Genomic DNA, 144,179 nt, shown 5'->3' with positions numbered 1-144,179 from the left:
CCATACGTGTAGACATTATTTTTCGCCATTTATAGAGACTTCAACCAGGAATACATTGGGAGTTAAGATTTCAGACTTACGATCCCAGTCCAGGTAAGGCAATGGAAACCAAAACTAAATTCTTCTCTTTCAGTGCCAAAAAGAGCCTTCACACTCCACACCACATACGCTGATATTTTACTGGCACTCTAGATAAAAGTCCAGAGACTCCAGACAATCACCTCCTTCCCACAGAAAAAACAGTGCAGCTGTGAAACATTCCACTGAAATAGTCACCTACGATCAGAATCTGTAATAGTAAAACACAAGGAGCTTCTTCACCAATCAGAAGCTTATATGCTCAGCTCATGTGATGAGACTGCAAAAATGTGTCAGGAGTATTAATCTGGTCAACAATACAAAGGAAACCAAGCTGTAGCTGATCACCTTAATTGGGATCATTTGAATATTGGCGTATTATGGAAAGATATATGGCTCCAGCCAACGTGTGTGCTGTATCCGCAATCTGGTAGATCTAAGAGAAACAAAAAGAATTTAACTCTTGTCAAACCATCTCCTGTACTTGGGTTGCTAGCAATTTACACCTTCCAGTTCAAGTGTAGATATACCTTAAAAGGCACACAGTGGCAAAGATGAAATATTGGGTAAGGGGCTTTTAAGCACAGCACTGGTGATAGTTTGATTCAATGAGAAGAGTGGCTTCTTGTTTCACTAATCTGACTGGTGAATGTCTTCCAGCACAGATAGGTTTCCCATTAGATTGTACTTGAGGATCAGTTCCTATGAAGTGTTTGGACAGGTAGGGACTGAATTGTGAAAGCCCTTCCAACAACAGTTCAATTTACTTGCCTCCATCTAGTCAATGGGAGTTGAGGGTGCTTACCAGCTTGCAGGATCAGGCCCTATGATTATTTACTTTTCATAATGTACCTGTAAATAATGAGCCAGATTTGCAATTGCTCTGTCCCTTGTGGTGTCATTTACACCATTGCAAAGGGAATGTAAGTGCAGGGTGATGGAGAATCAGGCCCACTGAATTCATCTAGTGCCACTCCTTTCTGGCCAGTCACACAATCTCGCTATTAGCAGTGCAAGCACATTCTCCTCTGCAGCTCTTGTCAACTGTATTGGCTACAGCAAATCTTCCTGTATCTCTCGGTGTCAACAGTTCTCTGTCCCATTCCAAGTCACACCTGAAAATATTTCCTTTCTTCTCCCTGACTTGTTGACTCTTAAGCTCTCTCCTTCTGCTGTTGTTTATTATTTACCTGTGCAACTGTGTTATTAAATTCTGCAACATATCCGGGGAAATGCTTTGTGTCAAATAACCTAAAAAGTTATATTGTATTAAAAGTTAGTGACAGAGTTAATGCAACTGGACATAGTGTAGAATTAGGATTTTTAAAAATTCATAAATCACTTTATTAAACATATGTGTCAGTAAAGACCTGTGTTTCAAATCTTGCTCGTGAAGGGATATGGATATCTGTACTGCTCTGAAGGTAATGTAATCCCAGACACAAGCAAACCAGTTTGGGGGACTGAAACCTTCTAAGTGTGTACATATTGGAGATTATTGCAAGTGCTAATTCAAATATTAGGATAAACTTGGACCCACTTTCCCATTCTGCCTTTGATATCTGCACTGATGCCTGTAATGACACTGGCTTATGGAGTGGGAGATTTATAGCCATTATAAGCATCTGCTTATTAGAATCCTACAAAGATAAACATTAACATTGAATATTTTGCTTAATAATGCAAAGTCTCATGACATGTCTCCCTCCCCCTTTCATCTGCCTCCCTAAACTCCTGGTTGTATATTTTTGTTTCTTTGTTGTTGTTTGCTTGCTTCCTTACTTTCCCTGAGAGGGAAGCCCTTCTTAAATTGAAAACAAAAATACAGATTGAGAATGTAACTACCAGAGCTGGGAACTAGACTGTGGTTTCTGGAAATCTGATGTTTATGTCTTACTAGACAAAATTCATCAGAACTTCTCCCTGTGTCTTAGGGAATGGAGCCATAAATAAAAGGGGAGGGAGGGAACTGGGCCTGACTCTGGGAAATGCTGAGCACTTGCAACGCCTCTTGAGCTCAGCACATGTGAACATCAGGCTCACTGACTGAATCTAAAGAAGCTGGGAACTGCATTGCAGGATGGGGGCTTTGGCTGTGTCCAGGCACAATACAGAAATCCTTCCCTTTTGTTTTAAAACATTGTTCAAACAATTCTCACACCAAACCACCACATGAAGTGTCCTTTTAAATCTCTACTGCAAAACATTTCCACTTGCCCCCTGCTATTATATGGCATGTGCTTTGGTAACTCCTGGCAACCCGGCCATGAATTTCTAAATAGAACTATTGGCTTCTGAAGAAAAACAAAAATCTATTTTTTGTCCATGTTGAGCGTCCAGGAACAGATTGTATTGCTGCTTCACAAGTGCCACGCAGCACAGACTGGGTTTTGGCAGCCTTGATCTGTCTTCTACTGTTTACTGTGAGTCTCAGACTCTCTCTTTGCCTGAAGCCAGCTAATTATTAACTGCTGGGGTAGAGGAGGCAAAGCGTAAAGCCACACGCTCCCCTGCTGTACAGCGCTGCAAGTTCACCAAGGAGACAGTTTGTGTAATGCGGTATAGCGGAACTTACATGCTGTAAGAGAAGGTATAAAGCACCATACACACAAAACCTTCTTTTATAAGAAAAATTATACCAGATTTAACAGCAAAAGCCCAAACACTACAGCACCATTATGGAAAGGCCTGATTCACCTCACACACATCCCCCAATGTAAAATCAGCACAACTTCACTGAAGTTGATCCAGATGTACAATGGTGTAAGTGAGAGTATAATAAAACCCCATTTCATACTTTAATGATGTCACCATGTTTGGGGCATGTGACCGTGGAGGGGCTACATTGAGAATGCTTATTCAGGGCAAACTGCAAGGAATAGAACAGACAATCCTCAAAACTAGTGGTTTATTCTATAATTAGATTTCACCAAGCCAGTAACCAAACAGCTTCTGTAATATCTTACTGGTGAGCAAGAAGCCAAAATACAGTCCCCTTTAAGCAATCCAGCCTTTGGCTCCTACCCAGACAGCCAAGTCTAATATAGTGAGGGTTACTAAACACCTTCTTCACCATATATAAAGTTCTAACAATCCCAGGAGACTGGACACATTACCCACCAGGTCAATGAATATTTCAGATCTCACCAAAATATATGCTTAGAGCCAATCCTTATTAACTAAATCTAGGATTTATTAATAAAAAGAGAGAGTTGCTATGGTTAAAAGATCAATATACATACAGCTAGGAGTACAGTTCTTAGGTCAGTTTCATAGCAGAGATGGTGAGGCTGCTGATCTGCAAAAGTCCTTCTAGAATCAGTTCAATAGGTTCTAGTCCAATAGGCAGACCATGTGCAGAGCTTGTTCAAATTCTTCCATGAGAATTCTAGGGCTAATCCAGAGTAGACCTGGAGACCTCAGTCTTGTGGGCTTAGACTTTCCTGGTCAAAGTTTAAGCAGCTCGGAGATAAAAAAAAGGATCAGGCCCAAATCTTTCTTTATAGCTGAAGCAAGTCATGGTCACAGCAGGGCCTTTCTTGGATGAAGAATAGGTAATGCATATTGTTGCTTTGAAGATAATCTGTTTCCTAGGCATACACGAGTTGTATTCATTAGCATAAGACAATTAACCATCAAACAGTTCACAGATAGTTCACTACGTAGAGTTACAAATTTCAAAAAGAAATGAGGCCAATAACTTTATTATACCACAAGTCCCATCTAAAAGATAAAAATTTAGCATCTACAAGCTAATTAGATCAAATTGTTAAACTTCTAACAAGATATAGGTAAACACAGACAAATACAATTAGTATCTACTTGTGATTCTCTAACAATACAGGCCTACATATCAAGGATTCTAGTCTACTTAACATGGGTTTGCTCACTATCTACAAGGAATGGCCCTATTTACCATTTCAATACTCTTCTAATGTGTCTGTAAGGGTTGCTTCTAGGTCACCCAGCCTGCTGGCTGCTTAACCCTTGCTGGCTCTGTGTCACAGGGCTATTGATGTTGAAAATGGTAGTATTTTATTGATTTTTTTTTTAAAAATTGACTACGGGCTGTATCTTCACTAGGACATGAGGTGTATTCTTAACTCAAGTTAGCTAACGTGGTAACTAACATGAGGTAAAATCCTACTGAAGACAAGGCAGTTTGTAGTTTTCACATGAGTTAGCAAATTGAGATAAAGATTATGGGAGAGCCTAGGGTTTATCTTCAATGCTAATTTACATGGCCAAAGAATCTGCCTCAAGGCCTCTGTTAATTGTGGTATATAGTGTTCACTCTGCCTAATGTGGACTTTATCTGGAATGAATATTGGTGATTTTAATAATTAGTGTTTGGTTTCCATGATTCCTAAAGATGTAATGGGCCTGATTCTCCTCTCACACTAGTTTTACACCAATTTAACCCTCATTTATTTCAATGGAATTACTCTTGCCTTTGCCCATATTTTCTGTTTAAAGCTATGGTGTATGTGGAAGGCATACTAGGTTTTTTCCCCCTCAGTGCCTTCCTCACTGAGATCTTCCTTGCTAAACAGCTCTGCTTCTCCTTCCTGATAAAGTCCGTCTCCTACAACCTTTGCTGTCTCTTCTCCACCCTTATCTTTCTCCTTAATCCTCTCCTCAGCCTCTACCTTCCTCCCTTGCTGCTGAGAACCTTCTTCAAAGAGAAGACTGAAATAATTTAGCATGAGCTTCCAATCCCCCACCCTGCATACACACACCCTGGATTTTCTCCTCCTTCACTCTGTACTACAATTCAGACATGTTTCTCCCACTTTCAACCACTGACCTCCAGACCAATTTCTTTAGCTAACCCTCTTCTGATTTGGGACCTCTCTTCCTCCCATCATTCCTTTCCCTCCCCTTCAACATCTTTCTCCCTCTGTCACTTGACTTATTTTCATCAGCTTTCAAATACGCTATTGTCTCCCCGGCCCCCCAAACCCTTGCTTAATACTAGCTGCCTTTCCATCTACAAGGGTCACTGAGAAAGTGTCTAGCCTGACCTATTTAATGATATTCTAGATCCCAACAGATTTTACAGATCAAAGTACTGGTATTTTGATGTATTTCTTTGTTAGCAGCCATTTTTTCCATCTGTGAAGAACTTGTACAAGGACCTTTTGAAGTGACTCAGTCATAAAATATTTGAAAAATAGAGAAGAATGAAATCAGAGTGGTGTTCAAGTACCTCCATAAAAAGGCTTGACATCAGAGGAAACACATGAGGACAACCTTTGGGGATGTTGCCTCTTCATATGCACAGTAAAATAAAAGCTGGGCTGCTGAATTCAAGCAAAGGAGAAGCAGCACGGAGAATGAGCCAAGAACAGGACACCCCAGAGAGGGCACTGCAAGATGGTGATGAATGAAGAAGAGCTCTGTGTGGCTCAAAAGCTTATCTCTCTCACTGACAGAAGTTGGTCCAATCAAAAAAAATCACCTCACCTAGAAGCTCAACAGTCAGACACATAGCTGAGACAGTGGGCATCAGCACTGGGTCAGTGCAAGCCATCCTCAATGAAGACTTGGGCATAGGAAAGGTGTCAGCAAGATGGGTGTCCAGAATGATGAGAGCTGATCAGAAGAGTGCAACTTGACATTTTCAGTAAACTTTTTGCTTCTCCATGGCAACACATCACCCCACACATCCCAAGTTGCAGTAAGCACAGCGACCAAATGCGGCTTTCGGTTGCTTTCCTAGTCAGCCTGTGAACCAGATTTGGCTCCCTCAGACTTCTACCTGTTCCCCAAGTTGAAGGAAGACTTTTGTGGAAAAAGCTTCAATGAGGTGATCACAGCACTCAATTGGTTTCTGGACATGAAGGACAAGGACTTCTACAAGATGGGCACAGCCAAGCTGCGGCTGCACTGGATGAAGTGCATTAATGTCAAGGGGGATTATACTGATAAATAAACAAACAGCTGAACACAAATTTATGTTTTTTTCTTTATCAGGCTAGAAACTTTCTAAACTTCCCTTGTACCTGCCCCATCTCACTCCTATATTTCTTGAACATGCTGTCTATTCCCATTTCATCAACTCCTTCTCCACTAACTCTCCCCTTATTCATCTATAATCTGGTGCGTGCCAGCTCCTCTCTGTTGAAATGTTCCTTACAAAGGTCACCAAAGATCTCTTCCTGTTTAAATGGATACTCCTCTTTTCCAGTCTTATTCTGCTTGACTTAGAATCATTAACTGTGTAGAAAGTGATGGCTTTCTTCCTGGATACTCTCCTCCCTAGAATTCTGTGACCCTGTGCTTTCCTGGTTCTCACAATAGCTCTCTCATTGTTCCTTCAGTGTCTTCTTAGTGACTGACTCCTTCTCTCTCCCACTCTGCTTCAAAAAGGTAAAGTACAGTATATAGAATCTGGGGCCTTCATCAAAGGCCATTAATATCTGAGCTAAGGAAGTTTCTTGATTAATGGTAGCAGCAGTAGATCTTCTCTTCTGTGCAGACCTGCCACTGAGTGGGGGTCCTGAATAAACATGCTGAAGATTTTTGTATGAAGCTTTGGGGGGAAATTATGAAAAACAAAATAAATTTGTAAATATCGTTGCCCCTTTTGATCTAAGTGGTTGGCCAGTATCCAGGGTCTTGGGGGTTGTTTCTGTCAGGAAGGGATATTGATGATAGAGTCAAGTATTGCTTTAATGCACTGCTGTTTATTTACACAGAATGTACACAAAATCCTATTTTCCTGAACACAGTATGACTCAAACAACAGGAGTTTCTTTGCTCACAGTCCCAACTTCTTTCCAGTCAGCACCCAAAAGCTCTCAATCATCTTTTCTCAGGGTCATGCTACAAATACATCTCTAGCTATGCCTTGGCTTCCTTGTGCCTTCTCTCTCTGCTTCTGTCATTGTCTGTGCTGCTTGTCCTCCACATACAGACACATAGCTGCAATCAAACCAACCCTCCACCCCTGGAGTTGTTAACAGATCCTGCCACAAATTTCCTATTTGACCTTGGCCAAGTTACTAAGAACCTCATTTTCAAAAAGGAAGGTGCCAAAAGCCAGGATCAGTTGCAAGCTAAGTTCCCTGTAAGCTGCACGGCCATTTGGCCGTGCAGAAGGCTATCAAGGGCCGCACAGGTGGGGAGAGAAGCTCCACCCCCGGCTTGGCCCAGCCCAGCCCCGTCGGAGCTGCTGCAGCCAGGGAGAGGCACCTCTCACCCAGCCCCGAGCTGCTAAGGTGAGAGAGGGCTAAGGAGAGTCCTCTCTCCCCACCGCAGCCTGCACCCCAAACTCCTCATCCCCAGCCCCACCCCCTGCACCCCAACCCTCTGCCCCAGTCCTGAGCCCCCTCCTGCACCCCTCATCCCTGGCCTCACCCCAGAGCCTTCACCCCTAGCCGGAGCCCTCACCCCCCACACCGCCACCCGCTGCCCCAGCTCTGAGCCCCCTCCCACACTCCAAACTCCTCAGCTCCACCCCCACCACACATCACCTCCATATTGGTGCACATAACAAAATTCATTCTGCACATGAACGTAAAAAATTAGAGGGAACACTGGTTGCAAGCCTAATTTTTGCACATGACCAAGAATGACACAGAGGTATTTTGCATACACAAATAGCCAGCAAGATGATGTACTGGCCATTTGCAAACCCCTAATTTTTGTGTGTAATTGCACACACATTTTTCACATATGGCCATAGACACCCAGCCTTTTATTTTCTAGTTAAATATTTCTAGAACCCAGAGGCCCTGATCAAGATTCAGGGATCCATTGTGCTAGAAGTAGACATGGTCCCTGCCCCAAAGAGTTTGCAGACCCAAACATCTCTGTAGAAGTTTTCCTATCAGTAAAATGGGGCTTAAAATACTTACCTTTTGTGTGTGTGTATATATATATATATATATATATATATATGCATGCTATTTATTTTTTATAAAGTGCTTTGAGAATCCCAGATAGAAGTCACAGCATGGTCCCAATCCAGCAAACCACTTTAAGCATATGACTAAACTAGTCATGTGACGGGCTCCCCCTGGGGTGCCACCTGGAACTGTGGTACAACTGAGCCCTCTGACACACCATCCTGGGCTCCCTCTCAGCACTGTGCTGCTGCAACAAGCTCTAGACTGCTCCCAGTCCTACACTTTCACCAGCATTTGCACAGGCCGGGACACACCCAGCTGCAGTTGCATACAGGCTGCAATCAGCCATTGCATGAACCAACTATAGAGAGGCTACAGCCAAAATAACCCCCAGCTCCCCAGCCTAAGACCCCAGATCTGTACCATCCTGCCCTGATCAAAACCCCAACCAGTATGAATATATTACCCAGTTTGCCTCTCCCTCAATATGGAGATGAATATGCAAGAAGCTTGTGTTAACCAAACTGAGGGTATGTCTACACTACGAGAGTAGTTCGATTTTACTTAAATCGAATATGTGGAATCGATATTACAAAGTCGAACGTGTGTGTCCACACTAAGGACAATAATTCGACTTTGTGAGTCCACACTAACGGGGCAAGCGTTTACATTGGAAGCGGTGCACTGTGGGCAGCTATCCCACAGTTCCCGCAGTCCCCGCTGCCCATTGGAATTCTGGGTCGAGCCCCCAATGCCTTCTGGGGAAAAAAATGTGTCGAGGGTGGTTTTGGGTAACTGTCGTCATCCAACCGTCACTCCCGCCCTCCCTCCCTGAAAGCGCCAGCGGGAAATCAGTTCGCGCACTTTTCTGGTCAGTGACAGCGCAGACGCCACAGCACTGCGAGCATGGAGCCCGCTGCGACCATCGCTGCAGTTATGGCACCTTATCATCCACCTTTCCCAGAGGCAGATGCTGAGAAATCGGGCGAGGAGGCTACGGCAGCGCGGTGAGGACCTGAAGTCTGAGAGTGGCACAGACCTGTCACAAAGCACGGGACCCCGCGCCGAGGACATCATGGTGGCAATGGGTCATGCTGATGTTGTGGAACGGCGATTCTGGGCCCGGGAAACAAGCACTGACTGGTGGGACCGCATAGTGCTGCAGGTCTGGGATGAATCACAGTGGCTGCGAAACTTTCGCATGCGGAAGGGGACTTTCCTGGAACTTTGTGAGTTGCTGTCCCCTGCCCTGAAGCACAAGGACACCCGGATGTGAGCAGCCCTGAGTGTCCAGAAGCGAGTGGCCATAGCCCTTTGGAAGCTATGTTAATGTCTTGCAGTGCAGATCAGACAAGCGGGACAGGACAGCGGAATTTGGGTAACAGGCTGACATGGTAAGCCGTAGACTTGTGGCTGCTTAAAACTTTAATAATAGCACTGGCCTCCTTTCACGTTCAAAGCAATGCCAGTCCCTGCTGCCAGCAATCCGGCAAGCATGAACTCTGCCCCTGTCCCACCCCCTCGCAGCTGTCCCAGGGAAAGATCCCTGTATGCTGCTCCTCTCCCGCCTCCACCGCGTGGCTGTAAACCGCCGGTTACAGTTCTGTAAAGGAACAGGCAAGCAGTCCCAATACTAACATTCCCCTACCTAATTCAAAGCAGGTCACCATGAGCGACATCACTCTGATGAGGATTTCAGAGACCGAGAAAGAAAGGATGCTTCGGGAAAGCCTGCAAAGACCAGGGCCGTATGCCGCCATGCTCTGCAAGGCAATGATCCCCGAGTACTTGATTGTCTCCTGGCGCGGAAACGTTTCCTACCACGGAGGACCCAATAAGGACGCTCTCCCCAGGAACCTGATGCAAAGGCTTTCCAATTACCTCCAGGAGAGCTTCGTGGAGATGTCCCAGGAGGATTTCTGCTCTATCCCCGGACATATAGACCGGATTTTACTGTAGCTGCACTGGCAGGGACTAAACAGTAGAGCACCTAGGGCAAACCAATCATGCTAAACCGGACATTGTTAGATTTTTTTTCAGTAGTTGCACTGCCAAGGACTGAAACCTTAAGCGCCTAGGGCAAACTAATCATGAAAAACCCATTGTTAATATTGTTAATATTCCTGTTCTGTTAAAAATAAATGTTTACATGTTTAAAACACTTACTGACTGATCCTTCCCCTGATTCTGTGTCCGGGTTAACGCCTGGGGACGGTTGGTAGGGGATCTCTGTAAGGGTGATGAAGAGATCCTGGCTGTCGGGGAAATCAGCGTTGTAAGCGCTGTCGACTGCCTCGTCCTCCTCATCTCCTTCCTCATCTTCCCCGTCTGCTAACATCTCCGAGGAACCGGCCGTCGACAATATCCCATCCTCAGAGTCCATGGTCAGTGGTGGGGTAGTGGTGGCGGCCGCACCTAGGATGGAATGCAGTGCCTCGTAGAAACGGGATGTCTGGGGCTGGGATCCGGAGCGTCCGTTTGCCTCTTTGGTCTTCTGGTAGCCTTGTCTCAGCTCCTTGATTTTCACGCGGCACTGCGTTGCATCCCGGCTGTATCCTCTCTCTGCCATGGCTTTTGAGATCTTCTCAAAAGAAGATTCCGTCTTTTCGATCGCAGCTCGGAAAGCACGGACTCATCGCCCCACACAGCAATCAGATCCAAGACTTCCCGATCAGTCCATGCTGGGGCCCTCTTTCTATTCTGAGATTGCATGGCCATCTCTGCTGGAGAGCTCTGCATCGTTGCCAGTGCTGCTGAGCTCGCCACGATGTCCAAACAGGAAATGAGATTCAAACTGCCCAGACAGGAAAAGGAATTCAAATTTTCCCGGGGCTTTTCCTGTGTGGCTGGTCAGAGCATCCGAGCTCGCACTGCTGTCCAGAGCGTCAACAGAGTGGTGCACTGTGGGATAGCTCCTGGAGCTATTACCGTCGATTTCCATCCACACCTAGCCTAATTTGACATGGCCATGTCGAATTTAGCGCTACTCCCCTCGTTGGGGAGGAGTACAGAAGTCGAATTTAAGAGACCTCTATGTCGAACTAAATAGCTTCGTTGTGTGGACGGGTGCAGAGTTAATTCGATGTAACGGTGCTAAATTCGACATAAACTCCTAGTGTAGACCAGGCCTGAGATTTTTCCCAGACATTTCACTAAAAGGCACACTGGTTTAGATAAAGCAAAACAAGTTTATTAACTACAAAAGATAGATTTTAAGTGATTATAAGTGATAGCAAACAGATCAAAGCAGATTACCTAGCAAATAAACAAAACTGCAAACTAAACCTAAAATACTAGATAGATTGGATATGAATTAGCAATTTCTCACCCTGGCTGCTGATACAAGCAGTCCACCAGGTTTCCATACATGGGCTAGAAATCCCTTTAGCCTGGGACCAACACTTCCCCTCGTTCAGTCTTTGTTTCTCAGGTGTTTCCAGGAGTGTCCTTGTGTGAGGAGTGAGGCCCCTAGATGATGTCAGACCCCACCTTATATAGCTTTACTATATGGCAGAAACCCTTTGTTACAAAAACAGTTCCTAGCTCAGTTTGTGGAAAAATACAGGTACCCAAAATGGAGATCAGCATCATGTGGCCTGGTCACATGCCCTTGCAGCCCTACTGAGTCATAGCAGCCATTACTCATAGGCTGTCTGGAGCATTCTCAGACAGGCTCACCAGGTGGAGAATAAGTTTCTCCGAAAGCCTATTGTTTCTCCTAATGGCCCATTACCTTGAATAGGCCCTTCACAACAAGCTGTCTAGACTGGAAGCATTTTGCCTAGTGGGTGCCACCCAGGTGTAACCACATTTGAAATACAGATACAAAGTTAATATTCATAACTTTAGATCCAAAATGGATACATGCATAGAAATGGGATAATCAGCAAATCATAACTTTTCCAGTGACACCTTACATGACCCATCTTGTCCAAAAAGCACTATAGTTATGCCATAATCATATCATAATAATACCACTATGAGGAATATGGGGTGCAATGTCACAATTCACATGCTCAAAGTTAATCTGGGACTAATCATGTGCTTAAAATTAAGCACACACTTAAGTGATTTGCTGGGTTAGTGCCCCCTATATGTGAAGTATTGTTCATAAGGGAAAGTCTGGGATGATGCATAAAATGCTGCTTCCTTGGGCATACAATGGGGTTCTTATTACTTGTTGTTTGTTACAAGTTCTGCAGGAAATGCGCTCTCATTGAACCAGAAGTCAGTTCCTTTGTTTTCTGTGGTTTTAACTGAGAATGAGTAGATGGAGCACTTCAAATTTAGATAGAGCACTTCAAGTTTAGCTGCATATATTTTTTTAATTTATAAGTGATGTGTACTCCTTTATATTGGGAGTATTTTCTTAGCTTATGATGCCATCTTGGGGGACATCAGCTTCTCTCCTAAGTGATTAAAAAAAAAAGAGAGAGAGAGAGAAAAAGCATACATCTGCTATGAAGCTTTCCTGCCAGGAGTGCTGGAAACCTGACCTGTAGTAATTCTGCTTAGTGATACAGATGTGCAATACTCCATTGTTTCATTGTAAGGAGCATCTGGTTCTTTCAGGCTTGCTGTTTTGTAAGCCACAACAGAATCTGATTTTCCACCCATGCATTTTGCCAGCGGTGTGTTTTGTTTTGTTTTTTAAACCCACACAACTTGTCATCTAGCTACAGGAACAGCTGCAGCTGTTTTAAGAAGATACTTATAACCCTTTTCTTCTTTAGCTGGATGACAGCTTAATTCTTCTCTTTAGCAAACTATCAAATGTAGTAAAAAATGTATGCAACCTGCCGGCATTTAATCACCTCAAGCATAAGGTTAAAGTGTTTCTATGAAGGAAAAGAGCATTAGTACTCTTTGCATAATTAATGATTAGGCATAAAAATAAATGGTTAACTTCAATCTATCGATCATCATCACAGAGACAGGGATAAGCAGATTTTTGTTTCTCTCCTGAAGAGCCAGTGGTGAATGTGCACATGGGTTCAAAAGTGAACAATAAGATGCTTTCACAAACCAGGTAGGAACATGTAAACAAAACAGCAGTGCAATTATTTACCCAAGAAAATAGGACAGGATGTGCCATCTGGATAACCTAGGCACAATCTGTAACCTGTACCAGCTTTGTCATTGTTGCAGACAAACTCCTCACCACTTTCCAGGGCATTGTTTAAAGGGGAAAAACTGGTCAGAGAAATGCGAGGCTCATGTGAGTTAATCCCATGAGACCCAGTGAGCCAGGGTAATTAACATAAATGACTTCTCCCCTGCTGTCACTGTGCAGGACAAGGAGTCAAATCAATCAGTACTGTTAAGAGTCTGAGAAGTTGCGCTGCATAAAGAAACAGCTGGCAGCAACAAATTTCAATGGATTTTTATAAAGATAGAAATAAAAATGTGTTGTGATAGGCTGTCATCTTAATGAATGCATAGTTCGCTTGGATAAAGGCTGAGTATTTGAAGATCCCTCGCTGAAATGATACGATTTGACAAATGCTGGCTAATGAATGTAAGAGCTGTAAAAGAAGCAGTAGAGAAAACCACAAAAGCGCAACCTTAGAAATCAGCCCTTGTTCAGCTTGAACTGTGCTAGCATTTCAATTGTGTTCAAAACCAGTTAATGCTGCCACTATTGTCCCACAGTCCATTTTCATTGGGCAAATAATAATAATAATCCTGGGGTAACACTTACACAGCACTTTTCATCAGTCTATCTCAAAATACTTTACCTCATTATCATTAGCCCCATTTTGCGTATGAGGAAACTGAGGCACAGAGAGCTGAAGTGACTTGCCCAAGGTCACCCAACTGGCCAGTGGCAGAGCCAGGAATAGGACCCAGGTTTCTTGAGTCCAAGTCCAGTGCTATTGGCACAGGGAGCAAGATTTCTCTCTCTCTCTCTCTCTCTTTAAATGACAACCATTCTAGCCAAAACTGTGCTTTAGACTGACCCTTAATGTAATTTATAAATTGGTTTCTGAACACAGTTATTGTACTTCAAGAGAATGCAGAGAAGAGCCACAAAAATGATCTGACTGCTGGAGAAGATCCCTTACAATGAGATGAGACTTAAAAAGGTTTATCAATCAAAAAAAAAAAAGTCAAGAGATGACTGGATTATGGTGTATAGGTCCTTTCCTGGGGAGAAGATACTAAGTACTAAAAGGCTCTCTAATCTAGCAGAGAAAGGCATAAAAAGAACAAATGTTTGGAAGTTAGATCCGGACAAATTAGAATTAGAAATACACAAATTGTTAACAGTGAGGTGCTAACCATCAGAACAAGCTACCCAGGGAAGTGTTAGGACTAGTCTACACTGGCAACGCTAAAGTGCTGCCACAGCAGCGCTTTAACGTGGCTTGTGTGGTCGCGGGAGCTCTCCCGGCGCTCTAAAAAAACCACCTCCACAAGGGGCATAGCTCCTAGCGCTGGTGCACTGTCTACACTGGCGCTTTACAGCGCTGACACTTGCTGCGCTCAGGGGGGTGTTTTTTCACACCCCCTGAGCAAGAAAGTTGCAGCGCGGTAAATTGCCAGTGTAGACAAGCCCTTAGATACTTCTTTTTTTGATAACTTCAGACCAAGACTTAATACATTTCTGGAAGATATCCTTTACTCAGACACAAGTTATTGGGCTCAATACAGGGGTAAACTGGATGAAATGCTATGGCTTGCCTTATACAGGAGGTCAGACTAGATGATCTAATGATCCCTTTGGCCTTAAAGTCTATGAAAGGATATATTTACTGTTTCTTTAAATCCATAGCAGGTGGTCAGGTGGCAAGGGGCTTGGAAGGTTGTAGGATAAGCTCTACGGTGCAGCAGAGAGAGACGTTTTAGGGATAATACTGCTTTCCTTATTTTAACAGAATTTCTTGTTTAGTTATTCTTTACGATTGTCACATGACAGTTATGACAGGGATCCTGATCCTAAAGAGGGACCTGCATGGAGCCTCACTAACATTAGCACTGGTGGCAGACTTTGTACAGTTTTAACTGTTTGTTAATACTATTAGATGTCACAGGTACGCCAAACTGAAGTAAGATCCCTTGTGAATCCCCTTGGCAAGACCAGGGCAATGGCTTGCCATGTAAAATGTGGTCACGAACTGTGTCACTGCAGTGTCAGGCTGTAGGCATGTTTGAAAATAGTTTCAATCCTAGTTACAAGCCCTAGTGTGGTCAGGGCTTGAGAAAGAACAAGAGATCATTCTGGTAAGACTCAGCAGCAGCCAATTTGTCCCCTTTTAGCATGAATGCAGAGTGGAATCAGTGTCCCAAAGACAGACCTCATTGGTGAAATCCTGGCCTCATTGAAGTTAGTGGCAAAATTCCCAGTGACTTCAGTGAGGCCAGGATTTCACTTCACCTATCAACAGAAAGGAAAAAAGCGTGATATGAAGGCTTGTACGGAGTCCACCCTTAATAGGCAAAATTACTACCTTAAGAGACTGCCCATGTACAATGGGATCCTGGTCCATGAATGGGGCTCCTAAGTGTTACAGGAATACAAATAATAAATATAATAGTTATACTGCTCCCCACAACTATACTGCTCCACCTTTATTAGATAAGTTAAACAAGCATAGTTAAGCAAACTATTTTTTCCATCCCTTGAGTGGTGATTAAGGAAGGTTTAATTGTATGTTAAAGGGTGCATTGCACGTCTTGTTTTCAGTTAAGGAAAGCAGAAATTAAACCTGGTACATTACAGCAGAACTACTGCACCTTCACTTAGTGGTTGGCATGTGAAAAAAAAGACATTCCAGTCACCCTTTCATCCTCTCCAAAATTCAGACAACAATTAAACCTCATAAAACATTACACCAGTTAGTGCTGAGAAGGGTGTTTTCTTTGTATGTAAAAATACACATATTGGGGTGTAGTTCTCTTTCTGTTCTCTGCTTGTTTATAAATATAGAGATAATGTAAGTTATTATGCAGACATCCAAACATTACATAGCATTTTTCTAACCCCAATCCTTTAGTATGCAAAACACTAATAACTAGCATTCCCACTCCTTAACCTAGAAGACAGCGGGAGATGCTACCTTATATTAGCAAGAGTCTGAGAACAAACCACTGAGCAATTCCACTGAGGGCAACGGTGCCTGGTATATAGAACCATAACACAGGGTAGGGAGCCTGTGCCAGCAGCCACAGCCTCCTGCCAATCCCTACTGGCAAGAAGTAGCAAGATTCTGGCCAAACCCTTCATTACGACAGAGAGAAGCTATGCTGAAGAAGCAATGCAGAGGGCTAGGAATAATTTATAATGAGGGAGACTCATCTGCCCTCCACCAGGGCTTAATTCAGCAAGGTCGTGAGCACTGCCTGGGAAGAGCTAACCTCCTTCATCTCACACTGACATCATTGGAGTGGTACCTGTGTAACTGAGAGCAGAATAAGTTCCAAGCTAAAGATTCAGTGCCAGATTGTATGTCTCCCCGTTGGGTGCGCGTAGCTGGGAAAGTGCATAAAAAGCCTCCTTCTCCCTTTGCTGCAATGGCTTGTCACAGTTGTTGCTCCCTCCATCCCCCGAGATGTCTAGAAAGACAAGGCCACGCCCACAGCCTTGTCCTCCTCCTCCTCCACTGGCCTGCAGAGCAGGCTGAGCGCACCACAGGGTGCATGCTGCACTATCTCAAAGGGTGGTAAGTTTTGCCTGAACCAGGAATGTAGGTTCCACTTCCTCCCCATATGTAGTCTCTCAGCACCCTGTTTTCTCCACCGGAAAGCTCTGCAGTTGCTATGAATAAACAATACAATATGAATGGAGAGGGAAAATCCATGAATATGTTTTTGATATCTTTTTCTGGTTTGGGTTGGTGGATTTGTTGCCAAATTATTTTTGTGGGCCTTTTAAATTTCCTGTTATGTGTACAGAAGGAGTTTGTAAATGAAGGATGACAAGTTAAAAATGTGCAATTTATATTTCAAATAAATTAACTTTAAAAAAATATTTGTAAAGGGGCAGCAATTTTAAATTGTACTGCACATTTCATGAAAGATTGCCTGGTTACAAACAAGAAAGAAATGCATGCTTAAAAAAGAAGTGCTCAGCTGAGCTTGCAGAGTGCAGAGATTTTATTTTTTAACCACAGCCCATTAGGTGAAACTCTGATTTGTGCCATTCCATCAACGGCAGGTTTCATATCTCTACCCTTCTGATTTTATTTGTCATCCTGAATTTCAGTTCTTTTATAAGTGCTGATCCAGATCTTTGGAAGTTTTTGATTCTAGAAAAACCACCAGCACGTGCCCAGACAATGAGTCCTGCATGGGGGCCAAAAGGAAGAGCTGCAAAAATGTAAACTCTTTGTATGATCTGACATTTTGTATTGGGCAGGGTCTAATTGAAAGGAATGTTGTCAAGTTGTTGGAGGATGAGTCTAGGAGACAGGAGTTTGGGGTTCTACTCGTAGATTCTACCATTATCTCACTTTATAACCTTGAACATGTCATTTAACGTAAAATGTTAAAAACTGCCTACGTGATTTAGGAGCCTATGTCCAAATTTAAGTGACAGGCATTTAGAGGCCTAATTCTTATTGATTTCAATGAACATTGAATGACTCTTACATACCTAAATCACTTTTGAAAATTGAACTTTGGCTCTCAAGTCACTTAGGAACTTTTAAATATTTTACCGTTAAGTCCATATTTTCAAACTGTTGTTTGTCTACATGGGGGCATACAAGTCCCCTGCTGTTTGTGTGCAACCCTGACCTATGCATCAAATATGGTATATCAGGAGATTTTGTGCGTGAGTCAGACAGCAATAAAAGTGCACTGGCATCTGTTTGATAAGGACCATAATCACTTTATTCCCAAATTTTTCCTAGCTATATGTGGAGACAATAAAGGCTTGTCTATATGAGAAAGTTGCACTAATTTAACTTAAATTGATTTGAAAACCAATTTAGTTAAACTGATGCAAAGTCCTGTGTGGGCACTCTGATAGCAGCTTCAAACGGATTATTATGTTGATAAACTGGAGAAGGCTCAAAGCAGAGCCACGAAAATTATTAAAGGATTAGAAAATATGACTGACAGTGATAGAGTCAAGGAACTTAATCTAGTTTAACAAAGAAAAGATGAAGGGATGACTTGATCCCAGCTTGTTCCATTGGCAACAAAAAAATTGATAACGGGCTCTTCAGTCTAGCAGACAAAGTTGTAACAAGATCCAGCTGGAAATTGAAGCTAGATAAATTCCAACTGGAAACAAGGTGCAAATGTTTAACAGTGAGGGTAATTAACCATTGAAACAATTTACCAAAGGTTGTGGTGGATCCTCCATCACTGGCAATTTTTAAAATCAAGATGGGATGTTTTTCTAGGAGACATGCTCTAGTTCAAATTTTAATTCAGATAAATTCTATGTTCTGTATTATACAGGAGATCAGAGTGGATTATCATAATGGTCCCTTCTGGCTTTAAAAGCTATGTATCGTCAGTTTAGTTTACACCTGTAAGTTTATTGACACAAGCTAAAGCAATGTAAACCAGGTTTAAACCAAAATCAGAGTATTCATGCAGGGGGTTGCACCAGTTTAAAATCAGACTTTGAATTAAACTGGTGCTATTTTGCATGTAGATGAATCGTAAGGGTGGGGTTTAAAACCAATTTACACCAAAGATCACAAGAGGACCGCACAGGGAGGTAAATTACTGCTTAATCTGGTATCACAGTACACAATCCCCATTTAAAAACTTTGTTTTTTATATAGCTAAGACAGAAATGTAGGAAGACAAGGTCCTTGCATAGAAGAACTTACAATCAACTCACTGTTACAGTCACTAGCCTCTGCTAAGGCTGTGCTTTGTTGAACTGGTCCTTTATAAACGGTCTTTCCTGACAGCGGAGGGAAGGAGAGGGAATGTGAGTACAAAAGAGGGCTTGTGTGTATAACTCAATTTTGCTTGCGCTTAAACTGCTTAATGACAGTCACACAGTGAAACTATTTTCCCTATTTTTATTGCTGGAAGGTTTAGCTACCTGAATAGTATAAGTTACCCACACAAGAGTTATATATACACAACTTGTGCATGTATATATGTCAATTAGATACCACATTCCAGGCATTCTTTCCAGATTTCCTAGGAATTTGAGCTTGAAGCAATTGTAGGAGAGTTGAGAAAGAGCTTCTAATTCATCCAACTAGCTGCTCATTCATCTAATTGTCTTTTTAAATGATTTAAGTTAGCAAATGTGTAACAGAAGTTGTTCCAATAAAGGATATTACCTCACCCACCTTTTCTCTCTAATATCCTAGGACCAACATAGCTACAACACCACTGCAAAGGCCATTATAGTCAATATCTAGATCTATCCTAATTCCTTTTTGGGACCAGTGAAGAGGAGAAAAACTAGAGGAAGAGAATGAGAAGCAATTTCCATTACATTGTGCCATATTCTTATAGACATACCACTTATTTGTATCTTTTTAAGCACTCACTTCATTGAACAACAGCTGTTCTACCTAAGGCTGGTAAACAGAAGAGATTAGAATCTGACTTCTTAAAGTACCTTTTATCCTCAAGACAATTCATATACTGGTACTTTGTCCTTTTTAATTAACTAATGATGAATAGTTCTCCCCAGCTATAATCAGAATGAAGATAACAAATCCATGAAAACTTAAAAGGCTATTTTTCTACTCAGAACCCAATTCCTAAACTTTCATCAAACTTGATAAACAGTCTGTGCAGGCAACAATGAGAAATCAGCGTATTAAAACTGTCTAGCCATGCTTTGCCAGCATCCCTAATGCTTCAGACTGTTCCCTTGTCTGCTTTCACAAGCTACATGTGGTTGGGTCTAGTTAGTACTTGCACAGGAAATTTCCAAGGAAGAGCCAGGATGCTGCAAGAAGTGGTGTCTGGTAACTGAGTCCTAAGGTAGTATGCCTCTCCCTTTGAGTCATTAGTGAATCAATGCCACAAGAAGGTGTTAAGGGGCATTAGACAGCTTAAAGGTGAAATCATAAAAGTATCATGCAAAACTAAAATCATGTCCATTTATGGTTATTAAAAGTCCCCTTGCACTTTTTGCAAGAATCGGGCTGTTAATCTGTGTTCTGGCCTAATTCTAATTTGTTTAATTATATCCTGCCTACCTAAACTCCCTCCGAAGTTTCCCTCAGATATGATACTCTTCTTCAGTTCACACTTTAAACTGTTTAATGTTGCGTAATTCTCTCAAACAGCTACTATGTCCCACCCCAGAGATGGCTGGCTTAGTGTCAATGATGGGTGAAATGATTCCTATATAAATAACTTGTAAAGTGCTTTTGGAATCCTTTGGGAAGAAAGGCATTATTAAATGTAAGCTACTATTACTGTGACAGCTGGAAATTTACCATTTGGGAAGATTCCAGTATAAAAAGACAGCCAAAAGAATACTGTACTAATTATTTGGTAGTTTACTTGCTAGCATTGTAAGGAAATGAAATATTTTTCCCATTAGTAATTAGTGGTGGGATCCACAAAGGGATGTATGCATTGCAATGCTGAGCATCACAGCTCCTAATTTTTGGATACCTAGAAAATCACATGAACAACACTGACCCACAAAGCCAAGTTAGGCACCAGGCTCCCTATACAATGAATGGGGAGAAATAGGCACCTAAGAATGCAATCCAGGAAAGCCAGCATCCTCAGGAGCTTCCTGCTTAAACTAGCCAATGGGAGATGTCAATGCACTGAGCACCGCCCCTTTCTCAGAGATAGGCATCTAGCTCTGCTAGCAATCCATGAAGAACCCCTCTCCTGGCTCAGGTGCCTACATAGTTTCAATGAGCTAAGCACCTATTGAGAGGGCAGTGATGTAACTTTCAGCTCTGTGGTTAGAACTCTCACCTGGGATGTATGAGACCCAGGTTCAATTCCCTCCTCTTGGCAGAGGGGGAGAAAGGATTTGAACAAGGGTCACCCACCTCTCAGGGGAGTGCTCTAACCACTGGGTTATGGGATATTCTGAGGTGGGGCTCCCTAACCACTGTACTGTACTAAAGTTATAAAATGGGCAGTGGCACTACCTCTTCCACCTCCAGCAGACTTCTGAATAGGGCCCAATCCAGTAGGGGTGCTCAGAAGGTGCCTGCCAGAATGGGCCCCTTCAGCAGCTGAACACCTATCTTCACCTAATTCATGAATTGCTTTGGGGCCTAGGCGGGAGATAGATGTCTGAGTGCCTAGAGTGAGGTGGCAGCAGGCCCAGAGGCAGAACCATCAGCACCTAGGGAACTTTTACTTTGAAAAATTGAGGTGAGTTTAGGCACCTACAGAGGTCAATGGGAGTTTTGTGGGTCACAGCGAGGATCCCTAAGTCCTCCCCCCAAAAAAGGGAACTTAGGCACTTAAGTAGCTTTGTGGATACCACCCTAAAATCTCAAGTAGAGGTGAAGAACTACTTTGGCTACCCTTCGTATAGAAGTATATCTTCGCTCAGAAAGGCAGTGCAAGACTCAAAAGATGAACTAGTCAGTGTTTAAGAGTTTCCTTAACCTGTTCACTGTGAACCACTAACCTTTCTGAAACTGATGAGGCTATTGCTAATGTATAAATTTCTAGGAGACAGTACTGAAGTGGGCAGCCATCTCCTCCTTCTGAACAAAAATATACAGGAAAATGCCATTACTTCAACTAGAACATCTTACTATATAGAAACAGAAGGAAAAACAGAGATGGATATCAGTATGGGAGCAGAGCTAAAGCTGTTTATTATATGTAGGTTCCTATATTGCAGTAATCAGTGTAGTAGATGAGCACCTTCACTAATGCATTAGGCAATATGATTAACATCTGTAGCATATGGTTTGTTCTCTCTCTAACCCTTTTCTCAGAGGAAGAATTGTGTGTGCAGGATAGGTTTTTGTTTTTGTTTTAAAAACACTGCTATATATGTGTTAGGGCAAAGTGCACCTTTCATTTGGAAAAGAAGGTGGCAAGGTTTGAGTGACTTTACCTGTGTATTTCTATATTTTCAAATGTTGGAGTTCTGCTGCAGTTTAACCTTAACTCTCAATATTCTGGATTGTTTTTTGATAATCTTAAAGGAAATGTCTAGTTACTTGTCCCATGAATTACCAATATGTTCTCTAAACCTTAACTTCATCTTATCATTTTTGTCAGAATTTAGATCCTAAACCCTTTCTGCCTGAAAAGGAATGGGAGTCTCTACACTGCTTATATTTTGCAGAGAATAAAATTCTTCATTTAAACTGCTACATAGGGTATGTCTACACTATGGGATTACTCCGAATTTACAGAATTCAATTTTTGGTAACAGATTTTATAAAGTCAAGTGTATGCGGCCACACTAAGCACATTAATTCGGTGGTGTGCATCCATATACCGAGGCTAGCGTCAACTTCCGGAGCATTGCACTATGGGTAGCTATCCCATAGCTATCCCATAGTTCCCGCAGTCTCCCCCACCCATTGGAGTTCTGGGTTGAGATCCCAATGCCTGATGGGGCAAAAAACATTGTCGCTGGTGGTTCTGGGTACAGCCTCACCCCTCCCTCCATGAAAGCAACGGCAGACAACCGTTTTGCGCCTTTTTTCCTGGGTGAACACTGCAGACGCCATCCCACGGCAGGCATGGAGCCCGCTCAGCTCAAGACAGCAGTCATGAACACTGTAAACACCTCACGCATTATTGTGCAGTTTATGCTGAACCAGGACCTGAAAAACCAGGCGAGGAGGCGGCGGCAACGGTAGCGCGGCAACGAGAGTGATGAGGACATGGACACGGACACAGAATTCTCTCAAACCACGGGCCCCGGCGCTTTGGAGATCAGGTTGTTAATGGGGCAGGTTCTAGCCATGGAATGCCGATTCTGGGCCCGGGAAACAAGCACAGACTGGTGGGACCGCATAGCGTTGCAAGTCTGGGATGATTCCCAGTGGCTGCGAAACTTTCGCATGCGTAAGGGCACTTTCATGGAACTTTGTGACTTGCTTTTCCCTGCCCTGAAGCGCCAGAATACCAAGATGAGAGCAGCCCCCACAGTTGAGAAGCGAGTGGCGATAGCCCTGTGGAAGCTTGCAACGCCAGACAGCTACCGGTCAGCCGGGAATCAATTTGGAGTGGGCAAAACTACTGTGGGGGCTGCTGTGATGCAAGTAGCCAAAGCAATCACTGAGCTGCTGCTACGAAAGGTAGTGACTCTGGGAAATGTGCAGGTCATAGTGGATGGCTTTGCTGCAATGGGATTCCCTAACTGTGGTGGGGCGATAGATGGAACCCATATCCCTATCTTGGCACCGGAGCACCAGGGCAGCCAGTACATAAACCGCAAGGGGTACTTTTCAATGGTGCTGCAAGCACTGGTGGATCACAAAGGATGTTTCACCAACATCAACGTGGGATGGCCGGGAAGGGTTCATGACGCTCGCGTCTTCAGGAACACTACTCTGTTTAAACGGCTGCAGCAAGGGATTTACTTCCCAGACCAGAAAATAACCATTGGGGATGTTGAAATGCCTATAGTTATCCTTGGGGACCCAGCCTACCCCTTAATGCCATGGCTCATGAAGCCATACCCAGGCAGTCTGGACAGTAGTCAGGAGCTGTTCAACTACAGGCTGAGCAAGTGCAGAATGGTGGTAGAATGTGCATTTGGACGTTTAAAGGGTCGCTGGTGCACGTTACTGACTCGCTCAGACCTCAGCCAAACCAATATTCCCATTGTTATTGCTGCTTGCTGTGTGCTCCACAATCTCTGTGAGAGTAAGGGGGAGACCTTTATGGCGGGGTGGGAGGCTGAGGCAAATTGCCTGGCCGCTGATTACGCGCAGCCAGACACCAGGGCGATTAGAAGAGCACACCAGGAAGCGCTGCGCATCAGAGAAGCTTTGAAAATCAGTTTCATGACTGGCCAGGCTACGGTGTGAAAGTTCTGTTTGTTTCTCCTTGATGAAAACCCGCTCCCTTGATTGACTCATTCCCTGTAAGCAACCCACCCTCCCCCCTTCAATCACAGCTTGCTTTCAAAGGAAATAAAGTCACTATCATTTAAAAATCATGTATTCTTTATTAATTGATTATAAAAAGAGGGAGAGAACTGACAAGATAGCCCGGGTGGGGTTTGGGAGGAGGATCAGAGGGAAGGAAAAGGCCACTAAAAAAAGGTTAAAGTAATGACAGCCTTTTGTTTGGGCTGTCCACTGGGGTGGAGTGGGAGGGTGCATGGAGCCTCCCCCCTGCGTTCTTACACGTCTGGGTGAGGAGGCTATGGAACATGGTGAGGGGGGAGGCTGGTTCTACAGGGGCTATAGCGGCACTCTGTGATCCTGCTGCCATTCCTGAAGCTCCACCAGACGCAGGAGCATGTCCGTTTGCTCACGCAGCAGCCCCAGCATTGCATCCTGCCTCCTGTGATCTTCCTGCCGCCATCTCGAGCGTCTCTCCTCTCCTCACGTTGGTCCCTTCTGTCCTCACGTTGGTCCCTCATGTCCTCACGTTCACTGGCATCTTTCCTGTACTTTGATACCGCGTCCTTCCACTCATTCAGATGAGCTCTTTCATTGCAGGTTGATTCCATGATTTCAGAGAACATTTCGTCTCGCGTCCTTTTTCTCCACCGCCTTATCTGAGATAGCCTTCGGGACGGAGGAGGGAGGCTTGAAAAATTTGCAGCTGCGGGAGGGAGGGGAAAAAAGGGAGAGAAGTATTTAAACAGATACATTTTACAGAACAATGCTTATACTCTTTCATGGTGAACACTATTCACATTACATAGCACATGTGATTTCAGTACAAGGTCGCATTTTGCATCTTAATATTGAGTGCCTGGGGTTTGGTGTTAGAGATCACAGACGCAGGTCCAGGCAACAGAATTCGGCTTGCATGCGGCCATGGTAAGCCATTGTCTTTCGGCTTCTGCAGCCTTCAGAAAAGCAGTGCCCTCCTTTCCCACATAACAAGCAAAGCCTGTTAAGTGCTGCGGTTTTCCTGTGAACATGCAGCAGCAGAAACCAAACTAACACCCCCCCCCAATCCAATTCTCTGGGATGATCGCTTTATCCCTTCCCCCACTGCATGGCTGGTATCAGGGAAGATCCCTGCAGAAACCAAACTACCCGCCCCCCATCCAATTCTCTGGGATGATCGCTTTACCAGCCACGCAATGGGGGGAGGGGTATCAGGGAAGATCGCTGCTAGCCAAACGCAAAAAGCTCAGCGCCAATCCCCTCCGCCCCCACCCCCTGCTTGACTAACTGCAGGGAAGGATTTCTTTTCAGCCACAGGCAAACAGCCCAGTAGGAACAGCCACCTCTCTCCCTTAATTAAATTCCCGTATTTCAACCAGGTTACCATGAACGATATCACTCTCCTGAGGATAACACAGTGAGATAAAGAACGGATGTTGCTTGAATGCCAGCAAACACCGGGACCATACGCTGCCAGGCTTTGTCATGCAATGATACCAGATTACTTGCTACTAGCATGGCGTGGTCAAGTGTCCTACCATGGAGGACGGAATAAGGCTGCACTGCCCAGAAACCTTGTGGCAAGGCTTTTGGAGTACCTCCAGGAGAGCTTCATGGAGATGTCCCTGGAGGATTTCCGCTCCATCCCCAGACACGTTAACAGACTTTTCCAGTAGCTGTATTGGCCGCGAATGCATCCCAAGTCCTCAGGGCAAATTAATCATTAAAAAAAGCTTGCTTTTAAACCATGTTTTATATTTACAAAGGTACACTCACCAGAGGTCCCTTCCATGGCTTCATGGTCTGGGATAATGCCTTGGGAGGGTACTTCAGTCAGGCTGAGAAAAAGATCCTGGCTGTTGGGAAGAACGGAGTGCTGTGTGCTCTCCGCAAGCTCATCGTCCTCCTCCTCATCTTCCCCGTCCGCAGAATCCTCAGGCATGGCTGAGATTACCCCCTCCTTGGAATTCACGGTCAGGGGTGGGGTAGTGGTGGCGGCCCCCCCTAGAATTGCATGCAGCTCAGCATAGATGCGGCATGTCTGCGGCTCTGCCCTGGACCTTCCATTTGCTTCTTTGGTTTTCTGGTAGGCTTGTCTGAGCTCCTTAACTTTCACGCGGCACTGTAGTGAGTCCCTATTGTGGCCTCTCTCCATCATGCCCTTGGAGATTTTTTTTCAAATGTTTTGGCATTTCGTCTTTTGGAACGTAGTTCTGCTAGCACGGAATCCTCTCTCCATATAGAGATCAGATCCAGTACCTCCCATACGGTCCATGCTGGTGCTCTTTTTCGATTCTCGGACTGCATGGTTACCTGTGCTGATGAGCTCTGCGTGGTCAGCTGTGCTTTCCACGCTGGGCAAACAGGAAATGAAATTCAGAAGTTCGCGGGGCTTTTCCTGTCTACCTGGCCAGTGCATCCGAGTTCAGATTTCTGTCCAGAGCGGTCACAATGGTGCACTGTGGGATAGTTCCCGGAGGCCAATAGCGTCGAATTGCGGCCACACTAACCCTAATTTGAAATGGAAATGTCGATTTCGGTGCTACTCCCCTCGTCGGGGAGGAGTACAGAAATCAATTTTAAGAGCCCTTTATTTCGAAGTAAATGGCTTCGTTGTGTGGACAGGTGCAGGGTTAATTTGATTTAACGCTGCTAAATTCGAACTAAACTCATAGTGTAGACCAGGCCATAAACACTTCACAAGTGGAATAGCATTTAACAACTCCTCCCTATTCTCTACTATTGTATTTGTTAAGGAGAAAATAATGTGTACACACTTGTGCTATAATTTACTTGTTGGTCCAGAAAGTTATCACATTAAGTGTCTGTATGAATCTTTATGTAGCTGGAGTTGTATTCCCGGTGTAACATTTATTACTAATAACAGATGCCACAAAATCATTACTGGCAAAGAAATATGGAGTAATAGCAGCGAAACAGTTTCTGTTCATGGGCTATTAAAGGTCTGATTTTCATTCTCTCCAAAAAAACGTAGTAATCTTTTGTTGCAACTCCAAAGTAAGTACAGACAATATAAAACCACTGAGTTTTTAAAATTAAGTTTATTGGATATGTTGTCTATATTTTTATTTTACCATTGATTAGTTTCTGATGAGACACACTTTGCATATAATAATCTATTATAGAGTAGCTAGGGAGCAGTGATATATTTTCTAATATAACTAATTCTGAGAGCCAGTGCACCAGCAGATTTCACTTTCAATCATTTACTTATTTAAAAATATGTACCTATATTTACAGTGAGCAAGATGACAATCCAAGAACCGATTTGCAGAATTCAATGCACCCAAACTGGCATTTCAATAAATTCCCCCTTTAACTGTCAAACTCCCTAACTTCTAATGAAGGACAAGTCAGCATGAGGTAGTCAGAAAACAGGATCAAGATACTTAGTCCTCACGTAAAACAAACCTCATTACTCATAGCATGCCATGCTCCTCTCAGGAAAACCAGAGTTACAGCATATACTACAGTGTATATGAAGCCTCCTGCAAGGATCACTCTTTGAGCCTCAGGTTCAGTCACATTTGCCAGTCCTTCTAATGTCATCACTGGATCAATTTCTCCTTCTCTTCTGGCTGACCTACTGCTTGATTAGCTGCTCTAGTACACATTTAAGCATGAAGAACCTAATGCTCCACTGGAAATGGTTTGAGGCTAGGGGTGGGCTGGGTGCTGATTAATGAGGTTTCTGAAATGAGATGATATTTCTTTACATGCTTCCGGAGGAGTTGCTTGTCAGGGGAAGAATAGCAGCAAAAACTACAGCCAAACGCCTCACCAGTGTGATGTCGTCGCACATGGAGGTCCAGGCTCTTCTTCTGGATGCTGTAATGTAATGGAAACTTATTAGAGCTTACTGGGAAAAAACTGTAACTACTACTACTAGAAGGAGTATTACAGTAGTGGCTAGAGGTCCCAACTAAGATCAGGGCCCCATTGTGCTAGGCACTGTACAAACACACAACAAGAATCAGTTTCTGCCTGGAGAGTTTATATTCTAAGACAGACAAGACAGAGGGTAAGAGGCTGAAAACCATAGTATGAATTTATTGAAAAATATTTGTGTTTTGACTTTGTACTTTTAATCACATTCTCATTATTTATGGATTATGACAAAAGAGCAGGCCTCCAAAATAAGAATTTAAGCCATGAGCCAAATACTGTTAGTATTCTACACTAAAACGTGAGCTCTGTTGAATATTTACTATGGATCTCATCCTGTTCCCTTTGACCTTACTCACTCATCAGTATTAAGAAGCTGAATAATGTTCTATATAGTTTATATACATTCCAAATAGCCACTTGTATGAATTTGTGTATATACAAATTCATACAAACGATTAAAAAAAATATTTTAAGAAAACCTTTAATGCTCCAATATGTTTTACTGTAGAATACAACCCCCTTACTTTAACTTATAACATCTTATACTGTCCTGTTAGGTCCTTTATTTCTGATATGTAAATTGCACCAGTATAGAATCCATTAGGCTGTTGATCTGAATGGGCCTTACTCTTCAGCTTATATAAAACGGTCCAGTTCAGAAACATTTCAGGTCTTGAATTTTCAAATATAGAAGTTGGAGAAACAAATCTGTGATGGTAGAGAAAGAAGTTTGTGTGACACATTTTAAAATCCACTACTCAGTGGACTCTTCCTATTAGCTGGACAGGTGTCATTGCGAATTTCATCCCATCATTTCCTATTAACTTGACTAAGGTGATACTAGGGTCTCTGCTGAATCCAAGGCACATAAACAGTCTTCATATGTGGCAGCTCAAATCATGAAACTTTTTTGTGACTAGCTATAGGTAACCCAACCCAAAACTTTATTTTAGTCTCAAATTAAAATTAGAATATTGGGTAGATCTCAGACGTGTATCTAAGTTGGTGTAATTTGCACATTTTTAGCTCCTTTGTTATTTCATTTATACCATTTTAGGGTATATGTCTACACTGCAGCTGGAGCTGTGATTTGAAGCTTGTGTAGATGTAATTGCATTAGCTTTAATCTACCTATCTTGCAAAAAACTGCAGGAGTGACACAGCAGCACAGGCATCACAGCAGACTGTACAAACACACCTGATCCCCTGGGTATGTACTTGCATTGTTAGCCTGCGCTGAAGCCTGCACTGTTGTGCCCTCATTGCTATTTTCAGTGTGCTAGCTCGATTAAAGCTACACAAACTGTAAATCGCACCCCAGTGTTGACATATCCTTAGATTTGCTTACACATGTACCTGTTTACTTATGGGTTATTTACTTACATCACTTTACCCTTCCTCTTTGAATATGGCCCACTGAGATCAACAGCCTAATGAATTCTATATTGATGCAATTTACATATCTGAAGGGGAAAAAAAAGGCAACTAACAGGACAGTATAAGATGGTATATGTTGAAGTAGCGGGGGTTGTATTCTAAAGTAAAAACAGTGGAGCATTTAAAAAAAACTATTTGAAGAAAATATTGAAACAGTTTGTATGAATTTGTATATTCACAAATTCATACAAATGGCCACTTGGAATATATACAAACTATACAAAACATTATTCAGCTCCTTACGCTGATAAGCAAGTAATTTGGTATACTTAAATTCTATAACAAATACATGTGTGAAATGTTCTTGAAGTAAATAGCACATTTAGTTACTCGTGCATAAGGCCCTACTTAATTCGCAATATTATGGAAATCGTGGATCCTGCAATATTAGGCTTCCACCACAATTTTGACAGCAGGAGCCCCTACTCTCAGCCCCAGGCTACCGACAGCGGAAAATCATGGAAAAATAATAATAATGGACCTTATTAGCACAAATAACACAGTCCACTATTACTTTTACGTGATTTTTCCATGGCTTGTCCACAACTCAGCCACAATTTTTGAACTATCATCCTTATTCGTGCATTATATTTAAGCTCTGATCCTGCACACATGTACATGCATGCTCAACTTTGAAGATATGAATGTTCCATTGACTTCAATGGAACTACTCCCATGTCTAAAGTTAAGCATGTACGTAAGGCCAGTATTAGGGCCTTATTACAAACCAACCAACCTTGCACTTTGCACTAGTGCAGGGAATTAGTGAATTCTGTAAATCTGTAAATCCGATTAGAATCAAGGCCAACATGTCACAAAAGTGTACTTATTTTGTCAATCATTTAAAATAAAGCACAATATACACTAGAAAAATATGGCAGCATATTTTGTAAAAAGATTTTCATAATATGAGAATTCACTCCAGTGCCCTACTGTTAAATCTTACTTGACAGGAGGAGAATCTGACACATTTTTGTGCAGATTATTGTGTGTAGTTTACTGAACTGCAGATTACCAGTGTTCTGCTCTGTAGTTCTGTGGTGTCTGTTATGTAACAGGAATATTTATTTTCTGACTCCTTCCTGCTCTCTTCTCTAACTCATACAGTAGAACAATCATCATTCTTATAACTTCTAAGAAGGCAGTCATCTGCTAATGAATGTGTCCTATTTCTGTCTCAATTTGGCAGTGAATTATCTGCACCAACTCTTGAATTTAATTCATTTTTTTATCACCAAAGCTGGACAATGTTTAGAGTTCTTAATTTCAGTGTAGCTGTCATGAAGATTAGGAAGAGACATTTTTGTTGTTGTTGTTATTCCTGTGTTCAGTTACTGCAAGGCTCACAATGTAGGTCAGGGGGTTGGGAGTTTACTCTAAATTCGGTGTTTTTGTTATTTTACCTCTTATTTGATGGATGTGTTTCCATTTTGAACTTTGGTACTAAAGGAAACTTGGAAGTAACACTTCAATTTTGCAAGCCTAATCCCATCCAATGCTAAATGATTTACTATTGATGGTTATATAATAGTCCTTTCAACCAAACAAACCAACAAATGGGTACGGCAGACAAAACCTCTCTCAGTTTAAACCTTTGCAGTTTAAACATCAAGAGGCAAATGGTATTTCACTTAACATATAGTACCATGTTCAAAGACATAAAAATGTAAAATATTTAAGTTATCCTTTTGTAACCTTACACACTACAAAATGCTCTGTAACATACTTCAAAATGTATTTGAGCTTTACCAAAATTACTTATTGTTTCTATACTTGATACGACGTACAGTACTGTGCAAGCACTGTCAAATGAACAAAAGACACGTGTACAAGCTCACAATGAGAAATGCCTTACGTAATATGACAGTTTTCCAAATTTTGGGGGGCGGTGTGGGTGGCACTACAAGCAAACTGGCAGAAGAAATCAATATGAGGAAAAGACCTAGTGAAGCTGACGTAACAGTGGGAAGAGACTCCCATTCACTGAATGAATGTATAGAAACATGTTCTTCTGTCATAATCCCAGTACCCCATGACACACAGATATCATCTCAATTTCCCCTCAGATATTTTTAGATTTATCGTCTTCCGATTCCATATATCCTCCCTCGTAGCCTGTACAACGTCAGTAGAAATTAAGCAGAAGCAGAGATAAAGGGGTTAGAAACATCCACTTAGAAAAACTAAACTATTCATTAGCTCTTTGTATCGAATGACTCAGTTGTCTATGGCAGTGAATTTAAATATCTGGCTTTTTTGTTGATGGGCAGAGTATGTAGGAAACAATATTTTATTTAAAAACTGCATAGTTGTACTGTGAAAAATCTGGCCAAGCAAGGGGGACTATTTACACTTACCAACTGTACGAGCACATTTCACATTTGTAGGGCCTCTCACTTGTGTGAGTCCTGAAATGTCTGCGCAGAGAGCTTGCATCAATTGAGGCATAAGAGCAGATTTCACATTTGAAAGGCTTCTCACCTAAAATATGGAAAGCAGGGGACATGTTCACATAAATGAGGAATGGGGGCTGGAGGGATGAAGGATTCAAAAGGAATCACCAGAACATTAAAAAAATATCCTCAGACCCATTGGCTTGTCTTTTACATATTCCCATCTGAAATAAGATCACTTGAGAGTTTATGCTAGCCAGGACATGGAAGGTTTGGCCTGCTAGTAGCAGCTTAGGTTTCCACTGCCAAAGCAGGTTACTTATGGGGTACGTGAGGGCAATGTAGCTGCATCAACAAGAACAAGCTTCAAACACAGTCAATGCCTATGTTTTGACAGATCTAATAGTTCAGCCCCCCGTTTTTGACCTTCTACGGCATCTGCGGGCAAAACTCAAATCGCTTCAGTTGTAGAGTGATCAGATGTACTGCAAATGACTTAAAGAGAGGCCTTCGTGACTCTGTGGCCAGTTACAAGGTGTGGATCATATACTTGCAGGCTGCATCCATGGCAAGAGCTGCCTTGGTTCCCACGTGGACTTCCAATGCCCTTCCCTCAGGTACTGAATGGCTACAACATGTAATCTAACACACTTGACTTGAATATCTATGTAAAAGCTGTTGCAATAAATAAAATCTGAAATAAAAAGTATGTTCTTGCACAACAGGACAATTCTAGTTCTAGATAGATCACTTATTGGGAATAGACATCTTTAACCTTAAATCATCACATGAAGTGGAACTGAGGTAAATTGACTAACTCCATTTCCAAATTGAAGATCAGTTTACTTTTCTGCTAAAAAGACTTTTATCCTTGCCGCTTTTCCTGCATCAGCCCCATAAATACAGAATGCTAACTCTCAGCCTACTTTAAGTCACTAGGTTAACACCAGTTAAAAACAGTTTCTTGCAAATTGAAGAGGAGGTAGAACAGAAGTTCTCAAAAAGCAACAGGAAACAGCATTAGCAGTGAAGCCAGGATATTAATTATTTTTTTGTAAAAGTAGCATGGACACCTTTTAGCACAAGCACAAAAAAATAATGCTTAAAAAGCAGAGGACATTAAGGGCTTCCTCCTTTTGGTGCACATAGAAATTTTGCGTGCACGCCCATCTGCACACATGCTTTGATCTAAACGTTTACCTGCATATTTTACAACATTTATCTAATACAGGAGAACATGGAAGTGAAACAGACTATAAAGAAAAACTAAACTGATAAGTCTATTTTCATGGTTCAAACCCAAATGCAAAAAACAGACAATTCAAGTTAATGGTGAAAACTTAAAAAATATATTAACTTATTTCATTTTTAAAAAGTTAACTTATTAACAACATCAACACTGGTAAGGTAGTATTTCCCCTCAAATATATGATTTTTAACCAGTGTGTGTCTAATTCTCCATTGGAACCATTATAAATGCAAACATGCAGGACACTTCCATCTCCAGTGCTTTACATGTACTTTTGGTATCAGTTCATCATAAAGTAGATTTTGTTCTGTATTGTCTTTTAACAATAATAAAAAAAATAATGATCCTCATTTTGGACTCAGTATATAGAATCTTTAATCCCCAGGGGGAAACAATCTCAGAGAGGCCAAAATTTTCAAAATCAAACTCAGGCCTTGTCTACACTTGAAATGCTACAGCACTTCAGCACAGACACTACCTACGCTGACAGGAGGGGTTCTCCCACTGACATAGGTAATCACCTCCCCAAGAGATGGTAACTAAGTTGATGGAAGAATACACCTGTCGACTTAGCGCTTTCTACACAGGGGATCAGGTCAGTTTAATTGCTGTTGCTTGGGGCGTGGATTTTTCACATCCCTGAGCGACGTAGTTAAGCTGACTTCATTTTCTAGTGTAGACCAGGCCTTACCATTAGACACTTAATACTTGGGGGGGGGGAGGGGGGATTTCTACGCCACTGCACAAGTGCAGGATTAATGTCTGCCGCAGATCCCCCCGCCCCGAATAATTGATTCTGATGGGGAGGCAAAGAGAAGCCGCAAGAGGGATCACGCTGCAATTATACCTTACACCCACTAGGAGCTGATGTGGTGCCAGAAAAGAGGGCAGCTGGTTCATGGGCTGAAGCAGCCAACCCCGGAGAGGAAGGGGGCAGAGGCTGCCTTCCTCACAGTGCTCTGCCTGCAGGGCCAGGTGAGGAGACATGGGATATAGGGGGGGAAGAGAGAGCAGGGCACATGAGGCTGCTTGGGTGGGTCACACAGACTGGCGATCAGAAGGGCTAGTCGGGGGGGACAGACTGGGACGGGAGCACAGGAGTAGTGGGGTGACAACATTGAGCCAGGGGCGGGAATGGGGGGGGGTCTGCAGGGCCACAGGGGGTCTGGGGTCTGCAGGGACACACATGGACGGGGCAGACTAGGGGTCAGCCAGGATCTGCATGGGAGAGGCGCCCCAACTTTCTAACAATCCAAACTTAGATCGATCCCCTCCCCTCCCCCAGTGTAGACTAGGGCTTAGATATTTGATTATCATTTATTCAGTACTCAGACAATGTATACACACACACACACACACACACACACACGCACGCAGAGAGCAAAATAATTAAAAAAAACCCCTCATCTTGTCCAATTTTTTTGAATATTAACATGTTTTAGACATGCCTGGTCTGTTAAATATACGTAATCAGAAATTTCACTCAGCAAAAATCACTAGACATGACATGTCATAAGCATAATGATGCACTCTCTGTAATATAGTAACATCCTGTTAAATAGACAGATCTGATAACTGTATTACTGTAGAATGTCTCTAAACAGAACTCACTGTTGTAATGATTATTGTATTTAATATTTACATGGCAAAGATTCGTAAACGTATAATACTTTCTAAATAAATAAATAGATAAAATTTAAATACATGATTAACTGGGGTGCTTTCCTGAATCAGGGACAAAAACTAAGTGCTGTATACTCGCTATCATAGCCAGAGTACCTTCTTTCCTTAGAACCACTGTAAATATTTGCTGAGGAACAAAGAGAGAGGTCCAAACTCTCATACTGCAAAACAATCAACCCTTTTTAAAAAAAAAATACAGTTTATTGTAAGTGAGAACATAATGCACACACAGAGCTTACCAGTATGGATACACATATGCTGTATCAATGAGGCCTTTAGCCTAGTTTTGTACTCGCAGTGCTGGCAATGAAAGGGTTTGATGCCAGCATGTATTCCCATGTGTCTCTGTAGAGCCAGTTTTGAAGAACACTTCCTGCCACAGAGGAAATAAGCCTGGTCACAGCTGAAAAAAATAATCATCTTTTTTTCCTGGATAAACGTTCCAGAAGGATGACATTTCTCAGTTATAGCATCCAATTGTGTTATTGTAGCCCTTTAATGACTTTTATGGCTGTTATTTATAGCTGTTAGTTTAATGGGTATAGATAAATATAATCAGGGGAGGGAGAACGAAAGAACAAAGATTTCTTTCAGTCCTCACAGTAGTTAAACATATTTAATTTAATATTGTATTACCTTTAAAATATTAATGCATAGAATGGCCCAAATATGCATAACCTATGCACAGGTAATTTACTGGCAGCCTATGCACATAATGTGACATTCAACTGACCGTGTAGGGCAGCAAAAAGCAGAGATCCAATCTGAGCTTCTAAAAACCACTGGTGTCAATGGTAAGTACTACCTTCCCAGCTACCTGACCCACTTTTTCACTCTTGTACATTGCAATTATTTACATTGAAAAGTACACCTCTGAATGATATATGGGTTTATACCTCTTAAAAAGAAGAAATGAGAGTTTTTTTTACTATTAAACATAGATGTAAATGTTTGAACAGTAATATAGATATCCTAAATTCTATTGCTGTTCATGTGAATTTAGGGTCTGGTACTTCTTCTAGAGCCATCAATCCTTCATGCCCACAAACTGCCTATCTATATGTTTTCAGCACCTAAAACTCCCCAACTCCCAGCAACATTAGCGAGAACTGTGGGTAAGCAAGAAGTGCAGGATCAAGCCTATAATGCAGTCAACTTATTTTTAATTAGTAAAATATACCTCCATTATAAGTTTTATTAGAAAAAATATAAGCAAAAAAAGATTTGGGTCAAATCCTAGTCCCACAGAAGTCAATGGGAATCGTCTCAATTGATTTCAGAGAGTTTAAAATTTGGCCCTCCACATTTTCAAGTTTCTTGATCAACACTATTATAGAAAAATCATTTTCATTCTGATACATTCCTGTACATTAACTGTTAAGGTAAATGATAACCCCAAAATATGTGCACTAAAGTCACACATTACTAGTACCCATTGACTATTTTGCTTACACCCAATATATTAAAAATAAAGCTATAACATACATATTTCATAATGCAGATTTACTATTTTAAAAGTCTGATATTGTAGTACTTTCACTCTTTCACTGATTTCTGAAATTTACTACATACAGCAGTTTACCTTATCTCTGAGATGTCAATCATGCAAAAAAACCAAACAGAAGATTAATAAAAATTTCCAGTTTAGTTAACTCTTAATTTATAATTAACTTTTCAAAGGATGTTTGGCTGCATCAAAATTCAAAACAAAAAGATGGAAAAATGGACTGAACTCTCAGACGTGTGTAATTTAACACTTCCTTGCAATGCAGAAATAAAGCTTGCTTCATTTAGAGGATAGAAGCCCATCATTTCCATAGGGGAAGTGAAAGCAGTTAAAAAAGCAAATTATTAAAAACCTTGCTGTTCACAGAGGATATGCAATCTTGAATAAAAGAATGATTTCAGTAAAATCAAAAGCTTGAGAAGAAATAATTGGATTTAAACAGCAGATTTCAACATGTCAGCCATCTATGAAAAGCAAGCTGTGCCATTCTAAATAATATTTGTTACACCAACTTTTTCCTTCCTCTAAATATTTGTGACCTTTCAACTGTAAAGCCTTACTGCAAATAGTAGATTTTCACAGATCTAGAATTCGAAGGATTTTTTTTTTTTTTTTTTTTTTTTTTTTTTAAGAGCTACAAAATAAATACACAGCTCAAAAACACAGATGCTGTCTAATTTCCATAATGCCTTTTGGAATCAAACAGCCATGCACATACGGTAATTCAAAGTTATAAGTACTCTCATTCACTGAATAGGAAAAAATTCTGTCACTGCTTCTGCTCACTGCAATCACAATCAAAGCACTATCTTTATGTATTTAAGAGATACCTATTTCACAATGATTTAGTGGAGCAACCCAGTTACATCACTCAATCATGTGACTTGAAGAGAAGATTATTTTGGTTTGAACTGTAGTTAAAACAAATAGTTTATAGGCATGGTTCTAACAGTTGAAATGATTTAAGGGGACACATGAAGACTCCGATAACCTTGTGGTCTCATCTCAGTGTTTGTGGCATAGAATGACCCAAAGATCCATAGATATTGATCTGTGTCTTTTTTTTTTTTTTTAAATATAATGCTAGAGGAGATGATTTATGAGTGTAAGTATAAGGAGAGAAAAATACTGAGATTACATGTAATTACAGCAGGGACAACTCATTTTCACCATTAAGAGGAAAATAAGCAGTACACCATAGGGGTATTTCAGACACCTTTAAAAAAAAAAAAAAAAGTCATGGATTGTATGTACAATATTTAGATAAGTTAGCAAGTAGGAAATGTCCTTATTTATGCTAAAAACAACACTTGTTCAGTTTTAATGATCAAAGCAATTTACCGTCTAATTTACTTTTCATCATTTATGATGCTTACTTGTTGAATTTCTCTCAGATTGATCAATGGAATGGACTAGATAGATTAATTTGTGCTGCTGGTTAGTTTCTAGTCAGGTTCACTTTTATGATATATATTTGCATGATACTGCAATAAAACTGGGTGGCTAACATTATAGGAGAATATTAGTTTAAAAAATGTTTCCACTAGAATTTAAAAAATAATAATAACCATTTCATTTAATCTTAGGCTTTATGAAGATTTTTTTGGTGTAAAAAAAAAAAAAAAAATTATTATATTTTGGTCAAAGCTGACCTGACATTTGGCCTGATCCCATTAGTTTCAACAAGAGCAGGACTGGTTCCAGAGCACCTTTAAATGCAATCCTGTGACTTGAAATCCAGCTTCTCTACCACATGGGTTACAGAAGTTCCAAGTATGCATATTTTTCCTTAAAAATAACTTTTTAAAAATAAAAATATAAATGAATGTCAAAATTACTGGTGGTGATGTGCTAAAAATTCACAGGCTGTTCTGCAAAAGTAGGTTTATAGAGTTAAATGTAAATATGTTCCTTTCAGTAGAATCAGATCACATCTCTTCTTTTAAGATAATCAGGAAAAACCAATTTAAAACAAAACCAATGAAATATTTAAATTCAACTAACATTATTTCAGTCACAGAAAAAGAAATTATCTGTTAGTACTCAGTTAATGCCAGATGTTTTACTGAAATCTAGCACCTGGCTTTTTTTCAAATTCTACATGACATGCATAGGAAAGTAATCTCTCTAGGGCACTTAAGAAACGTATCATATTAGATATCAATTAGCAACTGCCAATGTGATCATTGAACAATATTTATACTCCAAATTAATGATTTGGTAGATTTCCATAAGCTATTTAAGGACTTGTCCACATGGAGACTTACTGCATGGCAAGCCAGGGTTTGAATGAACACCACACTAGCGGATCGCACACTAAGTCGCCCTGGTTTTGTATCAGACATACTGTACTAGCGGAAGAAGAAAAAAAAAAAAATCATTGTTATGAGCCCACTGAAATACAAAGGCATAAATGAAAAAAGCACAGAGGTACATCCTTATCTCTGAATTTCCATATGTTTAAACTGGAGCTTTGTGATTGTTATGTGTTTTCTGTATTAAAATTTATATAACGAGTAAAGCATTAAATAAAAACAGCATTTGTAAGGGGAGAACAAAACAATACTAGCCCTTTGCTGCCCCCTTCTGGAATATACAAAGGTTCTCATAGAAAATACAAGCAGGGGTTCTCAAACTGGGGGTCGGGACCCCTGAGGGGGTAGCAAGGTTATTACATGGGGGGGTCGTAAGCTTTCAGCCTCCACTCCAAACCCCGCTTTGCTTCCAGCATTTATAATGGTGTTAAATATATATGTGTTTTAATTTATGGGGGGGGGGGGGGGGGGGTCACACTCAGAGCCTTGATATGTGAAAGGGATCACCAGTACAAAAGTTTGAGAACCACTGAAATACAGTATTCAGGAATTCAGTAACAAAAAAATCATTTCTTAGCTTACAGCCCCAAGCCTCTTTAGCCAACACCAGTCCTCAAAAACTCTCTCTAGCTTTTTCCAGGGTCATATACTATACTCACAGACTGTTGCTTGGCTGGCTTGCCTTTTGCCTCTGTCTCTCAGTTTCTGTTCTTCTTTCTCACTCCCCCCACCCACTACCCCCCAAAAAATAGTCAGCAAAACCCCTCTGCCCACCCAGTCTAAAACCCATGGGCAGGTTCACATAACTCTTTTGTTTTAGGTTGGGGGGAGAAGGGGGGGTGTATTTGTCTTATGTTAATTGAAGCGTGAGTTCATATTCATCAACCTCATGGAGTTTTTCTTTAAACTCAGTTCATAACAAGGTTTCACCCAGCATGTAACAATATTTAACATTTAATCTAATATTTAAATCTAACATTATTAGATTATTATAACACATGTAACCATACATTTTTGCAAACATCAGGTCTCTCTTTCTGAAAGTGAGGTCCATAGTGATAGACACACAAACGCAGTAAGTCTCACCCATATTCAGTTAATATTTTTAAAAGGTGTCAACTAGAAAATCTACTGTATATAACAACAGTATTGACAAAAAAGTAAAAGAAAAATTCCATAAGAAAACCTGTCACGCATATGTGGTAACAGTCCCCCCCCACACGTTCTATTCACGTGAGTAGCCCAACTACAGACCTATTTGTATACACAGCTATACCAAGAGAGTGCCTATTTTTACAGATTAACTGTGGGCCCCTCTCTCTGAAAATATTGCCCTTAGCGAATAACAGTACTTGAATAATAATCCTAAAATGAAAGTCTATAGGACTACTTGCAAGCATAAAACAAACAGAGTTTGAACCTAATTATAGCATAAGCTTACCTGTTGCAGATGCTGCACACAAATTCATTTGAGTTCTTTTTTGTTCTAATTGTTCTTTTTGTATCCAAGCGCACAAGAGTATTCTCCGTTCTCTTTCTTTTCTTCATCTCTTTCACTTTCTGTCTTTGATGGACATGTTTGTGATGCCTGCTCATTTGACGTCTATATTTAAACGCTTGGCCACATAATGAACATAGGAAGGGTCTGGGAGTTTTGTGTTTTGCCATATGCTCTTTCAGCTCAGCTCTGGGTGGACAGTAAAGAAATACAAATAAACAAATTAGCAAACCCAAGCCAGAATTAGACTTAAGAATTCCCTTCCCCCACCAAAAAAAGTGTAAGTTAATCAAACTGTAAATAAACTGTATCATCTTCAGTGGCGGAAAACATCTTATTAGTTTGGGATAAAACGTTCTCAAAGGTAGGTGAAGATGTAATTGTATTTTAGAAATAGTGTTAGTTTCATGGATGAGCAAGTGACTTGTTAACATATCACAATTCCATGCTAGATACATGAAGTTTATATATATATATATATATATATATATATATACACACACACACACACACACACATTACATATTATATATATATATATGACTCCCACAAGCAACTAGATAAGATATTCAAACATTTAGTACTTAGACACAGGACAAAGTTATATTTAACTCGTTTCCTTGAAATTATATTAATCTAGTAACTGCTTATGTTTTTTAAATATTGCAAAAAATATGGTTAAGCAAATGTCTTACAGGTACACCGCTACCTTGATATAACGCGACCCGATATAACACGAATTCTGATATAACGCGGTAAAGCAGTGCTCCGGGGGGGGGGGGGGGGCGGGCTGTGCACTGCGGTGGATCAAAGCAAATTCAATATAACGCGGTTTCACCTATAACCCGGTAAGATTTTTTGGCTCCCGAGGACAGCATTATATCGAGGTAGAGGTGTGTTTATATATAATTTTTACTCACACTCTACAAGGCGAGGTTAGCATTCTTGTAAGTAGTACTTTCATAATATACTAGTATAGTACCATTATTAAGGTGAAGACCTAAGAAGGATAAACCAGGTCCAACAATTGTTACTATCTGGGAACAGTTAGTGCTGCAGAAGACAATTAGGAACCCACAATGAGTACTTGTGGAGTATTAGGGCTAGTCCACACTGGCAACGCTAAAGCGCTCTCCCAGCGCTCTTAAAACAAAAAAAAACCCTGAGCGAGAAAGTTGCAGCGCTGTAAATTGCCAGTGTAGACAAGCCCAAATAGAATAGCATGTTTTAGGAACCAGGACATTGCTTTCTGGTTCTGCTTCTCTGGTACTTATTTTTTATAGTTATTGAAAAGTCAACTTTTGTTTTTAAATCTAAACCAGTTTTCTTTTTCTGCTATGCAATTACCAATAATACACAGTTAGATGACTAGTTTTGACTTGCCATTATTGAGCTAGGGGACTTCAATACCTCTCATGTGGTGATCTCTTCTTTAAAAGTGTTTGTGGATTTTTTCGTTTTTAAAATTCTGTGATAATCAGTCCGAAAAACGTTACCACTTTAAATCGGGAGAGGCTATAAAAATATACAAAGTATACTCCTTCTTTCAGAAACAGTGTCTTCTTGAATTCAACTAGTTGAAACAGCAGGAAAAAGAGTCAACGGTGGAGGGGAATACTCTTTAGGATGAGAGTCTTTTATGTACAGTTTGAAACTGCAGCTGCAATCTTGGAACCCAGTGAATTCATGATAATTTCTTATTTTTTAAATAAATATTTTTATGGAAATATGTTCAGCTTTCCTTCAATATACAGCATTAGATACATCTTCAGTTTAACCTTTAATGATAAAATCATATATACAGATAAGCACGACAGGCAACATTTATTATTGATGTAATTCTACTGAGGTTAATTAAATTACAATAGGAATGAATTTAGCCCTGTCATTTTACCCTTAAACTTTTATTATTTTATCTTGTTGTTCAAATATGGATACTTCTTGTGTATTACTGCCAAAAACTACTAAACTGTTACTACGCCATTTGAAATCTGAATCATCATGTAAAGCCTGTGGAAATAACTCTCTCATGCAAAACTGGCATCAAAGATCAAACCAGGTGATAGGCACATTTTTGCATTAATAAAAGATATTGTCTTTGAAAATAAGTATAGGCACAATAGTATGTGAAGGATTAAATAGGCAGTATATTTTGTCAAGGTTGGAAGGAGTAAAATAATCTTAGAGACTCAAAGTGGGTGAGGCAATATCTTTTATTAGACCAACTTTTGTTGGTGAGAGACAAGCTTTCAAGCTACACAGAACTCTTCTTCAGGTCTGGGAAAGGTATACAGGCTGCATCTTCACTGCAAAGTAAAAGGGTTCGACCCCTGGGTGCTGGCTTGACTCAAGCTCGGCCCCTCCAGCCCTACAGGGTTGGGACCCTGGGTCTGAGCCCTGGGTTAGCACACTGTCAGTGTAGATGCAAGAGGGTTAGGTTTGAGCCCAGGCTCAAGCACGGGCTCATGTTGCAGTGTAGACATACCCTCAGATTGTCATAGCTAAATACAAGGTGGAACAGATTGCTTAGCATGTTTTTTGTCCTATAACTGAAGAGATGTTAATGGGCCACTTCACCTTGAATGGTTCCTCAGAAAGTTTGTTAACAATATGTTCCACCTTGTATTTAGCTGTGACATTATCTTTCCCAGACCTAAAGAGCAGCTCAGTAAAGCCCAAAAGCGTGTCTCTTTCACCAACAGAAGTTGGTCCAATAAACGATATTACCTCACCCACCTTGTCTCTAATATCCCAGGACCAACATAGATAAGCTTATTTTGTTTGCAGTGTAGTCATATCATATGCTTAAAAAGATCTGGCAATGGCCCTTTGGGAGGGAAGGGGAAGCTGATGTTTGCATGTCAGTGTAAAAACAGAAGCAAACAAATCTGAGTAAGAATACTTTCATTTGTGGCAAGTAAAGTATAACTTCATAGAGAACTATTTTATTTGACACCTGGTTTCATGACTGTATTTTCGTTGTTCACAGCGTATTCATTGAGAGTTTGTTTGTGGTTTATCACACTTGAATGAGCTGATTATTTTAGCAACAACAAAAATCTTGAAAGTGTAGGAAGTGAAGAAAAACAGAAAATAAGATATTAGCGGTTACATGAATATTAATGATTAATATAACCAACCCAAGACAAAACAACAGTGTTAGGAGGTGACCTGTGAAATTCCATCAACTTTAGCAATATGTGCTAAATGCCCCCCAACAGCTTTGTGAAGAAGAGAGGCATTCAGCACATTGTTACCTAGGGGGAAAAAAGTGTGTGTCTTTTTCTCCCCCACTTCAGCCAATGCCATCCAGCCTCACCTGGATTGCCAATTCTCTAGTGTGATGCCCCAGCAACCATTGTATTGTCAGTATCACAAAGGCTGGATTACTCAGCCTACTACTATAGTAGACGGGGCAGAAAAATGCCAGTTTTTAATTGTATTACACAGTTTTGCAAAGATTTTAAAATATTTTATCCCTTTGGGGATAAAAATATTAAAAAACTATTCAAGTTAACGTTAAAAATAAAAAGGCACTTACCTGACCCTCCACCCACAATATATACCAGCTCCATGCTCCAGCGGGGTGCGGTGGTCAATATGACATCACCAACAAGGTGTCATGATGGAGCTGAAGCCGGCGACCCTAGAGGGTCTGAATGTCCCAGGACCTAAGGAAGAAATACGTGAGCTTTTAATTAACAACGTGCTGAATGCCTCTCATAGCCTGGTTGCTAATGGCATTGAGCACATATTGCTAAAGTTGATGGATTTTTGTCAGTTTCCTTTAAAAGTTACTAATCTTGCCATTTCCCCCAAATCTCATTAATATATCACACACAAATGTTACATTCAAAGATTATTAAGGTTGCAAAGTTAAGCGCTCAAAAGAGAAAGAAGTTAGAAAAATGCCAGAATCCCTGCAAGTCTCATCCCTCCAGAATCCCCGTCCTAGTCTCCCCTCACCCAACCCACTTCCACCCTCAGGTGCCTTGTCCAGCAAGTCACAGCTTCCCCCACAGCCCCATATCTGATCTGTCTCTCTCCTCACCCTGGCCACTGGTTGCCTCCTCTGCCCATGTGGCCCATCACCACGGGCTCCCAGTTTCAATCTCTGTCCCGCCACTCAGTTCTTGTCCCAGTCTTTCTACTCAGCCAGTCCCAGTTCTCCCCACAAGTTTTCCCCTTGTCAGATATGTTCCCCCAGTTCTCTCCCCTCCATCCTCTGGCCCCTCTGGTTCCCAGTCCCAGTCTGCTCGCCCACCCAATACCAGTCTTTTTGCCCATCCCAAATCTCAATCCCAGTTTTCACCCCTTTCCCCAAGCTTCTTGTTCCAGTCTACTTCCCCACCCTCACCCCGCCCAACAAGACCACTCTACTTTTGTATCAGGTAACTTCTTTCTCCTCACTGGGGCTCAGCAGGAGGTCACAGGAGAGAGAGGTCCCCTGCTCTCAGTTCAGGTGCCCAGAGCTGGACACAGCACAGTCTGCAGCAGCCCATGGCTGCAATTCCAAGGAAAGTCCTGCTAAACATTGGGCTGGAGTGTGCCCAGTGCAGATGAAATCTTTGGGGAATTTAACTTGCTAAAAATCTAAGAAGTCTCTATTGAATTTATGTGAACTGTGATTTTTTTTTTTTTGCTCAAATTTCAGCAGATTTTCAAAGGGATGACAAAAAGCATGTGATACAATCAAATTTTAAGACCATGATATATTTGTGGGGCTTTAGGGAGCCTTCCGTCTATTAGATAAGAAGAAAATCCTGCCTCTTGCTGATGATTCATAGACTCTAGGACTGGAAGGGACCTTGAGAGGTCATCGAGTCCAGTCCCCTGCCCTCATGGCAGGACCAAATACTGTCTAGACCATCCTGGATAGACATTTATCTAACCTACTCTTAAATATCTCCAGAGATGGAGATTCCACAACCTCTCTAGGCAGTTTATTCCAATGTTTAACCACCCTGACAGTTAGGAACTTTTTCCTAATGTCCAACCTAAACCTCCCTTGCTCCAGTTTAAGCCTATTGCTTCTTGTTCTATCCTTAGAGGCTAAGATGAACAAGTTTTCTCCCACCTCCTTATGACACCCATTTAGATACCTGAAAACTGCTATCATGTCCCCTCTCAGTCTTCTCTTTTCCAAACTAAACAAACCCAATTCTTTCAGCCTTCCTTCATAGGTCATGTTCTCTAGACCTTTAATCATTCTTGTTGCTTTTCTCTGGACCCTCTCCAATTTCTCCACATCTTTCTTGAAATGCGGTGCCCAGAACTGGACACAATACTCCAGCTGAGGCCTAACCAGCGCAGAGTAGAGCGGAAGAATGACTTCTCGTGTCTTGCTCACAACTCACCTGTTAATGCATCCCAGAATCACGTTTGCTTTTTTTGCAACAGCATCCCACTGTTGACTCATATTTAGCTTGTGGTCCACTATAACCCCTAGATCCCTTTCTGCCGTACTCCTTCCTAGACTGTCTCTTCCCATTCTGTATGTGTGAAAATGATCGTTCCTTCCTAAGTGGAGCACTTTGCATTTGTCTTTATTAAACTTCATCCTGTTTACCTCAGACCATTTCTCCAATTTGTCCAGATCATTTTGAATTTTGATCCTATCCTCCAAAGCAGTTGCAATCCCTCCCAGTTTGGTATCATCTGCAAACTTATGATGGAAAGAAAGCCTCCTGCAGCTACCTGTTGGTAGTAGGAAGCAGCTTGACTGCTCAAGACAAGCTGTCTGGCTGTAAATGTGTCACTACCAGGTAGGGCTAGATGACTTTTTATTATTAATTATTATTATTATTATTATTATTCAAAACGCTCTTTGGACAGAAAACTGGGTTTTGACTAAATTAAATTTTTCATGAAAAGTATCTGTTTTCTATTAAAAATGTTGACTTTGTCAAAACAAAACAAAACCAACACCCAGAAAATCACAAACTTTTAGCTGAAAACTTAAAATTTTGATTTGGAAATGCTGCCAGTTTCTCATGGTTGTTGTAGTTTGGGTGTCTCATGCCGCCATTCTCCTCTCCTGGCCACCAAAATCCCACTACCATGTGGTGCCTGTTCTTTTCTGCCCTTCCTAATGGTATCTGGAAGGGGAGGGGGGCTAAAGGAAGAGTACTGAAGGTACCTATTCTGGTCTCCCCCATCACCAATGTCCAGAGTGGCCATAGGGGACCTCTTTCCCATAACAGCATAAGAGCCTTTGTATTCAGAACCCAAGTTACCTTTTCCCCACCTCATTTCACTGTCATAGGGAGCCACTATAGAGCTCTCTCTCCCTCGGATACCAGCAGCAGGATGTGGTGTTTCCTGAACACAGCAAATTCCATCACGTTATTTTTAAAACCCTGTTTTTTTTCTTTAAACACTCCCACTCCCTCACCCTTTTATATTAAATACTCACATGTAGGGCTCTACCATTCCTTCACCATCACCAGTAACAGGATACATAAACATTTATGAAATAGTTTGCTGTGTTTTTCTAGTTTCTTGGTTATTAAAAGAGACAAACAACTAGTAAAGCATTCAAATTAAAGAGCTACCTACATTTGGAAGAACCATCTTTCACATTCGGTGCATTGATGTGGTTTGGAACTGTATTTGTGGGTGCGAAGATGCTTGTAGACCTTACTCCACTCTCTCTCTGTGTGTTAAAAAGCCGTAGATCATTGAAATGTATCAGCGTCAGAAGAAATAGAAGTAAATACAGAAAATATCACTAATTCTTCTAAAACTATACATTTGACCATGTTCAACAATCTTCCTTGTTTTCAGCTATACATCTGTTTGAGAGAGCCAAATTCATCACTGGCGTAATTTCAATAACTTCAGTGATATTACACTGGGTGAATATGGTTTGGTAGTATGTATGTATAGTAATTCAGGAAGAACACTAGCTGTATAAATAGAACAGACAGGGGACTATGAATTATGTAGCTATAATTCCATCATGGGGTTCTGCTGGTAACAACAAGCCATAATGGCAAAGTTGAGCGGCTTATGTATTACTCAGAACTCCAAGATGGAACTGAAACATCAAAACACAAAATTTTTCCTGCTTTTTAATTTTATATAATATAGTGAGCTAGGGACCAAAAAGCCCCAAACATGTCAAGTAAGAGGGGATAAAGAATTAGTTCTCAAAAAGATTGCAAAGCCACAATCTGAAATGAACCATCAACTCCTCCACGGGTGCAACTTTTTATTTTTACGTGAATTATCGTGCACATGAAGTGCTGAACAAAAGAACACAACAAAACAACACAAGAGGTTTAGGAGAGCACCAGTTCTGATCTGAAGGGATCATCTTTAGGGGTGAAAGAGAATAATTCCATTTCCATTCCCGCTCTGCTCTTGGCTCTTCTCCAAGACTGCTATGAAAAATGCCAATGTGAACACCTGTTCAGTAGGAAACATGACTGAGAGCACTAACTCCTTTCCCACAAAGAATTATTATACATAGTCACTGAACAGACAGTACATGGTGGTAACTTTTGGTCTAACTGATCAAGGGCAGATTCTGAATACTGACCCATAGGTGGAAAGCTAGTGCCATTACCTGTTCTTTGGGCCTTTCTGTCCTCCGTCAGGTTTATATTGAGAACCAGAATGATAATGCCAGTTTAAAACTACCTTTTTCTTTCTTATTTTGGGGGAGGGGGACAGAAAGGGGTGCTAAATGAAGTACAAATACTAATCAATGTAAAGTGTATGCCAAAGGTGCGACAAGTCTATAGTTTTGTTTTAGGATAAGGGTAAGGGATGAAGCTAATGTAAATTTTAACATAACTGATAAAATAGTACAGGAAAGAGAGAAAACATTTATTCTTGTACAAATATTTCCCTGTCACCATTGTAATTGTCCTTGAGGTTAAAAGTCAGAACAAGTATGCAGCACACAGAGTTATTAGCTGTTACAGACAGTTTTCACTTTCCTGGGCAACTCAAGGAATCAATTTAAGACCAAAGCAAGTTCAGGGCTTACTAATAATAAACTTCACAGCAATTAAAACTTACTACAATTTCCAAAACCATTGCTATAGAGAAAAAGCAGGTCTTTATTATCTCAGTTATACAAACTCATTAGAACTGTAGACTTGGCATCTCTGCCAAGATTAAATATTAGAGTGAGTCCCATTATCTGCTATGGGCTATTATGACTAAGAGATAATCGCGGGGGGGGGGGGGGGGTGGGAGGGTGGGAGGGACAACTTGCTATTCTTATACTGTTTCTCCACTTCAGCATCTTCAGAATTCAACAAAATACAATATCCTTTTAGAAGAGCTCAGTTTTGTGATCACTTTGCATTTTTGTGAGGAATGCAAAAAAGGGAATACCTGAAATATTTATGAAACAGGTTATAATGGACACTGGTGGCATCTTTTAACAGGTAGGTCCACTTCAAAAAAATATTTACATCGTATTTTAATTTAACATTAAGGGACACATTCTGCCCTTAAAAAACACAGACACACTTCTCATCAAAGTCAATGGATGTTACACAAGTGTATCAAAGCAGAATTCAGAGGTATGGAAAAAAAAACAAAAAACCCACACCCCTGAATGACAAAAGTTTTGCCGAGGAAAAGCGCTGGTATGAGCAGCAGGAGAGCTCTCCTGCTGACAAAGCTACCGCCGCTCGTTGGGGATGCAAGTTTTTTGTCGGCGGGAGAGCTCTCTCCTGCCGACAAACAGTGGCTACAATGCATGCCTTTTAGCAGCACAGCTGTGTCGCTAAAAGTTGCATAGTGTAGACATAAAAACAAACCACTTCTAGTCACTTAGGCTAAAACTAAAACAAACAAACAAAAACACTAATTGGATCGAGAGTCTCCATTAAAAAAAAACAAAATTAGACTTTGAAATTAATGGTTCGTTACACTGAATGGAGCAAGTTGTATGTTTATATATGCACTTATAGTCACTCCTATAACTGTAGAATTGGAGCACTTCAAATTATTTTAAAACAGAAATAAATATAACAACCTTCCTTTCCACCCTGTAAGAGAAACAGTTTGATTAGTTTATATACTTCTTGCTTGCCTATGAATAAGTGGAGGTGTTGTGCATTTGTATGAAGAAACTACCAAGAGAAAGTTGAAGTAGTGAGTTTTGAAACTGATTCTGAAAGTCACAAGATTCAGCTGTCATTTTTATTTCTTGCAGGAATTCTGTAGACAAGGTCCAGCTCCAGGTATGTGCAATCTCAAACAAGACCAAAACAGACAAAACTAGCACCTCAGTCTCACATGGATCAACACATAATCTGAGGGCAATAAATCCTTTTCTATACAAGATCTCATTCCAAGCAAGTTGTCCAACCTGGTCATTATCACAGTAACCTGTTTTCCATGTACCACCATACTCACCTCATTCTTCAACGGATATTCTAATTCACTACATTTACAAGCTATTACGACTACCGACTACAGCTACAGACACCATAGCACCTTCTCCAAACACCACCCACACAGATAGCTTCAGTTTGCACTTTCTGACAGACTGCAACAAAAAAGTGGGAAGGAAGAAACTTAAGTGGCAGAAAACAGTCTGACACAGGCACTAAGAATTTTTGCATTATATGCCATGATTTGATATAATAATATTTGAAGTCAGAGAAGGCAATGTTGTCTATTGGACTGAGAACCAGACTGGAAGCTAGGAATTCTGTCATTCTAAGCAAGTCACTTGGTCTTTGTCAGTTTCCCTATTCATACTATGTAGATAATAGCTACATCACAGCCACGTAAGTATTAGTTAATGTTTACAGTGGCAATGTAGTGGTTTAAAGATAAAAACAGCAGAGTGTTATTATTAAACTAGAGACAGAGTAAATCCCCGTAAAGTTACTTTTCCCATTACATGTGACATGACTTTCAAGTCCTAGGAAAAGTTAAAGTCCAACTTAAAAAAAAAAAATTCTCTCTCTCTCTATTATATATATGAACGAGAAAGAGAGCGAGAGAGAGAGAGAATGAATCCACAGATTATAGTTTAAAATGAGCTGCAATTCTGTAGAGCATGGTAACATTTTCATAAAAAGATACATTTGCAAAAGCTAATTAAACACACAGATTTGTATTGCTCCTGCCTGTAACCATTTTCCCAGTAACACTAAGATTGTTATAGCTCATCACAGATGGTATCATACTACATGCTGACACTCTAGAAGTACATCTTTGTAACTCCCAATATACATTATGCTTACAGACAGGTTTACAATGAGGGTGAAAGTATGAGAAAAATAATTGTTTGAGACTTACCAATAAAATCACAGTGCAGACATTTAAACAAGTCGCCATAATGACAAGATACGTGCAGATTTCTCACTTGCTCAGTTTCATAAAGAGATGAACACTTTGTGCATTGAAAGAGATTACGTTTTCCATGATGGTTGTTCCTGTGCATTTTCCATGCACCTGGCGACATAAAAACTCTCTTGCAAATCAGACACTGGTAGCTCTCTTTTACTGGCTTGTGTGTTTTTAAATGATTTTCCATTAAGTTCCATTCAGTCATGCAGCAATTGCAATAAACACATTTGAAGCCCTCATCCCCATCATGACATTTAACATGGATTTTATAAGCACCCTTTGACTTCAGTTCTTGGTCACATATGTTGCAGTGTTGTATTCGTTCAGCACTTGGTTTTAAGGTGTAAATACCTTTCAAAGGCTGAGCTAAGCCGCTGTGTTCAGGTCTGACCTTCTTCTGACTTTTACTATTTTCTTGTTTGACTTCAACTTTAGTTGTTTTCACTTCTACTTCTAAGGTTTGCGTTTTAATGCTGGAAATGCGACACAGGCCAAGTGACATGAGATGTTCAGATTGGGCTTCCTCCTCATCTTTGCTTCTTTTAAATTCATTAGGGTCTGTGGAATATGAGAGTGGATTAGGCACCACAGAGCAGGGCTCCTCAAGCTGAAACTGACCTGCTTCTTCTTCAAACAGTGTGTTTACCTTACTAGAATGAGAGACACTAGGATTATCACTATGATTCCCCAGGCTCACATCACAGCATTCAGGGCTCATGTTATGAATCATCTGGTACATGGGCAACAGAAATGACATCTTTGCAAGGTTTTCTTCATTTTCTTTGTTTTCTTGGCAGATTTCATCCCCTATGCTGTATGAGTCATTTTCATCTTGATCTGGGCCCATTTCAAGGCATTCAGAAATGTGGCAAATTCTACCTTGTTTGTGAATGTTAGTCATGTGAGTTCTGATTTTATTCTTGATACTGCTTGTGAACTGACAAAGTTTGCACCTGTACACTTCAACCAAAAACATTTCCACCAGGCTGGCAATTTGGGCTTCAAAGCCCTCTGTCGCAGAGGCATACAATCGGGATGTTGTGATCTCCTCAGGTAAATGTAGGTTTGTGGAAGGAATGTATTGGTATTTATATTTAAATTCATTCATCTTCAGAAAGTGCAAGTACACAAGTCTATAAGAGAAACATAAATAAAGCAGTTAGTAGCTGTTCTATAATCTGCAAAACTGGTATGTCAGCAATCTTCTCCAGAAGAAGATAATTTATTCTAAATCTTCAGTAATACTAAGCAAGATATACATAAAGTGCCTATTTACATTTTCCCAAGTAGAGATTGATGCATACTCTGCTGTGGTATATTTATACTTCAATTATTATGGTTGCCTTTTCTCAGCTGTTACAACAAGAGGACATAGGGTCAGATTATAATCTAAATTGCATCAGTGTATATAAAATTCAAAGGTGAAATCATAACCTCTTGGAAGACAACAGAAGTTTTGCCAGTAGAAAATTTACACCTAAATGCCTCGTACAAAGCAGTTCATTTTTTACTTCAGTAAATTATTAATATTACAGATGAAACATTTATTCTGTAACTTCAAACTTGAGATTTTAGAAAACTATTTATGTTTAAAAAAACAATTCCAAGTCCATTTGCTACTTTCTCCTCTACTGGATTTTTGTTGTGTATTCATTTTGGGACTTGCATAACATTTATGAATCCCATGGCGAAGCCTTTTCCATAGAAAAATGCATCATTAAGATACAAACATCTCAGCATACATTCATTCACAAATCTATAGAGTTGACATATATACAGAACATCCACTAGTGACAAAGGGTTGTGCCTTTTAATATAAATCTTTAGTCTGTTAACCTCCCCAATTCTTTTAAAATAAACAATAAAATAATCCAGAATGCATCACAGCAGCTGGAAGCCCTAGATCTGATCATCTGTAGTACATCCCTCTGCATACCTTCCCCTCTTCCCACCAATGCAGGATCACTCCTTATATTTAGAGCCCTGCAAATCTGCAGATATCCACTTTATATCCAGTGATGTTTGCAGATCACAGAATCATAAAATATCAGGGCTGGAAGGGACCTTAGGAGGTGATCTAGTCCAACCCCCTGCTCAAAGCAGGACCAATCCCCAGACAGATTTTTGCCCCAAATGGCCCCCTCAAGGATTGAACTCACAACCCTGGGTTTAGCAGGCCAAACCACTGAGCTACCCCCCCCCCTCACGGATCAGCTGCAGATACAAATTTTGTATCCACTGCAGGGCTCTACTTATATTTTGTTTTCAGGCGCTGTGAATTCCCCTTACACAGGGAATGGCGAAGAACCAGCTGACCGTACCTGCTACAGTGATTCAACAGCAAAACCAGGGAGATAGTAGCAGCAGGGGCTAGTGCCAGAGGAAGACAATCAGTGGCGGGTCCCTCTTGCGCCTGTTTGGCAGCTCGACCCCCCCTCCCTGCTCTTCCTTTTTCCTGCGGCTTCCCCCCACGCTTTTGCCAAGGGCACACGGTCACCTCAAAGCACCACCTACAGCTACAACGGCTGCGCCTCATCCTCCTCCCCCCGCCGCCGCTTGGACTGACTCTAGTGAAAGCACGTGCCGCTCCCTCACTGCCCGAGTCAGCAGTGCGGGAAGGGAAGAGAAGGGAGGAAGGTTCCATTCCGCTCTGCAGGGGTCACTGGCTATGTTGCTGAGTTAGTCTCACCCTGTTTCCGGGCCTGCGCGGCTCAGACACGCCCCTCTCCGCTAGCTTTCCGGCTTCCGGCCCGGAACTCAGGGGGCAGTGTTAGAGCGCGCGCCCAGCCCTCCCGCCTCCTCCCTCCATAACACCAGGCTGCCCCACTCTAAGGGACTGTGCGTAAAGTGACGCACCCAAGATCGCCGCGGAAGGACTCGTTTGAAATCCAAATCTCAACGCTTTAAACACCAGCGACAGCTCGAGGTCCGCGAGCGCCTCCCCGTTCCCATCCCTGTGTGAGCTTAGCTCGGTCATTTAAACCTCTGTGCTTCAGGTTCTTCATCTTTATAATCCAACACGTTGTAATTTATGGTTGCATATGAGCTCTTTGAACCAGGTATTGGAACGCGATATTATCATCTAGTACTCTGTGCAGTGCTTAGCACAATTCTTGGTTAGTCTTTCAGAACATAATCATCGACGTGCAGGACTGGAAGGGACCTCAATAAGTCATTTAGTCCAGTCCCCTGCACTGAGGCAGGACTAAGAAATAACTAGGCCATAATCATACAATCCTAGCACTGGAAGGGACCACAAGAGGCCGTCTAGTCTAGTCCATCCCCCTGCACTCAAGGCAGGGCTAAGTATTATCTAGTACCTATAATGAATAAGAGGTAATAATAGCGAAGTAGTAAGTATTAGCATTATTAGCACCCGAGATTATCACAACTGAAACCGTTTTTAAAATCTAGTTTAATTTTCCGTGCTTATGCTGTTTCTCTACTGCATTTCTTCCCATTTTGAAAATGAAAACAGACACCTGGGGTTCATTTTTGTTTTCCAGCTGACAAAAGTCTCCCTTTCCCATCCAGAATAATTTATTTTAAAAAATGTCTGCAAAATATAATTCCCACCCCCAAATATTATCACTAGCTGCTAGATTTTCATGACAATCTTGCAAGACTTCCTACTCAGTTTAGGGCCATATCTACACTAGAGAGCTTACAGTGGCACAGCTGTACAGATGCAGCTGCATTGCTGTAAGATCGCTTGTGTAGCCACTCTAGGTCGACGGGAAAGAGCTCTCCCATGGCCATCGACATAATTAAACCACCTCCAATAAGCCATGGTAGCTATGTCAGCAGGAGAGCGTGTCACACTGACATAGCGCTGTCCACACTGGCACTTCTGTTTGTGTAACTTGGTGCGTTTTTTTCACACCTCTGAGTTACATAAGTTATATCAACAAAAGTGCTAGTGTTGACATAGCCCCATTGGCTTCTTCTAATACACTAGGGCAAGGCTGCAAATGCCTTGAGTATCAGGGCTGCAGATGCTCATCTAAGCCTGCTCTGACATTAAAACAATAAACGATGAAATCTTGTTTATGAGCTATTAAGTTTTATAAAACATAATTCAACAATAGCCACAATGTCCAGGGCCGGCTCCAGGGTTTTTGCCGCCCCAAGCAGCAAAAAAAAAAAGCCGCATTCGCGATCTCTACCGTCGCCGCTTCAGTCCTCGGCAGCAATTCGGCGGCAGTGGTCGTGCCACCCCTCTCCGATGGCCGCCCCAGGCACCTGCTTGCTGGGCTGGTGCCTGGAGCCGGCCCTGACAATGTCTGTACTTTGGCCCTAGGCTCCCTGGCAGTTTCTCTTTTACTTAAATTAACTCCATATGTCCACAAATTCAGGCAACCTCGGTAGTTTTTGGTTGTACCCCGGTTTTCAGAGTTTAGTATCCCATTTCTTATTTGGCGTGACATCTAGGGTCCACATATCCCAAGAAGTCCTGAGCACCTGCCTTTCACCCGCTCCCCTTTGTTCTATAATCACCCCAAATTTCCTGTCCCCTCCGCCACCATCATCCACCCACCTCTCAAACGCTGGGTGCGTCCGCCCCATGCAGCTGCCAGTGTCACGGCGCCGCGTACAGATCGTTTGAGCCTCGGGGACTGGCTAAGACTCCCTTCCCCAACCACTTGTTCTGGGATTGCGCTGCTGGGCCTGGAGGTGGCTCTTTAGAGACGCTCCCTAGAAAAAGATCCACCGGAAGTAACTTACTCCCTCGCTGGAGGGTGAGGTACGTTTCCGGTGGTCGCCGAGCTGGTGCGTTTCCTCGCCTCGACCCTTGGCGCCCCATCGCGCATGCGCTGCGGCCCCGTCTCACCAGCAGCAGCGAAGGAGTTTGGAAGTTCAAAATGGCCGCCGCGGTGGAGTCTGTGCTGCGGGAGCCCGAGTAAGAGACAGGGCGGCCCCTTTGGGAAGGCGCCTCTCGGGGGGAAAGTGGGAGGGAGAAGCAATGAGGCGCCTTGTGGCGGGAGGTGGCTATAACGGTCGCTAAGGCTCATTTGCCGGGGGAAACGGGGGAGTCGCGAGGGCCCTGGCTGGGCCTTTGGCGTGAGACCCATCGCGGGCCTGGGCTGTGGGACTGCACGCGGCGTCCGTTTCCCCGGCCCCAGCGAGCACGAGCCAGGCCGCGAGGGGGAGAGGCCGTGCACGCGCTTGGAGTTCGGGGCTCCTCGTGCTCTTCCCTTCCCGCCTTGGGCGCCCAGGGGTGGTTGCTAAGATGCCGGGGGGAGGGTCAGTCCCGATGTTTGTGGGGTTTTTTTTCGTATAGGCGCCTTTTACCCCCCGCCGCTATCCCGATTTTTCAAACTGGCTGCTCACCCCAAGGAGGGGTGTTGCTAATCCCCTCCCGCCCTGGAGCTGCTGGTCGCCGGCCTGCTCCCCCCTAGTGAAACGGGGGCCGGCTCCCGCCGCGTGTGGGCATCCAGCAGCTTGGGGGCTGTTCCATACTCGCTGCACTCGCAGCTGCCTTTGGGGAACGCGGGCTGGGCAGCGTTCTGGGGTGAGGAGGCCAGGGCCAGGCTTGTCTTGTGTTTAGTGCTGTGGGCGTTAGAGTCGTGGTGCAAATCATTTTGAGAGAGAGCAAGGATCTCTCGCACTTTGGTCTTCATTAGAGACTTTTATCTGGAGTTAAAAGTGACTGTCTGAACTCCAGGTGGCTGGGACTCGCCATACGTTTGTGAAATCTCCAGAGGCCCTTTGCACAGGTGTCAACTACCCTGAGATTCAGGGCCGGTGCTTCCACTAGGCGACCCTAGCCAGTCGCCATGGGCGGCAGGATTTGGGGGGCGGCATTTTGTTGCCCTCGGCGGAAATTTGGCGGCGGGGGGTCCTTCCGCTCCAGATCTTCGGCGGAAATTCGGCAGCGGGTCCTTCACTCGCTCCAGAACCCGCCGCCGAAGTGCCCTGAAGATGCGGAGCGGAAGGTCCCCAGCTGCCGAAGACCCCAGGCCCCCTGAATGCTCAGGGGAGGAGCGCTCACGCCTAGGGCGGCAAAAATCCTGGCGCCACTCCTGCTGAGATCACAGGCAATCCATTAGCTAGACCAACCCCCTTCCCCTCCCTCCCCCCCACACAACTCCTCCCATGTGGACATAGAGCAGTGGTTCCCAAACTTCAACAACCTGTGAACCCCTTTCACTAAAATGTCAGGTCTCGTGAACCCCCTCCTAAAAAAATATTTCCAGGGATTTTTCTCCTTTACCGGCATATAAATTATAAAAGCACTGATCTTGGAAATATAAAATTTGTTGCTATGACATGCTTATTGCACAATATTTATTATTAATTATTATTTATCATGATAGTATTTTTATTACATTATGAAAACGGCAACATTCTTCCAAGATATCACTTTTGTAGCTTGTATCACTTTGAATAAGCCTGTTATAAGACAAGGCTTCTATGTTTCACCCAGGAGTATCAGATGTGAAACAGCACATTGCCCTCCTATGCAAGAGAGGTGAATTCTGTTCTCTTGCTTCCTTATATTTGTCGGGGCCTGGGTGCACTGGAGAAGCAATAGGATCAGGCTGTGCTAAGAAGGTATCATGTTCCTCTGAAGCAGTCAGGATAGCAAAACAGTGAGCAGGGTTGATGGGCGCCAGGGTCCTTTCAGCCTTTTAATAGAGAGGAAAAGATGATGAAAGCAAAGGAGGGTGCTCAAGAGGATTTTTGAGAGCAGGTGCTCAGGTTGGGAGAACACAGGAGTGTTTGGGTGGTGGTGGGGGCATGTCTTAATGTGGAAGATCAAGTTGAGGGTTCTGTCTGCTTGGTGTTATTCCTCCTGACTTTCCAGTTTCCATCCTTTTACATTCTGTGACTCCTCCCACCGCTATTCTGTTTTCTTCTATCTCATTGGGGACCAAGAGTCCACATGCTTTGGAGATAGAATCTGCCCAACTTTCTGCTGACCTAAGTTGTGTACAGGAGTCCTAGTATTTCTCTGCATCAGACTGAGAAACATCAGCGAGCGGATAAGGGTTCAAAATCCTAAATTAAAAGGTTGACAAATGGTACAAATGTCAATCCATATAAGGTTCCTGGGGTAGAGTGGAGATAGAGACTGACAGAAAAGTTCTGTGTTGGGAGTAGAACATACTAGAACAGGGTTGGGCAAACTATGGCCCGCGGGCCGGATTCAGCCCCTCAGGACTTTGGATCCGGCCCACAGGATTGCCACCCCTGTGATGCTGCGGGCCTCATGCCGCTCCCGGAAGCAGCCGGCACCACGTCCCTGCGGCCCCTGGGGGAGGGGGAGCAGAGGGCTCCACGCACTGCCCTGAAGCTCCCATTGACCGCGGTTCCCTGTCTCCAGCCAATGGGAGCTTCAGGTGTGGAAACCACAGGTGAAGGCAGCGTGTGGAGCCCTCTCCCCCGCACTCCCCCGCCCCCAACCCCAGGCGCCGCAGGGACGTGGTGCCAGCCGCTTCCGGGAGCGGCACGGGGCCAGGGAGCCTGCCTTAGCAGCGCGGCACCACTGCCACCCCGGAGCCGCTCCAGGTAAGCAGTGCCTGGCCGGAGCTCGCACCCCGAAACCCTCCTGCACCCCTGCCCTGAGCCCCCTGCCACACCCCTCCTGCACCCCAACCCCCTGCCCTGAGCCCCCTGCCGCACCCCGCAACCTTCCTGCACCCCAACCACCTGCCCTGAGCCCCCTCCCGCACTCCACACCCCTCCTAACCTGAGCCCCGTCCCGCACCCCTTCCTGCACCCCAACCCCCTGCCCTGAGCCCCCTTGTACACCCCGCACTCCTCCTCTGCCCCAACCCCTTGCCCTGAGCCCCTTCCTGCACACCTCATCCCATTCCACACCCTGCACTCCCTCCTGCACCCCTGTCTCAACCCTACATTCGTGGCCCTGCATGCAATTTCCCCACCCAGATGTGACCCTTGGGCCAAAAAGTTTGCCCGCCCCTGGACTAGAACATATTTGTAGCTAAAATTTGTAAGGCTTTGTCTACACTACAGTCTATGCTAGCAAAACTTGTGTCACTCAGGGATGTGAATATTCCACCCCCGTGAGTGACATAAGTTACGCCAATATAAGCGCTCATGTGCACAGCCTTATGTCGGTGGGAGAGCTTCTCCCACCAACATAGCTTATGCCACTCGCAGAGGTGGTTTTTATTTATGCCGATGGGAGAGCTCTCTCCCATAGGCATAGAACATCTTCACCACACAAGATGCAGCTGTACCGGTACACCTGTGCCACTGCAGCACTATACGTATAGACATGGCCTTAAATTCATGTGGATTGTGCGTCAGAATGAATGGAAAATATAACCCCACTGGATATACTTGAGCCTGTTAGTTGGGTGGTTTCTGCTAAGTGGTTAATGCTGATCTTTAATTCTCATTCATGGCTTCCTGGTGATCACTGTTGAGATGAATGTAGTGGTTGACACTTCTCGGAGTTTAATTCCCTGCCTATTGAAGTTAATGGAAGGGCTTCCATTGATTTGAATAGTCTCTGAATTAGGCCCTAAGAGCTATTGTTTCAGGCTATGTCTATACTGTGCACCTTACAATGGCGTGGCTGTGCCGCTGCAGCCACACCATTGTAAGGTGCGCAGGGTAGCCGCTCTTTGTCACTGGGAGAGAGCTCTCTTGGAGACAAAATAAAACCACCTCAAATGAGGGGTAGTAGCTTCGTCGCTGGGAGAGAGTCTCTGCCAGATAAGCACTGTCCACACTAGTGCTTTTCGCCATTAAAACTTTTGTTGTTCAGGGGTGGGTGTTTTTTTCACACCCTAAGTGGCAAAAGTTTTAATGACGAGAGTGCAGTGTGAACATAGCCTTAGTCTGTCTGCAGATTTGGACAGAACCTACATAGGGATTAAATATTGCTTTATTTCAGTGAAGCATATCTACATTAGGGTTTGTTCTGGTGTAACTATTTAATGAAATTACAGTGGTGCATTTGTGAAAACTTTTCTGATATAGACAAATCTCTGGTAGTCAGAAGGGCTAGAAAATTATAAACAAAAACTTAATTTTGTAGAGAGCATTTTGTGCATACCAAAAGTTACAGGGGAAGATCTGCATGCATAGAAATTCGCATGCATGGAAATATTAAAAGAATAACCTATGTATAGTTTGAGTAATCAGTGATGGAGAAGGAGGGAGAAAAGGACAGGTAATGTAACAACTGTGACAAATATATAAAGTAAATATACACCAAGGAGTGGGAGGAAATGTTTAAGGTAGTACAGAGAACTGCAACAAAGAATAATAGGATGAAAATAAACAAAGGAACTCTTAACATGAATGTCAGGAAAATCTTTCTCATGGTGAAATCTAATAGTCTGGAGTAATCTTCCAAAGGGATTAGTAGAAAGTCCACTGTTCATTTAAAAAAGAACTGGAAAAGAAGTTTCTGAAATACCCCCTCTCTCCATGAGAGATACCAATACTTACATCATACTCATCCGCAGATTTTTTTAAACTTTATTTTATAAAAGTTTCTAGCCTTTTTGTGTCCAAATGTGAACTATGTGAAATAAAAGATCAGTCTTCCAAATTGGAAATACTTGGCTGATTCAGTTTACATACTCTTATATACAAAGAAACGCTTCTGATAATTTAATACAAGCAGCAGTCAATTTTATGGCAGACTTATAAATCAGGAGTGCATAAAGGAAAATAGCAATCAGATCCCTATCTACAGTAGAGTGAAGAAAACTGATATACTTTCCTTTCCGACCCAGTTCTTGCATTACTTTTGTATGCAAAGTAATGAAAGCTTATAACTAGGATTGTCAAATGATTAAAAAAATTAATCGCGATTAATCGCAGTTTTAATTGCACCGTTAAACAATAATAGACTATTTATTTAAATATTTTTGGATGTTTTCTACATTTTCAAATATATTTAATTCTATTACAACAGAGAATACAAAATGTACAGTGCTCACTATACTATTTTATTACAAATATTTGCACTGTAAAAAAGATAAACTAAAATAGTATTTCTCAGTTCTCATACAAGTACTGTAGTGCAATCTCTTTATCGTAAAAGTGCAATTTACAAATGTAGAACTTTTTTTTACATAACTGCACTCAAATAAAACAATGTCAAACTTTAGAGCCTGTAAGTCCACTCAGTCCTACTACTTGTTCAGCCAGTCACTAAGATAAACAGTGTTTACATTTATGGGAGATAATGCTGCCCACTTCTTAGTTACAATGTCACCGGAAAGTGAGAACAGGCATTTGCATGGCACTTTTGAAGCTGGCGTTGCAAGGTATTTACATGCCAGGGGGGAGGGATAGCTCAGTGGTTTGAGCATTGGCCTGCTAAACCCAAGGTTGTGAGTTCAATCCTTGAGAAGGCTATTTAGGGAACTGGGGTAAAAATCTGTCTGGGGACTAGTCCTGCTTTGAGCAGGGGGTTGGACTAGATGACCTCCTGAGGTCCCTTCCAACCCTGATATTCTATGATTCTATGATATGCTAAACATTCATATGCCCCTTCATGGTTTGACCTCCATTCCAGAGGACATGCGTCTCTGCTGATAATGGGTTCTGCTTGATAACTATCCAAAGCAGAGTGCACTGATGCATGTTCATTTTCATCATCTGAGTTTAGATGCCACCAACAGAAGTTTGATTTTCTTTTTTGGTGGTTCGGGTTCTGTAGTTTCTGCATTGGAGTGTTGCTCTTTTAAGGCTTCTGACAGCATGTTCCACACCTTGTCCCTCTCAGATTTTGGAAGGTACTTCAGATTCTTAAACCTTGGCTCGAGTGCTGTAGCTATCTTTAGAATCTCATTGCAGATTTGACAAAATGCAAAGGTACCAATGTGAAAGTGTTCTTAAATCAAACAACATATTCTGGGTCGTCATCCGAGATTGCCATAACACAAAATATATGGCAGAATGTGGTAGAACCACAGAGCAGGAGACCTACAATTCTCCCCCAAGGAGTTCAGTCACAAATATAATTAATGCGTTGTATTTTTAACAAGTGTCATCAGTATGGAAGAATGTCCTCTGGAATGGTGGCTGAAGCATGAAGGGGCATATGAATGTTGAGTATCGTCGGCAATCCCTCGAGGTCGAGGATGTTCTCTTTCACAACTTTTATTTTTCATGGGTTCTTTGGTGACTGTGAAGTCCGATTCTTGAGCCACAGGCTCGTTGGCAGACATTACAGGTGGTGTTGGAAGACAGGGTTGGGCCACCATTGCTGCGTGACTGCTGTCTTTCCTTTCTTTTCTGGCGTTTTTCTGTGACCAGGGCAAGGCAATTTTCCTCAAAAGTGAATGTTCCCTCTCTGACAAGTCTTTGCCAATTATCCCTATCCTGGGCTGCTGTCTCCCAGTGTGTGGTGTCAATGCCACATCTCTTGATGTTATCTTGAAGGTGTCTTTAAAGCGTTCCTTTTGGCCTCCCTGTTTCTTTTCTCCTTTGGGCATGGCAACACTTGCGAGTTACAGCACATTAAAGCAGCCCAGTGCGCTCTAACTCATGACGCATCCACACTGGCAAGGCACGTAGAGCACTCTGACTCCGCGGCTAGAGCGCTCCTGGTACTCCACCTCGGCGAGTGGAATAACGTTTGATGCACCCCCGCTGGAGCGCCGCGGCGCCAGTGTGGATGCCCTGGTCTGTTAATGTGCTCTGATCGGCCTCCAGAAGTGTCCCACAATGTCTGTTCTAGCCACTCTGGTCATCACTTTGAAGCTATACTGCCCTACCCTCAGGTGACCAACCATCAGACCTGCCCTTTAAATTCTCTGGGAATTCTGAAAATCCCCTTCCTGTTTGCTCATCCAGGCGTGGAGTGCTCTCAGCAAATCTTTCCAGGTGACAGTGCCTCCATGTGCCAGGCAATCCCCAGCATGGAGCAATGGCGAGGTGCTGGACCTCATCAGTTTTTGGGGGGAGGAAGCTGTCTAGTCACTGCTGTGCTCCAGCCGTAGGAATTCTGGTACCTTCGGGCAGATATCAAGGGACATGATAGAAAGGGGCCATGACCGGGACGCACTGCAGTGCAGGATTAAAGTGAAGGAGCTGCAGAATGCCTACCGCAAAGCCCGCGAGGCAAACTGCTGCTCCAGTGCTGCCCCTGCGACCTGCCGTTTCTACAAAGAGCTGGACGCGATACTTGGGGGCAACTCCACCTCCACTCTGAGTACCACCATGGACACTTCAGAGCCCAGTTCAACAAGGCAGGAGGAGGAGCAAAGCGGTAGCGAGGGTGCTGAGGCGGAGGAAGACACCCCGGAATCCCTAGATGCATGCAGCCAGGAGCTGTTCTCAAGCCAGGAGGAAGGTAACCAGTTGCGGCGGCTGGTGCTTGGGGAAGAACAAACACCAGAGGAGATTCCTGGTAAGCGGCTTTTATTTTGGGAAGGAAGTTATTCGGTGCGGGCTCTTGGGGGGAGGAGGGTTGGGCTGCATGCATGCCTAGATGCAGAATGGGGTGTTGATGTACTCTCTCACATCGCAGTAATCGGCCTCAGTGATCTCTTCAAAGGTCTCAGCCAGACCTTGGGCAATGCGCTTGCGCAGGTTTCTTGGGAGAGCCACTGTGGTCCTTGTCCCAGTCAGGCTAACATATCCGCGCCACTGTGCCGTGAGGGGCAGGAGGACCATTGCTGCACACAAGCAAGCTGCATATGGGCCACGGCGGAAGCCACATTGTAGTAGAAGACCCTCCCTTGCTTCCCAGGTTACCCTCAGCAGCGAGATATCTTCCAGGACAAACTCCTGTGGAAAATATGAGGACAATGTTCAGTATAAGGGACCCCTGTAGCTGTTGGCTCTCCCCAAGGCACAGAAACCCAGAGGACAGTACAGCCATGAAACAATCAGTCCCCCTTGACCCTGTGCTTACTCACCATTTTGGGGCTCCCGTGGGTTGTGCGCTCTTGCTTTGGGATGGGCATATTATGCTATTGTGTAGACTGTGCTTGCCCTCCTTAAGTCTGGGGCAATCATTGCTCTGTCTGGTGTGAACAATGCTGCCTCTGTTAAGTGTTGCATTTTGCTTTTATAGATGCAGCCTTGAGATCTCAGCCGTCCATGTTATCACCGTCCGAGAATTAGGAAGAGGCTACGTAGAAGCAAAGAAGACATGCTGCATGAAGTAATGCAGCAGTCACTTAACGCGAATCTAAAAGCACAGGAGTGGAGGGAGAGTGAAAGGAGGATCTGCCAGCAGAATGCGGATCGCCGGCACAAAAGCGCGGAGCTCCGGCAGCAAAGCATGGATTGGCTGATAAGCATCATGGAGCGCCAAGCGGACTCGATCCAGGCGCTCGTAGCCATGCAAGCGGAGCACTACTGCGCCCGCCCCCCCTGCAGCCCTTGTCCCAAAACTTTTGTCCCCTGTGCCCCAATGTCACCTCCAACCCACTTTCCCCAATATCCGGGTTCTTACCGCCATCAGCTGCCTCCAACACCTGTATCTTCACCATCCAGCCCTGAAAACTATGACCCTTACCCTCTGCACTCAACCCCCATCACCATGCAGTATAGCCATCCTGAAGTGCGGCACTCATTGCGCAGCACTCCAGACAGGAAGGCTGAGTGTAATAGGACATACGCAAATCTGTGATTGTACCGTTCCCCACCCCACCCCCTTGCCCTTTCTGTTTCCCAAGCAGTTGTGTTTCTTTTCAATAAATGGATTTTTTGGCTTTGAAAACATTCTTTATTATTGCATAAAGTAAAAGATACCTTAGCCCAGGAAACCAACAGGCACTGCAAGTTAGCATCGCAAACACAGATCCTACTAACATTGGAACCACTGCACTTCACTCCCGTGCAGGGCACCAGACATTACTGGTGGCTTTCAGCCTCAGATTGCTCCCTCAAGGCATCCCTAATCCTTGCAGCCCCGTGCTGGGCCCCTCTAATAGCCCTGCTCTCTGGCTGTTCAAATTCAGCCTCCAAGTGTTGAACCTCCGAGGTCCATGTGTGAATGAAGCTTTCACCCTTCCCTTCACAAATGTTATGGAGGGTACAGCACGCGGATATAACTGTGGGGATGCTGTCATTGGCCAGGTCCAGCTTCCCATACAGAGAGTGCCAGCGGCCCTTTAAACGGCCAAAAGCACACCACAGTCACTCTGCACCGGCTCACCCTGTTGAACTGCTCCTTGCTGCTGTCAGGGCTCTCTGTGCAGGGTTTCATGAGACATGGCATTAAAGGGTAAGCAGGGTCTCCAAGGATCACAATGGGCATTTCGACTTCACCTACAGTGATCTTCCGCTCTGGGGAAAAAAGTCCCGGCTTGCAGCTTCCTGAACAGGCCAGTGTTCCGAAAGACGCTTGCGTCATGCACCTTTCTGGGCCAGCCTGCGTTAATGTCAGTGAAACACCCACGGTGATCCACAAGCGCCTGGAGAACCATAGAGAAATACCCCTTCCGATTAACGTACTCAGAGGCTAGGTGGGCTGGTGCCAGAATTGGAATATGCGTCCCATCTTTCGCCCCTCCGCAGTTAGGGAAACCCATTTGTGCAAAGCCAGCCACAATGTCATGCACGTTACCCAGAGTCACAGTTCTTCTGAGCAGGATGCGATTAATGGCACTGCAAACTTGCATCAACACAATTCCAACAGTTGACTTTCCCACTCCAAACTGGTTAGCGATGGATCGGTAGCTGTCTGGAGTTGCCAGCTTCCAGATTGCAATAGCCACCCGCTTCTCCACTGGCAGGGCAGCTCTCAATCTCATGTCTCTGCACCGCAGGGTGGGGGTGAGCTCATCACACAGTCCCATGAAAGTGGCTTTTCTCATCTGAAAGTTCTGCAGCCACTGCTCGTCATCCCAGACTTGCATGACGATGTGATCCCACCACTTAGTGCTTGTTTCCCGAGCCCAAAAGCGGCGTTCCACAGTGATGAGCATGTCCATGAATGCCACAAGCGATTTCATGTCTTATGCGTTACTCGAGTCAATGTCATCATCGGAGTCCTCACTGTCAGTTTGGATCTTAAGGAGTAACTCGACTGCCAAATGTGATGTGCTGGCGAGACTCGTCAGCATATTCCTCAGCAGTTCGGGCTACATTCCCACAGACCGAAAGGGAAGACAGAGCGCGCAGCACAAAAAACATTGAAAGATGGCGCCAAGTGTGGACGGAAGCAGAGGGATTGGTGGGATGCGAACCAATGCATCACGAGGCGTTGGGACAGGACCCATTGCTGTTGCAAGTGCCGCAAATGTGGCCACACCGTGCGCTTGCAGCTGTCAGTGTGGACAGACTGCAGCGCTTTCCCTACTGCGCTCTCCGAAGGCTGGTTTAACTCAAAGCACTCTACATCTGCAAGTGTAGCCATGCCCTTTGGTGAGTTGGGTGTACAACAATTGTTTTGGTAAGCATACATCAGGCATGCACACACAGTGCCTGCTCCACCTCAGCTGGTGCTGGATAATCAGGGCCTCAACACTGAAGATGTTGTCCTCTGTGAGGACACTGACTTTAGTGCGATGATCCTCCCACTTTATATTGAAGATCTTCTGAAGAAAGTGCTGGTGTTCCAGGTTTTTCAAGTGTTTTCTGTAAGTCACCCAAGTCTCACAACCATAGAGCAGAGTTGGGATTACCACCGCTTTATAAACAGCCCTTGATTGCTTCTCTGAATGCATATCTGGCACGTAAATACCTTATAACGCTGACTACAAAAGTGCTATGCGAATGCTTGTTCTCACTTTCAGGCAACATTGTAAATAAGAAGTGGGCTGCATTATTTCCTGTAAGTGTAAACAAACTTGTTTGTCTTAGTGATTGGCTGAACAAGTAGGACTGAGTGGACTTGTAGGCTCTAAAGCAGCGTGTCTCAAATGCGGCCACCAGGGGTTTTTCCTGTGGTCACAACAGCCTCTTGTGCAGAGATGAATGAGGGAGGGGGCAAAGCAGCGGCCCCTCCCTGCAGCGCCTAGGGGCTCCAGGAGCAGGCTTCAGCCCCATCCCCGGGTTCAGCTGAAGCCTCCGGTTGTGGGCTTCAGGTCCCCCCCCCCCCACCTCTAGCCATGGGACTCTGGCGGCGAGCTTCAGCGCCCCTGCCCAGCTTCAGCTGCAGGGCTCCAGGCTCTGGGTTTCAGCCTCCCCAGGGTGGCAGGGCTCTGGTGTTGGGGCTCCAGGCTTCAGCCCACCCCCTCTTGTCTCCAGCTATGGGGCTCTGGCTCTGGGCTTCAGCAGGGCTGGCCTTACTGGGTGCTGTGGTCAAGATGCAAGGAGTGGGGTGAACCTGGGGAGCAAGGCTGTAGGAAGGGAGTCCGGGGCAATGGGGGGTCGGAGCGGGGGAGGGCGAGGGAGGCAGTGAGGGCCAAGGGCACCAAAATACAACTCCACATTATTTTTATTATTGAGTCTGCAAAAAAACCAAAACCCCCTACATAAATTAATTCCAATATTTTGGACATGTATATGTGCATATTTATTTGTTTTCCCTGAAGTTAAGTAAGTATTTTAGGAAAATTTGTCAGAGCTGCAACCAGCAAGAGTTAGTGGCCGTACTCTGAGGCCACCAAAAAATTTGTTGTGAGAACCCCTGCTCTAAAATTTTACATTGGTTAGATTTTGAGTGCCGTTTTGTAACCAAAAAAAATCTGCATTTGTAAGTTGTACTTTCACGATAAAGAGATTGCCCTACAGTACTTGCTTGAGGTGAATTGGAAAATACTGTTTCTTTTGTTTATCTTTTTAAGTGCAAATATTTGTAATAAAAATAATATAAAGTGAGCACGATATGCTTTGTATTCTATGTTGTAATTGAAATTAATATATTTGAAAATGTAGAACATCCAAATATATTTGTAATAAATTTCAATTAATATTCTATTATTGTTAAACAGTAAAATTAAAACAGCAAATAATTGTGATTAATTTTTTTAATTGAGGTAATTTGTTTTGAGTTAATCGCTTGAGTTAATTGCAATTAATTGACCGTCCTACTTATTAAGTATCACAACATGAAAAATAAGGTCAATCGCAGAGTCACCCATGTGTAGCTGTTAGACTGGTACCTAATTTCATTGTCTAGACCAAAAAAAAGATTTATCCAGAGCAGTACAAAGTGATATAGCTGTTTTTGTTGTATTGTTGCTTTTTAATAAGATTATGTAGTACTATTAAAATATTAAGAAACTACTACACTCACCATCTTGCTAGTCGAAAATATTATGATTTCATAGTCCCATTAAGAATTCATTTGTGATATTTCTACACTTATTAATCATACCTAAGGCTACATTTTAGTCTCGGGTATTTTTAGTAAAAGTCATGGACAGATCACGGGCAGTAAATAAAAATTCACGGCCTGTGACCTATGACTTTTACTATATTCCCCTGACTAAATCTTGGGGGGAGGAAGGGTGTGCTGCGGTTGCTGGGGGGTGGCCCAGGGGATGCCGCGGGTGCTCGTGCGGGGGACGGCCTGGGGGGGGCACAGCGTGGGTGGACAGGGGCTGGAGATTTCACGCCTCCCTGGAAACGGAGACATCCCCCTCCCATAGCTCCTAGACGGAGGTGTGGCCAGGCAGCCCTGCGCGCTGCCTCAGCCCCGAGCGCCAGCTCAGCAGCTGTCATTGGCTGTGAACCGTGGCCAATGGTAGCTGTGGGGGGCGGTGCCTGCAGGTGGAGGCAGTGTGCAGAGCTGCCTGGCCATGCCTCTGAGCCAGGAGTTGAGGGAGAGGGATGTTGCTGTTTCTGGGGAGCCCCCCAAGGTAAGCACCGCCTAGAGCCCTCACACCCTCCCGTGCCCCAGCCCTAAGCCCCCTTCCACACCCAAACTCCTGCTGCTGCGGGAGGTGGGTGTGGTGACCCGAGACTGCCCCAGCAGCGGCTGGTGTGCCGGGCTGCCTGAGATGCCGAGGCAGCACCCAGGCCAGGCGCACCGGCTGCTGCAAAAGTCACTGAGGTCATGGAATCTGTGACCTCCGTCACAAACTCACAGCCTTAATCATACCATATAGTTCTTGCTTCCTCTCTGAACCTCTTGAACAGCAGTGTCTGATTTGGATTGCAGCTTCTTCTATTCAAATTCCAATTTGCCACTAGGAATTTTAAAAAGTTGCAAACTAGATTTTTTTTCTTTTTGGTATCTATTGAGGCAGATGCAGTGTAAAATTTGTTTCTCTTGTTACAACCAATTCCTCCACTTCCTCCGACATAATTTGTTGCTGTCACAAATTATAATCATGTGGAAGAAGCTGATAAGAAATAGAGAGCTGCTCATTTACATACAAATACTTCGATAATCAGTGGTAATGGGAAAGAATATATATAGAAAATATGTGATTGAGGTGTGGCTGTAGTCAGATGTTGACATATAAAAGTAGCATGTTTTTAACTCCGCTGATATGCTCATTTGTAGCTATATTGGCTGTTTAGTTCTCAAAGTAATAACTGTTACTGACTAAAATTGTTACTGCTTTTTATCATTTTTCTCCTGTTAGAATTAAAGAACCAATACAGCTATTGGAAAGTGATCTGGACTCTTCAATCACATGTATTAAAAGAATTGTTTAACTAAGTTTTAGCTCTTGGTAAGGGGAACAGCAGTGGGATTTATACCAGGGCTATCTTTGGACCTCCGTTCCCTTCTAGCTGTAGAAATATAAAAGGTGCTTTGTGTTTTTCGAGCATCCTCAAAAGCCTCTTGTCTGCTAAAATGAGTGGTGGTGGAGAGAGACTTCTGTTGTTCTACACTTCTCCCAACCTTTACTTCTTGGGTTTTCCTCCCCAGTGAATAACTCCAGGATTTGCCTCTGATGCTGTCCCCAGGATTCTGAATACGAGACATTAAATAGTTCTGTTAATTTGACTCCACCTTCACTTGGCAAAACTAATAGCAGCAGCAGAGGCACTGGAGAAGTCTGTCTTCAAACTCAGGAGGATGACACTACATTGGTTTGCACTTAGTTCCTATTTGTGTTTGTCAAAGCTTTGGCTAACACATTTTAAAATCCTAGTTTACGCAGGGCAAGTTGTGTGATTCCCTAAGTCAAACACCTACACCACAACTTGTTTAAAATAGGATTTGCTTTGTTTACACTAAAGTTTAAGTGTGTTAGCTAACATAATTTTTTTTAAACACCTTTTATCCTCATCTAGACAAGGCCTTGGTGGAAGGTTATCTTTGCCAGTCATAAGGTCTAAAAACTTCTTTTTAAATAGAAGTTTAGATTCTGCAGAATGGGATAATGTAGGTTCCTTCCCTTGCTAGGACAAGTGGGTATGTGGATTTTTAAGGTCTGCTTTTATTTATTGCAGTCTAAAATATACTACTGCCTAAGTCTAATATGCAGTTTAAAAACAACTACAGAATAGCAGTGCTAGCTTGGGTATGTTTAAATAGCCTGGCTAGAAAATAGTTAGGATATATATTGCTTCAGAATGACTCACTGGTGGCAAATACTAGTCTTATTTATTGTTAGGGCATGTATTTATGTAAATTGAAAAATTAATAAATGTAGTAATTAAAGTGTTACATTTGCACAGTTAAAGACAGGAAATGTAAATCTTAAGTTACCCAACAATTATTTTAACTTTCACAGTGTGCATAATACAGTTTCCTGGTTAAATGTGTATCTTACTGTATATGTAATAAAACATATACAATATAATGATATATGCAGTATGGCAGGGTTACTGTTTCTTTTTTAATCTTTTCTGTTTTCTGACTTTTAAATTTGAACAATGTAACCTTAATGTTGCATTAGTGATTGTTGGGGGATAGGGTTGCAATTAATAAATAATATTTAAAAAACATGAATGAACCCATTTCAGCTTCTAAATAGAATAAAATGAGGGGGAAACTGTCTTCCAGAATTTTATCAGACTCAGGATGTGCAGAGTATAAAATTGAGTGAGGTTATATAAGAAGCTTGTGGGAAAGCAGTTATAAGAACTATAACTGTATCATAATACAATGTGTAGTAATATTCAAAATTTGCCATATTGACACAATTGTAAAAAATTGAAGCAATGTTGACAGGATGGTGGCAGTTATTAGAAGGTTCAAGTTTAGAAGTTTCATGACATGGTCAAGCCAGACATGAGAACAAGTAGTAGTATCACAAATGTAACAAAAGTCAATTTGAGTCTGCCATCTCTTCTAATGAGGGCTGCAACAGATATGACTATTCTGGGGAAAGGTCTTTCTTGAAGAGGGCTGCAGTAGAGGCTTAGGACTTGTCTACACAGGGAAATTTACCTGCATAACTATAATGGTTTTATTGAATTTTATGGTAAGTGCCACGCTGTTCCCCCAAATCAATATAATTAATCTGGTATAATTATGCTGGTAAATATCCCAGTGTAGGCATGTCTGTAGTTATTTCTAATTCTGTGGGTTGAATCTTGCCTGATGAGCTTATCTCTTTAACACTATTAAGGGTATTACATACATTCCTTTTTGTTGTTTGGAGTCCAGAAAAATTGCAACTCATTTTTTTCATCCAAAATTCTATGTTCCTCATTGTGAGAGTAAAGTAAGAAGAAAATTTTAAGTCTGTGTACAGCTGAGGGTATGAGCAGGACAGGGTCTCCCTTCCTCCACTCCCCCCACCCCCCACCCCGTAGGGAGCTATTAATTTTTGTTTTAATTGATGTGATTGCCAGGAAAAAAATTTGCCTACTTTCAGTCAAGAGTGACTGTTTATTTAAAATAATCATATAGTATTTTGTGCAGTCCAGCTTTAAGTGCCCAAAGATTTCACCCTTTACTTGGGAGACAGATAAGCTGATTCATGTGGCTTGCTGTCAGGAAGGTTTTTCTGATACTCATTCTAAATTGTCCTTTTCTTAATTTATCCTGGTCCTTTTACTCCTACCACCTGACAGAAAAGCCTTTGCTTCCATAGTATTTACATCCTTTATATGCCAAACTATGTGCATACTTAGGAAGAAAGAGCAGCACTGCTAAATAAGTCAATCCATATAGGATAGTGCAAGAATGGCTTAATTGGGTGCCTTGTGCAGTCCTTTGAAACAGAAATATTCAGATTATGTATTTTATCATTTGAAAATAATATACATGCTTTTAAAAGGTTTAGCCTTGAATACACATGTGGGTGGGATAGTAAGTAAGATACCCTTGGGGGAATTCTGCACCAAAAATTAAAAATTCTGCGCATAATATTTAAAAATTCTGCATATTTTATTTGTCAAAATAACACAATATAATCATGCCAATTTCAATTATTTTGGTAAATTATTTCATAATACCTGTCAGCAAGTGTATCTGTAATGATACAGACAAAAAAAAAGATTCAGGAAATGTTTTTTGGCAAATAAATTTTTTCTAGGCATATTAATACTGAACTTTGGGTAGTCATTTAAATTACAATACAGAAACATATTTCCTGCACCCCTCAGAAGCAGTGCAAAGGATTGGGAAAGTCAGGTTTCATCGAGGGGCTGAGGGAGAGGGAGGTAATTGCTGGGAAGGAGCCTGGGAGTGAACCTGGAGAGTTGTTTGGGTATAGGTGGGAGAAGTATGGAACAGGGTTTTTTTTGGTGGGGGAGGGATTCTCGGGGACCCTCATCCATGCTGACCCCTAGACTCCCCCATTCAGTCAGGCACATATGACCCTGACCCCATGTGTCCCTGCACCCCCACTCTCTGTTCAGCCAGGCATATCTGCACATGTCCCCATGTGTCTCTGCACCCTCCCTCAGCCAGGCATAACTGCCCCTGTCTCTGTGTGTCCCTGCCCCCCCACTCAGCCAGGCATAGTTCCACTACCCCTCCCATGCCCCCCGTCCTCACATGGCCCTGCACCTCCACTCCCATTCAGCCCCTGGCTCAATATTGTTACCCCACTAGCTCCTGTGCTCCCGCCCGGTCTGTCCACCCCCCCCCCCCAATGCTTCTGAACCCCCGTCTGTGTGATGTTCTCCACCCAGCAGCCTTATGTGCCCTGCTCTGTCCGTGCCCCCATATCCCTTGCCTCCTTACTTGGCCCCACAGGCAGGGCCCTTTGAGGAAGGCAGCCTCTGCCCCCTCCCTCTTCGTGACTGGCTGCTCTGGCCCATGAGCCAGCTGCCCTCTCTTCGGCGCCACATCAGTCCCTGGTGAGCGAAAGGTGTAATTGCAGCTTCCCTTCACCTCCCCGTCAGAATCAATTATTCTGCAGGGGAGGGAAATAATCTCTGGGAGGACATAAATTCTGCACTTGTGCAGTGGTGCAGAATTCCCTCAGTAGTAGTAAGAGCTTAATAAAGATAAGCTTAAGGTGGTGCATAAAAATACTTTGCAGCACAGATATGTAATGCTAACATATGAGTACTATAAACATTAAGCTTGAAAACAGACATAATTTGGCATTATAAACATGTATGATATATATCTGTTAATATACTTGCTGGATCTCCCATCATCAGTACCATTTGGACATCAAAATAACCTGCATGGGCGGGAGGTTTACTTGCCATTACAACTTGGTTATATGATGCACCCAAGTATGATTCCATAGACAGAAAATAACTTCTCAGTATCCTGAAATTTGAGTGTAATCTAGATTTCTTGATTTTTGGAAAGTTTTTACAAGTCTCATGTAAATGAAATTATGTCAAGATGATAAAAGTATAAGAACATACTAAGTAGAAGTATTTGATATTTGCTGATGTACGTTTTAATGTACTTGCAGAATTGAAGATGCTGATATTTCTGAGAGAAGTGTCAATGAAGAAAATGGTGAAATATCAGAAGGAGAACAACCTCAGAATAAGCACAGCCGACACAAAAAAAAGAAACACAAACACCGAAGTAAACACAAGAAACACAAACATTCTTCAGAAGAAGACAAGGACAAAAAACATAAACACAGGCACAAACATAAGAAACATAAACGGAAAGAGGTTGTTGATGCCTCTGACAAAGAAGATGGACCAGCAAAAAGAACTAAAATTGATTTCTTAGCTCCTCTAGAAGATTTGGAGAAACAAAGAGCATTATTAAAAGCTGAACTTGAGAATGAGTTAATGGAAGGAAAAGTTCAATCTGGGATGGGGTTAATATTACAAGGTTACGAGTCAGGTTCGGAAGAAGAGGGAGAAATCAATGAAAAGGTGCGAAATGGCAATAGGTCTTCAACTAAATCATCAAACACTAAGGGGAAACTAGAGCTTGTGGACAATAAAACAAGTTCCAAAAAAGCAAGTAAGAATGAATCAAAAGAACGGACTAGGCACAGATCTGATAAAAAGAAAAGCAAGATAGGAATTGACGGAGTGAAAGAGAAAACAACTAGAAGCAAATCAAAAGAGAGGAGAAAATCAAAAAGCCCATCTAAAAGAACTAAATCTCAAGATCAAACGAGGAAATCAAAGTCTCCAACCCTTAAAAGGCGGTCTCAAGAGAAAAATAAAAAGTCTAAGTCTCCTCCGGAGGATAAGAATAAAGCAGATGATAAGAGTAAAGCAAGAGATCGCAGAAGGTCTCCAGTTGTAAATGAAAGCAAAAGTCGAGATCGTGGCAAAAAATCCAAATCTCCAATAGAACTAAGAAGCAAATCCAAAGACAGAAGGTCGCGATCAAAAGACAGGAAATCAAGGAGATCGGAGACTGACAAAGAGAAGAAGCAAATTAAATCTCCTTCAAAAGATGCTTCTTCAGGGAAAGAAAACAGGTCTCCTAGTAGAAGACCTGGCCGCAGCCCTAAAGGAAGAAGCTTATCTCCAAAACGTGATAAATTACGAAGAAGCAGATCTCCTCTTCTTAATGATCGCAGATCAAAACAGAGTAAATCACCCTCTCGAACTCAGTCTCCTGGTAGAAGAGCAAAGAGCAGATCAGCAGAAAGGAAACGAAGAGAATCAGAAAGGAGGCGTCTTTCTTCTCCCAGGTAACTTTAAAATATTAAGAAACACCAAAGATGCTCAAGTAAGTGCAAAATTCAGAAGGCTTCAGAATTTTGTACTATCATCTTAAAGTACAGCTTTATAGAAAAGTAGCTGAGAAAATGGCATTATGAGATCGCATATTTATTGTCTTAACTTACAGTTCATGTGTGTGTTCAGTTCACAAATAGATGTATTTTCTAACTTCTAGTCATTCAAGCCTAACCTGAGTTCTGAGAGTCATGCTTTTTGTGGCTCATTCATCCCTAATAATAAATATTCTGTAGCTCAAATTCCGTTCTCAGTTCTGTCAGTTAGGCATAGTATTTTGCCCTGTATTTAGAAAGTAGTTAACAATCCTGTGGAGTGTGTACAAGCTTAAATAAAATCCAGTTCATCCTTCTATAGCAGAGTTGGGTCTGTAATGCCGACGAGAACATTGTAGTAGTAAAATCAGCATATATGACTGAATACACACCTCAGACTAAGAAGATGCCATTTTTAGTCATTTATTTAAGAGATTTTCACTTTTAAAAATGATTTTTCCTTGTTTGAGCCATGCTAGCATTTATCTTGCTGCTTTTTTGCATATGTGTTTGATGGTATGGCTGCTTGGCCCTGTGCAGCATCACGCTTCTTAACTATTCCTAAAATCAGGGGAGACAGACTTAAATCTCTTACTAAGTGCATTCTGAATTTTATGCTTTATTTTTGATGATAACAGTAGGAAAAATGGTTAAGTATAGTTTTAAATTTAAATCCATAGAAAATCTGTTTCCTGGTGGTTTTTGTTTCTCTGAAACAGATAAAGCTGGGACAGTAGCCATCCTAATAGAAGAAATCTTCTTTAAAAATATATATTCATTTGTTTGAAACTAAAACATTTTAAACAAGAACAAAAACTTGAGGAAAAAGATTTTAACGTTTGGTTTATAGATCTGTCTTTTTCTTAAGAGTGCTTACAGGTCACCTGGGAGCTGCAGCTGCTGCAGTATAAAGCAGCACATTTTAAAAACATCAGTAAGTAACTTTTAATTTATACCAACGGGTCCAGCTCAGCAGACAGCTGGCCCAGGATTGAAGATGTAAAAAAATTGATTTAAAAGCCATGTTTTGCAGGCACCCTATGCTGAGGCTAAAATCTAGGCTGATAAATCTAGGTGTCTGAAATTTTAAAGCCCCTCTAGCTGCTTGAATGGAGAGAGATTTTTTTCCTCACTAGGCACCCTACTTGCAAGCCTGCAGACTAGTGGGGAGATGTCTGTACTGCTCTGTGCTTCTCGCTACTCTCCTGGCTGTAGCAATGGAGTGGGGATCTCTGTTGCATTGTCCTCCCATTGCTTCTTGGCTGCAGTGGTGGGATTGACTCCCTTGCTCAGAGCCTCCATAAGCTTCTGGATTTTTCAGAATCCTCCTCCCTCTTAAATTTTTTGCTGCTCATAGTGTTCCCAAGCAGCCGCAGAATGATGAGTCTTAAGTCTTATCTGTGCTGGAGATTTGCTTCAGTAGCTGGTGGCCAGCCTCCTGTGTAGCTCCACCTGCTGCAAGTGCCTAGTGTAGGCAGGCTAAGCTGTTTGCACCAGTGGCGCTCACTCTAGTTTCAGGTAGAGGGAAAGCTCTACCAGCAGAAATAGTGGCTTTGTTTGCCTGCACTCTGGATTTGCACTAGTGGGGGGGCATTGGTGACTAGTCACTGATGGTGGTAACTGGGTAAATCCCCATTGTGGACAAGACCTTATTAATCTCACTCTGCCTTTGCTTGTGATAACTCTGGAGCTACCAGCTTGAGGACTCAGGAAGACAACAGTGCATCATTAACAGCTCCTCCACTCAATGCTTTGCCCTTTGCTTCTTCAGCAGGTTTTCAGTTCATGTAATTGCTCAGACTGAAATTAGTTTTGTAAGTAAATATTTCAAATAAGCTTTAGTATTTTTACAATATATACCAACAATTCTACATGAATGGCAAGTGAATAGTTATGCAGTGTTTGCATGACAGATGCAACATAATGAAGGCATGAGATCTCTATCAAAACTGTGAATAGTTTTCTAATGAGATTGTGACACATGATTCAAATATAATTTTAAACAACTCTATATTTAAAGTACAAAAACGAATATATTTCAATATTATTTTAAAATTATTTTTAACCATTATAGCGTTAGGACTATAGCTTTCTTTGTTATTATGGTACCTTATGCTATGATTCAGTTACACCAGGGTAAACAGATTTGGGCTGGATTAATAATTGAAAGGGAGACCTCCAAGAAACAATGGTTAAAAATAATTTTAAAATAATATTGAACTATATTAATTTGTTTACTTTAAATATAGAGTTGTTTACAATTACATTTGAATCATCTGTCACAATCTCATTAGAAAACTATTCACAGTTTCAATAGAGATCTCATGCCTTCATTATGTTTCAGCTGTCATGCAAACACTGCATAGCTATTCACTTGCCATTCATGTAGAATTGTTGGTATATATTGTAAAAATACTAAAGCTTATTTGAAATATTTACTTACAAAACTGTGGCCCTTACCAACAGTACGGAATTGGTTCAGTAATGTCCCAAGTGAAAAGATGCCTTCCACAGAATCACCAACACTCCTGTTACAATAGTATTCACATAATGTTAATTAAATCACGGCTGGCCATATCTGTTTTCTAAATTAAAATTGACTCTACAGTGATTACAGCTAAGTAGTTTAAGCCCAAATTTGAGCTATTACTTGTAATGTTGTGGAGAAGATCCTTTGGATTCAGTTTTTATTTTATGTATATATTCATTTCAACACTGTTGCACATTAACTTAAAATAGGCCATTCTTTTACTTCTTCTAGCTCTGTGATGGTAATTAACAAATTTTATTGCGAGAGTTGTGCTGAATTAGGTCTGTGTTTGGGCAGATATTTCCAGGGATGGGAGACATGCAAAACAGACTGGCAGCACTGAAGTATACTTACCCCTCTGGTGGAGTCTCAGTTGCAGCTTTTGAAGTGAGCTTTAAGAGGGAATTGTGATTTTTGTTTTCAGTTTGCCCCTGATACCAGTGTCTTTCTTTCTTCTTAATTTCAAGAACCCGACCTAGAGATGATATTCTCTCTAGACGGGAGAGATCAAAAGAAGCCAGCCCACTCAGATGGTCACCATCCAGAAGAAGATCTAGGTCTCCGATCCGAAGGAGATCTCGTTCACCACTCAGACGTAGCCGGTCTCCAAGAAGGAGAAGCAGGTCTCCTCGGAGAAGGTAAAAACGTCTTGCAGTGAAACTTTTCTTTTCAGTATTGTCTAAATACAGGCCCATTATTCAAATTGGATAGAATAAAAATTAAATATTTTATTAGTTCATTCAAAACAGCTCTATCATGCATATATCCTCCCTGCCCCAAAAAGTTATACATTAGCACATTCTTTCACTCATCTTAGCCTCTTTCAGAATATTAATGTTAGTTTAATTGTTAAAGCTTACTATTTTAAAGGGTTGTTTGATGTGCCTATTTATATATTTCAGTGTCAACTAAATATTATTTGGACATAAATCAATACTAAACTAATCATAAGCAAATTAAATCATATACTATTTTTTCCCTTCCTTCCTGTATTTTTCTTCTGTTCAACAGGGATAGAGGTCGGAGGAGTAGATCACGGCTTAGGAGGAGGTCTAGGTCACGGGGTGGCCGTAGACGTAGGAGTAGAAGCAAAGTTAAGGAAGATAAATTTAAAGGAAGTCTTTCTGAAGGCATGAAAGCTGAGCAGGATTCCTCATCAGATGAGAAGTAAGAATGAATTTCTAATGTTTCCTAACAAGTAAAGATTTGGTTCCATTAAGGGGGAGAATTAATTATTGAAAGCTTTGTATTGTGTCCATTTAACAAAACCAGTGTAATGACCTATTCTTGCATGTTAGCCAAGGGCCCTGACTCTTACATCGTTTCAGTACTAATCTGTGTGGTAAACCGGTTTTGTGGTGATCAAAATCTTTTTGCATAATTATAGAGAACTTGAAAACTACCTGGGAGTATTGTCTAGTGGGCAGGAGAGGGCTGTGTTCCCAATCCTGAGTTGCTGTGTATCTTGGGCAAATCACTTAGGCTATGTCTACAGTAGAGACCTTACAGTGGCACAGCTCCCATGTAGCCACTCTGTGATGGGGGAGAGCTCTCCCGTTGGCATAATTAAACCACCCCCAACAAGTGGCAGTAGCTATGTCAGACGGAGAGCATCTCCTGTCAACGTAGTGCTGTCCACGCTGGCACTTTTGTTGGTGAAACTTATGTCAGTCAGGGTGTGTTTTTTCACACACCTGACCAACAAAGTTTTACCAACAAAAGTGCTAGTGTAGACATGGCTGTAGGGCATGGCTACACTTGCAGATGTAGAGCGCCTTGAGTTAAACCAGCCTTCGTAGAGCGCAGTAGGGAAAGCGCTGCAGTCTGTCCACACTGACAGCTTCAAGTGCACTGGCGTGGCCACATTTGCAGTACTTGCAGCGGCATTGGGAGTGGTGCATTATGGGCAGCTATCCCAGGATGCAAGTGACTGCAACTTGCTTTTAAAATGGGAGGGGTGGAGTGGAGTGTGACAGGGAGTGTGTTGTGTGTATGTGGGGGGGTGGAGGGAGTGAGTTTTTTGGGGGCTGAGAGCATGTCAGCATGCTGGCTTGTAAGTTCAGACAGCAGCAGACCTCCCTCTCTCCCCCCCCCCACCTCTCTCTCTCTCTCTCTCTCTCTCTCTCTCTCTCTCTCTCTCACACACACACAGCATTGCACAGTAACGGCTTGCATGCCGGCTGTCAGAAACGGAGCTTTGAAAGGGCATTTCCGCATTCCTACAGGAGTTCAAAACAATGACAAGAGTGGCCACTTGACTTTAAGGGTATTATGGGATGTTTCCGGAGGCTGATCAGTAACGCAACACCTCATTCATGATGACGCCCAGGCGTTGTAGCCAAGGCGCAACAAACGTTATTCCTCTCGCCGAGGTGGAGTACCAGCAGCGCTGTAGCCGCAGAGTCAGAGCACTCTACATCCCTTGCCAGTGTGGACGGGTAGTGAGCTAGTGCGCCGGGGGCTCCTTTATTGCACTGTAACTCGCAAGTGTAGCCAAGCCCTTAGTCTTGCTGTACCTCAGTTTATTCATTGGGGGTGGAAAGAGTTTAGAATAGTATACCACAGATGTAAGGCTCAATAAATCATCATAAATTGTTTTGAGACCCTCTTAAAAAGATATATTTATATTTAACATTCACATCTTCAAGGAGAAGTGGAGCTAAGGGTTCAAAAAAGAGTTAGATAAGTTCATGGAGGATAGGTCCATCAATGGCTGTTAGCCACGATGGTCAGGGATGCAAACCCATGCTCTGGGTGTCCCTACCTTCTGACTGCAAAAAGCTCAGAGAGAATGATGGGATGGATCACTCAATGACTCCCTGTTCATTCCCTCTGAAGTACCTGGCACTGGCCACTGTCAGAAGACAGGATGCTGGGCTAGATGGATGGTTGGTCTGACCCATTATGGCTGGTCTTATGTTATTAAGAAAGATGAATTCAAACTGGAACAGGTGGAGAGAAGGGCTAGTAGGGTGATCAGGGAAATGGAGAACTAATTTTACAAGAGGAGACTAAAAGAGCTTGGTTTGTTTAGCCTAGAAAATGAAGATTTAGCAGGGATATGATTGCTCTATGTAAATATATTGGGGGTAAATGTCACAGAGGGAGAAGAGCTATTTATGCTAAATGACAATATTGATGCAAATACAAATGGGTGTAAATTGATCATGAATGAATTTAGGCTGGAAATTAGAGGAAGGTTTCTAACCATCAGAGGAGTCACGTTCTGGACAGCCTTCCAATAATAGTGGGGGCAAACAACCTAACTAGTTTTAAGGTGGAGCTTGATAAATTTGGGATTAATGGGATTATGTGATGTGATTGCCTCTGAGAGCAGGGCATTGTACTCAGTGATGCAGGGAGTCCCTTCCAGCCCTATGTATAACATGATAGCAGATAGGTGGGCAGCAGACACCACCAATTTGGTCAACTTAATGTACCCTCTCTACACACGTGCACATCATACATCACTTGAAAGCTTATTATGTCTAGTTTTAAAATGAGAGATGATGTGGAATTGTCCAGAATTGTTGTTACCATAGAAATGGGGGCGGGGGGCGGAAGAGGAGAGATAAACAATAGCTTCATAAATAGGTTAAAATGACCACTTTGAAATATTTGTATTCATTTCTGTTAGTTTAATGACTGGGTATTATTTCAAGACATAATGCTGGATTTTTTTGTGAGCTCAAAGTATCACAACCACAATCTAAAGGGTAAATCAGATTCTAATAATACATTTGTACAGGTATCATTGAAATGTAGTAGCACTACTTGCATTTCTAGTCAACATCATTAGCATCTTGTTCATCATTATGATCTCTATTGAGAGTGCATGGGTTATCACCATCTTCATTGCCTGGCCCTCGGCATGTACACAGTTCTGTGCAGGGAAGATTGTTCTGGCTACAGACACAGTTGATAGAGCAGCAACCCCTATTGGTACAGATGCAGATAAGGACTTGTAGGAGCTCTGATACCATTGGACCCTTGAAGAATACAGGAAGTAGTTCATCATCCACATTTTTCCATCCACGTTGCAATGGTGAGCCAATATCTGGTTTATCTGTGTGTGAAAACATCTAAATTTTTGTTTGCTAAGATGCTCTTTTTACATGCTCTTCCAGACTGTCCTCACATGGTGAGAGTTTGCCAAGTGACTTGCCATTTTTGGTGGCTAGATTGAGGTGCAAGCAATTCAGGTCTCTGTGGGTCTCTCTTTCTTTCTTGCTTTGGTCATCTAGCACTGCTACCAGTTTCCTTGCCACAGAAATTGGAGGTTATCTGTCTCTCTCCCAATTTTGGAAAGATCTCTGAAGCAGTAAGCGCCTTTTGTTTTGACAACATTTAAATAGGGATGACTGTCACATCCTGTTAATGTGTCTACAGCAGCAATTATGTTGCAGAAGTCAGGACAGGAATGCACACGTATGAAGCAACATTTGTCAGTTGTGCTGGTAATGGTCCCTGTTTCAATCCACATGTTAGCTGTGTTCTATTTTTGGAAAGTAGTGTACAGCAAGGACTAAAACATCTGTATCAGGTGACCTAATTACTGTGGTTCCTTTGACACCAAAAATATATCCACACTGCAGTGTAAGCCCAGGGTTTGAACTGAGGCGCAAACCTAACCCCATTTCCGTCTACACACAAATTGCGCTAACACATGGCCTGGTCCCAGACCCCAGGGGAGTGGAGAGTCCAAGCCTGAGTCAAGCTGGGACCTAGGGTTCAAGCCCTATTGCTTTGCAGTGCAGACATGGCCCCACTGGACTCATGCTCTGGGAGTTTGCCAAAAGAATCTCATGGGCCAACTTTTTGTCTTCTGGACAGTCAAGTTTTCCCACCCTTCACCATGAATAAAAGGCTAGAGCGGCCACATTTTGGGAGGGTGCTAGGAAGTCTGGAATATGTGTGGTTGGACTTTGGGCCCCAATAATGCAGTGTAGATGCTGGAGCTCCAGGTTGGGGTGCAGGGTCCAGCAATTCCTAACCTGGGGTTGCAAATGAGTGTTAGATGCTCAAGCCCTAGATTAACAAATCCAGGGTCTGCTAACTTGAGTTCTACTAACCCTGGGCTTATATTGCAATGTATACATATTCCAAGAAGCCCCAAAGCCATATTGCCACGTACAGGATGCAGAAGCATCCTTGTGTCTGCTTCCTTGTGAGTACTGTACAAGTCTCGGGCTTTTTTCAACACCTCTACTGGTGGTGGATTTTGCTACTTCACCTTTGGAAAAGCCCCCAACAGGGAGTATATCCTACACGCTCATGAGCATTTTGAACGATATTCATAGAGGAATTTTACAGGTGACTTGCTGTTGGATCCCGTATTTAGAAACTTTTTCCATGGAGGTACAGGATGCCCACCAATCACCTGGTATTTCTTGGCATCCAACCTTAGATCCTCTCTGACACTGTCTTTCTGTAGTTTTCACAGAGTTATTGTCATCTCTCTCAAAGACTTTGATTATAGAATTAGCTTTGTCAAATCTTTTTAGGACCTGCCTCAAGTACTCAGCATCCAATTAATCAGATGTGTGGAATTTGTCTCCAGCCATTATTTGTTTCACAGCCAGAGCATCTCTGATGTACACTATGGTTTCTTTGTTGGATGCTGTTAGCTGATGGATTCTTTCAGGCTGAGCTTCCAGCTGCTACCCTAATTCAGCTTTGTCTGTTTTTGTGTTTCCATCAGCATGGAAGAGGGAGATAGGCCCAGGTTCTTATTGGGTGAAGAAGAGTTGGTATTGAAATATCATCTGTGCATCTTGCTAAGGAGAGGGCTCTTCAGAAAACAATTTCTGGACTGATCGCGGCTGTTATCGTCCCTCCCTTGCCAGATTTAAACTTCGCCTGCTTGTCCATGTCAGCAAATGTTTTGATGCCAGATTTCTTGACCAGTCTGAAAAAGCTGCATGTCCCATCAGAATCACAGATCTCTCCCATTTGTTCTTCACCACCCTTTGCTATTCGCAGTGGAGACTCTTGTACATCTCATGTTACATGCAGTCCAGTAGATATGTTGATAAGTGCCTCTGGATGTGAGTCAGGGTCAAATAGTTTGTCATATTGTTGATGACATGGTTGGTAAGAGCTGTAACGTGCTCTTCGTCCCTCTTCAGTGCAGAAGCAAGGAGTTGTTTGTGGACTTTGTCTTACCTACTTCTTGTTAGGCCCCTTCTTTCTCTCATAGCTTTTGCATATTCATAATATGAAACTGTATATTGTCATCTATAACACTAATCTGACCTGTGCAGAAGTGTCACTGAATTAAAAAAACTAGTTTCTGGAATATTTCAAAGACTAGTACTGCATGCATAGGCAGTACAAATTAAAACCTTCTACCAGGCACACTAGATGCTTCATCATATGTAAAAAAGCATACAAATGGAGAAGAATTACATTAGGAATTTGCATACATTTATATCTACTCACTATGCAGTACAAATTAGGGACATGCAATCTATTGCTACGAGTGCACCACCTTAATCATTTCTGAAAAAAATAATGCTTCCCCAGGCAAAACCAATAAAAATCTTTTAATACATTGTCGTTTGGTAGCTGTGATTAAAAGGAACCCCATTAAGATATTATAATTAACGTAAACATTAAAAATTGTAGTCCTAGTCATGTTGTGTTTCTGGAATTGAGCAAAAAATGACTTTTGTTTTGAATACCATTGTTTCACCTCACCTACAGGTTTACGGCACCACTTGACACCTCCACATTGTACCTCATCTAAGCATGCATACAATAAGCTTTCAAATGATATATGATGTGGGTATATGTAAAGAGGGTACATTAAACTCCAAAAATATGGCTGTTTTTGGAGAATTGCTGCACACCGAAGAGCATATGTTTTCTCATAAAGGAGGTTCAGAAAACTAATTTTGGGATTTCCTTTGCTTTGCCTCAGACAGTTGAACCTGTAGTACGACTAAAGAGGAGTGACGTTTATAGTTATTCCTATGCTTCAAAAGAATCTGGTTTCTTGTTTCCAAGTATTTTGAGGCAAAGACTTGTATAATTACTCTTAATTTCAGATTGTAAACTCTCTGGGACAGGGACTACATCTTTTCTAAGTTCTGTAAAGAACCATATATTTTTATGGTGCTATACAAATATTAATAATTAATAATTCACAGCCTTGAAGACTTTGATGTAGAAGAAGAAGATGAAGAAGCACTGATAGAGCAGAGAAGATTACAGAGACAAGCAATTGTTCAGGTATGCGACTGTATTAAAACCCTCAGACTACTGAAGTTGTCTATACATGTACAGTAAAAACCTTTTTTGTCTTACTATTTCTTTTAAAATAAGATTGGAGACAGTGACATTTTTCAAGTGGACACTTACATTAATAAAGCTAAGGCTGTCACAATCTGTCACTCATTTTTCAATGTGGTTGTAAAAATATTGTCTGGTTTGAAACTTACATTTTTGGTGCACAACCTTTTTTAAAAAACATAAGCAACCTACACCAAATGAGTCATTTTTGTGACAGTTGGCTTTACATAATTTTATAGTCATTTAAGTTATAATGATTGCATCAAAGGATAAATCATACATTTATTGTCTTCACTGGTATATTGCTGATACCACAAATGACAGTAGAGTGGAGGTTAAGGCTCAGAAATATTGATTGTAATCTGATTAGTCAGTTTCATTTGAAATGAAAGGTTTGTCTTCTATGTAAGCATTCAGAAAGCTGAGCAGAATTGGTGTGATTTTTGCCTGTTATGAAACTGTTAGGTACCATGAATGCCGTTATCTGACATTCTTAGCATACTGTTGTTTATATTTTAAACCCGTAAAATAAGCGATGATGACAACAGGTGCGTAATAATAATAATAATGTTACCTTTCTGTGTGGTTACACGTAAAGATGTACTGGTGCTACCTTGAGAAATGTTACTGGCCAAACCCCCCAAATCAGACAAAATGGAGTAAAAATACCTTCCACCATACTCAAAGGATCACTCAACTCACTCTCATGGCACCACCAAGGGAAGCAAATTCCAAAGGTCAGTGCCCTTAACTGAAAGAGCCCTGCTGCTAATCCTGGAGAGTATAACCTCAGGATCTGACACCAAGATCCTCCTAAATTGTTTGTAACGTCTGGGACAGGGCATAGAATAAAAGAGCATCAGTCAAATAATTGGGCTCCATATTATTCAGGGCAGCAAAAATAATTTACAAAATTTTATCATTGTGATACATTTTTATACAAGCACTGAATAACTTAAGATGAATATAGGGAACTAACTGAGATCCTCCAATTCAAATACTAAAATTTCAAATAACACTTGAGATTTCTACACTTTCAAACTAATATAGAATAGTAAATGTTTAGGTTGCAAGACTCAAAGCTCTTGTTTTTTCTTTGAAGCATGAGTTCACTTCTTATACACCAGAATATTAGTAATAGACTTCTCAATGCTGCCATTTTGCCACACATGGTTAAGTGCTATCCTTCTTGCCTTGCTTTCTTCACCAGTAAATCAGTTGTTACAAAGGTTTTATCAATAAATCTAAATGTCTAAAAAGGTATTTTTGAAGTATTTTAAATCAAACCTGAAGATTTGGACTATAAAGTCTTGTCTCAGGGTATATTTTGACAGGACATGTTTCTTTCTGTATCCCACAACTAGCATGCTGCATAATTTGATTAGTGTTTCAGATAATGTATAAAGAAAAGATACAGATTAAGCTCTAGAATGAGCTAGTTAGATTCAGGAAAAAGTATGCCCCAACATACCCAATAGAATTAGATTGGGACAAGTCATGATGATGAGAATAACTTTATAAAGTTTCTTTGCAGAAATACAAGTACCTGACGGAAGACAGTAACATGTCTGTGCCATCTGAACCAAGCAGTCCTCAGAGCAGCACACGTAGTCGTTCAAATTCGCCAGATGACATTCTAGAACGTGTAGCTGCTGATGTTAAAGAGTATGAACGGGAAAATGTTGATACATTTGAGGCCTCTGTAAAAGCCAAACACAACCTCATGACAGTTGAACAAAATAATGGTAAGAATCTGAAATTTCATTATGCAATTTGAAATGAAATGCCTAATCTGCTTTGCGGGCATATTTTGTTCAGATTTCTTACTATCATAATTTCAGACTTGTGAAGAAAGTTAATTCTTAGACAGTGTTGAAAATTTCCCACCACAAAGTTATAGAACTGAACTGTTAAAATAAAACACTTTCTCAGGGATGGTGGTGTGAATGTGAGAGTTTGTTTTCAGGGTTCCTAATTATCAGTTAAGCAGTCAGTGCAGCAAATTAGGAAGAACAGACATTAATGCCTTCCTTTATATTTAAGAAGGAACTGTCAATTTATTTTAGTTTAATATATTTTTAAATCTCCATGATATTTGACACTTTCTTGGAAGATCGCAAATTGTTTTTCTGCTGATTGTATTTTTTCCTTTTCTGTTTGGTAAACCTTGACTTATTTTCATCTTAGTTATTGTCACTGAGGAATGTGCACAGATCTGTGAATGTTTTAATTGCTGCCACAAAGCAAGAAGAAATTTGTACCAGGGTTATGCTTTGCTACACAAAAAATGGCTTTTATGGGTGGAAGGATTTGTTTTGTTCCCGAAAAAAATTCATAGCAAAGTAATGTTGGCTTTAAAATAACATAAGAACATAAGAATGGCCCTACTGGGTAAGACCAAAGGTCCATCTAGCCCAGTATCCTGGCTTCCAACAGCGGCCTGTGCCAGGTGCCCCAGGGGGAATGAACAAAACAGGTAATCATCAAGTGATCCATCCCCTGTTGCTCATTCCCAGCTTCTGGCAAACAGAGGCTAGGGACACCATTCCTGCCCATCCTGGCTAATAGCCATTGATGGACCTATCCTCCATGAATTTATCTAGTTCTTTTTTGAACCCTGTTATGGTCTTGGCCTTCACAACATCCTCTGGCAAGGAGTTCCACAGGTTGACTGCGTTGTGTGAAGAAATATATTTTATAAATATAGTGTATATATATTTTATAAATATAGGACCAAAGCTTGCCCTGGCTGCTTCAGCAAGAGAAACAAAGAACACCTGTCCGGTGCATCCTGTGCTATTGAAAGTGTGTTACTCCTGGGAGAATTCTGCACCACTGCGCACACGCAGAATTCATGTCCTCTGCAGATTTCTTTGCTTCACCACAGAAAAATTACTTCTGATGGGGAAGCAAAGGGAAACTGCAAGAGCGGTCACATGCCCCTCATCAGCAGCACGGGCGCATCATTTCGGGCGCCTGGAGCAGCTGGTGGAAAGGTAAATCACTGCGGGGGGGGGGTGAGGGGGGAGGCAGGGCTTGGCTGGTGACATCCTGGCTGGTGGCTCCTACCCTGCACACCAGGCTCAGCTGCTAGTCCCGTCTGGGCGTGGGGGAGGATGGGATTTCCTCTTCCCCTGCAAGGAGTGGCTGGGTGAGGCTCTCAGACCCATCCCAGGAAGCTCCGCACCATGCCAATGCCCCTCCCCCCTTCCTGCCCCCATCACTCGTCAGCCCTGGGGGAGGGGTCACTGTATGGAGAGCTGCTCCCGCATCTGCCCAACCCCGTGCATCCAGAGCCCCCCTGCACCCAGACCCCCCCCACTGAACTTCATCCCCTGCATCCAGAGCCCCCCTGCGCCCAGAACCCCATCACCGAGCCTCACCCTCCCTGCAGCCAGACCCCCGCCAAGCACCTCTCCCCTGCTTCCAGATCCCCACCTCTGGACACAGACCGTCCCCCGCTGAGCCTCCTGCACTCAAACCCCCACCCCAATGAGCCCCGCCGTCCAGTACCTGGACCCTCCCTGCTGAGCCCCAACCATCTTCACCTGTACCCCCTGCTGAGTCCCATTCCCCCTGCACCTGGAACCCCCCAACGAGCTCCTGTGCATTCAGATCCACCCCACACCCAAACCCTCCATCGAGCTACCTGCTCCCAGATTGCCCCACGCAGAACCCTCTCATCCCACACCTGGATCCTCCCACACTAAGCCCCTCCACACTTGGATCCTTCCAGGCTTAGTCTGCCTGCTCCACACCTGGATTGGGGGCCAGGGTTGGGCGTGCGTGCAAGACTCTGTCCCTCTCGCTTGCTACCTTGGTGCGCCTGGCATAGAGGGGCATGGCCTCATGGTGTTTGTGGGGCAGGCCCAGTCCTTGCGCGGTGTCAGGATCAGGTCCAGCCTCAACATTGAGTCCGTGTCCTGTGGGGGAGGGATGCACGGTGATCTCCCATCTCCCTGCAGCCAGTGGCCTGTGCTCCCCACAGCCATGCTGGAGCCTCCACATTTATTTATTGGCAAATAAAATATGTGGAATTTTGCAGAATTTTAATTTTTTTGGCACAGAATTCCCTCAGGAGTAGCGTGTTAACTAGGGCTGTGGAGCACACTTCCTTCTTTTGAGCAAGATCAGAGTGCAATTCAACCTGCTGTTGCATGCAGCAATTGTACTAGCTGGTTTAGAGGCTAGGTGTACCCTCTGCCTCACAGACCGCACACCTCTTAGGGATGCACCTCATTGGGGTTGGTAGTCTAGCCTAGCGCTCCACTGAATATTCTGAAAAGATCTTGTCCTATTGTTACTGTGTTTAGGGAGCAACCCCCCGCCCCGCCCCCCCCCCCCCCCAAACAAACTGGCTTCCTCCTCTTTTATATCAGTCTAACAGAGGGACTAGATGGCAGAATTTAGCTCAGTCATTTCCAGCGTGTAGCATTTTAAATAGTGCTTCCTTGCTGGTTTTATAACAGTTGATTAACGAAATATTTTTTTCTAGAGCTGTGTGCAATTCTGTCAAATATTGCTGATTGTGGTAGGATTATACAGAAAGAATAATTTTGTCTCAACTCTGAAAAATACACCAAATTTTCAGTTTGTTTTATATATATATAAAATAATAGTATTTAGAAGGCACCCTGCCAAGGCACACTTTTGTGTGCTACACAAACAATTAAAATACTAAATAATTAAAATACGAAATACACAATTTGATAACTAAAGAAAATACAGTTAGAGAAAGTCAAAGTAGTAGTACTTTAAATTAAAAAGCGATAAATAATTTTGTTCTAGGATTTTAGGGGTGGATATTACAATAAATAGAAACATAAAAGGAAAGCCAATTTTAAAAGATTGCCCTGCTGCTTGTCAGAGCCAAGTTTGATCTGTGTTTTGACCTCCTGTGGAGGCAGTATGATCTGCCATCAGGGGACTAGCAACTGGCCAGAGTTCAAATGTAGGATGCGATATGTGCATGGGGCGGGGAGTGGGAGGGAGACCAAATGAGAAGGGGCACAAAAAATGATATATGAAGAAAACTTAATATTTTGGTTTAATCATTTTGCATAAACAGCTTTTGTATAATCTCAGTTTCATTCTCCTTTATTTCTGATGTCAATATTGTTCAAGAGTAGAAGTGTAGGGGAACACCAAATTCTGTGGAATGTAGGTAACTTTGGGGACTAAAATGAAAGACATTTGAGAAGTATGGTGAAGTGCCCTCTTTCTCTTAACGGTGCTCTCTCCTTGATTCAGATGATTCCAGTCCAGTCATCTATCATAAGGAGGCTGGTGGCTGTCATGTAGGCCTTGAAAGTGCAGGATTTGGGGGTGTAATGCTGAGGGAAGTGGGTTCCTCAATACTCTGAGATGCATGTAACTTACTTCAAAATATTAAAATTATTCTACTTTAATATGTTATGAAATAATTCCAGTTCTGTCTTCATTAAAATGTACCCTTAATTTACGTTTCTTTTACGTTATCAACCCTATAAAATGTCTTTGGGACATTAAAGATGATTAAATGGCGAGAAAGGGGTAATCTTGCCTGCATTTTAAAATGTTTCTTTTAAATAGAACAATTAAAAATACCATCCGCTATTTTATCTATCTTGTCAAGAAGATTTTTTTTCTGACTGTGTGAGAGAAACTTCCAGGAAAAGAGTTTTGGGGGTTTAAAATTTTTAATAAAGTACCTCATATTATTGGCAAAAATATAATTCTAAGTTATGTACTCAGTCTACAAGTTATCCATAGGAATGTGTAGAATACAGAATGTTTTCCTGTTATGTGAATTGTTGGAAAGCTATTACAGTTAAGTCTTCAATTGAGATATTTGCTTTTTTTTAAAGCAAATGAAAGATTTTAAGCTCTGTGTTGCATTTTTAAACAGGTTAATTATGTAAAAGAATATACCATAAACCAATATAATCTAGGAGAAATGGTAATAGAAGTGCCTGGTTGCAGTCTCATATAACTAGTAAATAAGTTTAATGCTGTATAATGTAGATTCTTAATATAGAGAAGATAACTGCTAACACACTAGAATAACTCTATTGGTAATCAGTGATTTTAGTTTTTCTTCATTTTCAAGTTGAGTAATGTAAATCTCCTTTTAAGGCTCAGCTCAGAAGAAGCTATTAGCTCCTGACATGTTCACAGAATCGGATGATATGTTTGCTGCATACTTTGATGTAGGTAATTTTAGAAAGATAATTTATACACGTTATTTGCTCATTGCTGTGTTGTTAAAAGGACACTGTCAAGTCGTTTATGTCTGAATTTTGACTCACTAAAATTTGTAAAATCGGGTGGATAATATCTTCTGAAAACTTTAATAAAAGTCCATTGAGCCAGATCTGGAAATTCTTATAAGTACCATCCAGGAAATCTCACTGAAGTCAATGGGAGTTTTCCCTGGATAAATACTGGGGGATTTTGCCTATTGTTCATGCAGGACCTGCAATGGCTTTTGTGCATTGTCTTTGCAGAGGAAGCACAAAGTAATATAAGAAAAAACAAAAAAGCTACTCCCAGAATTTGTACAAAAATGTCAGAAATAGGACTGTAAGTTTGTCATCATAATTGGGAAATGCAGTGGGCATCATGGTAAGTGTCACACCTCAGGAAAAGGGTGACAGGATTGTCACAGTCCGGTTTTGTAGTTACAACATTGCCTTTGGAAAGATGCTGTAGGATTTAGTTAATCTACAATTACTTGGTTCTCCATAAAGGTTCAGGATGCTTTATTTTCTCATAATCTTCATGACATATTTTAGGTGGCACTTAGCATCCTACCTCCTTTCATGTATACTGTTGTCTTGGACTACCCTGGTGGTTTAGTATTTGAAAGGGGGGAGGTGTGCCTCTGTAACAGGGCAGGCTCCTCTCCTAACCTGAGATCCCCCACAATGTTTGATGCTTTCTGTTCTTTAGCACCACTAAAAGAACAGGAGTACTTGTGGCACCTTAGAGACAAACAAATGTATTTGAGCATAAGCTTTCGTGGGCAACAGCCCACTTCTTCAGATGCATAGAATGGAACATAGAGTAAGGAGATATATATACATACAGAACATGAAAAGGTAGAAGTAGCCATATCAACTCTAAGAGGCTAATTAATTAATATGAGCAATTATCAGCAGGAGAAAAAAAACTTTTGTAGTGATAATCAAGATGGCCCATTCCAGACAGTTGACAAGAGGTGTGAGGATACTTAACATGGGGAAATAGATTCCATCTGTGTAATGACTCAGTCATTTTGCAACAGAAAAGCTTCAAAAACAGACTCCAACGAGAAACTGCTGAACTTGAATTAATATGCAAACTAGATACCATTAACTTAGGCTTGAATAGAGACTGGGAATGGCTGTGTCAAGGATGGATTTTTCTTTTAAGGAAACAAAATATAAAAATCATGGAATTAATGATTCATACCAGATGTCATTCTTTAATTATAAGTGGTCTCACCACAAACAAAGGGATAACAAAAAGCCATTGTAGTGCCACTCCATTAACAACAAAGGAAAACCAGAAGCTGGGGGAGAGAGACCACAAATCTTGTGTGTTACTAGGAGTGTACATTAATGATTTACTAAATTTTACTTATGGTAGCAATGAAAGCTTTACATATCTGTACTATTTAGTAGTAGTTCTGTTGATTTTTCTCTCATAATTCTCATACGTTGGTGCTTAAGGGATATTTTGTGTTTGATACTTCCTTTCCTAAAAGGTCAATTTATTATTTGAACTGTAGAAATAGAAGAATATTGGTTAGGAATGAGATGATAAATAACTGAATGGATTTCTAGTTTTCATAAGCAAGTGTAATGAAAAATCACAGTTATATACAAAAATGTATTTTGAATATAATAGAAAAGCTAATTGTCCGCTTTATTTCAGAGTGCTCGTCTTAGGGCTGCTGGCTTTGGAAAAGACTTCAAAGAAAACCCCAATCTCAGGGATAACTGGACTGATGCAGAAGGCTATTATCGTAAGTATTTTTTGCTAACTTAATTTATATTGTCTAAAATAGGGTTGCTAAATGTAAAAGCACCTTATTAAAAAGATTTGCAAAATTATTTTGAAATTGCATACCACAGTGCCATCACTTAAAGTGTGGCTCACCCAAAGCAGCTGCATGTTCCTGCACTATAGTGCTCTGTCAAACTGCTCACAGGTGTGTCACAGAATCTAACAGTCAAAGTAAAATTAAAACCTATCCAAAGTTATTTACAGCCATGAGATCTCCCTCCAGAAGGAAGGGTTACGTCAGCACGCTTGCCATGATCTGAAACCAAGAAAAACAGCATGCAAAGAACCTTGATGCCCATCGTGCTGTAGTTGTCACCCAGGACTCAGAATGGAAGCGCTTCAGTGAGCACATTTCTTCACTACTCAATGTTAAACTCAGCAGCAGTTAATAGAGACCAACAGAAACGTTTCTTGTAATGGGGTGAAATGGGCATGCAACTTCTAACATTGTTTATGAAAAGACTCCTGACCAAAGGAAGCACAGTTTCAGTTCCCCACAATTTCCACAAACCTAGCTACAAAGCACTGTAGACCTGACACAATAATTAAGTGACTGCACTGTGTATCTTTGTTTCTTTCAGAACTATACAGAAAAGTTTCTTTTTGTCAGTTATTCTACTTGTGTACTTAGCTCAGAATTTATCTTATTTCCCTCTTCATTTTCTTTCCTAGGTGTTAACATAGGTGAAGTTCTAGATAAACGTTACAATGTTTATGGTTACACTGGCCAGGGAGTTTTCAGTAACGTAGTGCGAGCCAGAGATATGGCCAGAGCAAACCAAGAAGTGGCAGTCAAAATAATCAGGAACAATGAACTTATGTAAGTCATGTTTTGTTAAATAGTAAAATAATGAGATTTACCGCACTAATAATCTAGTCATAAAGGTGGGGCTAATAATAATCTTATTAATTATCTGTATTGAAATTTTTTTCTAGAAAATCTTCCAGTACTTGGTTTTATTCCCACTTGATGTTTCAAGTGAAATAATCTTAGGTCTATCATAGTCAATAGCAATCAACATCCAATTGATTACTATACATAATTATACATTTTAATGAATATTTGGTAGCAGAGGAGTAAGACTCTGCCTACGTGGAAAGTAAATTATTTACAGCTCTTTTGAGACCTAGAGTCCCTTGTTGAGTAATGTAAATGTTACAGTAAACGGTATTATCCAGTATAGTTGCAATACTGTGAATTTAAAGTTCACTGCTTTTGTAATTTCCTTTCCTTTCTCCATGAAGAGGATTTCCAATGTAAACCTCCCCTATCTATTTTAACTAGGGATTTTAAAATGTCTTATTTTGTTATTCCATTAATTAAAATAAGTTATTGTACTGAATCAAGACTCTTAAAAATTCTCTAAAATAAAATAGTGACCGTGGTACTTTGATTAGCTCACAGATTATATTTAAATGTGAATCTGGATGTGAATTTAAATAATATTAAGTGAACTGTCTATCATGTGCAACCCATTCAGCAAAAGATTTGCTAACAAGTATAGTACAGTTTGTTAAATAGATATTGGATTGATTTTTATTTTATTTTTTTTAAACAGCAACTCTCTCAAAACCCAGCATTGAGTCAAACCTCACAACCCTGTGTGGTAGGGCGAAGTCCTACCCCCATTTTACATATAGGAAAAGGCAAAGAGAGGTTTTATATGGACATATGAAACACAAAAAGGTCAAGTTATTTGCCAAAGACAATAGATGTTGAGACTAAAACCTAGATCTTTTGACTATTAGGGCTGTGTTAAACATAAGACTGTTACTGCCTTCCTAACATTTTGAGAGCCAGCCAACTTAATGCTCATGTTGGATGTGATGTGTAGAATTTCAATAAGTTCTGGGCCAAAAATGTATTTCTTTGTTTTTAGGCAAAAAACTGGTCTCAAAGAACTGGAATTTTTGAAGAAGCTCAATGATGCAGATCCTGATGACAAATTTCATTGTCTGCGATTGTTCAGACATTTTTATCACAAACAGCACCTCTGTCTGGTATTTGAACCACTCAGGTAAAATGAATATGTACTGAATTGTGTATAAAAATGAAAGTAGGTTTAAGTGCATTTTAATCTTTTTTACTCTTAACTTGAAAAATTTCTTTACATTTGGACTTTTTAGATTCTGCTCTTAATATGTCGTAAACTTACTTAAGGCAATCAGTTCAAAAACCACTTCACAGATATACAGAGTACCACCACACTATTTTAATCTACTTAAAATGACAATGTCAGGGTGACATCTGGTCCATTACAATAAAATGAATTAAAAATAGTATCAGTTAGTATTCCTGCCCCGAGTTGTCCTGACAATTGGCCATTCTTTTTACCACTGTATTTTTCTTTCCTAATATTCATAGTTCCTTCTTCATCTGGAATGGTTTCAGAGGTTCAGAATGCATTCATATCATTTGCTAAGTATGTTTGGGAACATGTTACTTGTGTGTATACAACCACGTAGGATACATTCAGAGAAAATCAATAGAGTGATTCGACCTTTAATTTTTCCTCTAAAATGGTATAAATGTTCAGGTTTCTTGTGACAGACTAGATTCTCTACTTTGTATTTTATGACAGTGGACTCAAAAATGTCAAAAAAACTCTTTTGGGGTTACATTTCTACACCAAGACTATCAGAGTACTATGAATCCTAAGCTTTGTATGTGTACAGTCAAGTAATTTTCCATGTATCCCGGGGAAAGTGATTCTGAGGTTTATGAAGTAATAATTGTATGCTGTGATGGGATCCCTGGGGTATAACCTGGAACTGGGGTACTGCTGTGCCCTCTTAACTCTCCAGCCTGGGCTGTCTCTCACACTGCTTTGCTAGTGACAAGCAGCAAACCCCTCCAGGCACTGTTATCACTCAGTACAACAGCATGTGGAGCCCCACACCTAGCTAAGTTGCATGAATGCTCCCTGATTCACTCTCAAATCACACAGAGAAAGCCACCAGAAAATCTCCCAAACCCCCAGCCTTGCACCCCAGAACTATACCATCTTGCCCTGGTCAGAAGACTGACCAGTGTAAGTTCATTACCTAGTCTGCCACTCCCTCAATGTGGAGAGGACACAAACTAGCCTTTGTAAACTAAGCTGAGATTTCCCAAGCACTTTAACCAAAACACACTGTTTTAGGTAAAATATAAAACAGATTTATCTACAGAAAGATAGAATTGAAGTGATTATAAGTGGTAGGCACAAAAGGTCAGAGATCGTTACCAAAGGAAAAAAAGGTAAGTGCGTAGTCTAAATCTTAAACCTTGTTAGACTAGGCACTATTTGGATCAAGCAGTTTTTCTTACCCACTGAATATTGCAGGCAGGCCACAGATCTTAATATGCAGGCTTCCCCTGAGACCAGTCTTCTCAGTTCAAATCTTTGTTTTCCCAGCATTCTTGTTGCTTCCGGTGTAGGTGGGGGAGGAGAAGGGTAAAAGCATGACGCCACTGTCCTCTATTTTATATCCTCAGTCCATGTGCCTGGAAAACACTTGCTGAGACATGTCCTGGTGGGCTTTGCTGAGTCACCAAGTTGAGCCGTCTCCCATTGTGTGATGCTTGCGCAGGCCTCTTACAGCATTGTAAATCCCTTGATTACAACTCCCCTGCTCATTAATGGTTGTGGTGATCTTTCAGTGCCCGCCCAGGTGTTGGTCACCTCCTTTGTTGTCACTGGAGAACTAGCAGTGGACAACTTCCAAACTTACAACGTATTTCAATAACAAGCATGCAGCAAAATCTCATAACTTCATACCCACTAATGATATACATATTCTGACAGAACAGTGGGTTTCAGTGGATCGTGACCTTTCATATGATATCTTACATGGCATACTTTGTTTTAAATATTACAACCATATGTGAATGATGAATATGGAGGTTGCAGGATGCTACTTTGAGGTACAGCATGTCGCAACTAGACTAATAAACTTAGACCAAAGGATGTTGTTTTTTATGGAGCACCCACAAGTTATCAGCATGCAGAAATGTTTTTGTCCTCAAATTCTGTGCTGTATTTGGCTGTTAAGTCCCTTTGTTCTGCTAGTTTTATAAACATTAGCCAATCTATTTGCCTATGCCAACAACCAACATGGCCACCTCAGCTTCTGTTTCTCCTCCCCAAGTCCCAGTCTTGTCAATGTTTTCCTGCCCTATTTTGCCCCTTGAGAAAATTTACACAAAGACCATACAACTGTTGAGAAACTATCATAGTTTTTACACACGAGACACTCAGTGAATCCTAATGAAGTTGCATAACTGTTAGATAAGCAGTCATGTCAGTAACTGTATAGAATCTCTTGCTCTGATTGGCTGAGATTTTTATTTCAGTATATGGCCTGATGACAAGGAATCTATTTCAAGTTGGTCTGGTTTAAGTGATTTTTTTCCTACTGCCTAAAAGAGAATTAGTTTCTGTACATTAAAATTGATGTTTAAAATATGAATACGCTATTCTTTGTTTAATATTTTTCCTATAATTTTTATATACATAAATAGTATGAATTTACGAGAGGTACTGAAAAAGTATGGAAAGGATGTCGGTCTCCACATTAAAGCTGTACGGTCCTACAGCCAGCAATTGTTCCTGGCATTAAAACTACTTAAAAGATGTAACATCCTACATGCTGATATTAAACCAGACAATATTTTGGTAAGTAATATTTAACACTAAAAGACAGCCTGTACAAAATACATGTATGTTTGAAAAGGGTGTTATCTGAATTATAAAGTCCAAATTTTGTCATCCTTTACTCCGAAAAAAAGTTTTTGATTTTGCATTAGGACAAATCTAATTGTCACGGTACAAATAGTAAATAAGAAAATAAATGTAATTCAATCAAATATTTTCTGCTTCCAATCAAAAAACTTTTAACACTAAACGTAACCTGTGATTTTATCCTTTAAACCAACACAGCAACTGCCCAGATACCCCTTCATGTTCCACTCATACTTCTTTAAAAAGAGGGCTTCAGTATTGCAAAGTAAGGAAGCACTCTTTCTGAGAAGAAAGATTTTGATTTCTTTTGAGATAATGGTAGCAAATGCTCCCTTTTTGTGAGGGTGCTAGCAAAGACATGTCTGCTGCAAGAGCCAAACATGCTAGCTGGCTCTAAATTGAGATGATTCCTTTTGTTTGTATGAGGGGAGTGGGAAAGACTCCTTAAACTCTCTTCCCCATACCCTTGAAGCAGAGGATAGGCAAAGCGTCATCAGAGTTAAACACCAGAACACAGGTTGCTTCTGGTTCACTTGATGTATTTTTGGGCCACATGACAGATTCAAATACTACAGAATCTGAGCTTTCAGTTACTTAAAAATGTAAGTTTCTAGTCTTCCTGGTTGTGAAAATAACCTGAATATGAATCTAGTGTAAGCAATTAACTGTCTTTTGAGTGTGCATCAATTTGAAACAATATCTGAGATCCATTAACTCCCTCTGTTATCCTTCATTAATTGTATTGGGGTGTTAACTCTAAAGCAGAGGTTCTCAAACTTCATTGCACCACGACCCCCTTCTGACAACAAAAATTACTACACGACCCCAGGAGGGAGGACCAAACCCTGAGCTCACCCGAGTCCCACTGCACTGAGTGTGGGGGCCAAAGCAGAAGCCACATGACTTCAACCCCAGGCAGCAGGGTCTGTAACCTGAGCCCTGCCACCCAGGGCTGAAGCCCTTGGACACAGGCTTTGGGCTGGGGCTTCGGCTCTGGGCCCCAGCAAGTCTAACGCAAACGGGGTCGTGACCCACTTTGGGGTCCTGACTCACAGTTTGAGAACTGCTGCTCTAAAGCATAATCATGGTATTTTAAATATTAACATTAACTATTTAAGTGCTGGTTACTTTAATGGATGGAAGGTGGTGGAAGTGAAACTCACAAAGGAGGAATTTGGAATTGCTGTAGGGAAAGAAATGCAGGGGGTAGAAAGAAGGAGAATAAAAGAATGGGAAGATAGAGAAACAAAATTAAGCAAGCAACAAAGGGCAGAAATAAGTAGGTTTAAATGTGAGCTTATTTTTTCATGGAGGGATGCTGAGTAGAACAATAAGATACTGAACAAATAATAGAGAATACCTGAAAGTTTAATAAGTAAAAACCATATTCTACCCTTGAGCTTTATGCAGATCACTGGCTTGAGGGCCATATATAGTCTTAAATTTATACCCTGGCCCCTTTTAAAAAAAAAAAAAAAGAGAGGGCGCCAAATTTATATGTAGTGTATAACTCCTTTGAAGCCTCTAATAACAAATTTGGCTCTGCTTCTATAAAAACACATGTTAAAAGCTGTTTTTAATGGTCAAGTTAACTTAGGCTTGGTCTGCACCAGTGGTTTTCAACCTCTTTTCATTTGCAGACCCCTCAAAAATTTCAAATGGAGGTGCCAGACCCCTTTGGAAACCTTAGACGTATTCTGTGAGAATCCCCTCACAGGGTCCATGGACCACAGGTTAAAAACCACTGGTCTACACGACAGACTTTTGTTGATATTACTATGTCATTCAGAGGTGTGGAAAATCCACACCCGAGTGATGTAGTTAACCAAACTAGCCCCCAGTGGACAGCACAGTGTCGATGGGAGGGCTTTTCTGGTCGACATATCTACAGCCACTTAGGGAGGTGGAGTACCTATGCTGATGGTAGAAGCACTCTCCCGTCAGCATAGGTAGCATCGTCTCTAACGCTAGAGCAGCGCTATAAGTGTAGACAAGCCTTAAGGCACAGCTGGGGTTAACTTGGTTCTCCCCTCCCAATTCTGAAGCTTGCATGAATGAAAAATCCAGTTTGCCTAATTATCTTGTTTAATTCGACTGTTCAAAGAGATTAATCTTTTTAACCTGACTATATTATAGATATCTCTCTCTCTCTCTGTCTGAACTGTGTTAAAATAGCTTTTCTTAAATACATTTTTAAAAATCAAATATATTGAGTTAGAATCCCCTGAAGGAAATCTGAATTGTTCCCTTAATGTTATCTAAGGTGAGAAGTCTGACTAATTTGAACTGATGGATGCCTTCCCTCTGTTCTCTTGAAAGGATCAACTAAGAAATAATTTCAGTGCTTAGAAGCATGACTTATAATAGTATTATAAAGGATCATAAAGACTTGAAATAATGAAGAGGATTCAGTTAAATGGAATAGGTCCAAAAACTCCTACTCTAGCTTTCCACCCAAGTATCCAGAAACCAATTTAAGTGCTCAGATTGACAGGTTATATTATACATTTTAAGGTTCAATCAGAACTTTCTTCTATGTTCCCTACAAAGTTTGAGCTTGGCTTAACTAATTCGTGGTCTGTCCAGCCACAGAATGAGAATACATTTTTTCCCCCAAGATGATTGTATCTTTTCTTATTAGCATGGTTGAAATAATCTGTAATAAATTTAATAGACAATGTAGTATAATCATTTTAACCAAATAGATGTGTCTGAAAAAAGTGAGCAGGCAAGAACATAAGGCTTTTTCTATTTCTAAAATTTCCTATTTACTCAATGACTGAAAGAGGTTTCCACCTATGACATAGTTAAAATATTGAGTTTAAAAATGTGCCCACATGAGTAAAAATTCTACTGTCCAAATATTTTAAAGCTAATCTTTAGACCTCTTTGTGAAAAGCAAAGGCTTTACGTAAGGAATCCTAAAATAAGCATTCTGTCTTTCAGTTCTTCTGCCCAAGAAGCCTTAAGTGCACCCTTTTAAAAAAGGAAATCAAACTGTGAAAGATCTTAAGGCCTCAATTCACATCCAAGTATCATTTAAAAAAAAAAAAAGTAATGTCCTTTTATGAGTTGTCAGCAACCCCTAGAAATTACAGCTTTCCTATAACTACAGTGATCCAAGCTATCAATGTGATCCTCATTTTGATAAAGGAATTCTCTATGGCATCTAGCCATTTACACACATACAGGACAATATGTTCTATTAGAAAAATAAAGTTCTCACCTTTATGATGTTATCTTCAGTTTATTCAGGGTCATCTCCAGCTTTTGCAAATATTTCTGAATACAAGTTGAAAAATTCTTGTATGCTTTTCCCCTTTGGTGTTTTTTGTATTAGTCATACTAGAAGTTCTGGCTCAATTTAGAATTTTGCTTTTTTCAGTGTATAAGTTAGTTTTCACTTTTCCATTCATTTTACAAACAGAAACAAAAAACTACATGCACATGCAACCCTACCCCTTTTTTCTTAGAGAAAATCCAGCCATCAAAAAATTTCAGAGGCAAGTGACTGTAAAGTTAAGGTCTGGAGTGCAGTGAGGTCTCACACTTAAACTTGTGTGAAAAGTACTGAAGTGCATTGCTTTAATCTTAGCAAATGCCTGTTCAACTTGTGAAAGCTGAATAATATAACATAATAAAATAATATGTTTTCTGACTACTTGAATATATATGTCCTACTGGAATATTTTTTCATATTAAAGATTCTAAATTTTATTACAGTACATACAAAATGAATATTTATGTTCGTAAACGACTTCAACAAATGTTCTAACTTTGTATTGGAGGCATGAATTCTATTCCAAACAGTGTAAAACTTTCTAGAATATTTTTTTTTTTTTTGGCCAGTCCTTATAGTTGATTCATTTCATTTGCATATGAGGTATTTAAGACTTACTGGTGGTATGGTAATCTAATAGAGGCTGTATGTTTCCAGCTATAAGAATATTTACCCGAAAAATGACATGAACTATGTAATATTAATTAGCTAATAACTACTAATTCCGATGTGCATTGTTATTACTGACACAGTAAGTTGATGTATGAATACCAGATTTAGAGAGTGAGAATTTTAGCCAGCTCTCTGGTTTGGCAACAGAGCTGAGTGCTGCAGTTCATGCTATCCAGGTATGGAAGTGACTTTTGGTTGCTCTTTCCTTGTGATCATTGGATTGCATTGCAGAGGTGACTCACTTGGGCTCTGAGTGGAAAATGATGTGCCTTCATTACATGAGCACATTCTGGACTGATCTTCAGACAGGGAATGTTGTCTAGTTCTGTGCAGGCTGCTACCCTGTCTTAATTCGCTGGAGCAGGGATTCTCAAACTTTTTTTTGCTGGGCCTCCCTTTGAAAATATTTCAGGCTGTGATGACCCTCCCCACCCCACTCTTGGTACTGGATATAACTTTCACTGCATCAGTGCAGATCCCTATAGAGCTAAGTAACCATACCATCCCCTCCCTTACTTCTGCACTGCTGCTGGCAGCAGCACTGCCTTTAGAGCTGGGCGGCCAACCAGCAGCCACTGCTCTTCGGCTGCCTAGCTGTGAGGCAAGGGAAAAGGTGATCTTGTGACCCCCTTCCCCAATAGCCTTGCGACCTCCTTTTTGGTCGGGACCCCCAGTTTGAGAAACTCTGCTTTAGAGAAGTAGATTGGGGAAGATTTAGGGGATCCTCGGGACCTTTTATATGACCAACTTTTGATCAAGCCAAATATGGCAAGGAAGAGCCATTTCTTTGATGACTGGGGAAAGAGTGACAAGGACTCTGCAACTATTTGAAATGTGTATTGGTTCTGTATTTGGGGGAGGCGCATGCTGAGTTTGCCTCAGCTCAGAATTTGTGTGTGTGTTTCTTTTGAAGGGGAAAGACACACTGGAATGTAAATAATCTTCACTTATTAATCCTGCACATTGTTCGGGCTCATGAATGGCAGCCTGGGGAGCAGATTCCAGCCTTTCTCACCAGGTGTCATTCTTAGTGTGTACATAGAAGAAATCTTTAAAAAAAAAAAATGAACACACAGTTCTTTGACATATTTGTCCATGGTTTTAATTTTTTTTGTCAATCATATTAACTCATTATTTTTTATGGGCTAGTAGCGCGTGCATTTGATATAAGTAGAGAGACAATATAAATTTGGAAATGTTATTTAATGGTCTCTCAGTTTATAGACAAACAACTGTAAACTTAGTCAAATTGATCAGTAAAAATGAATTTTAAATTCAGTAGTTTTTATGACGTGCCATTCATTGTCATTTCCAGTTTAAGAAGGTATTATAGTTTTATTAGAATACAAGGAACCAAGATAGAGTGGGGGGAACAAATATTAAAGTTAGTTGAGGGGATTATTGGATGATTTGATATTGTCTTGTTACTGGTGTATGACAGTTTATGTACTATCACAGCATCAGTGACAATCTATGTACTGTCACTGTGCCAGTAAAGTTTTTATTTAATTTGCAGGTGAATGAATCTAAAACCATATTAAAGCTTTGTGATTTTGGATCAGCTTCACATGTTGCAGATAATGACATCACACCATATCTTGTCAGTAGATTTTATCGAGCTCCTGAAATTAGTAAGTTTATCTGACGTATTTCTCTCTGTATTTAAATTATGTAAATACTTGACTGGTAATTATCATTCATGGCCATATGTATTCGGAACATTGATGCTTCATAGATAATCTAAAAACTAAAACCAAAGTTAAAACAATAATCTTAATGTAGCCAGTCCCACAATCTGTCAGTAGCAGAACACACTAGCATCTGGTGAAAGAGAGCTTGAGATGCTCATTGTTTGGTCCTAGTCGGGCAGGGATTTGGGATGTTGCAGAGGCAGAACAGACAGACTTTGGTGAGTAGAAGCTCACATGACCTTTCGGGGGGGGGGGGGGGGGGGATGGGCAATTTCGGTTCACAGTTTCCACTGTTTTTTATTTGTGGAAGCCAGGGCAGGTTACAGTTAAAGCCCACTGTCATGGGAAAATGGAAAGACTTTCATTCTCTTCCTTCGGCACTTTCCTCCTCTTAGGAATATGAGTTTTAAGGTAGCTCCTAAATCAGGGTTTACAGGATCTGTTTACTCTTGTTGTATGTTATGTTTATGCCTGCTTTTGTGGTATTAACTGATGTAATCAGAAAACTCTTCTGTTTCAGTTATAGGCAAAATCTATGATTATGGTATAGATATGTGGTCAGTAGGCTGCACGTTATATGAACTTTATACAGGAAAAATACTGTTTCCTGGCAAAACCAATAACCATATGTTGAAACTTGCCATGGACCTCAAAGGAAAGATGCCAAACAAGGTAAGAAATGTGTAAATTGTTTAAAATCTCATATGAAATTGCAGTAATGGGCATCATAGTAAACATTGAATTCGGTCTGATGTCTTAACAGCGAGCATATAACAGCCTTTTGACTGTAGAATTATTGATTATAAATTTTATGACGTGAAAGTACATGACTTCTTTTTCATAGACTAAGTGTTAAGTGAAAACAGAAACTTCTTTTATACACTGAGCTGAAAAAATAAAACACGTAAGTAAATGGAAGATAACTGTATGTGTTATCCAGCTGGTTTGAGTGACATTTTATTCAGTCTAGTCTTGCCAGAAACTGGGAATGGGCGACAGGGGATGGATCACTTGATGATTACCTATTCTGTTCAGACCCTCTGAAACACCTGACATTGGCCACTGTCAGAAGACAGGATACTGGGCTGGATGGACCATCGGTCTGCTTCAGTATGGCTGTTCTTATGTTCTAGTCATTTCTCACTGTTCTCTGAAAGACTGTTAAAAGTGTTAAGTAATTCATATTACTGTAAGTCAGTAGATGTAATCTTCTGTTATGATGAGTCTAAAATCTGAAGTTTTCAAGACAAAGAACTTTACAAAACTTCTGCCTCTGTTTTATTTTCAGATGATCCGAAAAGGTGTATTCAAAGATCAACACTTTGATCAAAATCTCAACTTCATGTATATAGAAGTAGACAAAGTAACGGAAAGGGTAAGTTTTAAATGAACTAACTGAACTGTAATTTTTTAAAAGTTTTTTAACTGTAACAATATTTCAGTTATGAAATTCAGTAATTAATGAACTATTAATTAATGTCCTAACTAGTACCAAGATACGTTGTAAAGGCTGTTTAAAATATTTTTTTCCCCTGCAGAATGCAGACAGTTTGTGATAGGTTAATTTATGTTCTAGCAACAGGGAATTTCCCTATGGTTTTGCATTTGTTTTAAAAAAAAAATCTGGTTATTCTCAATCATAAACCGAGTACACTCCTTCATATAATTTAACCTTGTATAAATTTAACTTGAAATTATGAATAAATCTTAATGGTGCTGCCTTCCTTTGTTTTGTTAAAATTAGAAAATGTGCAACTTTTATGTGAAATATTTGTTATAGAATACTCCCTTAAGCCTGGTCTACACTACAGAGTTAGGTCGACGCAAGGCAGCTTACGTCAATCTAACTATGTAAGCGTCTATGCTAAAATTTCGCTCCCGTCAACATAACTGCCCCACTATGCCGACTTAAAAATTCCACCTCCACAAGAGGCATAGAGTCAGTATTGATGTAGTTAGGTCGATGCAGTGTCAGTATAAACACTGTGTTGCTTACATCGACTGTTACTGGCTTTCAGAAGCCATTCCACAATGCCCCATACTGACAGTACAGTCAGTACAAGCATTTGTGGTGAGGACATGCACCACCAACACAAGGAGCATAGTGTGGACCGCAAAAACAATTCAATGACTGTGATGGCTGTATGCCGACGCAATTTAGGCCAACATAATTTTGTAGGGTAGATATGCCCTTAGGGATTATAATGTGTACCATTGAATGTTAGAGTGCACCCTAAGAATGCATCAAATTGGCAAGTATATAACATGCTTTCTCATTTAGAATTCTCAGTATACTAATCCACTGAGTCTCAAATGTAGAGAAGCAGATCTTAAATGAGATGTGCAAGGAAATGAATGCATTTGGCATAAAGCACATTTATTAGTCTTATGTTCAGTTTTCAGTATTTCTTTAAATAACATTTACAGTCATAAGAGTTACAACACTAAATATGTGTTGGACAGCAGTAAATTTAGGAGGAATAACAGTGGGGAGAGAGTTCTTTAACTGGAATATGTGCTTGTTATTGTGCTCATAGTGGTTTTAGTAACAGTGCTAATTTATATTGAAGTAAATGTTGGTTGCACTTTTTATATTAGGAAAAAGTTACTGTCATGAGCACCATTAATCCAACCAAGGACCTGTTAGCAGACTTGATTGGGTGCCAACGACTCCCTGAAGACCAGCGGAAAAAAGTACATCAGCTAAAGGACTTGTTGGACCAGATCCTAATGTTAGACCCAGCCAAACGGATTAGCATCAACCAGGCTCTGCAACACGCCTTCATCCAGGAAAAAATTTAAATCAGATGAAGAAGTCCAAAGGGTTTGAGTAGTTAAGATACAAAGACTGAAGAAATTTCACAGCAGTTTATTAATGTATATAAACATAAATATTTCCCCTGCAAAGTTGAGGAAGAATGATATATTTGAATTAACACCAAGGCTGATATTTCTTTTAGAAATGTTAGAGTAATTCTGTTTGTGTCTTATGTGAAAATTTTCACTGTAGAACTGTTTTAATTGCCAAGACTGCACACAAGTACAATGCTAATGTATATGGTTGCAGTTCATATATTATAAAAAAAAAAAAAAAGCTTGTTATAAAAGAACAGTAATACTGGGTGGTTGATTTGTTCTTAGCAGACTTGGCTTCATTTTTTGTCTTTAAAAAATGGCCAGCATAAATGCTGTTTATATTCACATTTTCCTAGGTGTGTGTGTGCAGGCCACAGCAGCATGCCCTTGGTGTAGTCAGTGCCGAAGGGGGTCTGTTCCTTCTTGAGCCTGCCTGCAGGGATGGTCTCCTCTTTTAAAGCAGGTTGTGTACAACTTTCAGTACACTGAAGGTAAGCTAAACCATCAACATCACCGGTGTTTAAGATGTTATTTTACTGGAACAACTGACAAATGAGAGACAATAGCTTTATGGCAGAATTCCCTGCATGTTTGATAAATGATGTTGTTTTATTTTCTGGCATTGCAACTGTGGCATAGTTACGACTTCTGTTCTGTTCATCACATTTAAAATTTGGAGAATGCGCACTTGATGGATAGAGCGCCTTCAGTGTACTGTTCTTATTACTTTAATTTTTTTAATCAACTTGCTATAGACTTTGTATACATTTTGTTAAATATAGTTCACTATGACATAGAACCAATACTTACAGAAGAGTTTTCATTTACTAATTACATATGTTGGGATCTGATTCTGAAAGACCTTATATCTAAAGGATAGATAGACAACATAATGAAATTTTTAACTATTTGTATGTCATTTTGAAAGTGTACTGCTTTATGCTAAAAGTGTTTCATTTGTTCATTGTTTTCATTATTTGTGATCATGTTGTCTTTCAATACAGGCATAAACCTTCCACTCTTGAACAAAGCAGCTGCTTTTTAAAAGCGGTAATTGCTTCTTTACCTTTTATTTCTTTTGTAAATGAAGCTTTTCTTTAAGAAATGTGACAGTGTTGTCTCTTGCATAAAACAGTTGACACTCACTTATTGTAAAGTGAAGATTGTTCTGCTGCATGTAAAGTGGACCATGCAGATTTCTGTATGTTTTCAGTATGCATCATTAGATAATAAAGTCTTTTGTGAACAAGGCATTTGTAGCCATTTTTAAAAGATTTTGTCTTCAGTGCTGGTAAATCAGGTAATACGTAAGAAGAAACCCTTCATTTTTCTGTAAATCCTTTAATTAAAGGGATTATTAAAAGTTATGATCTTTGGAAGGCGATATTAGACTACATTAATTAGATCTCTAATTATCATCATTGTAAAAGAAAGAAAACAAACCAAAAACCTACAGATACTGTCTATCTGCTTTCATTGTTATGAAATTATTCCTGTAGGATATATGATTCAATTCAGGCTTTAACTAATGTTTGTGCTATTTTTCTCACTTTTCCTTTTGATGGTGCTGAAAGAGAGAAAGGAAAGCGAGGCACAGGCCACTCTACGCCTACTCCATGGGTCTGATTTGATGAGACACCAACTTCACCTTCCTAACAAGGTTATTTCTGACAGCATGTGTAGATAAACATTTAGCAACAAGTTAAAAATAGTTTGAAACATTTGAGTTAGTTATGCAACATGAAGAATCCAGAATCAAACTTTCCCAATCCATACTGATGTTTTAAATATAGTTTGAGACAAAAAAAATGCATCTTTTTATTTCCATTTATTATTTGCATAAAAGGTATAGAAAAAACAGGGATTTAGGGTTTTTTTGTAATACCCTTTTCAAATTGTAAATAGGACTTCTTTATCCATCTAGGCACAAACATGCACACTTAGTGCAATCAAGGATGGAAAATGAGACTAAGCAGTCATTCTGCTGGTGGGGTGTTCCCCACCAAGGAGATGTAATGAACTACAAAGCAGGCAGGTGATGGGTGATGTTACATACCTATTTTGAACCTTCTACCTGTCTTTTCTCAGTTTTTATTTTAATTTTTAATTAAAAGTAAATCTGTTCCTACTTCAACATGTTAAGTTTCTTGTTCATACAGGAAATAGAATGCAGATTTCACTCTTACTGAAATGAAGAACTAGATACTTGTTAGTTAATTCCACACAAAGAAATTTGCACTGTTTTGGTGACGCCTATAACATATCCAGCACTTCTGGTGGCAATTTTACACAGATGTAGTGAAATCCTATTGTTTCTGTTGATTTTGACCATTATTTTGTATCCCTATTTAAGACTCATGAAATGAGTTGTCAACTCTAATAGAAACAATGCACATTATACCTACAGAACTTTTAAAAACTATTCTAAAGAAGAATAAAGTTGCTCGTTTACTTGTTCTTTGTGTTGTAGGTGCCGCTCAAAAGAAGATGATGACCACCAGAAGACATGAACAAAGGTTTCTGTCCTATAAAAGATATGAAAATATTTTTCATGTTATCTGTCTAATCTTTCTGTTTACAGCATTCATTAGCACTATTGGTAATTCTAAGAATAGTCCTGTTGTGATGGTATTTATATGTATGATGTGCTTGTTTCATTTCTGGTCGATGTGAATTTGTTGTGATCAAATGTAGGAAGATACACAATACTGTATCTGTTTAACTTTCTTCTTATAAGAGAAATATTGGGTATGATACTTTTCCTTTAGGAAGGAGTCAACCAAATTTGTCGGTAAAATATATATATTTTAGCATCACTGATGTTTTTAAGATTTTACTAGCAGAGGATACAAAATTTTGTTCCCATATTTTATTGTAGCAAGTGCATTATAAATGCTAATACTATCTCTTACTTACCCTTAGCCAACAGAGCAAACATTGTAACTAGGGAGGTGGGTTATGAGAAATTGTTGAAAAACAAGTGGGTCCTGGTCCTTGGCCCTCCTCCAGCTCCCTTTGTGCTTTTCTGGCAGAACAAAGGAGTTGTAATTCTGACTTGAACATCCACCTAAATGGTTCCCCCAGCATGGAAGATTCCTGAGTGGTGTAGAAACATAGTTACCTATTTGCCTCCCCTCTCCCTCTCAGCCCTTGGTGTAGGGGAGAGTTGGATGTGTGACTGGAGTGGTGCTGAACTCTGCTGATTCCCAGCTGTGGCAAACTGGTACAAAATAGAAGAATCCCTGAAGCTGCCATTGGCAGTTGGCTTTTGGCTGAGGGTGGTATACAGCTGTTTTTGCTGCCTCCACACCTCAGGTCTGGTGCCAAGTGAAACTCGGCTGAACCCAAGCATTTAACCCATGATCTGTGTCTCATGGTGACTGAAAATCAACAAAAAACAAACTAAAAGTGCTTTTGAATCTGGGCCCGCAGATGAGAAATAAATGCACTGGAGATGTATACTAAAAAATCCCTTTACTACTTACATTTGTTATGTATGTTGCTTAGGTGAATACGTATAGGTTGACAAAATTGAAAACCATTTTAAAATAAATTTGTTAAATGAGTTTTGATTTTGAATCATTACATTTTTTAATAATGTTTTTCCGTCCAAATATAGGGTAAGTGGCAGTAAACCTCTGAAGAACCTTTGAATATATTGATCCATACACAGAAGGCTGATCATTCTGTGAGAATACAGGAGATATAACTTAATCTTCTACAGTGTATTAAGTCATCGACTGTAACTCATAGTTATAGCAGCAAATGTTCAAACTGGCAATTGCTTCAAGTTAATAAAATAAGATTTTGGAACTTATCTGCATCTTGTGTTTTTTACTTTTGCTCTGTTTATAAAGTTGATAATATAAAGCTTTTAAATACTTTTTTCAAATATTTGCATACACTAAATCAGGGGCGGGCAAACTTTTAGGCCTGAGGGCCACATCGGGTTTCCAAAATTGTATGGAGGGCTGGTTAGCAGAGGCTGTGCCTCCCCAAACAGCCAGGCGTGGCTCAGCCCCAGCCCCTATCCGACCCCTCCTGCTTCTTGCCCCCTGACGCGCCCCCCCCCCCACCCCCGGGACGCCTGCCCCATCCAACCCCCCGTTCCCTGTCCCCTGACAGCTCCTGGAACCCCCGCCCCTGACTGCCCCCCGCCACCCCCATCCAACCGCTCCCCTCATTCCTGACTGCCCCCAGAACTCCTGCCCCCTGCTGCCCCATCCAACCCCCCCCTCATTCCTGACTGCCCCCCCCCCGGGACCCCTGCCCCCATTCAAACCCCCCTGTTCCCTGCCCTCTGACTGCCCCAACCCCTATCCACACTGCTGACCACCACCTCGAACTGCCCTGCCCTCTATCCAACCCCCCCTGCTCCCTGCCCCCTTACTGCGCTTCCTGGAGCACCGGCGCAACAGCCACGCCACCGCGCAGCACAGAGCACTGGGTCAGGCCGGGCTCTGCAGCTGCGTTGCCCCAGGAGCTCGCAGTCCCGCCGCCCAGAGCATCACATCGGCAGCGGGGCAAGCGGAGGCTGTGGGGGAGGGGGAACAGCAGGGCAGGGGTTGGGGGCTAGCCTACCGGGCCAGGAGCTCAGGGGCTGGGCAGAAGGGTCCCGCGGGCCGGATGTGGCCCGCGGATCATAGTTTGCCCACCTCTGCACTAAATCATAACATGCCAATGTCGTTCTTCAGATTCCGTTTTCTCTGCTCGAGTTTAGGCCAGCATCAATAACTGAGGTACCTGCTCCATCACACACTTTCTTTGTGACCTTGGGCAAGAGTCATTTAGTCTCTTTGTGCCTCAGTTCCCCATCTGTAAAATAGGGTAATAGTGCACAGGATTTTGTGAGGATAAACACATTAAAATTTATATTACACTCATGGGGGCCATGTTAGTGACTAAGATAGATGGCTATAGCTTAATCGGGATAAGAGTGTGAAGATGGTAGGATGGGAAAAGCAGCTTGATGAAATGGTGAGGATTATGTTGCCTCTTTAATTCAGGGGTTGTGCTTGCCATTTGTTTTTAAGTGTATTGTTGATTCACTAGCTTCTTGGACAGGATGGCTGGCTGTCTTCATCTAGCCAAGAAGTTCGAACTCTCTTGGGTGCAGACCTTATTCACCATGTCACTGTGTCACTTTGAGGTTACACTGTAGCAATGTAATCTAGATGGGACAATACCTTAAATCAACTTAAAAGTAAAGCTGGTGAAGAATGTGGTGGATTACTTGTTAATTGGAGTTTCTTCTTCGAGTGATTGCTCCTTTGTATTCCACAGTAGGTGCGCGTGCTCGCTACGTGCACCGGTGCCGGAAGTTTTTCCCTTAGCACTACCCGTACTGGGGGAGCACCGCGGTGACCCCTGGAGTGGCGCCTGTATATCGCGCTATAAGGGGAGCCACGGGCTCCCCCCACCCTCAGTTCCTTCTTGCCGCCAGTGAAGGTAGTCGGAACTTTGTGCTCCAGCTCTGCTGCAGCCCTTCTTGACCTTAGTGGTATCGTTCGTGGATCGTCTTCAGTCTGGCACCTGCCTCAGTTAGGATGCACCTTGCGGCCATATCGGCTTTTCACCTGCCGGTGCAGGGACACTTGGTCTTCTCCCACCCGATGACCTCCCGTTTCCTGAAGGGCCTTGAGCGTTCGTTCCCGTACGCTAGGCCCCCCGTGCCGCAATGGGACCTCAACCTGGTCTTGTCCCGTCTCATGGGGCCCCCCTTTGGACCCCTGGCCACGTGTTCCTGGTCGCACCTCTCGTGGAAGGTGGCCTTCCTCGTGGCGATCATGTTGGCCCGACGTGTCTCGGAGCTCAGGGCCTTAACCTCAGAACCCCCCTATACAGTTTTCCATAGGGATAAAGTCCAGCTCCGCCCACACCTGGCGTTCCTCCTGAAGGTGGTCTCGGAGCAGAGCATCTTTCTCCCCGTGCTCTGTTCTAAGCCCCACTCCTCTAACGAGGAACGCTGCCTTCACATGCTCGATGTATGTAGGGCGCTGGCTTTTTATCTGGACCGAACTAAGCCGTTCTGGAAATCCTCTCAACTCTTTATTGCCTCAGCCGAGCGGGCAAAGGGGCAGCCTATCTCCACCCAGCGGCTCTCCCAATGGACCACTTCATGCATACGTACGTGCTATGAACTGGTGGGGATTCCCCCGCCACCGATCATCAGGGCACACTCCACGAGGGCTCAGGCCTCACCAGCTGCCTACGTCGCCCATGTCTCCATCCAGGACATCTGTAGGGCGGCCACATGGGCCTCAGTTCACACATTTACTTCGCATTACGCGATCGTCTCCCAGTCTAGGGATGACGCCGGGTTCGGCAGGGCGGTACTTCGTCCCAAACCATTGTGAACTCCTACCCACCTTCAACAGATATTGCTTGGAATCACCTACTGTGGAATACACAGGAGCAATCACTCGAAGAAGAAAGGACAGTTACCTGTTCCGTAACTGGCGTTCTTCGAGATGTGTTGCTCCTGTCTATTCCACACCCCGCTCTCCTTCCCCTCTGTCGGAGTTGTATAGCGCGATATACAGGCGCCACTCCAGGGGTCGCCACGGTGCTCCCCCAGTACGGGTACTGCTAAGGGAAAAACTTCCGGCACTGGTGCACATGGCGAGCACGCACACCTACTGTGGAATAGACAGGAGCAACACATCTCGAAGAACGCCAGTTATGGAACAGGTAACTGTCCTTTCTCACTTGAACACATGAAATTGGTGCTCTGTATTGGCTGCCTGTAATTGCCAGGTGGAATTTAAGGTCTTGATATTGACCGGTCAGTTTTTAAATGGGTCGGAGCTGCCTACTTGAGACCATCTCTCTCCCTAGGTGATACCAATGGTGCAGTTTTGATTAGAAGTAGTTGAGCTGAAGCCCCCTCTGTTTAAAAGAGGCGGGAGCTGCTGGAAGGGCATTGTCTGTGAAGGGCCTTGAACTTCAGAATTTATTCCAGCCTTGACCTTGGGTCAAAAATCACCCAAATCTGATGATCTTCAGGGCATGCTGCAAAAAAACTTTTTGAGGCTTTTGAGGAGGAAGTGTGCAGTCTGGACTGGGGTCTACGTGCAAATGGATGGTGTTTGCAGCTACGATGGACTTTTTCCCCACTTCCTAATTTTGATGAGTCTGTATTTATTTTTGACTGTACAGTAAGTCCTCACTTAAAGTCGTCCTGGTTAACGTTGTTACGTTGCTGATCAATTAGGGAACATGCTCGTTTAAAGTTGTGCAGTGCTCCCTTCTAATGTCGTTTGGCAGCCGCCTGCTTTGTCCACTGCTTGCAGGAAGAGCAGCCTGTTGCAGCTAGCTGGTGGGGGCTTGGAACCAGGGTGGACCGGTAGCCCCCCATCAGCTCCCCGCTCCCCTAAGTTCCCTGTGCTGCAGCCGCCCAGCAGGCCAGCAATTGCAGCTGTCCCTCCCCCCACTGCCATGTGCTGCTCCTGCCCTCTGCCTTGGAGCCTCCTGCTTGCTGTGCAGGGGGCGGGGGGAAGGGAGGGGAGCTAATGTCAGGGTGTCCCCCTCCTCCCTGCTCCTATACCCTGCTTACCCCTTCTTCTCCATATAGAGCAGGGAGGGGACACGGAGGGAGAGAGACAGAGCGCCTGCAGCAGGGCAGCAGCTGCTGTCTCAACTTCCTGATCCACTTAAAAAGGCAATGCATTTAAGAGTGGGTCAGCTTACTTAAAGGGGCAGTGTGCATTTCTCTCTCTCCCACACACAAGGTGGGTTTCTGTCTGCTATGCTATCTCCCCTCCCCTCCATTCCTGCTGTCTTGTAGAGTGAAAGGCTACATTAACAACGTGTTAACCCTTGAGGGCTCAGCCGAGTGCTAGTTCATCATTTAGCACGGGTTCTCAAACTGGGGGTCAGGACCCCTCAAGAGGTCACGAGGTTATTACATAGGGGGTCGCGAGCTGTCAGCCTCCACCCCAAACCCCACTTTGCCTCCAGCATTTATAATGGTGTTAATATAAAAAAGTATTTTTAATTTATTATATGGGGGGGTCGCACTCAGAGGCTTGCTATGTGAAAGGGGTCACCTGTACAAAAGTTTGAGAACCACTGATTTAGCAGCAAGGCATTCCATGGGAAATATCCCACCTTCTTCCACCCTCTAACTTCACCACCTCAACCAAGCTTCGCAATCATCATAGCTGTGAACAGTATTAAATTGTTTGTTTAAAACGTATACTGTGTGTATATCTATATAATATATAGTTTTTTGTCTGGTGAAAATTTTTCCCCTGGAACCTAACCCCCCCATTTACATTAATTCTTATGAGGAAATTGGATTCGCTTAACATCGTTTCACTTAAAGTCGCATTTTTCAGGAACATAACTACAACGTTAAGTGAGGAGTTACTGTACCAGAATGTTTATATCTCTAATATATGGTCTGGAGCCCTGAATTGACAAAATACGACATGACCTTCCCCCAGCTTGCCTTCCCTCCTCTTAACATCTCCACTTGCCCCAGTAAGCTCCATCTTCCTTGCACTTACTCTCATATCCTCCCTTACCCCTTAATCTCACACTCAACTCTGGCTCTTTCCCGTCAGAACACAAGCATGCTGTAGTCTCTCCCATCTTAAAAAAATCCCACACTTAACCCCACTTGCCTCTCCAACTACCACCCATTCTCTCTTTCATCTCTAAACTCATTGAATGTGCTCTTTACAATCTTTTTCTGGCATTTTTCCTCCAGTTTCATCCTTGACTCTCTCCAATCCAGTGTCTGTTGCTTGCACTCCACTGAAACCACTACCAAAGTCTCTAATGACCTTTTCCTAGCCATCACTTCATCCTTGTCCTCCTTGACCTGTCAGCTGCCTTAGATAGTGTTGACCATGCTTTTCTTAAAATCTTGTCCTCCCTTGGCTTCCATAACTCTGCCCTGTGCTGGTTCCTCTGTTTCTCTAATTCAGAGGTCCCCAAACTGTGGGGTGTATCCCCTAGGGGGTGCAGAGGAATGTTCGGTGGGGGATGGGGAGGAAGCTCCACCCTGCCCCCAGCCTCCAATCCCACCCTGGCTGCAGCTCCACACCTGCGTCTACCCCCCAATCTCAGCTCCTGGCTGCGGCTCTGTTTCTGGCGCCAGACCGGTCCCCAGCTGCAGCGCCAGCCTCAGCCCTCTTACCCCATCTGCATCCTCCTCCCCCGAGCCATGGCCTCGCTCCCAGCCCCGGGGTGTGTGTGTGTGCGCGCGCATGCGCAAAGGTGGGGGGGGGGCGTGACTTTGAAAAGTTTGGGACCACTGCTCTAAATGCTCTTTCAGTCTGTCCGTTGAAAGATCCTCATCTGCTGGCCCTGGCCCCACATCTTTCTGTGGGGGTTCCATGTTGCTCTGTCCTTAGTCCTCTTTTCTCCCTCTAACTTTCTCTCTCTGTAATATCATCTGCAAACACAAATTCAATACCATGTCTATGCCAACAACTTCAGATTTATCTCTATTCTGGACTGGTCTCTTATCCAAAATAAAATCTTGGCCTGTCCCTCTAACAGTGCCTTGTTGATGTTCAGGCATCAGCTCAAGCTCAATATGACTAAACCAGAGCTGTTAAATCTCCTAACCCTCACCCCCAACACCTTCCCACTATCTCTTTCTTGATCACTGGACACCACCACCATCCCACCTGTCTCTCAGGCTAATAACCTGATCATCATCATCATCTATCTGAACCTGTCTCTAGATTATCACATCCAGGCTATGTTCAACTCTTGCAGTTTCTTTCCGCATGGTATCTCCAAGATATGCCCATTCCTATCCAGTCACACAGCTAAAACTCTCAGGCTCTCTCAAATCTGTTATTGCAACATCCCTCTTTTTGGTCTTGAAAATGCAGTATTGTTCTGCTCATAACCATTCCGAATGCTGCTGCAAAGATCGCTTTCCTAGCCCATTGCTTTGATTGTATAACCCATTTGTTTGCATCCCTCCACTGGCTCTCCGTTCTCTCTAATATCAAACATAAGATTTACCTTCACTGCCTATTCCCATCTTACCTATCACATCTCATTCACCATGGAAGTGCTGACTCCCACCTCTGATCAGCTTGTGATGCCAGCCTCTATTTCCAAACAAGCAGTTTGCTTTGTCCCATGCTGCCCCTCATGCTTGGGAGAAGCTCCCCATAAACACCTGCAAACTAACTCACCCTCCTTAAAACTCCTCGGCTGTGATTCCTACAAAAATCTTCATAACGGTTAAACGGCTGCTGGTATGCTGAGACCACTGCCTGTAATACTGACCAATATTCTCATTGTTTCCTTGCATTACCTCTTCTATCTGTAACCGGCTGTTATCTCGTCTTCTACTTGGATTGTAAGCTCGTTAGGGCAGGGTCCATCTTTTTATTCTGTGTTGTACAGCACTTAACACAGTGGGGTCCTGGGTACTTGATGGGGGCTCTGAGGCACGACAGTAATACAAATAATAGGTGCTTTATGATATACTAGAGACATCTAAATAGCAATCTGTTTTTCACTTTGTCTCACATTTTCATGAGAGTTAATACATGTTGTGATGTGAATTACCTGTCCACTAGAAACTGAACGAACACCATCAACTAACTGGTTACTATTGACCCAGGGTAGATTTTAATTATAAACTAAAGATGAAAGGTTCCATATCCTACCACTTCAGTAGTTGTCAAACTATTACATTTACGCCTGATGGTAGGTGAGCCACAATCAGATGTTATGCAGGTTGGTTGAAAGTGTATTCGAATAAAGAATCCATTATAACTACACTGATTAAAATTACACAGGTGGTATGCCAAGTATTTTGAGTTTTAGATGTGGTTTGCGAGGCCTTAAAATTTGAGAAACTGCTTCATTACACTAATACCCTGATTCATGCAGTCACATATGTTTAAGAAATAAATATTGCATGCATGTGGAGAGGTATCTGGACATTTCGTGTACAGTAAATCATGAATCTGAAGATCGTGATTCTTGGATCTGAAAAGTGAAACAAAAAAAGGTTGTGGTAGATGTGTATTAGATTTTTAAAGGAAAGGCTTGATAGCATTTATAGAGCACCTTTCACCAAATACCCCAAAGGTACTTGAAAAATGGAGTGTTATCTATCTTACAAACATACAAGTCACTTCACCCACACTGAAATGTGCTCCAACAGCTTAATATTAAACAGCAATACAATGCAAGTGTGGGCAGGAAATGAAGAATAATTAATCCTTTTGAAACTATAAAGCAGGGTGGATTTGATTATTTAATCATAGATTTCTACGTAAAAGTGCATTCTTGTTGGTTGTTATAACCTTAATACATATTCTTCACAACTCAGAGATAGATGTAGGTTTCATTTTAGATGGTACACACTACATTTTAAAGTGATTTATTTTGAAAACTTTTCAGATTAGTTTTACAGCTATATCAGAAAATGAATGATTGTTTGGTTATTTCATTTACCAAAGGTAATTGAAGCAGATATTTATGAAGTCATTAGGAGGTGAACTATCTCCAGTTCAACAGGTTAATCATTAATATTTGGAGGATTTTCTTGCCATGCTGCATTAGGAGGAGATCACTAGACAGACATTTAAATTGTTTTATTTATAAAACAACAATGTTATATATTCTGGATTTTTTTCATCAACAGCAAACGTAATATTTTAACAAAACAAGCATATGAATTTTTGAATTTAGTTAAACATTCAAGTTTTTTAAAATCAGGTTTGTTTTTAACAAACAGTTAAATGAAATATTAAAAAAAAAATCAACTATGTCAACCAGGTCAACATGAGAAACTTCAAATATTGGCTTCTGCAGCTAACTCAGTCGTCTTCACCTTCATTTTCCTGTTTGTTCATAATCAGGACTGGAAAAACAAGCTTTCCTGCTTTTTCAGGTCCCAAACGATTTCTCAATTTGGAATGAATCAGTTCAAAGGAAGAAATTATTCTTTTCTACCAGCAGAAGAAGCTACTGCTGTTAAAAGTGAGATTATCACTTCAACAGTCTCTGAATCCAAGTGCTTAAGTGATTTCCACCAGTTCACGGGTGTGACTTTCTTTAAAACATCATCAGCAAACATATATTTCTTGAATGGTTTATTATAGTTGGCATTATGGAGGGATGATTGCTGGATGTCTATATCATAGCCAACTCCTCTTCTTCAGCAGTTAAGGTTTGACCCTGGTACCGAGTATTGAAAATATTTGCAAGAATATGAGCTGGAGATAGTGCTTGTCCCATTTGTGTTTTTAATGCTTGTAATTTAACTCTGTCATTGTATATTTCTCTTTTTAAGATCTCACTCAGTTCCTTCCAAATTTTAACAGTGTTAGCAATAAAACAGCTATTTCCTTGCATTTTGTTCAAGGCTACAGAAATAGACTTCAGGGTACTCAGCATGTGTTCAACATTTCTCTTAAGACCAATGTTGAGAACTTTGGTTGTGACAGTGCCATCTATTTTTTCACGATTTTGTTCACAAACCATCATCAGATTAGGCCAGTTCTTGATATTGTGCTCAAAACAGTCCACTACTGAGTTCCATTGCACGTCTTGTGGGAGAGTTAGCTTGGTTCCTCCCACTTTTTTCAGAGCAGCTGCTGCAAAGTGGATGTTACGGAAGTATTTTGCAACTTCAACAACATTAGCCTTTATTTCTGGAACACTGAAGTCTTTGGCTAGGAGGTGCATCAAATGAGCACTGCAATCCATATGTTATTAGCTCGTGACTCTCTTCTAAATTTCTTCTCATCTTGGATCCATTTGTAGCATTGTCTGTGATCAAGCTGCGTACTAGACATTTGAATTTTTTTTCACAGTTTGTTATAGCTTTTACTGCTACTTCTTGTAAGTATTCTGCTGTGTGTGCATTACCTGTAAGTTTCTGTAAGGAAGACATTCCCTTCTTCTGTTGTCACACAAGCACATACAACAGGATCATTGTGGACATTGCTCCATCCATCAAGACTCAGGTTAACAATTTCACCCTCTAGACCTTTTGCACACTGCTCAATTTCTCTTTCATACACTTTATCCAGCAATTTGCCTGTGACATCTGCTCTGTTGGGTTGACTGTATCCTGGTTTTAATGACTGAACCATGTTAATGAAGTGTGGGTTCTCGATCATACGGAAAGGAGTTTGTTGCATAAACAAACTGGGCAATTTTTTCATCAATTACCTCTTTTTGTAATCTGCTGATTCTTATCACAAACTTATCTATGGTTGTTTCTGGATGATGGAGTTTTTTCCCCACTTTGCTATAGGTGATAATACTGTGGCTATGTGACGTACATGATGTGACTGAAACACTATCATTGGCAGATAACTCTGAAACTATAGAAAATGATGGTGAACTTGAAGGTGGATAGTCTTCAGAATCCTGTATGTTGAGGATGGATTCTCCTAAACAAAATAAGTCAATGCAGTTATTTAATTATTATTACCATACTGCTCATTTAGTATTACTCATTGCATTCCCTGACACTCAGTACTACTTTTAAAGGAGAAACTGTAAAAGGAAGATCTGCCTATTTCAGCTATTTATTTTTTATCACAACTGCATCTAAAATGATAGTACCATAGAGTAACAACTATATTTTTTCCTCAAACATGAGAATTAAAGAATAGTCCAGAAGGAAGACAGGCAGTCCTTAAGAAAGAAGTATGAAATAAAAAAAGTTTACCAACCTGAAGATCCTACATCTTCCTTTCATCATCTTCAACGCAGCTTCCTCCTGAGAAGGAACACTTCTTATGATGTTGTTTCATTTGGGCAACCAAGTCTTTCATTTTTTTGTTGCACTGTTTGCATTTTGCATGCGTGCCTGTCTTACTCACAAGAAGAGGAACTTCATTAAAATATTCCCAAACTGGGTCTCTTTTACGGCTTGCTGCCATTATAGGTTTTCCCTTCTAGTGAGAGAATGGTATGGTAGATCTCAAATCAGTGAAGGCTACACTCAGAAAGACCTGAAGACTTCTGGAATATGCTGCTCAAACAGTTTCACTTTTGTTTCTACTACCTGTCCTTCCCTTCTCACATTTATCTCCAGACTTCTTCTCCTTTTCCAGAACTAGTCCGCCCCCAACAATCTTCTATTCATTGAACTTTTTGAAACTTTGCACCTTTAGAGAGAGGTGAGTGATGGACTGTATACACAAATTTACAGAGGGACAATAGGGTTGAGTTCTGATATTTCTCACCTCTATATATTACTTATGTTAAAACATTTTTGCTGTTAACAAGCATGTTATCTCTGGAGACACAAATCTACAGTTTGAGAATTCTGATGGTATTTTCTAGACTGAGCACTGAATCCCATTGGGTAGATAGAACGATTAACCTAAATAATCTATACAGAAGCCCCTGGAACCCCATAAAACTGGGTCCCTAATCCATGAACTATTGGAACTCATTTACAAAACTTTTCTTAAACATTACATGAATATATTGTCTCATACTATAGAATTAGAATTTATAATCCCTATTCCATGATAAGATATCTTTGAGCTATAATGTATCTTAATTAAAACTATCTTTAGAGAGGTTTTTTCCTCAAAAAGCATTTTATCAAAAAAATCTTTTTTTTTTTTTTAAATGATTTTTTTAAAATAATTTAAAACTGCTATAAGGTGAGTTTAGACAGGCAGAAAAAATTAGCAAAATTAGACTGTTGTCAGGACACCCCAGATTTAATACTACTACTACTTGTGAAAAGTGCTATGTGCTTACTCATGATTGCAAGTAGTCAGGATCTGCTCTGTCTCATCCAAACATTTCCAGTATCACAGCTGTGCTGGGCAGTTTAGTACATACTTACAAGAAAGAATTCTACTGCCTGAATCACCAACACCATTTCATGAAACACTTGGAGTTTTGTTGGGACTTCCTCACTGACAGGTGACGAGGGAGATGCAAGTGCCCTGGCCCCACCTACATTGAGCAATAGCTCTACGGCCCGCAGCAGGAGCAGGTGTAATGGGACAGCTAATTTATAGGTGTGTCTGGTTTGCCCACTTCACCTGTACCCAGGAAGACTTTCTGCTGTGCAGGCTGTATGTCCTGCATCCCACCAATGGGCCCCTTCCTCTTTAAAGAGTAATCAGCTGAGATTTTAGATGTATTCTACGGAATGGTAGATGTTTGGAAATTTTAGCATGGTGATACTGCCTGCAATTTTTGTGCTTTTCTAAATAGGCACTTTATAAAATTTGCAAGTTATGGTTTGATGGGAACAAGAATATATGTTGCATAACCCATGGCTGCCAGAAACTGTTCCCTGGAGGCTACTTTTCCACTTGTACATAGCTTTCTTTTTTTATATTAAATTTAGAGTTAGCGTGCCTCCAAGGCATATCTTACCAGCCACAAGTAACCACTTTCCCTAAAAGCAGCAACGAAGACATTGTAGTTATAAATAGAATAAAGGGTTTATTTATAACAATATTTACAGATTACATAAAGGAAAAACAAGACTATAATACTACAGAAGAAACAAAGTAAATAACAAAACTATGTGTATATCTGCTAGGAGCCTATCACATAGGCAAGAATTAAGACCAACCTCCTCAGAAAACATAATTAACAAAAAAGATGGTCAAAACCCAGAGGCACTTAGCAACCATTGTGTCATGCAAATCTGCTTCTTAGCTGAACGCTTTAACTCCCAAATTTAAACTTTTCTCCCTCCACTGCTAAATTCTACAATCTTTCCCTGCCATCAAACAAGCTTTTCAATAAAAAATGTTCCATGTGGGGTTCATAGCAATGCTAGATGCTCCTCCTAGAACTTTGGGGTTTCCTGCTTCTCTGTAGTTCTGGGCACCCAAATATTAAGAAAATGAACAGCCAGCATTGTCTTAAACTAAAAACTTTAAAAGATAGAAGGGAAAAAAAGTGACCGAGAAGTCCAACATACTGCACCCAAAACCCACACGCTTTGACATTTATCTCAAACATTGTCTTGAATTTTCTTTAAATGGAAACTATTGCACATCACACACAAAGATATAACTGAAAAAGAACACTATCACTTGTTTCTACTCACAACGGCACAGAATCTTCCTCTCCACTAAATTCTTGAGTGTTTCATGTAGTTTAGACATGAATACTGATAGCTCAGATGTTCCTAGGGAGTAGGGGTGAACTAGCACTTATTTCTATTGCAGCAGTAGTGCCCAAAATGCATTACGTATGTGTACACACACACAGTTTCTGTTCAGAAGAGCTTACAATATAAGGTCCCAATTCTGGAAACTTACATACTTTGCATGAGTTGTCCTATTTTAATTCAATGTGACTACATGTGTGTAAAGCTGCATGCATATTTGCTGGATCAGGTCATTAATAGCTAGACAACAGACAAATAATATTGAAGGCAATGTAAGATACACATCTTACTAGCTACTTCCTTCTCTCCTTACGACACTGTGACCTGACCATCCTTGCCCTGCTTTTCTCTCCAATAAGTTAATACAGAAGTCTTAACTTTGTTGACCCACAAAATCTTTGTTTCCTATGTTAAAAAAAAAAAAAAAATATCAAATGGCTAGATCCTATTTAACTGTAGCCAGGGTCATGGCCAAAGCATTCTATGCAGCAGCATAGCCTGAATCAGTTTCTTAAACTGCTGGGATGACTCAGTAAGCGTCATTCTTGTTCAAACTTCTGAAGGAGGAAAGATGGTATTTACAGTTGTCTCATAAAGGCATGTCCACAGCAAGCTACCAATTATTTTGCCAGTGTTAGAAATGAAACTGAAAAGGATTTACACTAAACTAAGCATCAAGATTTCATGGGAATTTCTAGTTCAAAAGCAAGCGGATCGATGCGGAATGTAGTAGGAGTATAGTTAAAGTGACATTCCCAAGTAGTGATTTTGGGTTTTTTTTAAATTCTCCAATACTGGTGGTTGACAGCATGTCTCTGTTTTCTTTTCTTGGTCATCCTTTTTTAATCCTTTTTTTGTCAAGTTTCCATTGTACTGAGTGTGGGAGCTTTAAAACAAAAGGCAACCACACTTGCTGCTGTGTTGTTTACTTGTCTGCTTGTGCACTAGCATATCATTTATCACCACTACTGTGTGCAGCTCTGAAAAATCTAGTCAAGCACTAGTGTGCTGCTGTAGACATGCTATTTATAGCTCTCCTCCTCTGTATATAAAAGCACAGTTTTAATTATCTCCAATTTTGAGAAGAGAATGGGTGAGATGCTCCAATTCCATCTGGACCGATTGGATTTTTTTATTTTACATCTTTCAGTCTGATTTGGTACTGTCACATGCAAAGACAGGTCCAATCAACGTGATGGGGACAGTCCCCTCGAAAATCTATTAATCAAAAGGGTCCAATTTGAGGCCTTGCTAGTGACCTATATTGGCCCATTTGGTCCAGTTTTATTATAATTATTCTCTGAAAAACTTGTGTAGCTTCACAGATACCTTTTAACAGATGCTGTGTATGCTAATGAATAAAATACTTGACCACTGTGGAATTATAGGAAATACCCTACAAGACTGTTGCACACACTGAAATTTGGAATGATGGCTCTAATTTCCTGTCAACAGACGAGTGTAATGAAAAATGATCTGCAAGTGAAAAGAAAAATTGCTGCCTCCCCTCCCCCCCAATTTTTTCCCCCTACTACTTACATTATGGGTCTTTCCTGGGAGACTCTGTGAACAATTGGACAACTAGCAGGTTTATGATATTAACCAAACAAGTGCAATTTGATTGAAGAGAGAAGTAATTTTTTTATTGACTATTTAAAACTTTAGCTTTGTGTTCATTTTTGTAAATCCCTATTAAACTCAAATGCTTGACAATCAGAAGAGCTCCTTTGCTAAAGGTTCAATAGCCCTTTAATGAAGGACTGAGAGCTTCCAATCCATATCTTAGTCTTCCAAAGGAGACCTCCAGCAAAACAGGGAACACAGAATAGAGATCATCATGTTCTTGATGTTTCCAAACTGTTTAAAAAAAGAAAAGAGCAAGAAGAAAAAAACCCTGTCAGGCTGCCTTTATACATCAGAAAGAACAAAAATAGGGCCCAAATCCACATCTTGTTTTGTTTTTTAGTTCATGTCAATTTTTCAAAGAAAGAGGCACTCACCAGATTGTAAGTTGGTCAAATTTTTATGTAAAGTGATTATTTTTTAAGTCTCAAGTGTAACATTTTTTACTATCCATACCAGTAACTTACAGCAACTAACATGTGAGATTTTCCCCTTTCTATTTCCTGTTGTATGCTGCTATGGACAGTGAATATAAATGCTTCTTTCTCCCCCCTCCCCTCATCATGCATATAGTTATGCACTTGTTAGAATAATTCTGACATTAATAATATATTATGATAGACTGTTAACATTTTTTCATAATTAGAATGATCTTTTATAAACTATTGTTGAACCCCTCAGTCTGAAGACTTTCCAACTTCACATATGAAGTGATTCATTGTTTTCAAGTGCAGTTGTGAGTGATATGCCATTTCATATATAGGTATAGGTATTAATGAAAATGTTACCAATGTAAACCAGATTGGCCCTAGCCAATAGTTTTAAATGGAATGTAAGCAGATGAGTACATCTTGTGCTGACTCAGTGCTTGGGGTGAATATCAGCCGACCTGAATCGGGTGGTGTGCTGGTTGGTAGCTTCGCACCTTTCAAAGATGCTGATTCTAATCACTCCGTCTTAGTCACTGATAACCCAATCATGGTACAATGGTTAAGTGAGTTCTGAGATGACTGTTATTCACCACCAGCCAGCTGTCACAGCTGGCAGCATTTGTTCGGAGAAACATGTCAAGTTTATTTAAAATTTATGGCTGCATTTTCAAGAGCTTATAAATAAAATGCAATTATGCAGATACTTCAACTCACAAAACATTTATCCTGAAAAATTGTTAAATAGATTTCATTTGAAACCCTCTGGGATAAATCTTTGTTACAAAATTGTTCGATTTAGCAGGAGAAAATGTAAATGAGTTCTGGCTCACAGTTTGCATTGATCTGTAAGATACATTACTTATCAATTGCTGCTTACAAGAGCTGAGCTAATAAATTTTTAAAATGTAACAAATGCAGGTTGCGCCTAAATATGAACTATATTTTCTCCAGATGTAATAATAAACCAGTTCCAGCAGCAGTGAGCTGCTCACCATGAGCAATATGAGTGCAATTTCTTGTTTAGAGAGTGGAAGGGTTCTGGTGTCAGTTTTGAGTTCAGGAGGTGTTTTGTGTTTTTATCCCTATGCAATCCAAAACTCTGATTCAAGATACAATTAGTCATATGTGTAGGTCCACAGCTGCTTTGAGAAATCCAGCGTGGAAAGTATGGAAAAGAAGGTTTAGGATCATTTGGAGGTTCTAGATTCTAGGGCCCCAATTCATTAGAGCTCTTAAGCATGTGATTATTACCACTGTTGTTCAGGATAACATTTAAGCATATAGTGACTTCATTGCATCTTAAACACACCTTAAATGCTGTCCTTTACTAAGGATGTTTCCTTGAATTGGGACCTAAGGAAACTCCAAGTGATACAGAAAGCAGCTGATCTGATAAATGCACAGCGCTCCAGTCATTACTCTGGTTCTCTATCAATCATTGGTCCTGTTTTTGAACTTCAAAGCTCACCAGCGGGTTAGTTAAGTAGCATGGTGACAGAGATCTGAAAGCCCTCTCTATAATATAGCTTCCACTGGTGGAACTGCACTGCTGGCATATTATGCGTCCCTTTTTTGCCAGTACAGCCACTGGCTGGGAGTTGCGGGTGCTCGGTAGTTGTCAAGATCAGGCCCCTAAATACTTTTAGAAAACTTCCTATTTAAAGTGAGCATTAAACAAGAAATCTGTTTTGGGACAAGCTGTACGGCAATGAGCCAGGAGAGCATGCAGAGAGTGTTCTTACAACTGGATTTATCTGTACTTGGGATCTTTAATTGTGTATCTAGTATGAAAATTAGTACTCTGTAGGTCCTAGAGAACAGACCCATTTAATTCCATGGTGAAGTTTGAGAAATATCTTCTCATTAAAGGGTATAATTGTAACTTCAGTGAATGCTAATCACTTTGAAAAGGTCTTCTGCGCAGGCCTGGCTGAGAAGGTCTTAATCAGTTTGTGGTGCAAGGCTGGATGTTAAAGTTGTTGGTGACTGAAAAGTCCTCAAGTTCTTGAATACAGGGGTCTTAATTATCCTGCCCAACCCACCAGCGGGAGTGGGTGATTTACACAGGCCCTCTCACAACCATGAGATCTATCAATCAGTGTGTGGGGGAGGTGGGGGAACAGCCAATTGCTCCCAAGAACTCTCATCAGAATAAGAATTGGTTAAGATCATAAGCCAGATTCACTCAAGCTATGCTCCCTTGATAATGCACTCCCTTCATATTTCTACAGGGTGGGGAGAAGCTTTCGTTTCTCCCCAGGGTTCCACAAGAGCCCTGCCAGCAGAGACTGCTGATGCATGACTCCAACTCAGTGCTCTGCCCCTTCCTCTTTCAGCCCCAAAGATGAAAGAGTTGAAAAGTGATAAGCAACTAAAATCAGGGTGTTAAAGTGGCAATCGCCGCCTTCCTTCTCCTCCTGTACTACTGTTTACCTTAAACTCCAGGATGTTGAGATGTAATTGTGTGTAAGTTGCTCTGACAAGAAGCACTTATAGGAATGTATTGCATTACAGGCCATGCTACATTGTATTCTATGAGTGTAATATCCAGCCCTTGTACAAATGAGCTCCACTAGCTAAAATTTCAGGGTTTTTAAAACAATTGTTTCTGGCTTGCATCAAGAAAATTATCCTTGAATATTTGAAGAAGACTGTAAACTGATGTCCTGCCATCTTCCTCAGTTAATGCTGAGAGGTGCTGAGGACTGGTAACCCTGAAACCTAAAGCTATTCGAAATGTCAGCATTGATAACTATTTCACTGCTGATCATTTTAGCAATACAGTAACATCCCTCCACCTTTTCATGTGCCAAAAATCTCCAGTTTACCCCTCTGACAACTTCTATAGTTCAATTACTTGTCAGTACCAAAATCTGTGACACATAATGAACATGTTAAGGTAGTATAACATCAGATTTAATATTTGAATAAGTAACATTGGGAATCGTGTATGGACTTCAATTAAAATAGAATTTTAAATGGAACTGCTACAGAATTTCCAGTCTGCACCACCAGAGTATCAGATAACATAGGTTTTGTGTGTGGGGGGGGGGGGGGGGGGAGGTGTCTCATACACAAGGACAACTATGGTTGCAATAGGAACCATAATTCTGAATTTCTTGATTTCTAGGCATGTACAGCAAACGTCATCAATTTAGCTGTTCCATTTAATGTCCTTGTTTGAGGAAAAGAGGGATTACATATTGATAGAAATGCACTACATTCATTTTGCTTCAGTATTTTCCCATGTGTCTAATCAGACCATTGGTCTTTAACCTATGCATCAGAAAAAAATGACATGTATGGAAATTGTATTTTTCTATCTCCCTTCCCACCCTTCATATTGCACTTAGATTGTGAATTCTCTATGGCTGACACTGTATCTTCCCATGTATTAGTACAGCACCTAGCGCATGGGGGAGCACTGATGCTGAGTGGGATTTTCTGGGTTCTAGTGTAATATAAATATGTTACTTTTGTAAACATTTAAAAAATATATAGTTGCACTCTGGAACGGGATGATCTACTGGTATGCTTATATTGATCCAATTCTTTTAAAAGTTACACAAATGGTCTGTAAAGGATGTCAGCAGGCAGAGGGATGAAACTTGATTTTTCTACAATACAAGTGGATTCAATTGTCACAAGTGCTATTTCATATCACTTCTGTCTCATACCATTAAAAATACTTTAACTTGACAAAAATCAAGCTAAAATAAGATTGCTTAGCAGGACTCACTCATAATGAGAAGTATGAATTCAAGAAATTACTGTTTGTCAGTGTGAGTGTACTTCTGCTTTGGCATAGCAGATACAGATTTTAACTTCTGGCAATGAAAAGTCTTACTCGTTACTACGTTTTTTCTGTAGAGTTTCTTTTTGGTCCTTGGCTGTTTATATTTTAAACTGTCCTTATCAGGGAAAGGACTGGATATAGCTGTACTTGGTGGCAGTAGCTTTGGGGAAGTCAATTTAACAGTTGATTGAGTTCTTGGTGCCGCCACACAGCATGAGGAAGACCTCCGCAAGAGCATGTTAGAGTTTAAAATGATGGGGGGTTTAGAGCTTTTAAAGGCATCACAAGATGCTCTAAGCTGCTTTGTGGATGAACTTCTAATGGAGGATGTTCCAGCACTCCATTTGCAATTATGACAGTTCTCCCAAGTGCATGTTGAGCTGTTCCACTCATGCGTGCAGCAGCCAGAACGGTTGGATTTATTTTTCTCTTGACAGTCTCGATTAAAAGGTGTCTGAAGACATAAAGGGTCAGATAGTCTTGACTGCTTCAACTGATGCATGGATTTTGTGGAACTGGGTCGATTGCCAAGCATCATATTGGAAGATACTGTCAGGACTCTTGTCTTCTCTTTTAATATAGTCAGGTGCTGCATCCGTTCAATTTCCAACAGACGAGATATTAATTTCACAACAGAGCTTTCCGGTGGTGGATTAAAGACTTCCTTCCAGTCATCCCATTTTGATAAGGCCAACTTTTGTAAGTCCAGGTTATTGAAAGGTGGCGGGAGAAAATCAGGGTATGGAAACACTTCATTTTGGTGCTTGGAGGAAGCTTTTTCAATGTTTTCTATAGTTTCTGGTCTTAAGTTCAGATCCATATATTTGAAATAACTAAGCAAAACATCATTCACTTTTTCACTCTCAGATACATCACCTTCCTCTGTTAAAAGACTGTTCTCAACACTACTGTTTCGCAACTTCAAATTCCATTTGGACACACAGAGAGTGTCATCACTACTACTTTCTGTAGCAGGATAGGAGTCAGAAGCTGTGGTTTCATTTCTGGCCTTGAAAAAATCCCCATCTCCATTTGTCCAGTAGATTCCTAATGGCAGCTGCTGAGGTCCCCGGTAAGACACTGTGTGATAGCTGTTCAGACGGGCCCCCATCAATGTGGGATTAACAGTAAAGAAGTTTAAAGAATTACCCTGTGAGCTGGAAAGAGTTTCCACTAGAGGCTTATTGGAGTCTCTGGAGGGGGAAAAAAAAAGAAAATATAGTGTAGTTTTACTCGGGGAGTTGGTAGGATAAAATGCATTTATGGGAGCCATTCTGACCCTACTGAAGTCAATGGGCATACCGATTGACTACAATGGGGCCAGGATTTACCCTATATTTTAAGGGGGGCAGCTGTTCATGTTACATATTACAAGGAGAATAATGACTCTGTTCAATTTATATTGAAAAGCTAAATTATAGCTTTGGCTCAATCATACAGCAACCACTTTTTAGGGAAATATTCAGATGGGACTTAATGCTTTCTGCATACCAAGGGCCAACTCCTGCTTGCCTTGCTCATGTAAATAGTCCTACTGTTCTTGGCATAAAGCTATTCTCCATTCATTAAAATATCAAAAGTGCATCTTCATGTTGTTCTCCCTTCCTGAGTCGCAGCCCTTCTACTCTTCTTCTTCCAGATGGACTTTAAGGCCAAATATTCAACCAGTCACCTGTCGCTCTGCTGTATTGTTATGGAAATTTAATATTAATTTTACAAGACTCTTACTTCGGATTCTTTAGTGTGTACATCTAAGGGGAATGTTTGACCCAAAAGCCCTACCAGCATCATACATTCAGATCCAAGTATTGAAACTGACCTCAAAAGAACAGCTCTCTTCTAAATTTTTCAAGACCCAAGCAAACATGCATTAAAGGGAAGGGTTACCAGCTTGTGTTCCTAGGAGTGTGAGGGGGAGAAACTTTGCACTACTATTGTTAGTGTAGAATTACAACTTAGTGCACAGTTTGTTTTTCAGATCAGCTGTAAAACTGAAAAAACTATACACTAACAAAAATATAGTAAGGTTCTCATCAGAACACATGCAAAAAATTATGTTTATCAGTCACAATTAGTGGTCTTTAGTTCTGTTTCAACAAATGTCAGCTATACAGAAAATCTAATGTCATAGAGCACCTTTTTTATTTAATGTATCTATCTCAAAACAGTTTACAAGATGAGTTAAATATGATCTAAGATATTTAGAGTGCCAATCATAACTAGGGAGTGAAAATTATACTGTAAAAACTATGTAGGAAAATAGAATAGCCATTAGACATATATAATAGTGTAAAACACTCAGATATCTATCCCTGGCCTTGAGGTGGCACATTTTTTCTATATTAGTTTAACTGCAACATTGGTTGTATGGTTATTGCAAGATAACAATACCCACCAATATATACTTACCACAGCTTTCTTAAGGGTATCTCAAAAATTATACAGTGCTCTTTTGAGCTGTGAAAAATTCCAAGTGTTGGACACAAGGTACCTAAACATGAAACTCCTTCATATGAAACTTTAGAAAAAATATGATGCTGATCTGCAGCTTAGACCTATTGCTAATGCGGCTGAATCCCTTTGGGAATGTTCTAACATTCCAGCAAGTTCAGATTCAGATGCGGATGTTTTCTTATTTAAACAAAAATGTGATCTTGTAACTATAAGCAAGGAGAAAGGCACTACCAATGGACAAATCAAATGTCAATTAAGTGCACTGGTTTTAACTGTTCGTATATACACACCCTGAGCCTACTGATAATACAGCAGTCTTTCATTTGTGTAAATTGCAATGGTGTGAGTGACTTTTTAGCATCTGGGGTTTCCTCTCCTGGATATATTTTGTTTTTAATTAAGTACATGACACACAGTGCAAGTCAGGTCCATTCTAAAGGCAAACAAATGTTTCTGAGTTTCAGCCCAAGTCTTCTCTGGGAGAGAAATGTTTACCATTATTCAAAGAGGGAATGAAATCCAACTCTAGCACAGAAACCATCCCTAATCTTCCTCATAATTTTGCAACAGAATTTAAAGGGTTCCTACAAGTCTTTTCTAGCATATCACTGCTAGACGGTGATCATATATTTTAGAAAAAATTGGTTTAGCAAATGATATTTCAGTATTCTGAGGGGTGAGATATTTAAGTGCTTTATAATGCAAAGAACTGGAAGTAATGTGTTATGTTTTGTTAATTGTATCAGTCAAGACTCAATGGAGAACTCATGAGAGAGAAATTATCTGTTTTCAAAGTGTTACACCGTACCTATTTCCACATCTCACAAGCCTGTCTAATTACACATGCAGTCATGCGAGTGTAAGACTCACAATAAAGAAGTTATGAGTAGGATGAACCAGAGGACCCTGTTTATAGACAAAAGGATTATCTGAGCATTGAAACTGCTCCGTTTTCATTAAAATGTAAAGGGAAAAGTACAACGTCACTTTAAGTGGAAGGGGCACATAGTTTGATACCAGCATGGAAAACCACTCAGATTTGCTCTAGTTAGGGTGACCAGATGTCCCAATTTTATAGGGACAGTCCTGATTTTTGGGTCTTTTTCTTATATAGGCTTCTATTACCCCCCCACCCCCTGTCCTGATTTTTCACACTTGCTGTCTGGTCACCCTAGCTCTAGTCAAACACACTGCACTGGGAGGGGGAAGTAGAAAGGGGAAGATGACAAACAAGAAAAAAAAATGTACATCTAGACTGTACTACCATTATATAGGACCCATCACCCTGACTAACTCATAGGTAAAAAGTCTAAAAGTTAACAGTGCAGACCATAATTCTGGGGAGCATTAAAGGGTGCATTGAAGCCTTTTGTCCAAAACAGCTGATATATATTTTGGAAGAAACACTTTGGTACATGATTACTGTGTCTGTGTCTCTTGCTAACTCAGATGAATGAGTGGGAACTATGTCTGAGAAACTGAATCTGCTACACAGCAGAGCTAAAAGTAAATGGAGGAAAAGATGAAAAATAAGTTTATCCTTATTAGTGACACAAACTCCTCAAAACAAAGTGCTCCAAGAAAAGAAGCTTGAGACACTTGAAAAGTCAGTAACCGTGAGAAATTTACTGTATAAGGTGCCTCAGGCATTAAGGAAATAGAAGTCTGGCCTGGTTTTATGACTAGTTTTAGCCTCAAGCTCCTTAATTCAAATGTTCAGGAAGAGCCTATATATTTGGAGAGGAGCTACAAAATACCTATGAGGAAAGCTTGGCAAGTTAAGAATGAAGGTACATACCAGCTAGGGTAAATATACTGGTATTCAATTGGAAAGAATTCTAAAAGCAGCAAGAGATTTTAAGGCAAATTTTAAGCTGATTTACACCTGATGAAGTGGGTTTTAGCCCACGAAAGCTTCTGCCCAAATAAATGTGTTAGTCTCTAATGTGCCACAAGTACTCCTCGTTCTTTTTACACCCAAAGCAATTCAAGGGAGTTGGACAAGAGTGTAAGTTGTCTCAGAATTTGGCTCACTAGCTGCAATGGAAACAGAATATTACTTCCCTTTTGTAATGCACTGTGTAAGCCAATGTGCCTCACATTCTGTTCCGTGAACTGCAGTTTGTCTGTGAAGCACCTGGTGATGGCTCTCCTTGTTTGCAGCTACTACATTTCATTAGACAGTTACATTCAAATTAAATACCTCCCTCATATTACTTTTTATGGAAGCAATTGCAGTAGCTGTTCCTGGAATGATCTGCGAAGAAAAGCGTTAGTGAAATTCTCTCTCTATTAATATGTGATCTTTGAGAAAACCTGACAATACTCGGTTTCAGAGTAGCAGCCGTGTTAGTCTGTATGATGGATTTCCACTCCATACGGCTAAATGCAGTGCCTTGCATAATGACAGGTTTCAGAGTAGCAGCCGTGCCGAAGAAGTGGGTTGTAGCCCACGAAAGCTTATGCTCTAATAAATTTGTTAGTCTCTAAGGTGCCACAAGTACTCCTGTTATTTTGACAATACTCATTACTAGGTGCCATCTATTCATTGGCAGAGTACAGAGCAGCACTGCCCAGGGGACAACATCTCTCTGTGTCCTTGATCTAAAGCTTTCCATGGAGCCCAGAGGGGGGGGGGGAGGGATTATCAGGATTTATTAAATGGGAAGGAAGTGGAGGAACAAGGAGAGGGAAATAAGTGGCAAAGGCATTTTCTGCAGCTAAAAGAGGCAAATGAAAAAGAGAAAAGGCACATACAGTAGCAACAGAGCTTTCAGGTTCTTCCTATACACAGCAGCATTCCTTCTTTCCTGCTTGTGGGTGGATTAGTGTGAATAAAATTTCACACTAACTTGCTAAAGGCCATGCATGCTCTATTCGATTTTACCAAATGAAGATAATGGCTGTTAAAATATTTTCTAGGTAATTGTGCAAATACAGCAAATATTTGAATAGCAATTACAGTACTTGTTGGGGGACCTGAGGTCAGCAAAAGCATTACTGGAAAATTACTAAAAGAAAATATTCTTTTAGCCCTCATTAGTACTGCAGAAGAGAAAAATAAAGATCTGCCAGTAATTCAGCAGACAGTTTATTTGCTACACACTAGACTGTGATGACAGAGCAATGCTGGTTAATTATGGAACCTACTGAGAAACATATCAGGAGCTTTGTCTCGTTCTCTTTACTCTTCCAGCTGTTCACGATGTCAGATTACTGCAGCCTCATTCCCTGCCCCAGAAATTGGGGAATAGATCAGTCTAATAACAATATACTGAGAAGAGCTGATAAGCTTTCACCATATACTCTAGTAGGAATTTACCATGAGCATAGAGTTTAAGGTAAGAAGGGACCATTAGATCAGATTCTTGTCTGACCTCCTGTATACCATAGACCTTTAAATTTCACCCAGATACCCATTTATTGGGCTCAGTAATTTGTTAGACTAAAACATTTCAATTCTTGAGACTAAACAGTTGTGTTACATAGGCAGAGACCAGGTAGAATCAAGGTGCTACCAATGCTCAATGCTCCTGCAATGGCAGAGTATTGATTATATGATATGCCCAGATGACCCCAGCAGGTGAACCATGCCTCATTCTGCAGAGGAAGGTGAAAAACCCCCAAGGACCTTGCCAATGAGGCCTTGAGGAAAATTTCTTCTTCACCTCAGATCTAGTGATCAGTTTGATCCTGTGCATCTGAGCTAGACACACCAACAAAGCATCTGAGAGAGGATTATCTGTACCACTTTAGAGCACTGGTCCACCCTATCCACTGTTCTGGCTCCAGCTGTGGCAACCATCGATGCTTCAGAACAGGGATTGGCAACCTTTGGCACGCGGCCCGCCCATATTAATTCTGGGTGTAAGAAGCCAAGATTACCTCTGAAGTCAATGCAAGTTGTACAAATTTAAAGCATCACTGAATTTGGCCCAAGTAAATTAAAAGGTATAAAGAGGGGTTACTCACCCTGTGCAGTAACTGTAGTTCTTTGAGATGGGTCACCCTATCAGTGCTCCACCTCAGGTGCACTGCAATCGGATATTTTAGGTAGCAGTACCCATTCAGCCTGTGCAAGTGCTCTACTCCACCTCATGCTGTGCACTGTGGCTACATAGAACTATGTAGGCAAACCACCCTCAGTTCCTTCTCTATAGCAAAACTTTGTAGCAGAGAAATCTGAAGAAGAGGGGAAGGAGAGTGTGTAATGGAGCTCCCGTAAGGGAACACAATGCAAATAATTACAGTTACTGCACAGGGTGAGTAACCTCTCCTTCTTCTTCAAGTAGCGTCCCTAGAGGTGCTCCACTTCAGGTGAGTACTGAGTAGTATCCTCTCAGGAAGGGGAGGGGCCTTCAGAATCTAATCCAAAACTGAAGACAGTACAGTAGTGCCAGACACAGCACCAGAAGCTGAGTCATGATATTCAGAAAAGGTGTGTATGGCTCTACATATTTCAGCAATGGGAACATTCTTTAGAAAGGCCACTAAAGTAGAAAGAACTCTTGCTGAATGGACTAGTACAGAAGAATGTTGGAGATTATGAGATTGATAACAAAAGGTAATACAGCCAGATATTCATGGAGAGAGTCTTTCCTTGGGAACTGAAGATCCGTTAGATCTGTCTGCAATAGAGAAACTATCCGAGAGATTTTCTAAATGGTTTATTCCTGCCCAAGTAAAGGTTAATGCCATTCTGACATCAAGTGTATGTAATACCACATCCGCCTAATTCAGGTGGGGTTTACAAAAGAAGCACTAACTGGATGAGGTAAGGAAACCACATCTGTCTTGGCACATCAGAACCACCAGAATAACCCTGGCCTTGTCTTTCCTTATCTTGATCAGCACCCTGGATATCGGAGGAGTTGGAGGAAATGCATACAGACCCGACGTCCAATGAAGGAAAAAGGTATTTCCCAAGGAGTGGTGCATCTCGAGCAGAACCGGGGGCACTCTTGTATCTGGCCGTGACAGAGGTCTATCTGCAGGACTCCCCAACACTGAAATATGCAGTGGAATATAATGGGATCTATCTCCCACTTGTGATCCTCAGAGAAACATCTGCTGAGGGTATCTGCGGTAATGTTCTGAATGCCCAGAAGGTAAGCTTGCTGAGATGATTTCGTATCACCAACTCCAGAGTCTCATTGCTCTGCTGCAGAGGGAGAGTGATCTCACTCCTCCTTGACAAGTGATATAAAACATGCGTGACCTATCATGTCATGATCTTTGCATATTTGCCCCAATCAATGGCATAAAACGGAGACATGCATTCCTGACCACCACGAGTTCCAGCAAGTTCATGTGTAGAGTGTTCTTGTGAGACAATCACCTGCCTTGAGCAACGTGAGTGTAGAGATGTGCTCCTCATCCCAACAGGGAGGTATCTGTTATTACTGTTGTTAGAGATGGTTGAGTGAAGGGGACTCCTGTGCAAATGTTCTTTCCACCAGTTTAGGCAGAGACTATCTGTACCTGATGATACTGGGGGGGGGGCCCACAATTTAAAGGTTGGGGGCAGGGCATGTGACAGCCCCCACATGTTGCCTCTGGGAGGGACCTTCTGGTCCAGGGCAGCCAATCTCATCAGCTCCTGTGGCTGCCTGTGAGAGCCGGGCTGGGGAGGTGGTGGCGGCCTGCCTCCTCTGCTCCCTGCCCAGGCCTGGTGGTTGGGGAATGGGGCTGAGTGAGCCAGAACCGTGCTGGGGGGGGGGGGGGAGGGGCACAGCCAGAGCCCCCCTTCTACCAGGCAGCCTGGCAGGGAGCAGAGAGCAGAGAGGGCAGGCCTCTGCCACTTCCCCAGCTGGGCTCTGGTAGACAGCCACCACACTGCACAGAAGCATTGATTCAGAGCTACCACTCTCACCCAGCAGGAGAAGCGGCTCCGTCCTGCCCCCTCCGCTCCCTACCCAGGCTCAGCTGCCGGGGAGAGGGGCCAAGTGAGCCAGAAACGTGCTGCGCAGGAGGTGCAGCATGAGAAGGACTGAGTCCCCCCTCCCCCCAACAGGCAAACCAGAGCAAGCCCTGCAAGGGCCGCTCAGCACTCGCAGAAATCTGGGGGGGGGATGTGACCCCACGTGCTCCACCCCATGTGTTGCCTCTGAGTTGAGGGACTTCTTCATGACAGTAGGAACCCAGAGTAGTTTGTTCAAGCTGCGCTTGCTTGGCAGATAACTATTTCTGAGCCACCTGTGGAGGCAGCGCACGTGCAACCTGACATGGTTTACCACAAAAGTCCCAGCTGCCAAATGCCCCAACAACTGGAGACAGTTTTTGACTTATGTCTGGGGGCTGATTTGGACAGTAGTGACTAAATTTGATAGGGTTGTAAACCTGTGCATTGGGAAGTATGTTTTGGCAGCTACTGTGTTGAAGCAAATTCCTATGAACTTCCATCTTTGCATTGAGGCCAACGTGGACTTCTGAATTTTTAATTGCAGTCTCAGGCTGAAGCTATGTCTACACTAGAGAGCTTACAGTGGCACAGCTGTACCGATGCAGCTGCACCATTGTAAGATCTCCCATGTAGCCACTTTATGCCAACAGGAGAGAGCTCTCCTGTCAACGTAATTAAACCAACCCCAATGAGCGGCGGTAGCTATGTTGATGGGAGAAGCTCTCCCGCCAATATAGTGCTGTGCACAGTAAGACTTATGCTAGCATAATTTATGTCGCTATGGGGGGTGTTTTTTTCACACCCCTGAGCAACATAAGTTTTGCCAACAAAAGTGGTAGTGTAGACATGGCCTGAAATCTATGGTTTTCTGAGTAGCCACTGAGGTCTTGCCGTAGGAACGTCCCTTTTGCAGCCAATCGTCAAGTTATTGGAATAGTAGGATTCCTTCTCTGCGAAGGTAAGCCACTACCACTGACAGAACCTTCAAAAACACTCTGGGAGCAGAAGAGAGAGACCAAATGGAAGCACTCTGTATTGAAAGTGTTTTTTGCCTAGAGTGCAACATAAGAAACTTCTGTGGAAAGGGCGAATCACTATATGAAAATATGCATCATGTAAGTTGAGGGCCAAGAACCAGTCCTTTAGGGCCAATGATGGTGGTATTGCTGCAAGTGTTACCAATATGAACTTCTGTATCTTCACAAACCTGTGGAGGAGCCTTAGACTTAGAATGGGTCCCCACCTGCCGTTCTTTTTCAGAACCGGGAAGTACCTAGAATAAAACCCCTTTCCTCTGTGTTTTACAGTAACTGCTTCTGTAGCACCTATGTTCAGGAGGGAGTCTATTTCCTGCTTTAGATAATGTTTTCACCCCTCAGCTCACAGAGAGCCGAGAAGCGATAGGTACTTATGAAATGGGTCCCTGAAGAAGGATAGGGAAAAGGGGTGGGAAGGAGTGAGGGAAGTAAAGTGGATGGAACATCCTGCTCACACGATCTCCACAAATCACTTGTCTGTAGAGAGAAAGGGAGGAAGGCATGTGAACAGTTGCAGCTGGTAAGGAGAAGGGTGAAGGTAACTCAGAACCTTGACCACCCACCAAAATTGCTGTTTCGAAGATGAGGCTTGTGAGATCAATGCTCGTGTAGCAGACAGTCTCTTTATCTAGAACCTCTGCATCTTTTGTATGGATTCATAAGATCTCTGGGGGCTGGGGAATTGAGCAGGACAAGATTTCTGTGCTGTCTGGGACTTATTAAATTTATGGTCAGGTGTGTAAATTCCCAGAGACCACAAAGTGGCCCAGGAATCTTTTCATGTATGCAGAGACTTCTCTGTATTCTCCACAAACAAGTTTAAGCCATTGAAGGGAAGGTCTTTAACTGTATTCTGGACCTTCCTCAGAAATCCTGAGAGCTGAAGCCAGAAGGCCCTTCTGATGACCACCGCCATAGAAACAGAGCGAGTAGCTGTGTCAGTGGCATCCAGAGAGGTCTGCACAGATGTTCTGGCAAGAAGCTGACCCTCTGTAATGATTGCCTGGAACTAGCCCCTCTGCTGTGGTGGTAGATGCTCAATAAACAAAGTGAACTATATTTCACTATCCACACCTGATAGTTAACAATACTAAACTGCAGAGATGTAAAAAAATATGATTTGCAACCAAATAAATTTGAGATACTTCTGAATTTTGTTGTATGGTAATGATTTAGCATAGTGCTGCCTTACACACTCATGTACAGCCTTGCCAACGAGGGAGTTGGGAGAGGGATGAGAAAACAGAACCTCTGAATCTTTAGATGGAACATAATATTTCCTATCAGCCCGTTTACAGGTGGGCAATATTGATTCTAGGGTATGCCAGATTACTTTTGCAGGATACAGAAGAACCTCATTAATAGATAGTGCAAGTCAGGCAGATGACGCTGCGTGCAATATATCAAGCAGTTTATGTTGTGACTCCTTAGTCTCAAGTGGAATTTGTAAGGAGTTCGCTGTCCTTTCAATGAAGCCCTGGAACTGTTTGAAGTCATCAGCCAGGGATGGTGAGGCAGGCATAACTGCTTCATTGGGGATGAAGAAGAGAGGTTGGTTGGCAGGATGACTTCTTTGTTCACTCTCATCTCCTATTTCTCAAAGATATCTTCTTCTGGATCAGACCTTTTTGAGAGAGAGGAGGGGAGGGATTGTCTACCCTTATCATGGCAACAAGTGATGCTAAGGGTCCTAGAGAATTGTTGGCAGTATGCTGCCCATGGATCCCAGTATGGCCAATGAAGGGGGTCCACATGGTGTAGGTGGAGGAACTCAAGCTCCCTTTCCTAGAGTCCTATTGAGAGGATTCTTGAGTCTTCTGCTTAGAAGTTCTAGGGGAGTGTTGCACCGAAGTGACAGAGGCAGTCAACTTACTCAGGAGACCGATGTACAGGGAGGGAAGACAGTCCATAGCCTGAGTGAGAAGCTGGATGGAGGGAGCTCTCCCATCACAAGGAAACACAATTTAATTTCCTGGTTCTTTCTGGGTGTCGATTTTAAGACCAGGCAAAAATTTCCTTGGGGAATTACATGCACGCCGCTATTCCCCACCCCCTAAAGTGTAACGGACCATACCAGGACTGCCTGTTGCTCACTAGGATAGCCTCCTGGCAGAGAAGACAATGTTTAAAACTTGGAGAGCGAGGCATATCCACCCAGCAATCTAAAGTTCCCCTCAGGGAAAAATTGAAAGGACAATGGTCCTTACAACCATTTTTTTAACTAGAACTAACAATAACTAAGATAAGTAAAACTATGGGAAAAACTGCAATTGAACTAAGCTCAACTTGGACTCCATCTCAGGCCAAAGCGGTTGAGAAGGAACTGAGGGTTGTTCACCACCACAGCTCTATATAGCCACAGCACAGAGCACAAGGCAGAGTAGAGAGCATGCCTGGGCCAAACTGGCACTGCTACCTACAATCTCTGATCAAAGGTGCATGGGGCGCATGCGCACCTGAAGTGGAGCACCCATAGGGACACTACTTGAAGAAAAGCTGTCTGTTCTATTGGTGTTATGGTGTCTGGTTTATTTAGTGTTGCAGAACTTACTTACTTTTTATAATTAATTAAGAAGGCCACAAGAGTTTGCATGGTTTAACAATTAAAAGTTCAATGGAACCCCAAATGTAAAGGTAAATATATAGAGAGTCGTCGGATACCACTTACAACGCTTTTCAATTGACTGCCCATTTCGCCCCTACACTTGTTTCGCCCCTACACTTGTTTCGCCCTTATGACATTTGATTTGCATAAAATTCGCTTGAAATCACTTCCTGGTTGCATTATACTGGTATGGAGAAGGAAGTAGTCACTTCTGATTGGCTTCAAGGCAGCAGGGTAGCTTGTTGCCGGGTAGGGTTGCTACTTGCTTTTGATTGGCTCCCTGCCCTGGGCTCAGCCAATCAGAAAGCTTGAACAGTGATTGGCTGAAGCTCAGCATGTGTGCTGTTCTCCCTGCTCTTCCCTGATTGCTAAAAGAGGAGAATGAAGGGCCCTCATCAGCTAGACGAGAAGTGGGGGGGGGGGGAGGGTTGCAGTATGAAAAAGGCTGAACTACTGCTATATATATTTGGTGCTATTCCATTAACAGTGAAAACTGAAGACTGACAGAGTGTATGAAGGATTTATTGGAAAAAAGAGTCAATCAATTGCATACCAAGATGGCAAATTAATATCCTTTGGGTTTAACCATAGTGCAAAATAGTTGTGCTCCAGAAGAGATTAAAGGCATTTACCAGAACATCAGAATTCATAACTCTGTTACCTCACTTTTAATTAAAATACCTATGCATTAATTCATTAAACTCCTTTGAACTCTACTCTGTTAGAAAATATATAAGCTGACAATAAACCATCAGTATATAACTTCACGGAGTGTTAAATGCATGTTTTAGGTGCAATTCTCTTGCTTGTTCAGAATGATTGGAAACCTTTTAACAAAACTCTTCAGTTTAACTGGATTTAAAGATGTTAAAAATAATTTTATTTTTTTACCTGTTCACAGTAGTATTGCTTTGATCATGTGTATATCTCCAGGAACAAAACATCCCTTCCTTGCTATTATTTTGACTGAGCTGCAATAAGCAGAAAGAATATCTATAAAAATACTATTGATATATTTTAGAATAAGCACCAAGAATGCAAAATGAAATAAATGGCATAATTAAAGTTATTTGACAAACAAATCCCACCTGTGTTCTTCTAGTCCTATTTTTTGACAACCTAAGATCTGCCAGTTGTTCCACTGCTGTTGTGTAAGCATCCTGTAAAACAGAAGAGCAACTACAATATTTACTATGTGTGAAGACACTTTTCAGGCATGATCACTTATTTATCTTAGTTGGATCTTTTGTCCAAAAATTGTCCTCAGTTAAAACCATGCAACCCCATTCGCTTCAGTGAAGTTCCAAGTGTGTAATTAAGGGCTGAATTTAGCTTTCAATAAAACATTTAAATCGCTGTGGGAATTTAGTGCTCATAAAAAGTGATGACTTGAGAGGCCTGGAATCTCACAGAAAAAGTACAGCACATGGGCAGGGCTTCTTTACATAGTAACGTTGTCCAGGAGGAATCACTTCTCTATAGGTGGCAGGGCTAATATTACTCCATATTAGTAGTCTCCATGCTCATTCGATTTTTGACCTCTCTGTTGAGACTACCAGTTCAGACAAGTTGTGAAACCTGCAGACAGAGAGAGTCATGGATTGGCTGTGTCCCTGGGCTAATCTGATTTGTCAGACACTCAATTCTTATTAGAATGTACTGTTAGAGCACATGGAGGAGCAGCAACATGTGCACCTGGAGCAGCAGAAAGATTTCTGCTGTGGTAAACATGGCCTACTGAGCTGTAACTCCTCAAGCCTGTTTTAGATGTGCCAGGCTACCCTCCTTAGGCAGTAAATCAGCAGTGCTGCTGAACTCAATCCATGAGAATGAATGAGTTAGTCAACTTTCTATTGAGAGCCTCATTCTGCTACCAGGTTGGGCTGATGGTACAGAGATGATGTCCTAACCCAGTGTCCCATCATCTGTGAACCTGGCCCCAAGGTGGAGATGAGAGCAAGAGCAGAGTGGGTCCTGTTGCTTTCTGTCATACTGGGACAAACAAGAAGATAGGAAAGGCTTTATTCAGATGGAAGAATTCACTCCCTGAGACCTTACTGCTGAATTCTGCAGAACTCTGAGGCTAATACTAATTTATTGCTCTAATTCAGAACAAAGTAACAGAATATTGGGGTGAGGGATAGCTCAGTGGTTTGAGCATTGGCCTGCTAAACCCACGGTTGTGAGCTCAATCCTTGAGGGGGCCATTTAGGGTTCTGGGGCAAAAATCTGTCTGGGGATTGGTCCTGCTCTGAGTAGGGGGTTGGACTAGATGACCTCCTGAGGTCCCTTCCAACCCTGATATTCTATGAATGTGACAATAACTTTTGCTGTATTAAGGGACCCAACTGGAATGCTTCCCAGGGCCTTCCAGGTTTGCTTCAACTATCCTTGCTGCCATTATAGTTGCTAATTATGGTAATGAGTTTTTTTGTGTTTGTGTATGTCTGTATGCATGTGTGTTTAATTAAGAGCATACATACACAACATGGGAACTTGCCAAATTAATTTCACATAGGCTGCTGAACAGCCACCAAATGGATATTTCATCATTGTATCTAATAGAAAGGAAAATAATGTTCAACAATAAAAAAGGGGTCTGTTCTCGCCTGCATAATGTAACTCCCCTTGAATGGAATAGAAGATACAAATATGTAACAAAGATAGCATAGATTGCTATATTTGCTCAAAAATCTATATTTTGCAGGTTTAGATTCTGCAATCAAAAGAGTCTTCCTAGTTGGTCAAGTATAAAGTGCACTGAAATGAGTTTTCACTTTTTAAAACTAAGTACTGTACATCTTACAGTTTAACCTCATGCAAATCAAAGAGGGCAACTATAACTCTTAAGGAAAACTTGGAATATGAATAAGTGATTGGCCAATTACTATGAGAAAGCTGTTCACAAATGCAGTTTCCTATCCATATCTTTATTTGAAAATTATTTTAAAAGAAACAATTTTTTCCTAGCGGAGCCATAATTTCATTTATGGCTTTTTAAGTCGTACAATAGTGGGTTAGTCCTTTTCAACATAAGTGTCTAATTAGTTTGATGGATTTTAAAAACCAGCATTTAGGTCCAAAACCTATGAAGTTAATTCCAGATAAATTTGATTTCAATTACTGTCAAAAGACTGATATTTATTCTGCTCTTACCTTGTGCAACTTGCTTGAAAGAACACCTGTAAAAGATCAACAGTTGGTTTTGCTTACAAAAGTCCACTAGAAAAATTTTCTCCATACAGAATTGTGAATGGTTGGGATTCCTTACCTCCTGTGCCAGTCTCGTCTCCTGACAGACAGTATTTATTTTCAGGAAGGTGGACATCATGTTCCAAATCACTGGTATGTATATTCTATAACAATATTTGAGTTTTAGTGAGTGCAAAAACACAGAAACTAAAAATATATGGTAACTATGACAATTTAGGTTTAATAACTTTATGAACTGTAGCGAGGAAATGGAGAATGGAGAGAGATGTTAACAGGAATAGCTGTGGGATAGAGAAATTATATGAAGTAAAGGTACATTGCCACTTGGCCTGCTGGGAGACCTTGGGCAAGTCACTTCACCTCTCTGTGCCTCACTTTCCCCATCTATAAAATGGGATAATATTGACCTCTGAAATAAAGTGCTGTGAGATCTACTGATGAAAAGTGATACATAAGATCTAGGTATTATTATTGTGTGTGCCAGAATAAGAAATACATTGAAAAGATAATATTGTGCATTCATATCATGCCTTTAATATATCAAAGTATCCCAAAGCAATTTACAAATCACAGTCCTGATCCTGCACAGGGCTTCATGTGGGCAGACCTTTTTTCCTTTGCAAAGTCCTATTAATTTGACTGGGGCTCCAGATGAAAGGGTGGGTCTGTCTGTATAGGGTACTGGGACTTTAGGGTTGTGCATAAGTAACTGCAGGCATGAGAATTACCATTGGCTTTTTCAGTAAGACTACTTGTGTGCATAAAGTTATGTCCTTGTGTTTGTGGAACCCACTGTTTGGTAATGTGTGTGTCCTCCTCTGCACCTGAGTGTCTTACAACCCCAGCTGCAGAGCCTGACCCTCGTTGTGACAGCCTGTAGCCACTCATGCTTTCCGTTTCGTAGGGGCATGTTTTAACCTTGAGTGGGGGTCAAAGCTGGTGGCTGTCACGTCTGCAGACTCAGGAGCCGGAGCAGAAGCAGCGAGGTGAAGAAGGGGATCACAAGCAGTAACAACCACGGAAAGGGAGCGAGCAAGTAGGGAACTGGCACCACAGTCCCGGACTCCCAGCTCTAAGGCACGTAGACTCATGTTTGGTGCCCTCGAGGGCAGTGGTTTAAGTTGTATTTACAAAGACAAACAACCAGCTGCTGCCCCCCCGGACCCGCCCAGGCCAAGCACACGTGGGGGCGATGGCTCCGCTCTGCTCCTGCAGCAGCGAGGCGGGGCGCCTGTACCTGGCGGGAGTCGGAGAGGCTGGTGAGCGGGAGGCTGGTGCCATAGATGCCGCCTGTGAAGTCCCCTCTGTCCACAGCGCTGCAGCGCCGGCTCCTCCTGCCAAACCTGGGGGGGAGAGAGCGCAGGGGCGTGAGAGGGGGGCAGCCGCCGGCCGGGCCTGGGGCGGCCCGCTCCCCCCCACCTACCCTCGGAAGCTCCCGGGTGTCTGTATCGCGGCGGCTCCGGCCCCGCTCCCGGCCCGGTGCATCGGACCCTCCCGCCGCCACCGCCGCCTCCGCTTCGGCCACCCCCGCGCTGCAGCGTCCCCGGCCGCGCCCCGCGTCACAGGGAATCACTATGGGAACGGGCCAGGGCCCAGCCGCTGCCCCGGCCCCACAGAGGCCTGTCACCCAATGGGGGAGGGGGTCGCCCCATCTCCCTTCGTTTCTCCTCCCCCCACTCTCCACCTTCACATCTTCATCCTCAGTGCGCCTTGTCTCACATCTGCATGTTTGCCTGGCTCCACCTCTACAACACTGCCTCAGTTCCACCACTGAGGATGAAATCCTCAACCTAGGCCTTCATCTCCTCTCCCCTTGGCTAGTGCAGGTCCTTTGTCTGTGGCCT

At 41.7% G+C, this 144,179-nt stretch overlaps 3 protein-coding genes across 3 annotated transcripts; 1 reads left to right on the top strand and 2 right to left on the bottom strand.

Moving 5' to 3' along the window:
- Positions 1–27,534: 27,534 nt before the first annotated feature.
- Positions 27,535–54,767, bottom strand: LOC135875160 (zinc finger protein 14 homolog). The gene is made up of 7 exons (XM_065400154.1): positions 54,739–54,767; positions 50,151–51,334; positions 46,434–46,530; positions 39,819–40,064; positions 34,795–34,928; positions 31,588–31,711; positions 27,535–27,733 (listed from the first exon to the last, which is right to left on the bottom strand). Exons 1-7 carry the CDS (start codon positions 54,765–54,767, stop codon positions 27,535–27,537), a joined length of 2,013 nt encoding a protein of 670 aa, XP_065256226.1.
- Positions 54,768–54,976: 209 nt separating this feature from the next.
- On the top strand, positions 54,977–105,395 carry PRP4K (pre-mRNA processing factor kinase PRP4K). The gene is made up of 15 exons (XM_065398579.1): positions 54,977–55,101; positions 72,827–74,023; positions 77,102–77,272; positions 77,646–77,801; positions 83,786–83,867; positions 85,462–85,672; positions 90,042–90,115; positions 91,824–91,914; positions 92,628–92,775; positions 93,836–93,973; positions 96,460–96,613; positions 102,148–102,262; positions 102,843–102,994; positions 103,611–103,697; positions 104,921–105,395. Exons 1-15 carry the CDS (start codon positions 55,064–55,066, stop codon positions 105,122–105,124), a joined length of 3,018 nt encoding a protein of 1,005 aa, XP_065254651.1. The 5' UTR covers positions 54,977–55,063; the 3' UTR covers positions 105,125–105,395.
- A 21,700-nt stretch (positions 105,396–127,095) lies between these two features.
- On the bottom strand, positions 127,096–143,820 carry FAM217A (family with sequence similarity 217 member A). The gene is made up of 7 exons (XM_065397654.1): positions 143,759–143,820; positions 143,573–143,678; positions 142,394–142,478; positions 142,279–142,304; positions 140,211–140,282; positions 140,014–140,093; positions 127,096–128,317 (listed from the first exon to the last, which is right to left on the bottom strand). Exons 1-7 carry the CDS (start codon positions 143,818–143,820, stop codon positions 127,096–127,098), a joined length of 1,653 nt encoding a protein of 550 aa, XP_065253726.1.
- Between the last annotated feature and the right edge of the window lie 359 nt (positions 143,821–144,179).

The sequence above is a fragment of the Emys orbicularis genome, chromosome 2 (assembly GCF_028017835.1).
Source record: "Emys orbicularis isolate rEmyOrb1 chromosome 2, rEmyOrb1.hap1, whole genome shotgun sequence".
Lineage (NCBI taxonomy): Eukaryota > Metazoa > Chordata > Testudines > Emydidae > Emys > Emys orbicularis.
This window is presented reverse-complemented; position numbering and strand designations above follow the sequence as displayed.

Excerpts from the sequence above, each read along its gene's own strand:
- LOC135875160 (XM_065400154.1), bottom strand. The coding sequence starts at position 54,767 with ATGGGGCGGACGCACCCAGCGTTTGAGAG. Across the intron at positions 46,531-50,150 it reads TCTGCACTGTGATTTTATTG|AGAGAGAGTGGAGTAAGGTC; the intron begins GTAAGTCTCAAA and ends TTTAACACACAG. Across the intron at positions 31,712-34,794 it reads GCATATGTGTATCCATACTG|GTGAGAAGCCTTTCAAATGT; the intron begins GTAAGCTCTGTG and ends TCCATATTTTAG.
- PRP4K (XM_065398579.1), top strand. The coding sequence starts at position 55,064 with ATGGCCGCCGCGGTGGAGTCTGTGCTGCGGGAGCCCGA. Across the intron at positions 83,868-85,461 it reads AGAGACAAGCAATTGTTCAG|AAATACAAGTACCTGACGGA; the intron begins GTATGCGACTGT and ends GTTTCTTTGCAG. Across the intron at positions 85,673-90,041 it reads GACAGTTGAACAAAATAATG|GCTCAGCTCAGAAGAAGCTA; the intron begins GTAAGAATCTGA and ends TCTCCTTTTAAG.
- FAM217A (XM_065397654.1), bottom strand. The coding sequence starts at position 143,820 with ATGCACCGGGCCGGGAGCGGGGCCGGAGCCGCCGCGATACAGACACCC. Across the intron at positions 142,479-143,572 it reads GCCTCTCCGACTCCCGCCAG|AATATACATACCAGTGATTT; the intron begins GTACAGGCGCCC and ends ATATTGTTATAG. Across the intron at positions 140,094-140,210 it reads ATAGGACTAGAAGAACACAG|CTCAGTCAAAATAATAGCAA; the intron begins GTGGGATTTGTT and ends TGCTTATTGCAG.